This window comes from Cervus elaphus, chromosome 23 (assembly GCF_910594005.1).
Source record: "Cervus elaphus chromosome 23, mCerEla1.1, whole genome shotgun sequence".
Classification (NCBI taxonomy): Eukaryota; Metazoa; Chordata; class Mammalia; order Artiodactyla; family Cervidae; genus Cervus; species Cervus elaphus.
The window spans coordinates 48,064,050-48,208,228 of NC_057837.1; the positions used below are offsets into that span (position 1 = coordinate 48,064,050).

General features: G+C 40.4%; 4 protein-coding genes across 9 annotated transcripts; 2 read left to right on the forward strand and 2 right to left on the reverse strand.

Moving 5' to 3' along the window:
* Positions 1–257: 257 nt before the first annotated feature.
* On the reverse strand, positions 258–11,979 carry TRMT6 (tRNA methyltransferase 6 non-catalytic subunit). 3 transcript variants are annotated; one of them, XM_043884751.1, is made up of 11 exons: positions 11,613–11,979; positions 8,767–8,894; positions 6,777–6,886; positions 6,133–6,224; positions 5,922–6,005; positions 5,531–5,655; positions 4,416–4,774; positions 3,948–4,033; positions 3,227–3,329; positions 3,049–3,135; positions 258–1,734 (listed from the first exon to the last, which is right to left on the reverse strand). In XM_043884751.1, exons 1-11 carry the CDS (start codon positions 11,738–11,740, stop codon positions 1,543–1,545), a joined length of 1,494 nt encoding a protein of 497 aa, XP_043740686.1. In that variant the 5' UTR covers positions 11,741–11,979; the 3' UTR covers positions 258–1,542. The 3 variants fall into 3 exon arrangements, with proteins under 3 accessions (XP_043740686.1, XP_043740687.1, XP_043740688.1); XM_043884752.1 differs by lacking the exon at positions 8,767–8,894 and having other exon boundaries at positions 11,613–11,918; XM_043884753.1 differs by lacking the exons at positions 6,777–6,886; positions 8,767–8,894 and having other exon boundaries at positions 11,613–11,740.
* A 19-nt stretch (positions 11,980–11,998) lies between these two features.
* On the forward strand, positions 11,999–63,347 carry MCM8 (minichromosome maintenance 8 homologous recombination repair factor). Of its 3 annotated transcripts, none has more exons than XM_043884745.1 (19): positions 11,999–12,348; positions 14,923–15,069; positions 15,348–15,431; positions 17,669–17,751; positions 18,162–18,311; positions 19,570–19,673; positions 20,443–20,641; positions 25,309–25,394; positions 30,297–30,448; positions 30,697–30,892; positions 33,386–33,416; positions 34,082–34,222; positions 37,073–37,214; positions 42,652–42,847; positions 44,594–44,813; positions 45,144–45,353; positions 51,289–51,365; positions 61,298–61,487; positions 62,183–63,347. In XM_043884745.1, exons 2-19 carry the CDS (start codon positions 14,925–14,927, stop codon positions 62,273–62,275), a joined length of 2,499 nt encoding a protein of 832 aa, XP_043740680.1. In that variant the 5' UTR covers positions 11,999–12,348; positions 14,923–14,924; the 3' UTR covers positions 62,276–63,347. The 3 variants fall into 3 exon arrangements, with proteins under 3 accessions (XP_043740680.1, XP_043740678.1, XP_043740681.1); XM_043884743.1 differs by having other exon boundaries at positions 11,999–12,181; XM_043884746.1 differs by lacking the exon at positions 61,298–61,487 and having other exon boundaries at positions 11,999–12,181.
* A 21,386-nt stretch (positions 63,348–84,733) lies between these two features.
* CRLS1 (cardiolipin synthase 1) lies at positions 84,734–107,430 on the forward strand. 2 transcript variants are annotated; one of them, XM_043884755.1, is made up of 7 exons: positions 84,734–85,219; positions 87,801–87,938; positions 92,422–92,551; positions 101,731–101,816; positions 102,781–102,849; positions 104,421–104,512; positions 106,430–107,430. In XM_043884755.1, the coding sequence occupies exons 1-7, from the start codon at positions 84,914–84,916 to the stop codon at positions 106,515–106,517; spliced, it is 909 nt and encodes a 302-aa protein (XP_043740690.1). In that variant the 5' UTR covers positions 84,734–84,913; the 3' UTR covers positions 106,518–107,430. The 2 variants fall into 2 exon arrangements, with proteins under 2 accessions (XP_043740690.1, XP_043740691.1); XM_043884756.1 differs by lacking the exon at positions 84,734–85,219 and adding an exon at positions 85,231–85,355.
* A 3,309-nt stretch (positions 107,431–110,739) lies between these two features.
* On the reverse strand, positions 110,740–126,873 carry LRRN4 (leucine rich repeat neuronal 4). Its single transcript, XM_043882806.1, has 5 exons — positions 126,681–126,873; positions 124,919–125,588; positions 123,540–123,744; positions 113,350–113,487; positions 110,740–111,976 (listed from the first exon to the last, which is right to left on the reverse strand). Exons 2-5 carry the CDS (start codon positions 125,577–125,579, stop codon positions 110,740–110,742), a joined length of 2,241 nt encoding a protein of 746 aa, XP_043738741.1. The 5' UTR covers positions 125,580–125,588; positions 126,681–126,873.
* Between the last annotated feature and the right edge of the window lie 17,306 nt (positions 126,874–144,179).

Genomic DNA, 144,179 nt, shown 5'->3' on the forward strand with positions numbered 1-144,179 from the left:
TTGAGTTTCAAGTAGGATACGGTTCTAACAACAGTGACCAGTGGAGACCAGCCACTACTCAATCTGTCTGTGCATATATTGTGTTCTCTTTAACCAGACTTGACTGGATGCATGTGGGTGACAACTGTTTTCATGGACATGTTCAGTGAGGTGCCAATCCAGGCATGTTTTCTTACATAGACCATGTGTCACAATCAGCTGAAAGCGAGTGAAGGCAGCATCACTAACAGCATCATTAATGTAAGTCAGACAGATCATAGTATGAAATGCTTTTATTCCTTAAAAGCAATTAAGAAAGAGGAATCAGAACTGTACTTGTTGGTAATCACAACTGGCCATTTTTAGAACAGAACATGCTATTAGGAAAGAGCAATTATTTTTTTTTTTTGAGATGCTCCCTGCTGGATGATCTACATCTATTTTATAATGACATTAACAACATACATGATGAACATGTTCGGTGAGCAAGACTCAGATTCTCAATGGACAAGAGCCTTGACTTCCTCTAAACACTTTTTCTTGGCTGCAGCAGATGACCAAAATAATTTGATTACACTTTTTTTTTCAGAGCTTAGAAAGGCTAACCCCCAGTCATGCCAGAGCTCAACAAACCAGCATTAATAATCACCAAAAAAGGCACTTTAAAATACATTTGACAAGGAGTGACACTAATGCAGTGAGGACTGGTCTAAGCCCTGCACTAAACTTTGCTATAGTTCTTATAGACAGTGCATTCTCTCTGCCTCCATGTGCATGTGTGTGTACATAAATATATATATGTGCATATACCAACATTCACATACATGTATGTATCTATCTCCATAAGTCTCTGGGGAGAGAAAAAACCATTTGCTTCCTTTAATAGTACATAAAAATTCTAGTCACTTTATTTTGAACAAAAGAATGAGAGATTTGGCAAATTAATGCAAAAAAGTACCCTACTACACCTATTGACAAAAACAGCAATAAAATAAATACTCAAGAGTTTTTCCAGGTCATCAACTATTAAAATAGTAAAATATTTTTTAAAAGTTTATTCCATTGAAAGGAAAAGGATGGACATTTTTGGTACTGTAAATCTCACACACATTCATATTGCTTAGGTTGAAGAGAACATAATGAAGAGGAATTTCTTCCACAAATTCCTTCTTTCTAGTACCCAAGTTTCACTGATAGTGTGTTATTCCACTTAGCTTAACATATAAACAAAATTTTGTATAAATATATTTCTTTGATCTCTAAATAATCAAGAAATTTGCACAGAGTACTGAAAGTACTTAAAGGATTTTTGTGAAATAAGCAGAATTGGCCATATACCAGACCACTGCTTACCCCAGGTTTAGGTATTTTGGCTCAAGGTTTTGACAGTCCAAACCTAGCTATGTCAGAGGTGGACAAAAGGCTTACTTGTCCTTCCTGGGAACAGGTGTATAAACATGTTCTTATTCTTAGGATACAAAAACACAATTAGTAATGGCATTTAAGGTTTACTTACTAACTGTATAATGTCTGAGAACAAAAATCAAAACAATTTTTAAAAGGTTAAGAGTCAGATTCTGGGCATTTCCGTTTTTTAGCTGCTGGCTCTTCAGTCTTGTGAGATTCTAAAGTGCTGGTGCTAGATCTGAGACTGGGGTCTGCTTTAAGGTTGTCCATGGCAACAGTGAAGCCTGAGAGAAGGTACCCCCCACCTCCGCTCATCAGTAGTTTGGGATGACTTCGATCTGGCAAAACCTAATCAAAACAGAAAGACATTCATGTTTCCCTATGCAGATAAGGTCATGCTAACAATACACATGACAGAAACTAGAATTTAAATGACACAGATTCTCTTGAAGAGAGAACAATTTAATTAGACCAATTCCTAAGGAGGTCCTTCTTTCACATAATAGTGCAGATGAAGTACAGAAACTGGTTTGAGTGATTTTCTTTGAAAAACATAAGTGAAATAATTTCTCTTAACCTGAAGCCAAGTTCCTGGAGGTAAAAGGGCAACTGGTTTCTGTAGTGCTCTGGGCCTGGCTTTCTCCCTCTTGGCTCCAGAAAGCTTCGTGGTCAACAGCGGAGCTCGGTTCATGGAGAAGTAGCTATAGACATACAGACAGAGCCTTCCTCCTCCAGCACCCTGTTACCTCTTGTTAAGAATTCTTTTCTCCTGTTTCCAGAACTAAATAAGATGACTACCATGAAGTGCAGGGTTTTCCAGGTCTGCAGAGTGTCCTGGATTAAGTAAGATGTCCAGGAAGCAAAGCAGGGCCTGTGACCGTCATGGAGGTGACCCCCCCCCCGGCCCAGATCTCTATAAGAGGGAACTGGCTGTGAGGTGAAGCAACAGAAAGCCTCTAGCTGCTGCTCCTTTAAGATGTGTGCATTTGAGAGTCACACCTATGGAGCCTATGGGTTATTCCAAGTTGACAGCTGAGCACATGTACCACAACTGTCCAATACTGCACTCCTTTAGTGGGCAATCTCTGCTCTGGGGTTCCTCATCATCCTTTCTCGGAGCCGCATGCAAGCCCTTCCTCCCCCTTCATCCTCCAACTCTGTCATAGGCTTCAGACCTGCATGATGGTCTGGCAACGCTCCCTACCTAATCCTGCTCCCTCTCTTTATATTTCAAAGGTGTTTCTCCAATAAATCTCTTACACGTCTACCTTTCAGAGAACCTGAACTTACAGACTCCACCAGGAAATCCTGAACACTAGCTGCAAAGACATCCCAGCAAAGAGGAAAGGGTCACCTTTCTTGTTAGCTGAGGAATTTTGCCATTATCAGTTATTCACTCTACAGTGCTCTCAAAGCCTTGGGGAAACATAAGCACAGTTGCTGCATTTTAAGTGTCTCTGGACTTGAGTTACTGACCATGACATGATAAAAGAAAAAGAAAAAAAGGGTCAGGAAAGGTCAGGGCACTTTGAGTTACAGACATGAGACTCTTTCATCCCTGTAGATGGAAATACGGAGATCCCCAGCTTTCGGCACTATTGTGCAGAGCTGGCAACCCAGGAGAGTAGCTCCCAGGGACTGGCTGTAAGGACACGTACATACCTGGTAATTTCTGAGCCAGGTTTCAGACAGCCTGAGGTTGATGACCCCTCCTCTTTCCCGAAGTTTTGTGTAGCACTCCAACAGAGGCTAAAGGCATAAACAGAGTTCTATTAATAATTATTTTGAGGGCTGCAATGTTTAGATGTAAGAATTGCAGTCCATTCCATTTCAGTATTACCTCTTTATACTGACAGTAGACCACGAATGGCCTTGAAGGAGCCACAAAGTCCAGCAAGGACAGCAGCAGTGGAGTGGGATGGAAACGACTAGCTACAATTAAACTGCAAGAAAATGTTAGACAAATTATTTCTCTAAGTTCCAAGGTGGAGCACAGGTTTTAAAATGCATCTAAAATATTCAGATATTTATTTGCATGACTCACACAAGGAAGAGTTTTAAATATAGTATTCTAGAGATCCCAAACAGTAAAATCATGAACTATTACTTTCTAAGGAACACAAACTGGATTATAAACTCTCATGGTGCTTGGCAACTCGAGGTGGAATTTAATGACATTCTTGATTTAAAAAAAGATCTGCAAACAAATCCAACATTGTAATACTGGCTTTGTAGATACCCAAATCTACCTTTCCCATCAGGTGATCCTTAGCCCTTGCCTTTAGCCAGTATCACATCAACTGGAATGCCCCACCCACCTGCAGCTAGTGGGACTACAAAGCCCCATCTGATCGTGTGCTATCATTGGAGAAATTTCAGTTTCTTTTAAAACTCTGAAATGAGCATAATCAATTTCCCACTCCTGACAGATGCAGTCTCCTTTCTTTACAAACCCAAGACAGAATCATCATGCTTGTTCCTGCTACAACCAAAGCAGACAAGCAGACAGTGCTAGAGCCCTTGAACACCAAGACATCGCCTGTGATCTTTCATCAACGCACCCATCTGCGTTTCTTTCACTCAGCAGAGCAGCAGCCTCTAAATGTCTTTTCTTCTGCTCTTCTTGTCTCCTCTGCTTTTCCTGAATCTTCAAGAAGAAAAATAAGAAACCAACATCCTGAGTCAGCTTTTTGGAAATACTGGTCTATCCAAACATTTTAACAATAGCTACCAACTTGAACTAAAGCAACAGAGGGAGATCATTTATAGGGAAGTTGAAAACACATAAGAGCCCTGCTGTTATAAAACCACCATGGAGCTACCTATATAATGCTTCTGTATCCTAAAGTTCCATCCCAAAGATGAAATCACACATGTATACACTCACACACACTCTTTCTCTGTTTTGATACTTATTATCTTGGGAGCTGATGCTCTTAAAGTCAAATCAAATCTCAAGGCTTACATGAAGTTAACTGAAGCCTTGGGGAAGACATTATGAGGGTAGTGGGAACTCTTAACATTCTTACATAATCCTTTTTACTTCCACTCTCTTTAGGCTCCTTATAGTCTGGATCTTGAGAGACAATTTCCATTGTTTCTTGTTCTTCTGGGTGATTGCTCTCTGGGGCTTCTGCTATGCTATCTTCATTCTCTTGTTCAGAAGTCTGTTTTTCCTCCAGTGTGCCATTACTTTCTTCAACTGAAGCATTGTCTTTCGGCTCTGAAGACAACATCTCGGCAGAAAATGTTCCATTTAAGAGACTGTCCACTTTGTTGAGGGGGAATTCATAAAGACCACTGAGGAAAGATTTTGGAAATCCAAAACATGCCGTTGCTGCCCGAACAGGTCCACCTCCAGGGTACAGCTGAATAATGGAGCCAAAACCTGAAAAGATAAAAGAAACAGACATCTGCTCAATGGAGGCGACTTGACTATGCAACCCTCAGAGTATGCCATGTCATGGAGACTGAAGGTTTCTCTGCTTTATGCTGTTCAGAGGTTGAAGATGATGTAGCTCCTCAGGGAGGTCCATCTGGACTCTATGTATCTTCCCAATGGAGGTTACACAATTCCAAACAGGTACACAGGAAGTCTTAAAGAAGCGTACTCCCACTCACACTTTGTGAACCTACAAATTTGGATGTCACACGATTGGTGACTGGCTCTCAGCTTCCCTCTGGGCCAACCTTCAGACAGACAGTTAAAAGTTCTTATCTTCAACAGGGTCAGAGAAAGGGCAGGCAAATCAGGCTGTGTTGTTTTCTTCTAGGACAGAATACATACCTAGTATTCTTCCCACTCTATCCTCTCCCCTCAATTCAGGCCAATAAAATGAGCACCAGCTACCCTAGAGTTCATTAAAATCACTGTCCTGAAGTCCTAGCCAGTCACAGGCTTCAAAACCACTCCCACTGACATGGAAGCTGGGAAGGACACTGCCATCGGGGATGCCAACACAGCTCGGGCTGGGAGACGTGGACTGTGGAGGAAGCTCCCGGAGACTGCAGCTGTGCAGGCACACCCAAGTCATTTCATTAACTTCCAGTAACTCAACCTCACGTTCCATGAGTTTGAATTTTTTAGACTTCTCTACTCAAATCACGGTGGGGTTTTAATGAACATGAAAACATTAAATCTTACCTCCCATTCGTTCCATCATTGCACCCAGCACCAAGCCTGCACATGTCTCCATCACAATCATTTTATTGCCAGCACGGATATTTCCCAATGTCAACATCTGGGCGAGTGTATCATATCTCATGTGGCTAAGGAAAAAAGAATAATGTATTCATTTTTAGCTAAGCAAAGTCTTCTATTTTAACCATCATTTTTCAAGTTTTGTTTGTTTCATAAAAATGATGTTGATAAGATTATTGATTGCTTTGGAGGCAATAGTAAAAAAGGACTTACAATTTATGAAGTAGGAGGATACTTTACGCAGATGAGCAAGATTTTCATTTTATTTAAAATCATGACTTTCTTAAAGATATATTTTCCCCCAATTATACTTTTGAAAGGAAACAAAGCGTACTTAATTTTTCCAGGTTCTCTTGCATAATACATAACTGAAAGAATGCGGGTGGACGGCTTCACAACAGTAATCATGGCTTCATATCTGGGGGAAGAAAAACAGAACATCAGTTTTAAAAAGCTAGTTTAAAAATACTTTATTTAAATAATACATTTTATAAATCTATAAAAATATTTTGTATTTCCATCCATTTAAAAGCATAATTACTTACTTCTTTTTCTTCTTTTTTATATATTTATCTTGAGCAAATTCTGTCTTGTCTCGGAATGTTGTACTATTTTCAATTAATTGCTGAACTATTTCCTATAAGAAAAGGAGCAAGCAGATTTCCTGAAACTTTATTTTCACAGCACAGGTAACTTCAAAGGTTTCTTACCACAGAATGTATCCAAAAGTCTGATTCTCCAGGCCCTTTTCCACAGAAGTCCAAATGGATGAACTTTGTATTTTTATACTCTATCCAGAATTTGTATTAAAATATTAGCACCTTATAATTCCATTTAAATCAAAGTAAAAGAACAGACATATACAATTTAGGGAGAAAAGAGGTAAAGTACACTGTCAGTCCTGAAGACACTGGCTGAAAACATTATTGAAAATGAACAAAGTCAAGCTCTAAGATGCAATAAGCTATCAAATTCCTTTTTGCTAACAATATTAGTAATGTCATTCACTTACATTCCTGCCTATAAGAAACAAAATCTTTGACATACTGAATTCCATAAACACTTCAAGCTATTTTTAATAGAAATGTACTGTATTTTTACATCTTACCTTAGGAAAAGTCTGCTTTAAAAAGCAAGCAATTTCCTAAATAACAAATGAAAACAAAACAAAAAATCCTTTGAATTTTACCTCGCCTTTAATGCCTTTGTCCTTTAAAGCTTTTATGTCATCTTGAGTAAGTTTCTGAGATTTTCCATCATCAATTATATTTCGATTATCAGTGCCCGCTTCTTTGGTTTCTAAGGAAGAAAATTGCTCTATGACATATATGATCTGAAATTACTTAAAAATCTTTCTTCTTCTAAGTTTAGATCTATATCCAGCCCATCAGCCACTTAAATTTGGCCTTTCAGTGCTACTTCTTGTTGTTGTTCAGTTGCTAAGTCGTGTCAGACTCTTTGTGACCCCATGGACTGTACCCACCAGGTTCCTCTGTCCTCTACTATCTCCCAGAGTGCTCAAATTCATGTCCATTGAGTCGGTGAGGCTATCTAACTATCTCATCCTGTGCTGCCCTCTTCTTTTGCTTTCAATCTTCCTCAGCATCAGGGTCTTTTCCAAAGAATTCCACTGCCCCTACCCCAATCCATTATCCTTTCTTGTCACAATATTCCTCTCACTCATATTCTTGCTTCCACTTTTGCCCCCAACAATCCACCTGGATAGCAGAGTTCTCTTTTTAAAATGCAAACTGGCTCATCTATTCCAATGCATAAAACCACACAGTGACTTCCTGTAGCAATTTAAAGGGTCCCCGCAAGGTTATACATGATTTGGTACCCGGCTACCTTTTCAGGTCTCATTTCTTAAGCCCTGTACTCAGCCACTCCACTTCCTCATGTTCCTCAGACACAGCAGTGTGGTCACAATGCGGGAATTTGGCATTTGCTGCTCCCTCCACCTGGAATGCTCTTGCAACGTTTCCAAGTGGGTGGATCCTCTTTACATCACTCAGGGCTGAGCTCACAATCTTAGCCAAGTCTTATACCTCATTCAATCAGCCTTCAGTACATCTCCCTGCTCCATCATCTGCGTAGCACACATCACCACCTGAAATTATGCTGTTTGCTTGTCTACTTGATTATTTTTGGCATTTCCCACGGCTAAGTGGGCATCCCTGGTAGCTCAGATGGTAAGGAATCTGCCCTCAATGTGGGAGACCCAGGTTCAATCCCTGGGTCAGGAAGATCCTCTGGAGGAAGAAATGGCAACCCACTATAGTATTCTTACCTGGAGAATTCCACAGTCTATAGGGTTGCAAAGAGTCAGACACGACTGAGTGACTAACAATTTCACTGCTAAATAAATTTTATGGGATGGTCTATCTAACAAACTGCTGTAACTGCAGTGTTTAATCATGCCTGGAATGTATTTGATGCTTAATAAAAATATGAATATTTAGAAGTAATATTTAATAAATATTTAATAAAGTGGTTTGAACCAGAATCTCAATAGTATTTTAATTACTTAATTTTAATAATAATTTTATTAATAAAATATTTTAAGTATACTTATTTTAACAAAAATTTAAGCATTCAATTTAAATTAATGATTATATTAAACCCATGGGGCTGTTACTTTAACAGGCAAGGCATTGTTAAGAACTTTCTATGTGTCAGATGATTGAATACTCACTATAGCTTGGTCACTAAACATGTGTTGTGGTCCTATTTTACAGATAAAACTTAGAGAAACCAAATAACTAGCTCGAGGTTACAAGCTAAGTGATGAAGTTGAAACTTAAACCTAGTCAGTTGAATTAAAAACCTGACATCATATCCTCTTCCCTATATGCTAACTACCTCAAAAGCTGGTAACTTCTAGACACCAACAGGGCTTTATACCTCCTCTTACACTGAAGTTGCAAGGATTCCTGGGATTAAATATCTGGCCCAAGGTCAGAGGGCTGGTTAATGATGGGCTGGAGTCAGAACCCAGGTTATCTCAAAGCCAAAAGCAGACCCTAATTCATTCTACTGAGCTACAGTTCTGAGGTTGTGAGTTCAGATTCCTTTGGGAACAGCCTGGGCTAGCATTTCAGAATTAATTCAGGTTGACAGGTTTCTGACTGGACAGTTCAAGGGCATCTATTTCATTCATCCTAAGTAGTATAGTGCACCTGAAGTAGGCTCTTCCTTCTTCTTCTTAGGCTGAAGACTTCCTCCATTGGTCACTTCAAATGTGGTTCCATAACTATGGCCAATGACGTTATCCAGATAGAACCACTGTTTTTCAAAAGTTACTTTCCTGGGGGGGAAAATGCAATCAATAAGCTGAATCTCATCTGCACTCAATTTTGGAAAGATATATTTGACCTAGTTTACTTCATAATCACTCTCCCTAAAGGATAATCGGCAGCATTATCTCTGACCGTGAACTGACAAATGAACGAAAGAGAACTGGGCTATGGGCAGATAAAATTAACAAACAAGGCACAAAAACAAAGAATTTGGAATGAAAAACAGGGACAGAAGACATTACTTTTCCGAGGCATTGTTCTGGCTCCAATTTTTACTGTCTGATGGGATGTCCAAATTTGCAGATTTCAGATTTCCTAAGTAGCATAAAGTGTTCCCAAGATCGCCGTGCCACTAACACACATACTGTGACACCTCTTGAACATAAGAAAACCTCAAAACTGAACAATCATTGAGATAACAGGGATTTAACAAATACCCTGGCCTAAATGGCCATTTTCTTTGAAAATTATCCAGTAAAACCAAATGACATTTGCCTGTAAACATTACTGACCATTTACACATTTGTAAGTGATGCCTAACACCGACAAGGCTCTACTGAGGCCCAGGCAATTTTAGCTTTTCCCACTACCCAGATTTTGCTTCCCAGGTGGCGCTAGTGGTAAACTGACCCTGCTGGTGCAGGAGACTTAAGAGACACCAGTTTGATCCCTAGGTGGGGAAGATCCCCTGGAGAAGGAAATGGCACCCTACTCCAGTATTCTTGCTGGAGAATCCCATGGACAGAGGAGCCTGGCAGGCTACCGTCCATAGGGTTGCAAAGAGTCAGACATGACTGAAGCACAGCACAATTTAAAAAGGACATCCCACAAAAGCCAAAAAAACTTTCCTTTCAAAAGATGAGAAATAACACCTGCTGAGTGTTGATCAGAGGTTAGGTAGTATGTGCCAGATGGTTCACACTTTTTGATTTAATTCTCAATTCAGTCATCCTGGACATAACTCTTAACAGATGAGCAATCTTGAAGCTCAGGAAAAGTGTCTTGCCCAAGATGCAGTTACATAGTAGGAGCTGGGATTCAAATCCAAATCTGCCTGAACCCAAAGCCTGGTTCTTTCCACTACATGACATAGTCTACCCAACAAAGAACAAATGGATCTCAGGAAGTCTGTTTAGCTTCAGGACATGGCCCACACCAATAGAACTCTGAATTCTGAAAGACATATACTGACTAGTTTTTTGTGCCTCATCCCACACCTTCTCTTCCTGTGTGCCCGGAGAGGCTGACCATGACAGAATCAGATGGCATCACATCGCCCTGGCCAAAGGCTTCCCATCATTCTAGACCCCTGGATGCATCACAAGTCTCTACTGGTGCTCTAAACCTTTTCATAACTCTGTATGTGTATGTGCACATCTTCAAGTCTCCTCACTAGAATCATCTGAGTGAATTTCTCCAAGATCCTAAGTATTCAGACAGGGCCAATTCGTGTTCTTTGCTGGGTCCTTAGTGACTGACACATAATAGACACTCAAAATATTTGTGGACATGAATCCCCTCAGAGAAGCTGAAACGCAGCTCAGGCTAGATTGTGCGCCATCCCCTGCCTCATCCTTTGAGTAGTCCAGTGCTAGTGAAACACTGGGTCTGAGATGGGTTGGGTTTACCCTCTGGCAGCTGATCTGACATGCAAAGAAGAGTACATCACTCAAACTGGCCGGCCTGACAGGAGGTCGCTGTCAGGTAAGTGGGACCTAGTCAGAAGGATGTGGGCAAGAGTGAGACGTGCTCACAGAGCCAGGATTGCTTGTGCCCAACCAGACGAGTGCAGACCTGTGGAAAGAGTGAAGGGAGAGTCTGCCCTGGTATGCAGTTGAGCTCCGAATCATTTTCTAAATAAAATGGCAACTAAAGCTATGCTTCTGCCAAGAAAACTGATAAAATGTGTTGCAAAATATGTGTCTTAAGAATACTTTTTAGAAATAAAGATGTTGCTGTCTGTCTCCTTGGGAATGAAAAGCCTAGTCTAAAAGAGCATGTTTTTAAGACCCACATTCAAACAACCACATCTCGCGATAAAGCAACTTAAAAGAACAATACAAGAAAGAAAAACCAAAGTTTCACCTGTACAGTCATTATACAGCTGTGTAACTGTGGAATCATTCATGGAACTTATAACCTAAGGACTTGGCTGTACTGCTATACTTAAATTTAAAAGCTTAACTAGTATAAGCACTTTATAAAAATTATGTACTTGGAAGCAAACACATATTTCTAATCAGAAATTCTGGGGGGAAAAAAGGTATTGGTTGCAAGAACACAAAATAGTGATGAGGGGGTTCTGGGAGGCAAGGATGAGATTAGACGGTGGAAGGTGGGTTCTGTGAGAAGGCAAGAGAGAAGAACCCAACACTTGAGGAAAGAACCCCAGGACGTGGGAAGTGGGGTGGGGGCGGCTTGCTGAAGAGGGGCGGGGCACCCGAGCGAGGGCCAAGAATTGGGAAAGGACTCTGGAAAGATTAAGTAAGATACTTAAGATAGAGGACCAGGAATAAGGTCACGGCTCTGTTGGAAGACAGGAGGCGTGAGGGTGATCCCGAGGGCCAAGGATGGGATCCTGGGGGCAAAGTCCTCAGTGGAAAGATCCGAGAGGAGATAACAAGGGAGAAGATAGAGAATCCAGAGAACCAAGAACGGGACCTCGGTGAGAGAGTATGTCTAGAAGGTGCGGGCGGAGAACTCCTAAGGCCAGAGACCTGACTTACTTTCTCCGCTGGACTTGCACTGCTTTAAACACATCTTCCCGTTTCAGCACCACGAAGTCGCCGTCGCGGATGCAGTGGTTCCCGGGATATTGTGGCTGTGGGCCTGGTTGCTCCTCAGAGCTCTCCATGATGCTCAGCGGGTCTCAGAGCCCCGCAGCGTCCCTCCAGTTCCTCGCACTCCGCCCCTGGCTTTAGGCCGTTGCCGCCGGCAGGATCACCTCCAAAAACCTAAAGGGACGCAAAGCCCTCCGACCGGCACCGCCCCCACGTGCTGCGTGCCGCTTCCGCTTTCCGGTCAGAACCTCGGGAGGGCTTCCGGAAGCCTCGCGGCTTCCGTCTGGCTGATCTCCTTGATTGGCTGTCCTTCATCCCGCCCCTCACATCTCTGCGCGGCTTCGGATGGAATTTGCGTCACAGAAGCGCCAAAAAAGAACTAGGAAAACTAGAGTTTGGTTTGCATCCCTGTAGTGGCTGCCTGCGCTAGACGTTTTCCGGCTAACCTATGCGGCCTAGGTGGAGAAGTTGAGGTCCTCGAGCCGCTTCGACAGACAAGCCTCAGTCCTGCGCCGGAACGTCAGGAGAGCTAAGGGTGAAAAGTCTCCGAGGCTTGGGTAGAATCACCTGAGGAGCCCGGACTGCGGGGTCTCCTCTCGCCTCGTCTTGCCTTCCCCATAGGGAAAGGGAGAGTCAGCCGAGCAGTGAACTGAGAGTGTTTTGGGGCCTCTGTCTTTTGCAAGTAAGAGCTTAGTCTTGAGGAGACGTAAATGAAGTGGCTTATATAACCAAGCATAGCAGCCCGACGGTGGCTTTAACTCATTTTCCAGTCCTACCTCTTAAATTTGTGTTGGAATTTTTACTAGTTATTCTTACCATATTACCTCATTTGTAAAAGACGCGGCAGGTAGCGTTTGGAAGCAGCGCTTCAGCTTAAGAATGGCAGAGACGAAGTTTCAGCTCAGTACTGTCACCAGACAACTTTGATCTTAATTAGTTCGCTTATTTCTTCTGGTCTTCAGTTTCTTAACATATGACGTGGTCTATATATTATCAAAACCTTATTAGTTCCTTTACATCATGAACTTTAACTTATTTATTAATTAAACGCTTTAAATAAAGATGCGGATAGGCTGTTTTGGAATGAATTGCCCCTACAGTCTATGTTATGATAAATTCTTATTTTTATCCTTAGGATAGGAACTTTTAAAAATTGAAGTGTAGTTGATTTATGATGTTAGATTCACGTGTACAATATAATGTTTAAATTTTTATGGATTATACTTCACTTAAAGTTATACTTCAGGGAATACTTTGGGCTAAGTGCTTCCACCTCAGGGGGGCGCAGGTTCCATCCTTGGTCAGGAAACTAAGATCCTGCATGCGGTGCAGCCAAAAAAAAAAAAAAAAAACCGTAAAGAAAAGAAAATCCCAATCATAAAGTTAGTATGAAATATTGGCTCTATTCCCTGTTGTGTGCATTGCATTTTTTTCACTTACTTTATACCTAGTAGTTTGTACCTCTTAATCCCCTTTACGGATTCCACCCACACCCCTCTCTACTAGTTTTTAAACATTTAAAAAAATTTCTTATTTACGGCTGTGTTGGGTCTTCTTGTGGTGCCCTGGCTTCTCAATGAAGTGGCTTCTCTTGTTACAAAGCACAGGCTCTAGGGCTCCACGCCTCAGTATTTGCCCGGCTTGAGCTCAGTCATTTGTGACACCTGGGCTTAGTTGCCCCAGAGGCATGTGGAGGCAAATTCCTAACCACTGAATCACCAGGGAAGTCTTTGTTTTATTTTTTAGATTCCACTTATAAGTGAAAATATACAGTACCTGTCTCTGACTTACTTCATTAAGCATAAAACTGTCCAGGTCTATCTATTTTGTTGCGCGTGGCAGAGTTTAATTGTTTTTCATAGTTGAGTAATGTTTCATTGTGTGTATGTATGCGTGTACCTACCACATCTTTATCCATTCAGTTTAGGTTGCTTCCATATCTTAGCTGTTGTAAATAATGTCTGAATGTTGGGGTGTATATACCTTTTTAAATTAGTGTTTTTGTCTTCTTCCTGTATTCTGGAGTGGGATTGCTGAATCTTATGGTAGTTCTATTTTTAATTTCTTGAGGACGCTCCACACTATTTTCCATAGTTGGCTACATCAATTTATATTCCTACCAACAGTGTAGTAAGCCCCTTTTTTCCACATCCTCCCCAACATAAATTTGTTGTGTTTTTGACAATAGCCATCCTGACAAGTGTTAAGTGACAGCTCATTGTAGTTTTTGATTTGGGGCATGGCAAAGCTGTGACAAACCTAGACAGCATATTATAAAGCAGAGACATTACTCTGCTGAAAAAGGTCCTTATAGTCAAAGCTATGGTTTTTTCCAGTGGATGGATGTGAGAGTTGGACCATAAAGAAGGCTTAGCAGTCGAAGAATTGATGCTTTTGAACTGTGCTGATGGAGAAGACTCTTGAGAGTCCCTTGAACAGCAGGGAGATCAAGCCAGTTAATCCTAAAGGAAATCAGTCCTGAATATTCATTGGAAGGACTGATGCTAAAGCTGAAGCTCTAATACTTTGGCTACCTGATTCGAAAAACTGAATCACGGAAAAAGACCCTGATGCTGGGAAAGATTGAGATGGCTGGATGGCATCACCAGCACAATGAACATGAATTTGAGCAAGCTCCAGGAGATGGTGAAGGATGGGGAAGCCTGGTGTGCTACAGTTCATGGGGTCGCAAAGAGTCGGACATGACCGAGTGACTGAACAACAAATGACCAAAGTAAAAATTAATTAATTAAAAAAAAGAATATCCATGTGTCTCTTATAAAAGTGGATAGAACACTGCTGGACTGACTGTAAGGAGCTATGATGATGTATTCCTCAAGTCACAGGTCAAGATAATGTTCAGTCAGTGCTGCCCTGTAATAAGTCTCACAACACTACAAAGTTATCTTACAGTTAATTACCTCTTATTTTCACTTCTACTGTGGAAATTCCTTGAAAACAAGTATGGTACCTTTTCTTACTTTTATCCCATGATGAGCATTCAGTATACTTGTTTGATAAGCATTTAAGCATTCAGTATACTTGTTTAAACATCTGTGGTATACCTTAAAAAGAGGAGGATTAGAAGAGTAACTGTGGAGTGTTTGGAGTTCGTACCATTCTGTGCAAGCCTGTTTGCTGGTCTCAAACTAGAATATATATTAGTTTTTGCTTATTTACTGTGTTAATACATTTTTAGGAGCACAGTTTCCCCTACAGTTTTGATGAGACTTTCCTATTCTCTATCTTTTAAAAGATATGAATGGAAAGTACAGAGGCAGAGGATTTGGACAAGGAAGATTTCAAAGCTGGAAACGTGGAAGAGGTGGTGGGGGCTTCTCAGGAAAATGGAGAGAAAGAGAGCACAGACCTGACCTAAATAAAGCCACAGGAAAACATCCTGGTAGGAGAGGCCAACAGTAGTTCAATTTTTTTTTCTCCTCCATGAAGGAATCTGTTCATGCCTGTTGTGAAAAGCAGTTTAACTTAAAATTTGTCTGTCTTTTATTTGATGTTACCCTTAAAGGTAACATTTCGATGTTAATATCCAAAATTACTGAAACTGTAATGTAGATATTTGTTAATAACATATCAGTGTCTCATTAAAAAGGGAAGCAAATTAGAAAAAAATGTTTCTATTAACCCAGTATTCTGTTTTTGTGGGGTTTTTTGCTTTTTCAGAACAAACCCCACGGTCTTTGCTACTGCAGTCAACATTGGATCGGTTCATACCATATAAAGGCTGGAAGCTTTATTTCTCTGAAGGTAGAGTTTAAAGTGCTAAAGTACCATAAGTTTTATTTTCTTAACTTTCTTTAGGTGCTACATCTCAAATTACTATAATTTATTCTGCTTACATATATATTTGTGTGTGTATGTATATTTTTATATATATCGCCATCTCCTTTAATATTGATTCGCCTTTATATTAATATTCACCTTTAATATTAATTCAAACAAATTATGTTTCAGGATCATTATTTTTCATTTTTGCATCAGAAAAACAAACCATACTAGTTATTTCAAAAAGAGGATTTAATACAGGGAATTGGGTATACAGACAGAGGATTAAAAGAACAAAAAGGGAACATTAAGGTAAACTCCTGGATAGTATTAACTCTGGAAAAGAGCACCAACCTTTTGACCGAGGGAACAAAAGATAAATAGTGCTGAGGTTGGACTTCCTCGTTGGCTCAGCGGTAAAGAATCCACCTGCTGATGGATGAGACTTGGGTTTGATCCCTGGGTGGGGAAGATCCCCTGGAGAAGGAAATGGCAACCCACTCCAGTATTCTTGACAGAATAATCCCATGGACAGAGGAGCCTTACGGGCTACAGTCCACGGGGTTGCAAAAAGTTGGATGTGACTGAGCATGCATGCACACTGAGGTTCCAGAACCTCAGAATTCAAAGGAGGAGCCACAGCATAACTGCGGTTTCAGCCTTAGAGGGACACCCTACAAAGCTGTATTTGGACCTTTGCAAAATATCTTTCAGAGCTGTGCTCAGACTATGAGGTGAATTAAGCTGGATGCTGCTGGTAATTCTGGCAGGAGAATGGTTGGTGCTTGGAGTTGGGGGCTAGAACTGTAGCTATCTTCTGCATCTGGAGAAATGCTGAAAAGAATTGGAAACAATAAATTCCTTTCTTCCTATCCTTCCATCTGCCAGTATCTAAAGTTGCCTTTAATTGGCAGAACCTTACAGAAATCTGGGAAATGTATTGTGCAGATCTTCATAATAGAATCATAAAGTGGAAAATAGAAGGATAGGCTTGGAACCAAGAGACAACAACCAACAAAGTTTGTGTAGAAACATAGTTAAGGAATCTCCTTTTTAAAATCCAGAACATCAGTTAACTTCATATATCTGTGCGTATGGATTTGGAGAATTGGCTTTTCTATGGTCTGATAGTATTGTGGGCTTGTTATATCTCCCACTAGACTGCACTCGGAGAAGGCAATGGCACCCCACTCCAGTACTCTTGCCTGGAAAATCCCATGGACGGAGGAGCCTGGTGGGCTGCAGTCCATGGGGTCGCTAAGAGTCGGACATGACTGAGCGACTTCACTTTCACTTTTCACTTTCACACACTGGAGAAGGAAATGGCAACCCACTCCAGTGTTCTTGCCTGGAGAATCCCAGGGACAGGGGAGCCTAGTGGGCTGCCGTCTATGGGGTCGCACAGAGTCAGAAACAACTGAAGCGACTTAGCAGCAGCAGCAGCAGACTGTACTGCTTAACGGCAAAGATCTTGCTTCATACCACATCCTCAGTATTCATTTTGTGAATGAAGAAAGTGATGTACAAATGTTTTCTGCATTGAGTCGGGTGTTCTTTTTTTCTGTCATATGAGAAATGTTATGTTTCATAGTTGATGTGTCTTTTGTTGCTTTAGGAAGCATTAGCCACCAATACCTGCAATATTTCCCTAGCAGTTAGCTCAGAACAAGGCGCCTTTGGCCAGTTGTACTTTCAAACTCCAGCCTCCTTCATTGTACTGATCGTCTGTGGGAGACCAACTCAAAAATGTTACAGAACTTTACCGTGTGGAAGATAACTTTACAGTTTTGGGACTGGAGTCAAGTTGTAACCTACCTACCCTGATCTCAGGAAGGGATTTGACAAGTGGCTATTTGGACTAGTAGGATTTTCTTTGCAAAGAAATAAGAGTTTAGTCTGTGTGCTAAACTTTGGCTCTATCATGTAAGCTATTTGAACTAGTAGATCTTACTAGGTGTCACATTTCATTGTAAAGATTTTCAGATATTGGTGGTTTTAGAGAGAGCTACTTCCTTTCTGCATTTCAGATTATGCAGACCTGAACTTGTTTTAGAATCTTAAGTTTACATTTTATACCAGTTCTAATCTAAATGTAATCAGAATGCACAGTGATTATAAGCCATCTACCATGTATATAAATAGTATTTCTTCTGTCTCATGAAAAATATGCTTGTACATTTGTGTTTATTATTAGTCTGATGTAGTATTTGTTGGATTAGTTTACAGTGACAGCATTCCTTTTATTGAGAAGATTGAAGCATTTGAAAATTTTTTCACGGAGCGTATTGAGTTATATGATAAGGTAAGGTTCTTGCACAACAAAGCTACTAGTCCACCTTTATGTGTCATCTTATTGAACAGTGTATTTGAGGTGCTAGTAATTGTTACTATAGACAGTGGGCTGCCTTGGCCCAGCTATCAGCTTCCCACTTACCAGCAGTGTGGGCATTGGTGAATTACTTACTTTCTTTGTGCCTTAGTTTTCTCATCTATTATTAGAGTATAATAGTATTAATACCTACCTCAAAGGGTTGTTAAGTGGCATAAATAAGTTAATATATTTTAAATACTAGAACTGTTCTTGACACAAAACATAGGATACTTATTATCACCATATTAACATTATATGCTTTCTCATAGTGTGTGATTGAATGCTCATGATAATTCACTCTGAAAAAGCAATCCTTATTTTCATATCTTTATATTTTATAGGATGAAATAGAAAGAAAGGGAAGTATTTTGGTGGATTTTAAAGAACTGACAAATGATGCTGAAATAACTAAACTGATACCAAATATAGCAGATGAATTAAGGGATACACCTGAGAAAACCCTGGCTTGCATGGGTCTGGCAATACATCAGGTAAATGTTTATTTTGTGACTTTTGTAAAACTTTCAAAGGCAGATTTCACAGTAACAGTACCTTCTCATAGAATGTTAATTTTTAACAACAGACCTTTGCTAGAACTGAAAGGTTGCAGTCTGGTTAGAGGAAGACTTCATAGGTGTGGGGGGCTTTATAATGGGTCTTAAAGTGTTACTGAGGAGACTGGACATAGAGCAGAGGAGGTCAGGGTATCCGAGTGAGGGTTCATTACGAAGGTTCATCACAAAGATGTATACACTGCTAGTGACCTAAGACTGGGAACCTTGACTGTTTTTAGACTCCTCTTGTTCATTAGTTCGTATCTAAATTACCACATCCTTTCACTTTTATTTCTAAAGTATCTCTTAAATCCACCTCTTTCCCATCTTTACAGTCTCTTTCATCTTTCCTTAATGGTTGCCATACATGATAAAACTTGGTTTATCCTTGGAAACCATGGTGACTGTTTCCTGCCAAATGACACTCAAATGCTTTATGTGGCATTTGAAAGCCTTCCATAATGTAGTTCAACTTCTCTTCCCACTCTCCGTTTACTACCATCCAGCTAAACTGAGCTCCCTCTAGGATTCTCTGAGTTCTGCACCTCTTAAATGTGCTGTCCATTTGGCATAGAATGCCCCTTGCCTCACATATCCAAATGTCTTGGGTCTAACTCAGTTATGACTCTGTGAAATCTTTTCATGACTCCTTTTCAAAACTCATATGGTTTTTTGGTCTGTATATCTTTATGGTAGCAATTACAGCTGCATATTCACATCTCTTTTTTCAGAGATGAGCCATTTTTTCATGGCAGCATGCTGCTTTGTACACAAGTAGATGTTAAATATTTATTTTACTTAATGTCAAATGCCAAGAAAGTAAGTATTGGTTGTTTCAGAAGTCATCTTTATTTCTTTATCTTAACATTGAATTTGAAGAAGTAGAAAATACTTTTTCACCAGAATGCATCTAGAATGTATAGCTTTGGGGGCTACTGTAAGGACTTTTAATACTAGGTTTAGTTGAGACAGAAAGTAGCAGACTTTCTGTCAGTCCAGGGACAGCAAAACCCCAGGTAAAACATAATCCACTATAAAATAATTGATCATAAATATCATAATTTAAAGGGCAGTTAGAGTTCTGTTAATCTCTCTGAACTGTTTATATTCTAAACTTCATATTCTCTGTAAAAGAGTTCTGCTTCAAAAGGATATCTTGTTAAGTAACTCTTAAGTAAATGTCTGTCTTGTCTAGGTATTAACTAAGGACCTCGAAAGGCATGCAGCTGAGTTACAAGCCCAAGAAGGATTGTCTCGAAATGGGGAAACAGTGGTTAATGTACCACACATTCATGCAAGGTGAAGAATTTGCTGGTATTAAAGTATTATCAGAATCAGGCACTGAAGCCTGTTTAAGAATGAGAACCTCATTTTATAAAGTCAAAGAAATCAGTAAAAAGGGTATGACTTTATTGCTAACTCAGTGGTTATCACACCCAATGAACATGCTGAATTTAAAGAGATCATGATAGAAATAAACCTTTTCTGCCCAAATAAGTTGATATGTGAGCCTGCAAATTTCTGTGTTAACTTTGGATGTGTGCCTATCAAGACTCTGCTGTTTACATTTAATAATCCCTGCAATACACTAAGTGGTGTAATTAAATTTTATTCAAGTTATTAGATTTCTATTAAACACAGAACAAATGGACTTTTTTCTTGAATTTACCTGTATTGTATTACAAGATTTTAAATTCACATTAGAAGAGATGAATAAGGTGATCAGGTATTTTTGTTCTGTTTTCCCCCAGAATTTAAAAAAGACATTTCCTAATACTTCTTGAAAAAGAAGTTAGAAACTCAAAAATTGCTGAATCTGAGACTTTCCCTTTGGCACTATTTTTTCCTTTTCCCATAGAGAACAGCCAATGGGACAAGAGTAAAAGGGAAGATTTAGCTTCTTTTACTTTTAAGAATGACTTAATACTTGTAAGATACCTGATATATGGGGTGATATGATTTGGGAATTCCATAATTGCTTCTAAAAGAAACTTGTGAAAATACAGACAACCTCAACTTTCTGCTCACTGTAAGTTCATAGTTAATATGTTCCTATTTTTGTTTTTAGGGTATATAATTATGAGCCGCTGACACAGCTGAAGAATGTCCGAGCAAATTACTATGGAAAATACATTGCTCTGAGAGGAACAGTGGTTCGAGTCAGTAATATAAAGCCTCTTTGTACCAAGATGGCTTTTCTTTGTGCTGCATGTGGAGAAATTCAGAGTTTTTCTCTTCCAGATGGAAAATATAATCTTCCCACAAAGGTGATATCATGCTCTTTAACTACTTCATTATTTTTGAAAATATTATTTATTCATTTATTTGGCTGCATCAGTTAGCTGCAGCATTTGCGACATGCGAGATCTTTATTGCGTCATGAATTGCATGGTGTGTAGGCTCTAGATCACTCAGGCTCAGTAGTTGCGGAGCATGGGCTTATTAGTTGCCCTGAGGCAACTTAGTGGGATCTTAGTTCCCTGACTAGGAATCGAACCCACATTCTATGCATTGCAAGGCGGATTCTTAACCATTGGACCACCAGGGGAGTTCCCACTACTTCCTTCTTTATCTTGATAAAGAAGACAAATCAGTTTATGGAAACCATTTCCCAGTGTTTCTAAATACAGAGCTTATTTTTATTATTTTTTGTTTTTAAATTATAAAATACTTCAGGGTACAGAAAATAAAGAAATAAAACATCTCTACCCACCACTTAGAATTTACATTTTGCCAGCTCCAGATATATCTTGAAAGATACATAAAGCATTATTGGTGTAACTTTTGTCTCTTTTTTTACCCCTTGCTTGACCCATTCCCAGAGACAGCCACTATCTTGAAGTTAACATGTATTCTTTCTGTTCATTTTTTTATATTTTGACTTGATAGGTACACATATTGTTTTCTTCCCTTTATTTTGCTTTGTAAGTGATGTGTTCCTTTTTTTTTTGTTAAACTATAGATTTTGAAACTACAGAAAAATATAGAGAATAATGTAATATCTGTATAGCACCATTATGAGTTGGCAAATATTTAGCTAATTTTTTTTAACAAAAAATGTTAAGTATTATAAAGTCTGTTTGGTTCCCTCTGTAGTTCCATTAACCTTGTTCTACCCCTGGAGCCACTATTCTGAAATCAGCATGTATTCTTCAAGTCTACATTTTCATATTTGACTATATATATGTGCAGAATTTGTTTTGTTTACATAAGTGATACTCTGAAGGTAGCAAATTGCTACCTTTTTTCCACTTGGTTATTTTGGAGTTCTACCTGTTTTTTTTTTTTTTTATTATTATTATTGGCGTACAATTGCTCTATAGGGTTGTTTCTCCTGTACAACATCATGCACCAGCTATTTGTGTACATATATCCCTCCCACTCCTCATACCTGTCTTGATACATATCTAATTCTTTTCATTTACTGAGTGGAGTAAATGAATAGTCACTGTTTATCCATTCTCTTGGCAGACATGATGCTGTTTCCAGTTTTTCACAATTACAAATGATGCTGCCGAGAACGTTCTTATACATGTCTCCTTAGCAGAGGAATTTCTCAGTTATATGATATGCTTAATTTTAACTTTTTAGGCTGTAGCCAAAGTACTTTCCAGAATGTTGGTCCCAACTTACACCCCTTCTGGTAGTACTTTCAGGCTATTATAATTTCCCCATATTTTCATTAACACTTAATATTGTTGGGTTTTTTAATTTTTACCAGACTGATGGGTATAAAATGGTATTTCATTTTTAATATGAATGTCTATGATTTCTGTTATGTTTGAGCATCTTTTCACATGTTTATTGGCCATTCAGTTACTTTATTGAATTTTGTTTTAATTTCTGTTCATTTTTCTGTTTATACTATTGATAGAAGTTTTTATGAATTCTAGATATTAAACAGGGTTCCCTCATAGCTCAGTTGGTAAAGAATCTGCCTGCAATGCAGGAGACCTCGGTTTGATTCCTGGGTCAGGAAGATCCACTGGAGAAAGGATAGGCTACCCATTCCAGTATTCTTGGGCTTCCTTGTGGCTCAGCTGGTAAAGAATCACCTGCAATTTGGCGATTGGGAGACCTGGGTTCAATCCCTGGGGTTGGGAAGATGCCCTTTGATTTCTTACATTATAGATATTTTCTCCCAGTCTTCAGTTTATTTTTAACTTTGTGGTACATTTTTTGTTTTAGAGTTTTACATTTTGACATGGCTAGATTGATCAGTCTTTTTCCTTATGACTTTTTTACATTTTATGCATGGTTTAAGAAGGGCCCCTCACTCAAGCATTATAAGCATCTGCCTTACAGTTTCTTCCAATATTTTTAAAATTTAATTTTATTCTTTTTTTTGGGGTATAGCCAATTCACAATGTTGTGATAGTTTCAGGTGAATACACACACACACACACACACACCACGCACACACACACACACGCGCACACACACACACACACACACACACACACACACACACACACATCTCCATTCTCCCCCAAACACACACACACACACGTCTCCATTCTCCCCCAAACCGCTCTCCCATCCAGGCTGCCACATAACATTGAGTAGAGTTCCATGTGCTATACAATAGGTCTTTCTTGGTTATTCATTTTAAATACAGCAGTGTGTACATGACCTTCCCAAAGTCCCTAACTGTCCCTTCCACCTGGCAACCATAAGTTTGTTTTCTAAGTCTATGAGTCTCTTTTCTGTTTTGTAAGTAAATTCATTTGTGTCTTTTTAGATTCTACATATAAGGAATATCATGATATTTCTCCTTTTCTGACTTACTTCACTCAGTATGACACTCTTTAGGTCCATTTATGTTGCTACAAATGGCCTTATTTCATTCTTTTTAATAGCTGAGTACTATTCCATTGTATGTATGTACCACATTTTTATCCATTCCTCTGTCAATGGACATTTAGGTTGCTTCCATGTTTTAGCTATTGTAAACAGTGCTGCAATGAACCTTGAAGTGCGTGTATCTTTTCAGACCATGTTTTTCTTCTTCCAGTACTTTTAAGTCTTGTATTTTCTATTTAGATCTTTCGTCAATCTGAAATTTAACTTTGTGAATGGCATTAAGCTAAGGATCTAATTTTATTCTTTTAGGTGAAAACCCAATTGTCACCATTTATGCATTAATATTTCTGTTTCTACTGATGTGTAATATGTCATGTGTAGTACACTGTACTCCTGTAGACACGTGAATCTGTTTTATATTACTGTTCCTATACCAGATCTACATGATCCTATTTACATTGACCTTATAAAAACTTTTAATAAGGTAGGGAGATTTGCCATACCTATTCTTTTTCAGAGTTGCCTTTATCATCCTTAGACTTTAATAAGTTTAGCATTAATTACATTTTTACTCAAATTGAAATTCCTAAGGCTTCCTTCTCTTGTAGGAAGAACAGAATGTGTTAGATTCAGCTGTTGGTTCTGAATAGTCAATAGTGTTGATAAATGTGTGGCATCTACTATTTGGGCTTAAGATTCAGGACTGCCTTTAGGTCAGAGAGGTCAGGTGTTTTTTTTTTTTGTTGTTGTTGTTTTTATTTTATATTGGGGGCCATGCCATGCATGTAGAATTTTAATTTCCTGAACAGGGATTGAACCCAAGACCTTGGAGTGAAAGTACAGAGTCTTAACCACTGGATCACCAGAGAATTCCCTGGAGAGGCCAGAATTTAAATCCTGATTTAAATCAGATATTTTCTGTAAATATTATCTGACCAAGGAATTTCTATACCCTATAATATAGTAGGTAGAAACGCTAACTTGTTATTCATGTGTCTGAACTTAAGTAAATCAAAGTGATCAGAAAGATGATTGTTCCAGGTGGTCTCTGTTTTAGTGACTATTGCTGCATAACTAATCACCATAGTGACTCAGGATAACAATCATTTTATTATTTCACATGGTTTCTGTAGGTTGAGTTTGGAAGAACTGGTTGTCTTGGTATTTCTAGGTCTTGATCTCTTATGGAGCTGGATGGAACAGCAAGGGACTGGAGTGGCTGGGTGCTGGCCAGCATCTCGTCTCTGTAGTATTTTTCTGTGTGGGCTGGTTTTGGTTTCTCACACACAGTATAGTTGCTCAGGACACTCATTCTGCTCACATGACTGCCGATAGCTTCAAGAGGCAGAGTTCCAGCTGACAGCAGAAATGGCTTTGCCTCTTTTCAGGCAGCCTCAGAAGTCAAGCAGCATCACTTCTGTCACATTCAGTTGGTTTCAAAGTGAGTCACAAGCCTGTCCACATTCCAGGAGAGGGAAATTCGACTCCAACTCTTAATAGGGGAGTGGCAAGGTTCTGGAAAGGTTTGAGGGGAGATATTACAACCTTATATTTGGAAACCACAGTTTGCCACAGTCTCTGTACTTATAAATGCATCTTGAGGTACTTAAGTGATTTATGAAAATAAATGACTCATGAAAACTTGAACACTGACTTACATGTTGAGGACTGCCTGTGTGGTACAATAAAAATATTATGTTTAATAGTATACAGACAGTGCAGAAAGAGATTAGATAGGAGAATTGGGGATTAAAGAAGACCCAAGAAAGGCTTTTGAAAAAGAGAAGATTGGGGCTGGGTATGTGGGACTGGATATAAGGGAATGTTCAAGGATTGGGAGACTACTTGAATACAAAGGAAGAAATAAGTGCTTGGTGTGAGAGGCAGGTAAGGAGCCTTGCATACCCGCAGCAGAAAGAATAAGAGCAGTAAGCAAGAGATACCAGGCAAAAAAGTACCTCAGAAAGAGAGTAATAGAAGGAAATAGATCATTGCAGCTTTTAGCTCATCTTACTTTAATACTGTTCTGGGACCAACTTTTAAACATACTAAATGAAGCATTTTAACTTGAATTTTCCTGAGATATGATTATAATTTAGCAAAATTTAAGTGTGAATTAATCTTGTTGCAGTGTCCTGTACCAGCATGTCGAGGGAAGTCATTTACGGCTCTTCGTAGCTCTCCTCTCACAGTTACAATGGACTGGCAGTCAATCAAGTAAGCAATCAGACTATTAAATAAAAGGCAGGTTTTAGAGCTCTTATAATGCCAAGTTAATCTACAGTATTCTTGTATTATACGTTGATTCTTAGGTGTAGATAGTAATAAAGTATAAAAGGTTTATTTGGTGAAGCGTTATGTGTTGAAGTGATAATTATCTTTATTTGAGATTTGTTTTCTATCAGATTCCAGAAGGGATTTGATGTGCAACTATTTTGTCGTTTTGCTACTGAGAAATTACTTTATATCTCATTTTATGTGACTCATTGAACTGGATTTACATAGAAGCAAAGCTGAATGACAGACTACAGTCCATGGGGTCACAAAAGTCAGACATGACTTAGCAATTAAACAACAACAGTGTTTCATTTCATAATGAAAAATAATATTGTTTTCAAGTTTTAAAATAGAGACTCCCTTAGAAATAGATACTTCATTTTATGTTCACACTATTCATGAGACATTTTACTGTATAGGTATTTTTAAAAACTTGGTTTTTTTTTTTTTGAAAGTCAGATAGTTTTCTCTCTGTGTGTATATTTTTAGTCTAACAGTTTATCCCATTTTTTTTCTGGCTATAGTCCCATAACTCATCCCTAAATATAATGTAATGGATAGCTTTGAAGTCAGAGTGCTATCCAGGAAACTTCTAAGAACATAGGGGAAATGAAGTAAATTGCTACCAAGCCCTGTCCTAACTTGACCTCCTTCTGCCCTATAAAAACCAAGACCAATATATACAGTAATTAGCTGTGCACTATGCTGAGATGTTTACAAACAGCATTTTATAGAAGACAAAATGTTTAAAACTCTTGAGTGTGATCACGTGCCTTGCGAATGGGGAAGCCTGGTTTCTAGCCTGTGTCTATAGTACTTTCACCACTGAAGAGGGTAGTGAGGGCCTCAAAGGTGCCATGAGGTCCACATAGATGCATGGAAGATCTAGTGATTTAATTATATTATTATGGCTTTTAAGTGATTTTAAAGTCTCTTTGTTTTCAGGTAAAAATAGCAGACTAAAAATAGGCTTAAGTATTTTAACTGAATTTGAATGATCATCTCCTAATATTAGGAAATCAAACTTAGGGGTAGACGATTGAGAAAAGGAGGACATTTAAATCCTTTTTGTGGGTTTTTAAAAGGTATTACTCAAGTTCATTTTAAATAAGTCAGTTATAGTAAAACTTTGTTAATGCAATATTAGCTTACATGATAGTTGTTTTAGTCTATTGATAAAATGATTTTTTTGCCCTAGAAGAAAGGCCGCCTTCCTGCCATATATAGTAAATTCAGTTTCATTTTTTCCTGAGCCTTAGCTTGGATGTCCATAAGGAATTAGTTATAGTTTTTCAGCTAGCATTGAAACGTTTGGATGCATCAGGGTGACAGTTTTATAGTGTATATCAGAATCAGAAACAGGCCCAGTTCTAGGAGTTCATCTGATGAAGACAGTCACAACACGTGCAGAAATTACTTGCTGAAGGTACATTTTCACAGTGTTGATGACCAAAAATGGAGAATAGCCTAAACATCTGAAGAAAATTTATAAGGATGGGACAGTGAATTATTGTATAGCCACTAATTACGATGATGTAGGAGAGTGTTTTGAAATGACATCCAGAAATGTTTACACTGAGTTTAGTGATAAAGCAGGTCACAGAATGTTTTCTACTATTAATATATAATACTGACTTTATTTATCTTTTTTAAAAAACAACACTGGTAAATAAAAAGACATGTTGAGAGTATACTGTTTGAGAAGTGAGATGAGGGTGATTGTTACTTTCTTCTTTTTGTTTATCTGTGTTTTTAAATTTTTCCAAAGGTGACATAGAAATAGGTGTTCTTTTAATAAGAAAAGTCTAAAATATACCTTTTTTAAACCAAGATGATCTTAGCATGTTTGTGTCATTCTGATACTTCTCACTACAATTCACCAGGATTTTTTTTAATTAATTAATTTAGTTTTGGCTGTTCTTGGGCTTTCTCTAGTTGTGACGAGTGGAGGCTACTCTCTAGTTGTAGTGCATGGGCTTTTCATTTTGGTGGCTTCTCTTATTGCAGAGCACGGACTCTAGGCATGCAGGCTTAGTTGTGGAACGTGGGCTCAGTAGTTGTGGCTCATGGGCTCTAGAGCATGGGCCCAGTAGTTGTGGTCCAGGGGCTTAGTTGCACTGTGGCATGAGGGATCTTCCTGGACCAGGGATCAAACCTGTGTCTCCTACATTGGCAGGCAAATTCTTAACCACTGGACCACCAGGGAAGTCCCAGTTTGCCTTTTTAAAATGTGCTTTGAAAGTTGAAGGTAGTGGGTAACTGTGCAGTAGGGTTTGTGCTTACATTCATCATGTAAGTGATTAAAAGGTTTTAAAATAATGCATATTAAGTGTTTTAAAAAGCTTAACGTAGAAGATCACAGTTCCTGCAACTTCTTGTTGCCTTATACATAATTCTAGATAGCATTATCATGTCTCTTTCTTCACTTACATGTCACTTACTCATCCACTCTGTGAGCTGAGGACATTAGAGACATGGTACCTGCTTTTCCTTCTTCCCCTTCCAGCTTTGGACTTTTTTCAGCTAAAATGTTATTTTTAAATTGTCAAGGTTTGCTTCTGTTTCCTAATCAGAATTATCTGTCATGTTTTTTTTTTTTTTTTCCCTTCTCTTTTGTACCTGTTAAACTCGGTTTTTTTTTTTTTTTAATTTTTATTTATTTATTTATTTTTTGGGTCATACATTGATATGAATCAGCCATAGATTTACACGTATTCCCCATCCCGATCCCCCCTCCCACCTCCCTCTCCACCCGATTCCTCTGGGTCTTCCCAGTGCACCAGGCCCGAGCATTTGTCTCATGCATCCCACCTGGGCTGGTGATCTGTTTCACCATAGATAGTGTCATGTTTTATTCATAGGTCATATCTGATAAAACCAACAAACAGCATTTATATTTTTAATGATAGTGTAAATATTGTTAAACAAAGAATCAACTCAGATGATCAGATGCCAAGAGAAGCAAATGTAATTTGTGTAATTGGGTTGGGTTGTTTTGTTGAGTTTTTTTCCCCCTTAAAGGAAAATGACCCAAGCATCAAAATCAAAATGGATTATCTTTGGGAATTCCCTGCTGGTCCAGTGGTTAAGAATCTGCCTTCCAATGCAGGAGCGTGGGTTCGATCCCTGGTCAGAGAACTAAGATCCCACGTGCTATGGGACAGCTAAGCCCGTGGGCTGCCACTACTGAGCCCATGTGCCACAACTAAGATACAGCCAAATAATTTTTTTTTTAAAAGAGAGAATGTAAAAAAAAAAATTAAAAAAAAAAAATAAAATAAAAAAAAATAAAAGAGAGAATATTTTTAAAAAATGGATTATCTTTTCTCATGCTTCACTGAATTATCCCATATTTTAACACGCTTCATATTTGGACTTTAACCTTGTTGTTTAGCACTTTTCCAGCTCTTTGTAATCTTTTTATCCATGGTGTTCTGGAAAAAATATTTATTTATTTAACTGCATTGGGTCTTATTTGTGGCACATAGGATCTTTGTTGTGGTGCCCAGGGTTCTCTAGGCATCACAGGCTCCTCTCTAGTTGTGTTACTTGGGCTGTAGAACACAGAGGCTCAGTGGTTGCAGCATGTAAGTTCTCTAGTTTGAGCATGTGGGCTTAGTTGCTCTGTGGCCTGGGATCGAACCCATGTCCCCTGAATTGCAAGGCGGATTCTTAACCACTGTACTGCCTGGGAATCTCCCTACCCTTTGTTTTCTTTATGCTCTTCTCTAGATTTCTTTTTTTTTTGCTTCTATCCTTTCTGTAAATGTTTGCTTTTTATATACGTCTTTAACTTTCCTGATTTCACACTTGTGTTTTTCAATAGTTTCTTTTTATAGCAGCTTATTCTTGTTTTATGAAGGTAATGTTTTCTTAGAAACTCTTAGCTTGTTTTGTTTTTAATGCTCTTCTCCTTTTTGAATTGTTGCCATTTCATCCTCAAATATCTGTTGAGGAATGAGAAATTTGAAGTAGGTAGGGTAGTGCTATTTCTTATTTCTTTGTTATTTCTTAGGTAGGAGTTTTTCTTCAAAAAGCCTCATCACTGGATAGAAGGTAGAGTTTTGACTGTCAGATTTTGCTTTATGAATGTGTTTTTTATTTTGACTTGGGCTCAAGTGCCAGAATGAGAAGCCTTACGCTGGAGCTCTGTCTCCCCTCTGGACACTTTAGCTACCTTCACAGAGCAGATGGTCTGTTTCCTTGGAACAGTGCTCTGGTTTTGCTGGGCGGGGAGACCTGATGGCTTTGGTTGGGTGCCCTCATTCTTCTACCTTCCTGTCTACCCACCTTCCAAATAATTTCTGAATAGCTATTCAGTGACTTGCTTTCAGTTAATTATCCTGTTTTGTTTCAGCCATCTACTCCCAGTTTTCATTCCTGCCAGCTCCAACTTAGAAGGCTCTCTGGGGCTGAGAACATTGGCTCCCACTTCTCTTGTACCTGTGTAAATTTTTCCTGTGTGTGTTCTGGAATTCATCTTATTTTATCCATCAGTACGTTCCCATTTTCTGTTTTCTAAAATTTCATATCTCTTACTTGTTGATGGCACCTCTGCACACCCCCGAATTTCCCTTCACTCTTTTAGTGACTGTCATCTTGGTGCACATTTTGATGGGAAGGTAGGCAAATGCGTGTGCCTTTTCTGCTATCTTTAATTGGAAATTGCCAAAGTAGTTTTAGATATACTGTTGAACCTTTTTAAACTAAAAAAAAAAAAAAATAAACTAAAGAACTGCCCTTTATCTAGCTTAGCACCATGTGGACCCTGAATAGTTAATATGTTGAAGAAATAACCTAGAGTCAGTGTAAGTACTGACTGAAAATTGTTTAACTTTTTAGAATACAGGAGTTGATGTCTGATGATCAGCGAGAAGCAGGTCGGATTCCACGAACAATAGAATGTGAGCTTGTTCATGATCTCGTGGATAGTTGTGTCCCGGGAGACACAGTGACTATCACCGGAGTTGTCAAAGTCTCCAATGCTGAGGAAGGTGTGGTATAACTTTCCTCAATTTGACTGTCTCTCTGTAGTTTGTGAGCATTCTTCTTTTCCCTTTTAAAGATATTTCTGAATTTGCAGTAATTTAAAGAACTCCTTGATTCTTATATAGGTGAAACTTTTTCTCTAAAATAAAGGTTTATTTAGTAATATAACTCACCATGCCTTTCTTTTACATTCTACTTGAGTCTCTGTAGGGAAAATACCAATTACTGTATTTTTGTACTTTGAAATTTACAGGTTCTCGAAATAAGAATGACAAATGCATGTTCCTTTTGTACATTGAAGCAAATTCTGTTAGTAATAACAAAGGACAGAAAACAAAGGCTTCCGAGGATGGATGTAAGCATGGAGCGTTGATGGAGTTCTCACTTAAAGACCTTTATGCCATCCAGGAGATTCAGTCTGAAGAAAACCTGTTTAAACTCATTGTCAAGTATGTATGAGATTATCTCAAGTTTTATTTTATCATGTGCATGTTGTGGGTGCTTTTGACTACCAGTAACTGAAAACCAGTCAAAATGGTTGCAAATTACAATTCATTAGACATCCTTAGACCTGTGCAGCCCAGTCACTGAAAGAAGGAGACTAAAGGGTGAACTGTATACATAATGTTTAAAGAAGGGATAACATTTCATATTTTATTTCATATTCATATTTGAACTGAAATTTCATATTCAGTTCAAAGAATTAGAATACATAAGGCCATATATGAAGTATTATGTTGAATATAAAGAAGTATTTTCCATTCATCGATTGTATAATCCTATTTGTACAAAAAGGGCAGAGTGGAAGAGATAATTTAGCCAATTACTCATTTTTGTATAGCCTGTGAGCTAAGATTGGTTTTTATGTTTTTTCATGACTGAAGAAAATCAAAAGAAGAATATTTCATGACACACATAATTACAAGAAAGTCAGATTTTGCTGTCCACAAATAAACTTTTATTGGAACACAGCCACACTCGTTCATTTACATAGTATCTGACTGCTTTTGAGCTACAGTGATAGAGTAGATGTGAGAGATGGGTCACAGATATTTACTGTTTGTACCTTTACAAATAAGATTGCTGATCTCTAGTTGAAACAATAAGGAAAATTTACTATCTCACATTAACTGATTACTTAACAAAAGAATCATGGGGCAGTGAATTCCAAAGTAATTTCAATTAGTTGTATGTAGAGCGTTGTTTGTTTACTTTTAGAAAGCAAGAAAGAGAGTCACATAGAAGTCACTTACTATTGAGAAGTATTTCAGAAGTTTTTATTTCTGTGTTATTGTCCTGCAATAGAGAAGAAACAATATAGAGGTACTTTTGCTTTAGTGGTTACAAACTTTTTCAGGGAGATATAAATCTAAGTTAGAATCTTGCTTCAGCCACTTCCAGTTGTAGTCTGAGGCATTTAATTTCTCCTCCTAAAGTAGAAATAATAATAGCTGCCTCAGAATGTTATTCTAAAGATTAAATGAGATTTCATTATATACTTAACATGGTTAACACAATGTACTGTTATTTTGGCAGTTTTTTGGGTAATTTTGAAGAAATAGAAAATGAGAGACTAAATAGTAGATGTACCAAACAGAGGTACAGAACTGAGATTTTGAAGTGCATTGTATTAGAAAAATTGATCTTGTCATTTAGCCTTTGGGCTCTAGGAGAATTTGACACTTTTTTATTTCTGTCTTTAATATATTAATTAGCAAGCTGGGAAAAGTATAGATTCCTTGAGGGTTTTTTGTTCTTAAACCCTCAAAGATATCCTTTGACTAGATAGCCATCCAAACACATCCTGGTAGATAGGGTGCCTTGTGCTAGGGAGACTCAGTGATCTGGTGATAAGTGGTGGAGTGGTGAGTGGTCTGTAGCAGGTGGCAAGGAACTCCCTGGTTGAGGACCAAAACGCCTCTTTGGTACCTCTTACCAATTATAATAACAGTGGACATGTGCAGTGGTCCTTTTTCTGCCATACTTAATGAAGTATGTATGTTAATATGAAAAACTTGGATTTCCTTCCTACAGTTTGCTTTTACCTTTTAGTTCTAAATTTAGAATTTTTCATGGCTCTCCATTTGTTAATCTTGCAGGGATTGGTAAACTAGGAAAGCTGCCTATTTTGGTAAATAAAGTTTTATTAGAACACAGCCCCACCCATTAATTGGCAAATTATTGATCACTCCTTTGATAAAAGTTGGGTAGTTATGACCCAGACAGTAAAAGTGAAACTATTTATTTTCTGGCCCTTTATGAAAAATGTTGTCAACCCTTGCTAGATTAACAAATGGAAGCCTTTGAGAAGAGAATGGAGAAGACAAATAGAAGGCTGTTTTAGTTTAGGTTCCTTCAGAAACAATGATTTGCATAAGTGTGGTTTATCTGGGAGATTATCCCCAGAAACACTGGGAGGGGAATGAGAAAGTGAGACAGAGAAGGGAGGTAGTCAGTGTCTGGTGCCTTAATGAAGGCTTAATCTTTTCTGAGGCCTCTGGGACACTTGACTGAAGACCTAGCCTCAGTATTTTTCCATTTAAGGGTCTAGATTTGGAGCTGCTCCTGAGAATATTAGACATGCCAGCACTTCTGTTCTGCCCAGCCTGCCTTCTGCTAATGCTTCTGCAGCCATAGAAAGCCTTTTGGCACACAGATGCAGTTGCTTGGTAGGAGGTGAGCAGTGATCTGCAGGAATGATTGCCAAGGGGGAATGGCAGGATACCAACTTTGTGTTTACATTTATAAGTATCCTGTCTCCCTTACACAGACACAATTTCTAAAGTATTCTTCCCTTTATAGATTCATCAAGAATTTTGATAAATTTGTTGGAATAAAGTTTCTTGAGCTGTTTGGTACTAAGTAAATTAAGCAGATTGTAAAGTAGATCCTCTTTATCACCTGAAAATGTTAGAATTTATAAATCGTATTCTGTTTTTCAGCTCGCTTTGCCCTGTCATTTTTGGTCATGAAGTAAGTATTTTACTTCATTTTACTCAAAAATACATAAATTTAACAAAAATAGAATATAAAGATTTTGCAAAAAAATAGTAATTTCTGTTAGCCAGTTATTCATAGTTTAATATGAATCATTATTCTCCATAAATGAATGATGTGAGAGAGAAACCACAGTCCTTTGTAAGATAGAGCTTCCTGCCAATTAGAGTTAATAGGAATGGACTTCTTTTAAAGTGACTCTGAACACAGTAGATGGTAAAGCAGAAAGTAACAAATACTTCTCAGTTTTGTGGAATTGATTCAGTGCCTGGCAAGGTAGGTCTTCACTTGGTGACTTTTTAAAAAAAATTTATTTATTTATTTTACTTACAACACTGTATTGGTTTTTCCATACATTGACTTGACTCCGCCATGGGTATACATGGGGAGGGAGGTGGGAGGGGGGTTCAGGATGGGGAACACATGTATACTCAGTGACTTTTATGATACCTTATTTTATATGCTTTCTAATCATTTACATTAAAGAAGTGTATTTTTACACTTAGGAAAAGAGAAAAGCAACATGCAGTCATGTTTAAAAAAAAAAAAATCCACACACAAATGTAAATATAGGAGGAGCACCCCTTTTGCTAGTCATCTTTGTCTTTCTTGTTTTTTCTCTCTCTCCTTTCACATTTGAGCTTGTTAAAGCAGGTTTGATATTAGCACTCTTTGGAGGAAGCCAGAAATATGCAGATGACAAAAATAGAATTCCGATTCGAGGAGACCCCCATGTCCTTGTTGTTGGAGACCCAGGCTTGGGAAAAAGTCAGATGCTACAGGTAGGAAATCAGACATTTAGGATTTGACCTTTTGCTTATAAAATGCATGAATAATTCACAAATGAATTTTCCTAAAACGTGTGGTATTTGTGTTCCAGAGGATATCATTTGTCAGGTAGTGTGAGTGAGATGGAGTTTGTGTGAGTGAGTAACTTGTATCTGACCATCCTTTCAAATTAAGCCAGTCTCCTGTCACACAGGCTGTACAAACATACTGCTGAGTTAAAGATGTCAACTATTGTAAAATATTAACCATTTTCCTAACCCCTATTTTTTAAAAAAATAGATTTTTTTCTTTTCTTTTTTAAAGTATTTATTTAATTTATTTGGCTGCACTGGGTCTTAGTTGTGACATTCAGGGTATTCAGTTTTCATTGGGGTATGTGGGATCTTTAGATGCGGCATGCAAATTCTTAGCTGCAGCATGCAGGATCCAGTTCCTTGACCAAGGATTTAACTCAGGGCCCCCGCCTCCTGCATTGGGAGGATGAAGTCTTAGCCACTGGACCACCAGGGAAGTCCTCCTAACCGTTTTTTGTATCCAGCATTGCTTTACTAGTCTTTATTGTTGTGACCTCACCTATGAATAGAATAGTTCAAGAAAGTAAAGCAGGTTCACCCAGTATCTCTTTATACAACTATATAAACACTGAATTAGGCTTTAAGAGTAGTCTGATAAAGGTCAATCCTATCCATCTCCACTGCTTCTCTCGGAGTCTAAAACAAGGAAATTCCCATGACCAATATGTTGTTGGTCCCCAAGATTTTAGCTCTGCCCATCAGAGTCTAGTAGTTCTCCCCATGCTGCCCTAGAAGGTGCAGCCTTTGGAATGCTTATGCTTGGAGTGACACCTGCCAAGCCAATGTAAGAATGGTTAGGAACCCTATCACTATCAGCATTGGAGTTTTTTGAAAATATTGTGGCCTTCCCCAGTATTAAGAATTAAGAATCTCTTGAATAAGGGTCCTAGCATCTACATGTTATAACCACAGGTGATTCTGAAGTGCAGCCAGAATTGAAAACTGGTCTCCCCATTGTATTATAAACCTACTGCCCATCAGAGCCATTATTCCCTATGGCTGAGTGTTAAATTAGTTTTTTTTTTTTTTTCTATTCATTTAAAGTTTCATATAAATCACAACTAGTTTATTGTGTTACAAGTTAACTGGGTGGTGCCTGGAAAGGGACTTTGGGAATGCTAGTTATGTTGTTTCTTGATCTGGATGCCAGTTGCATGGAAATTTGTTGAACTGTACAGTTATATGTACTATAATTATGTACATTATATTTAAATAAAAAGTATACTTCAACAAATCACTCAGTTATTTTAATTTCTAATCTGACATTTTAAAAATCCTTTGTTTTCATATTTTGTTTGTTTTGGCCATTTGGGCCAACTTGTTTTTATTTTGTTCTGAACCCTTGTTACAAGCCTGATAACTGAGACACAGAGTATCCAGTTATAGGTGAAACAGAGTAGATGGTAAAAATGAAAACAGTGTACTTAGGTAAGGGTATGTGGGTAAACGTGTGTGTGGGAATCTGAATTTCATGTAAGTCTGCTAGCCCCACTAAGCCAGGGTTTTTAAAAATTAGGCTAATACTAATAGTTATGATGGAAAAGACTCTTGAGTCCCTTGGACTGCAAGGAGATCCAGCCAGTCCATCCTAAAGGAGATCAGTCCTGGGTGTTCATTGGAAGGACTGATGCTAAAGCTGAAACTCCAATACTTTGGCCACCTGATGCGAAGAGCTGACTCATTTGAAAAGACCCTGATGCTGGGAAAGATTGAGGGCAGGAGAAGAAGGGGACGACAGAGGATGAGATGGTTGGATGGCATCACCAACTCAATGGACATGAGTTTGGGTGAACTCCAGGAGTTGGTGATGGACAGGGAGGCCTGGCGTGCTGCAGTTCATGGGGTCGCAAAGAGTCGGACGCTGACTGAGCAACTAAACTGAACTGAACAGTTATGAGTTGTTTATATTTTTAAACTATTTTCCTTTGACCATTTAGTAAGCCAACATATTCTCAAACTAACAACTAAGGAATTAGAAGTAACAAAAATAATGATAGCGACCGTTTATTTAGCTAGGCACCAAAGCTTCACATTAGGTTGTGTGCTACATCAGTCCAGAGCACACTATTGACATAGCAGGGTAAGCACTGCCTACTAGGGCTGTGAGGTGCACAGAGGTGTACAGTGGCCTTGCACGAGGCACATATTATATGCCATGTACCAGGTTAAGTGCCTTGCACATATGATCTCATTTAGTCCTCAATGCAGTATGTAATAAAACATAAGGAAGCTGAGGTTTCAAGAGAGGTTCAAGAGCAGCACCACCAGTAGGTACATGATAGAGCCAAGATTTAAACAGGTCTGCCTGACTCCAGAGGTCCATGCTTTTAGCTGTTGCACTACTTAACTACTTTTCTGTGTGCTGTTACCTTGTTTGAAGGTGAACACTATTAAGCCATTTTATTACCTGGTGTTTAAAGAAGCACTGGGGTTTCTGAAACTATAATTAATACATACATATTTGCTATTTTAACTTGAAGCATAAGTTGCAATGGTCACATGACCACAGACTTTAGAATCAGGCTGCTCGGGTTTGATTTAATCCTAACTTCACACCTTCATAGCTGTGTGAGTTACTCTCTTCAGACCTTTGTTCTACATCAGTAACAGGTGTATAGTACTGTGTATAATACTGTATAATATTCTTACTGTGGTGGTGAAGATTGTACGGGAAAGCTTTTAGAAGAATGACTGGCATATAGCTAATGTTTGTGAGCCTCTACTGTATTATTCCCCTTTTACTTTCTTTTAAACTCTCCATTTCATTAGGCAGTATGCAGTGTTGCTCCACGTGGCGTGTATGTTTGTGGTAATACCACAACCACCTCTGGTTTGACTGTAACTCTTTCAAAAGATAGTTCTTCTGGAGATTTTGCTTTGGAAGCTGGTGCCCTAGTACTTGGTGATCAAGGTAAGAGGCCAAAGCACATAATAATTCTGGGGCTTTTTTTCTTTTAAGTCTTTCTTTTTCAATTACTTTCTTTACATTCTGTTCCAAGAGTCATTTGGATAGCACTTTCCAACCAGTGAGTTGAGAATGAGTGCCAAAAAAACTAGAAATACCCATCTCATTGTTTTGTGTTTTCATGATATGACAGATAGTTTTTATAAGAAACCTAGTTGGAAGTCTCAGCAGGAAGAGATTGACAGTTGGGCTTTGCTGCCTGTTTCTCTTTGTGATGTTTTAACCCTATTGGGAAAACATATACCTATGTATGTGTCAGGCAGTGTGTACCCAGATTCTAGTCCAGCTGAGATCATTCCTTCCTTCCAGTTTGCCAGCAATGTCACATTTCTAAATCCAGTAACTGTCAGCCATGTTTGGCACAGCTGATGACTGCATCAATGGAATACTTTATCTCCGTGGTTTCCAGGACACTGCACTCTTCTGATTTTCTTCTTTGTTTATTCACTGTTCAGTCTGTCTTTACTTTGTTCTTCATCTCCCCAACCTCTTAACTGGTTGGCTCCTCAGAGTACTTAGTTTTTGTAGTATTTTCTTCTCAGCCTGTACTTATCTGCTTGGTTATTTTATCTAGTTTCATGGTTCTTCACCTACCTATATGCTGAAGTTTTCCAGATTTATGTTTCTTCTCCCTTGAACTCCAGGCATATATGTCCCTTTGCCTATGCAGTGTCTCTGCAACTTTCTCAAACCTAGCACATCCAAAGCCAAAATCTTGATCTTCCCCTCTCAGTAAATGACAGTTCCATCCTTCTATTTGCTCGTATCAGGAAACATGAAGACATTCTTAATTTTGTCACATACCTCACATCCAGGCTGTCAGCAGACTTTGTTTGCTCTACCTTCTGGACACCACTTATCCACTGCTGCTGCACCATCATCTCTCGCATGGATTATTACTGTGATCTCCTAGTTGGCATGCCTGTGACCACCCTTGCTCTTTCTATTGTTTGTAACAAGGCAGAGAAATCCCATTAAAACTTAGATCACATTGTTCTGTTCAAAACCCTCCAGTGCCTTCCCATCTCACTTGGTGAAAGCCAGGTTTGATAGTGACACAGATGCCCTTTAATCACTATTTCATATTCTGGCCTTTAATCACCTCTTTTGCCTCATTATCTACCCGTTTCTTCACTCTTATTTCCTCTTCCCCAGCTACCCTGGCCTCCTTGCTATACCTTGACGTATAGTACCAGCACTCCAGGCATGTCATGTTCCCACATCACAGCCTTTGTACTTTGGAACCTTCTTACTCCAGATAGTTTGCAGGGCTCTTTCAATGTTTTGTTCAAAAGACCCCAGTGTGACCTTCCCTTAACAACACATTTTACACTGTATCCCCCACCCCCACTGACCCTGTTCTCCTTATCCTACTCTGCCTGTCTTGCCCAGAGCATTTTACCTGCTCATATACCATATGGTTTACTTTTTTTTATTGTCTGCCTCCAACACTGAACAGAATGTAACCTTCACAACAAGTATGGAGAATTTTGTCTTTGCACTGTTATATCCACATGCCTAGAATATAGTCTTGTTTTTCAGTTGATAAATCATGTCCAATTATTTGCTACCCCATGGACTGCAGCACGCCAGGCTCCTCTGTCTTCCCCTGTCTCCAGGGGTTTGCTTAAATTCATGTCCACTGAATTGGTGTTGCTATCTAACCACCTTATCCTCTGCCGCCCATTTCTCCTCCTGCCTTCAATCCCAGCATCAGCTCTTCGCATTAGGTGGCCAGAGTATTGGAGCTTCAGCAACAATCCTTCCAATGAATATTCAGGACTGATTTCCTTTAGGATTGGCTGATTTGATCTTGCAGTCCAAGGGACTTCTTGGTCTTCTCTAGCACCACAGTTTGAAAGTATCAATTCTTTGGCATTCAGCTTCCTTTATGTTCCAGCTCTCACATCTGTACATGATTACTGGAAAAACAATAGCTTTGACTATACAAACCTTTGTTGGCAAAGTGATGTCTTTGCTTTTTAATACACTGTCTAGGTTTGTCATAGCTTTCCTTCCAAGGAGCAAGGGTCTTTTAATTTCATGGCTGCAGTTACAGTCTGCAGTGACCAAGAAAATAAAATCTGTCACTCTGTGTGTGTGTTAGTTGCTCAGTTGTGTCTGACTATTTGTGACCCCATGGACTGTAGCCTGCCAGACTCCTCTGTCCATGGGATTCTCCAGGCAAGAGTACTAGAGTGGGTTGCCATTTCCTCCTCCAGGGATCGTCCAGACCCAGGGATTGAACCCATGTCTCTTAGGTCTCCTGCATTGGCAGACAGGTTATTATCTGAGCCACCAGGGAAGCGCTAAAATCTGTCACTGCTTCTACTTTTTCCCCTTCTATTTGCCATGAAGTGATGGGACCAGATGCCATGATCTTAGTTTTTTGAATCTTGACTTTTAAGCCGGCTTTTTCACGCTCCTCTTTCACCCTCATCAGGAGGCTCTTCAGTTCCTTTTCACTCCCTGTCATTGGAGTCATATCATCCACATATCTTGAGGTTGTTGATATTTCTCCCAGTAATCTTGATTCCAGCTTGTGAATCATCCAGCCTGGCATTTCACATGATGTACTCTGCATATAAGTTAAATAAGCAGGGTGATAGTGTACAGTCTTGTACTCCTTTCCCAATTTTGAACCAGTTCGTTGTTTAGTTCTAACCAGTTGACACGCATACTGGTTTCTTAGGAGACAGGTGAGGTGGTCTGGTATTCCCATCTCTTTAAGAATTTTCCACATTTTGTTGTGATCCACACAGTCAAAGGCTTCAGCTAAGTCAGTGAGGCAGAAATAAATGTTTTTCTGGAACTCTCTTGCTTTTTCCATGGTCCAAGAATATTGACAGTTTGATCTCTGGTTCCTCTGCCTTTTTTAAATCCAGCTTGTACATCTGGAAGTTCTCAGTTTACGTACTACTGAAGCCTACCTTGAAGGATTTTGAGCGTGACCTTGCTAGTATGTGAAATGCAGGCAATTGTACGATAGTTTGAACATTCTTTGGCATTGCCCTTCTTTGGGGTTGGAATGAAAACGGACCTTTTCCAGTCCTGTGGCCACTGCTGAGATTTCCAAATTTGCTGACATATTGAGTGCAGCACTTTCACAGCATCATCTTTTAGGCTTTGAAACAGCTCAGCTGGAATTCCATCAGCTCCACTAGCTTTGTTTTTAGTAATTCTTTCTAAGGCCTGCTTGACTTTACACTCCAGGATGTCTGGCTCTAGGTGAGTGATAATACCATCATGGTTATCCAGGTTATTAAGACCTTTTTTGTATAATTCTTCTGTGTATTCTTGCCACCTCTTCTTATAAAAAGCATTCAGTAAATATTTGATGAATTCATAAATTCTAAAACATTTCTCTGGTTATTGTATAGCTCATTAGAAGTGACAATATTTTTACTAAGTTAGCAGATGAAGAAAATAATAAGCAGGAAGAGGTTATTCAGATGGTAAAGAATGTGTTTGCAATGCAGGATACCTAGGTTCAATCCCTGGATCAGGAAGACCTCCTGGAGAAGGAAATAGCAACCGACTCCAGTATTTTTGCCTGGAAATTCCATGGACAGAAGAGCATGGTGGGCTACAGTCCACAGGGTTGCAAAGAGTCAGATACAACTGAGCAACTAACACTTTCACACTTTGTTAAACTGTCAGATCTTCCATTAAATAGAAGTTGAAGGTGATACAGTGTTTAGCTGTGCAGATCGCTAATGGGATTTAAGATGCAGAGTGTTAAAAGTCCATGGCCATCTCTTTCAAATCTATGCAGATAAGCCAAGCATTATGATGGTAAAAATATCACTGTTAACAAAAAATATATATATATATATTACTGTTAAAATACAAAAGAATATTAGTCAACAGAGACCAGATTCTAGAAACAAATATAATCCTATCAAATAATAAATAGGATCCTACTAAAATCTTTACTGAAGACTTTCAAGGGAGAAAATGAGAAATAGAGCTGTTTTATATTTCTCTTCTTCAATATCTGATGACATAACCAAAAAATTGTTTGAAAACAAGCAACAAGATATATCAATTGTAGACAAACTAGAAAGAGCTTAAAATGTTCATAATTTAAACTTTATGCTTTAAAACCAGGTATTGGCAAACTTCAGTCCACAGATCAATCCACCCTTCAGCCTGTTTTAGTGTAGTCCACAAGCTATTTCATTTTTTAAAAATCTTTTTTTACTTTTCCTTTTTTTGGGGGCTGCATTGGGTCTTCATTGCTTCCTGAGGGCTTTCTCTAGTTGCAGCAAGCAGGGGCTACATTTTAGTTGTGGTGTGAGGGCTTCTCGTTGCAGAGCACAGGACATGTGGGTTTCAGTAGTTGTGGCGTGTGGGCACAAGCTATTTTAAAGGACTGTAAAGAACAAACAAAAAACCCAAGAATATGTGACAAGACTGTATGTGGCCCACAAAACATCAAAATCTGCCCGTTTATAGGAAAAGATTGCCAGCTCTTGCTTTAAACTTTGCAAAGTGGCAGAGAGGTAGCTTGACTTTATTCCTACCCTGTCCCCACCTCTGAAGAACTATTACTAGTAATCTCGAGAATTTCCAGTAATACCATCAATTCCAGAGAGGTCTGCACTGACTGGTCATAGAGTAGGTATACAGAGGATTAACCATAGCAAAGCCCTTGGGGCATGACCACCAAATTATCATGGTATGAAGAGGAGGAGAGGAAAAATATTACAAGATAATGTTAGAGGGCCTCCAATAACCTCTGGATTAGATGTAAAATACATCTGGCACATAAAATGCCTTCATTCAGTGATGGTTCTTCATATTTAAAGAGTTTGAGTGTACAATTAACTGTAAGTTCTGTAGTCAACACCTGGTATTGCTGAGACCTGCACTCTAGTCTTCTGACTTTAGAGCCCATGTGTTCCTTCCCAAATCATGCTGCCCACTGTTCCCAAAGACCCAGCTCATATAGCACCTTTTTCTTGAAACCTTTCCAGATTCCCCTTCCTCTTTTAATCCCACCTCACCCCCAGAAAGTTCATATGATGATGCATATCTATTATAGTTGTTAAAATACACTATCTTTAATGTGTATATCCTTACCTCATCTGTTCAGATTTAACTCTTTAAGCTTTTGAGAGTTACTCTCATATCTTCATTTTTGTAACCCTCACATGTAGTGCTTTGCCTGTGGAAAATGCTAATTAAATAACAGTTAAATAAGACCAATATTTTATTTGCTGTAAATCAAGCACAAATTTTGTACTGTATGACACTTCATAATTTTAACTGTTGGAAACTTATGGAAATATGCTTTATTGTGGAATAATTTCTTTCCTGTTAGGTTTGAAACTTGACCAAAGGAAAAATTGTTGTCTGAATTATTTTACTGTGGTTGCAGGTATCTGTGGAATAGATGAATTTGATAAAATGGGGAATCAACATCAAGCCTTGTTAGAAGCCATGGAACAGCAGAGTATTAGTCTTGCTAAGGCTGGCATGGTTTGTAGCCTCCCTGCAAGAACTTCCATCATTGCTGCTGCAAATCCAGTTGGAGGACACTACAATAAAGCCAAAACAGTTTCTGAGAATTTAAAGTAAGTCTCTTCAAATATTTATACTTTAATATATTGAATCCCTATAGATATGAAAAAGATAAAGATAATTGTGGACATATGGATATTTTACAGAAGTTGCAAGTTTCCAATAAATGTACAAAAATGTGTTAGAACACTCCATTAAAGCAATGAAGTGCTATTGACATCTACCAGATTGGCAGACATTTTAAATATTAATCATTCTTGTCAGTGGGGTGGGGAAATGGAGTCTTACATACATTGTTGAGATTTTGAAGGACAGCTTGGCATGTTTATCACTATTTTAAATGTACTTTCTTTGTTCCAGCCATTTCTTTTAGGAGTTATATTCACAGAAATAGGCACAAGAATACACAAAGATATGTTGACAGGGTGGGTTTTACAGCATTGTTTATCACCATCACAAACTGGAAACAACTTGAAATGCTCATTGACAGGGAAGTGGTTGAACTATATAGTAAGACTATACTGTGGAAAGCAGCAGTTAGAAGAATCAAAGTAGCTCTGCATATACTCTGATAAGAAACATGTCTATGCTTTACTGTTAAGTGATAGGAGCACGTTACCTGCTTATTTGTATGTGTGATGTGATCCTTTTTTCCAAAACCAGTATTTATGTCTATATGTGAGTATGCTTTCTCTTTTAATTTGTTCTGTACAGGTTGGACAAAATGTTTGGGAAGGGGAAAATAGACTCAAGTGATGCATAAGTGAAAAAAAGACAAAAAGATGCCTCAGATGAAAATTTAGAACTTTAAAAATTCTAGTGGGAAACAAAATGCTAATTTTCTAATATTTAGTAATAGCTACTTTTTCTTTTTTTTTTTTTTAAATCTTCTGGCTATGTGTTGGATCTTACTAGGTCCCCAACCAGAGGTCGAACCCTCACCCCTGCATTGGCAGGGTGGAGTCTTAACCACTGGACTGCCTGGGGAGTCCCAGTAATAAATACTTTTATTGTAGAAATGGTACATAGTAACATACACAATTTTACTTTGAGATTCTGGGTATTTCTGTACTACCAGCACCAAAAAAGCCATCCATCTTACTAGTGTTTCTTAGTAAAATGACAAAATCCTAGATTGGAAAGATCAGAAAGATCCTATTAAACAAGGATCCAGGAGACTTAGATTCTGATTTTAGTGGTACCACTGGAACGTTAGTCAGATTCTTTAAATCATTCTGGATTTCAGTTTGTTGGTCTCAAATAAAGGAGTTGTGTGATTGGTAGATTCAAAAATGATTAAGTAGGACACAGCACTTTTACTATAATGACTAACAGGCATATAGAGGTATATTTGAGAAAAAGTGGTATTTTGCTTCTAAATGGGCATAGGTGCTTTGAGAGACTCAAAGACTCTCTTTTGGTGAGACAAAAGATGTAAAAGATTAAGAATTTCTCAACCAGATAATCTTCAATGTATTATGAAGCATTCTAGCTTGTAATTTCAATGATCCTAAATCATCAGAAGTCATATAGAACATAAGAGAAGAATTTAGTTTTGATGGTGTGAGAAAAGGCATCTTAACATGTGGGTACATATAAGCCTGTGCACATGTGACCTGGTATGTCTCTGGAATTGGTGGGTACATTGAATCCAGAAGCTATTGCTTGTTTCCTTAACCTAAAGCTTCATTTTTTAAGTTCTACATGGAACTTGATTAGTAGTAAAGAAGTGAATAAACAGCTTTCTAGGTTTTCTGTTTAATTCCAATCACTGTTTCTTCTTTCTTTCATACCTTTAGAATGGGGAGTGCCCTACTATCCAGATTTGATCTGGTCTTTATCCTGTTAGACACTCCAAATGAAGATCATGATCATTTACTCTCTGAACATGTGATTGCAATAAGGGCTGGAAAGCAGAGAGCTGTTAGCAGTGCCACAGTAGCTCGTATGAATAGTCAGGATTCAAATACTTCTATACTTGAAGTGGTTTCTGATAAGCCACTATCAGAAAGACTAAAGGTAAGTTTCTTCTCTTTAATAATTTGGTTCAGTTTTGTTTGAAAGTCAGAGTTCAGTGTGTTGCTTGTTGTAGAGCAGTAGTACGTAAACTTTCTTAGCAAATACCTTTTATATTATAATACTAGAGTTTATATAAAGTTCAATTGAAATAATCTAAGTCAGCTAGACCAAGAGCTAGAACTGCAGAGTTTGGTTTATTTGGAGAATATAATATTTATCTAAGTATTAGAATATTTTAGAATATTATATTTATCTAAACAAGTTATTTTAGCAGAAAGATTTTATTTGCTACATATCCTTGTAATCTTGGGCCTTTTTATCATGTTTTAGGTGGTTCCTGGAGAAACAATAGATCCAATTCCCCACCAGTTATTGAGAAAGTACATTGGCTACTCTCGGCAGTATGTCTATCCAAGGCTATCCACAGAAGCTGCTCAAATTCTTCAGAATTTTTACCTTGAGCTCCGGAAACAGAGCCAGCGGTTAAATAGCTCACCAATCACTACTAGGCAGCTGGAATCTTTGATTCGTCTAACAGAGGTTCATTTATTTTAAGTTCTTGCTCTTTTGGCTTAAAAAGGGGGTACAGGGTTATAAGATTTCTCTTAAATTTTCTGTGTAATTATTTGCTTTTCTTCCTATTGGGTAACATTAGAAATGGGTAGATAAAAAAATTTTTTAAAGGTTATGGAACTCAAAACCTATGGGATACAGCAAAAGCAGTTCTAAGAGGGAAGTTTATAGCAATACAATTCTACCTCAAGAAACATGAAAAACATCAAATAGAGAACCTAACTTCACACCTAAAACAATTGAAAAAGAAGAACAAAAAAGCCCCCAAAATTAGTAGAAGAAAAGAAATCATAAATAAATGAAAAAGAAATGAAAGAAACAATAGTAAAGATAAATAAAACTAAAAACTGGTTCTTTGTGAAGGTATACAAAATTGACAAGCCTTTAGTGAGGCTCATCAAGAAAAAGAGAAGAATCAAATCAACAAAATTAGAAATGAAAAAGAGGTTAGAACAGACAATGCAGAAATACAAAGGATTATAAGAGACTGTTATGAACAACTATATGGCAATAAAATGGATAACCTGGAAGAAATGGACAGATTCTTAGAAAAGTTCAATCTTCTAAGACTGAACCAGGAAGAAATAGAAATTATGAACAACCCAGTTACAAGCACTGAAAATTGAAGCTGTGATCAAACATCTCCCCAAAAACAAAAGCCAAGAACGAGATGGCTTCACAGGAGAATTCTATCAAACATTTAGAGAAAAGCTAATGCCTATCCTTCTAAAATTCTTTCAAAAAATTGCAGAGGAAGGAACACTTCCAAACTCATTCTACAAGGCCACCATCACCCTGATATCAAAACCAGACAAAGACAACACAAAAAAAGAAAACTACAGGCCAATATCACTGATGAACATAGATGCAAAAATCCTCAACAAGATTTTAGCAAACAGAATTCAGCAACACATCAAAACTTATATACCATGATCAAGTTCAGTTTATTCCGGGGATGCAAGGATTCTTCAATATATACAAATCAATCAATGTGATATACCATATTAACAAATTGAAAGATAAAAACCATATGGTCATCTCAATAGATGCAGAAAAAGCCTTTGACAAAATTCATCACCCATTTATGATTAAAACTCTTCAAAAAATGGGCATAGAAGGAACCTACCTCAACATAGTAAAGGCCATATATGATAAGCCCATAGCAAACATTATTCTCAATGGTGAAAAACTGAAAGCATTACCCCTAAGATCAGAAACAAGAAAAGGGTGTCCACTTTCTTCACTATTATTCAACATCGTTCTGGAAGTCCTAGAAATAGCAATCAGAGAAGAAAAAGAAAGAAAAGGAATCCAGATCAGAAAAGAAGTAAAGCTCTCACTGTTTGCAGATGACATGACACTGTACATAGAAAACCCTAAACATAGTATCAGAAAATTGCTAGAGCTAATCAGTGAATTTAGCAAAGTTGCAGGATACAAAATCAATACACAGAAATCACTTGCATTTCTATATACTAACAATGAAAAATCAGAAGGAGCAATTAAGGAATCAATCCCATTCACCATTGCAACAAAAAGAAATATCTAGGAATAAACTTACCTAAGGAAACAAAGAACTGTACACAGAAAATTATAAGACACTAGTGAAAGAAATCAAAGATGACATAAACAGATGGAGAGGTATTCCATGTTCCTGGGTAGGAAGAATCAATATTGTGAAAATGCCTATATTACCAAACGCAATCTACAGATTCAGTGCCATCCCTATCAAATTACCAAAATGGCATTTTTCACAGAACTAGAACAAAAAATTTCGCAATTCATATGGAAACACAAAAGACCCAGAATAGCCAGGGCAGTCTTGAGAAAGAAGAATGAAGCTGGAGGAATCAACCTTCCTGACTTCAGATTATACTACAAAGCTACAGTCGTCAAGCCAGTATTGTACTGGCACAAAAACAGAAATATAAACCAATGAAACAAGATAGAAATACCAGAAATAAACCCATACACCTATAGGTACCTTATTTTTGACAATGGAGGCAAGAATATACAATGGGGCAAAGACAGCCTCTTCAGTAAATGATGCTAGGAAAACTGGACAGCTACATGTAAAAGAATGAAATTAGAACACTTCCTAACACCATACACAAAGATAAACTCAAAATGGATTAAAGACCTAAATGTAAGACCAGAAACTATAAAACTCTTAGAGAAAAACATAAAACACTTGATGACATAAAGCAAGATCCTCCATGACCCACCTCCGAGTAATGGAAATAAAAACAAAAGTAACCAAGTAGGACCCAATTAAACTTAAAAGCTTTTGCACAGCAAAGAAAACTATAAGCAGGGTGAAAAGACAAGCCTCAGAATGGGAGAAAATAATAGCAAATAAAACAACTGACAAAGGATTAATTTCCAAAATATACAAGCAGCTCATACAACTTAATACCAGAAAAACAACCCAATCAAAAAGTTGGAAAAAGACCTAAACAGACTTGTCTCCAAAGAAGACATACAGATGGCTAACAAACACATGAAAAGATGCTCAACATTGCTCATGATTAGAGAAATGCAAATCAAAACTACAATGAGATATCACCTCTCACTGGTCAGAATGGCCATCATCAAAATGTCTACAAACAATAAATGCTGGAAAGGGTGTGGGGAAAAAGGAATGCTCTTGCACTGTTCAAAGGAATGTAAATTGATACAGCCACTATGGAAGATGGTATGGAGATTCCTTAAAGAACTAGGGATAAAACCACCATATGACCTAGCAATCCCACTCCTAGGCATATACCCTGAGGAAACCAAAATTGAAAAAGACACATGTATCCCATTGTTCATTGCAGCACTATTTACAATAGCTAGAACATGGAAGCAACCTAGATGTCCATCAACAGATGAATGGATAAAGAATTTGTGCTACATATACACAATGGAATATTACTCAGCCATAAAAAGGAACGCATTTGAGTCAGTTCTAATGATGTGGATGAACCTAGAACCTATTATACAGGGTGAAATAAGTCAGAAAGAAAAGGATAAATATTGTATTCTAAACTGTGGAAAATTCTGAAAGAGATGGAAATACCAGACCACCTGACCGACCTCTTGAGGAATCTGTATGCAGGTCAGGAAGCAACAGTTAGAACTGGACATGAAACAGACTGGTTCCACATAGGAAAAGGAGTACGTCAAGGCTGTATATTGTCATCCTGCTTATTTAACTTATATGCAGAGTACATCATGAGAAATGCTGGGCTGGATGAAGCAAAAGTTGGATTTAAGATTGCTGGGAGAAATGTCAATAACTTCAGATACGCAGATGACACCGCCCTTGTGGCAGAAAGTGAAGAAGAACTAAAGAGCCTCGTGATGAAAGTGAATGAGGAAAGTGAAAAAGTTGTCTTAAAACTCAACATTCAGGGACTTCCCTGGTGGTCCAGTGGCTAAGATTCTGTGCTCCCAGTGCAGGGGGCCCAGGGTTTGATCCCCGGTCAGGGAACTAGATCCCACATGCTTCAATTAAGGCCTGGCATAGCCAAATAAATAAATAAAACATTTAAAAAAAAAAAAAACTCAACATTCAGAAAACTAAGATCATCGCATCTGGTCCCATCACTTCATGGCAAATAGATGGGGAAACATTGGCTGACTTTATTTTGGGGGGCTCCAAAGTCTGTAGATGGTGACTGCAACCATGAAATTAAAAGACACTTACTCCTTGGAAAGTTATGATCAACCTAGACCATATATTAAAAAGCAGAGGCATTAGTTTGCCAACAAAGGTCCATCTAGTCAAGGCTATAGTCTTTCCAGTAGTCATGTATGGATGTGAGAGTTGGACTATAAAGAGCCCCAAAGAATTGATGCTTTTGAACTGTGGTGTTGGAGAAGACTCTTGAGAGTCCCTTGGACTGCAAGGAGATCAACCAGTCCATCCTAAAGGAGATCAATCCTGAGTGCTCGTTGGAAGAACTGATGTTGAAGCTGATACTCCAATACTTTGGCCACCTGATGCAAAGAGCTGACTCATTTGAAAAGACCCTGATGCTGGGAAAGATTGAAGGCAGGAAGAGAAGGGGGTGACAGAGGATGAGATGGTTGATGGCATCTCCGACTCAGTGTGCCTGAGTTTGGGTAAACTCCAGGAGTTAGTGATGGACAGGGTGGCCTGGCATGCTGTGGTCCATGGGGTTGCAAAGAGTTGCACACAACTGAGCAACTGAACTGAACTGAACTGAACACTTATATACAGAATCTAGAAAAATGGTATTAAAGAGTTTATTTACAGGGCAGCAGTGGAAAAACAGACATAGAAAATAGACTTATGGACATGAGAGGGGAGGAGGGGATGAGATGAATGGAAAGAGTAACATCGAAACTTACCATATGTAAAATAGATAGCCAATGGGAGTTTGCTGTATGGCTCAGGAAACTCAAACATGGGCTCTGTATCAACCTAAAGGGGTGGGATGGGGAGGGAGATGGGAGGGAGTTTCAAAAGGGAGGAGATATATGTATACCTATGGCTGATTCATGTTGAGGTTTGACAGAAAACAACAAAATTCCAGGAAGCAATTATCCTTCAGTTCAGTTTAGTTCTGTCGTTCAGTCGTGTCTGACCTTTTGCGACCCGGTGGACTGCAGCACACCAGGCCTCACTGTCTATCACCAACTCCCAGAGTTTACTCAGACTCATGCCCATTGAGTTAGTGATGCCATTCAACCATCTCATCCTCTGTCATCCCCTTCTTCTCCCGCCTTCAGTCTTTCCCAGCATCAGGGTCTTTTCAAATGAGTCAGCTCTTTACATCACGTGGCCAAAGTATTGGAGTTGCAGCTTCAACATCAGTCCTTCCAATGAATATTCAGGACTGATTTCCTTTAGGATGGACTGGTTGGATCTCCTTGCAGTCCAAGGGACTCTCAAGAGTCTTCTCCAACACCAAAGTTTAAAAGCATCAATTCTTTGGCACTCAGCTTTCTTTATAGTCCAACTCTCACATCCATACATGACTACTGGAAAAACCAAAGCCTTGACTAGACAGACCTTTGTTGGCAAAGTAATGTCTCTGCTGTTTTGAATTACCCTTTAGTAAAATATAAATAAATTAAAAAAAAAATAAAAGGTAGTCATAGGACTTCCCTGGCGCTCCAGTGGTTAAAACTCCCTGCTCCCAATGCAGGGGCACTGGTTTGATCCCTAGCTGGGGAACTAAGATCCTGCATGTCCCAAGGCAAGGTCTAAAAAGAAGGCTGTGGTACATTTAGCATATCAAGCAATGTTTAGCCACTTTCTAAAAGCAGGACTAGTTACATACCATGTAATGGGTTTTTTTTGTTTTGTTTTGTTTTTCCTTTAATGACACTCAGGGAACTCTTGAGGTTTGAAGATTTCTTAGGTTAAATAAGAATTTAGGTATTCAAAAATGAGCATATGGTAAGATGGAATGTGTCAAATATCTTAGTAGTATTTGATTTGATACATGACAGGTCTGTAAGTGCCTATTTTTCTAACAGCATTATATCTCTTCACAAGTATGGAATGCTAAGAGAACTCTGGCAGTTAAAATTAGCTGGGTTAGAGTTTGAGCTTTTTGCTTCTAGAATCTGATTAACTCATATTTGTTGTTTTAACAAATTAATAGCTAGGCATGATTTCCTGAAAGTAAAAGGCATAATCAAATCTTCTGGAATGAACATTCAGAAAGATGTGTTAGTAGATAAAAATAGATTTTAAAATGAGTGATAATTGTCATATTCAAGCTTTTGATAATATTTTAAAATTCTGACTTTTTATATTGCAATCTCTCCTTCTAAAAGTTTTTGTGTAAAATTAATAAATGAAATAAGCTTATATATACTCTACCTGCTCAATGTTAAATATATTTATCTTTTGTTATCTGAAGATGGTTGTTTTCTTTTAAAGGCACGAGCAAGGTTGGAATTGAGAGAGGAAGCAACTAAACAAGATGCTGAGGACATAGTTGAAATCATGAAGTACAGGTAAGAATACATTTTAAATGCTGTTTTAAATGAAATAAAACATTCATCAAATGAAATAAAACAGTCATCATTCTGTCTCAATTTATGTATTTAATTAGGCCAAGCAAAATTATTTTTAGTTAACGCATTTGATCACTTATTTTCCTCAGAGCAAATTATACTTTTCTGGCTTAAAATATTCCTGTGTAAATAATCTTTACATGTTAAAAAATGTTTTTTGAATGGGTAATTTTAAAATTGGGTCATTTTTTAATATTTATTTGGCTGCCTTGGGTCTTAGTTGCAGCATGCAGGATCTTTGTTGCAGCCCACAGACTCCCTACAGGCTTGGTTACCCTGAGGCATGTGGGATCTCAGTTCCCAGACCAGGTATTGAACCCGCATCCCCTGCGTTGCATAGCGGATTCTTGAGCACTGCACCACCAGGGAAGTCCCTAATGATTATTGATACATTCACATAGTTCTAAAATGAATTTAAAAAACACATACTTTGAGAAGGCTTGCCCCATCCTATTTACCGTTTACCCTTCCTCTTTACCAGGACACCCATTACTTTCTTATAAATAGCACATGACTTACAGTGTTGTTCTGTACTTTATATATCAAAATGATTACCACACTGCACATGTCCATCACCACACAGTTACAGTTTATTTTCTTGTGATGAGAACTTTAAAGATCTCCTCTCTAGCAACTTTCAAATATATAATACAGTATTACTAACTAGTCACCATTCTTACATTACTTATATTTATAACTGGAAGCTTGTACCTTTTGACCTCCCTTCACCCATTTTACCCACCCCACCCCTTATCATCCCCTTCCCTGCCCCCCCAGCCTCTAGCAACTGCCAATCCATTCTCTTATATCTTTTGTTTTTTTAATTTGACAGTATATCTAGGGATCTTTCCTTATTAGGACATATAAAGTTTTTTTTTACACCTATATAGTATTCTATTGTTTAGATATACCATGATATACCATAGTTTATTTAATCAGTCTCCCATTGCTAGACACGTGAATATTTTCCATGATTTTGCTATTGCAAACAGTGCTACAATGAGTAATCTCTGTGAGATACTTCATGTGTTGTAAGTATATTCTAAGAAATGATATTTCTGGGTTCAAGGATCAATAAATGCATTAGGATTTGACAAATATTGCTAATATGTGACCTTTGCATTTTATATCATTTGGTAGATTATAGTTCTTAGGAGACATAAAAGAAAAAATCTGTATTTTAACTGATGATATATGACTACCTTAGACATGCAGTTTTTGAAAAAATCAATTAACTTAGAAGAACACATCAAATGGTAAACTGCTTGTGGTCATGGATGCCTTTTTTTTTTTTTTGCTTCTTGTGCTTTTTGGTTTCCTGTTTGCACATGTTAACTTTTAAGAAGTGACATATGAGAACACATCTTATTCTGATTATTTTAGATAGGCATTTCAGTTAAAAAAATTTTTTTAATAGGTTTACACATTCATATACCTCAAAATTCCAAAGTTCAAACAGTATTTGATGGTAAAAGTTTCTTCATATACTGTTAACTAGCTCCCTTGTTCTTCCTCTTCCCTAGTGACAAATCAATTTTTGTGTGATTTCAGATATAAAATATACATTACAACTCCATATCTGTATATTCTTTTCCCCCTTTTATAGACAAAAGGTAGCATACACATTCTATACCTCAGTTTTTTCACTGAGAAAATGATCTTGAAATCTTTCCATGTCAATGCCTAAAGAGTATCTTTTTATTTTTCACAACTGCAGTGTTTCATTGTGTGGATTTATCGTAATTTAGAAATTAGTTCTTTTTAATATGCACAGTACTTAAAATATAAATCTGTTAGGAATCTGAGGATCTAAAAATACTAATTTAAAGACAAAATTATTTTGTTAAGTAATTTTTTTTTTCCCCTAAGAGCTACTGTTCTGGGCTTGCTTGGAGTCAGAACCAATTGTTTCTCTTTAGCTCTAAGTAAAAGTGGTGCAGCATTGCTGCCAGAGTGTGGGCTTTAAAATCTGACCTGGAGCTGCCATGGACAGGGAAGAATGCCATGGATGGACAGGGAAGCCTGGCGTGCCGCAGTCCATGGGGTCACAAAGAGTCAGACATGACTGAGCAACTGAACTGAACTGGAGCTGCCATGGCAAGTTACACTCTGCTTTTCAGTCTCCTTTTGTGTAGAACTCAGGACAAAGGATTGTGCCCTGAGATATCATGCACTAAGCCAAAGTGACAAATGTGATTCTGACAGATCAGTGGACACTCAGTAAACACTATCAATATTGCCAGCTTTGATGAAATGATGATGAGACTATGCAGATAACTTTTACTGTGACTCATCACACACATTGAAGGTTTCAAAAACTGGCAGAGATCATGTCACAGATCAGAAGTTTCCAAAATTGCCCCTTTCAAAGAATTTCTTCATTCTGACCTTTAGAGCTCTCCATATACATTGTTCAGTAGCTCTGAGCTTCAGATCCTTTTCTCCCTGTCTTTATAGGGAGAGATTTACCTAGTTGTTTCTTCATCCCCGGGCTGTCACTAACTTGTCCCCAGAGGACACCCTGTTCCCTCGACTGCCTCTGGAAGCATGCTGTATGGGTAGAAGGGCACCCATGCTATCTCCCAAAGGTCTAAGCATTAAGTTGCAATTTGTTTCTTGCCCTTTTAGATAATCTATGCAAGAAGCAGAACTTTTCTTCTTAAATCAACATGTCAGAATTTGTCAGCAAGGTTACACTTACAGTTTTTGAAGCTTTAAGGACTGTTGAATTGATAGCTCTTAATTTTTTACTGCTAGCACAAGAACAGCTGTCTCATAATGAGTAAAATTACTAACAATTAATGACTACCAATCCTTTCAACCAGGACCCAGGGAAAGGAGCAGTGATCCCCACAAGAGACTGAGCCAGACCTGCCTCTGAGTGTTTGAGGGTCTCTGTGGAGGCATGGGTGAACAGTGGCCTGCCATGGGGACAGGGGCACTGGCAGCAGGAGTCCTGGGAGGTGTGACATGTGTCATAAGTCCTCTTGGAGGAGGTAGTTGCCATTAGCCCCACCATATAACCTCTGGGTGGGTGATAAGAAAACTGGAGAACAATTATACTGAAGAACTCGCACTATTGTTAAAGTGCTAGGCTCCACAATAGACTTCCCAACCTGAGGATACAGCAAAGGGACTGAGAATCCCCAGGGAATCTGACTTTGAAGGTCAGTGGGATTTGATTACTAAACTTCCACAGAAACAGAGACTCTTGGAGGGCACAAACAAAATCTTGTGTTCCAGGAGAAAGGAGCAGGGACACCACAAGAGACTGAGCCAGCCTTGCCTGTGAGTGTTTGGGAGTCTCTGGCAGAGGTGTGGGTTGACAGTGGCCTGCTGCAGTTTCAGGGACACTGGCAGCAGCAGTTCCGGGAGGTGCAGCATGCTGGCATAAATCCTTTTGGAGGAGTTCTGCCATTACCCCTACCATAGTTGGGCTTCAGGCCAAACTACAGGGAGGGAGCAGAGCCCCACCCATCAGCAGAAAACTGGATTAAAGACTGACTGAGCATGGCCATGCCCACCAGAAGAAGACCCAGTTTTCCCCACAGTCAGTCCCTCTTATCATGAAGCTTGCACAAGTCTCCTGTTCTCATTCATTAGAGGGCAGACAGAATGAACACCACAGTCACAGAAAAACTACCAAAATGATCACATGGATCACAGCTTTATGTAAGTCAAAGAAACTATGAGCCATGCCATGTTGGGACACCCAAGATGGATATGTCATGGTGGAGACTTCTGACAAAACTTGGTCCACCAGAGAAAGGAATGACAAACCACTTCAGCATTCTTGTCTTGAGAACCCCGTGAACATTATGAAAAGGCAAAAAGATATGATACAGAAAGATGAATCCCCCAGGTCATTCTGTGCAAGCAAGTTGCTTCAGTCCTGTTAGACTCTTTGCAACCCTATGTACGTAGCCCAACAGGCATCTCTGTCCATGGGATTCTCCATGCAAGAATACTGGAGTGGGTTGCCATTTCCTGCTGTAGGGGAGTTTCCTGACCCAGGGATCGAACCCACATCTCATGTCTCCTGCACTGGCAGGTAGGTTCTTTGCCAGTAGCGTGACCTGGGAAGCCCAGGTGGTTAGGTGTCCAATATGCTACTGGAGAATAGTGGAGAAATAGCTCCAGAAGGAATGAAGAGGCTGAGCCAAAGTGGAAACGACGTCCAGTTGTGGATGTGTCTGGTGGTGAAAGTAAAGTCCAGGGCTGTAAAGAATAGTATTGCATAGGAACCTGGAATGTTAGGTCATGATCAAGGTAAACTGAAAGTAGTCAAACAGGAGATGGCAAGAATGAATATCAACATCTTAGGAATTGGTGAACTAAAAAGGATGGGAATGGGCGAATTTAATTGAGACAATCATTATATCTACTACTGTGGGCAAGAATCCCTTAGAAGAAATGGAGTAGCCCTCACAGTCAAAAAAAGAATCTGAAATGCAGTACTTGGGGGTGCAGTCTCATAAACAACAGAATGATCTCAGTGTTTTTCCAAGGCAAACCATTCAACATCACAGTAATCCAAGTCTATGCCCCAACAATTAATGCCAAAGAAGTTGAATGGTTCCATGAAGACCTTCTAGAATGAACACCAAAAAAAGGATGTTCTTTTCATCATAGGGAGTTAGAATGCGAAAGTGGGAAGTCAGTAGATAACGTGGAAAACGGGCAAGTTTGGCCTTGGAGTACAGAATGAAGCAGGGCAAAGACTAACGAGTTTTGCCAAGAGAATGTGCTGCACTGGGCATAGCAAACACCCTCTCGGAACAACACAAGAGATCACTCTGTATGTGGATGTCACCAGATGGTCAATACTGAAATCCGATTGATTATATTCTTTGTAGCCAAAGATGGAGAAGCTCTATACAGTCAGCAAAAACAAAACCTGGAGCTGACTGTGGCTCAGATCATGAACTCCTTATTGCCAAATTCAGACTTAAATTGAAGAAAATAGGGAAAAACACTAGACCATTCAGGTATAGCCTAAATCAAATCCCTTATGATTGTAAGTGGAAGTGACAAATGGATTCAAGGGATTAGATTTGACAGAGTTCCTAAAGAACTATGGATGGAGGTTTGTAACATTGTACAGGAGGCAGTGATCAAAACCATCCCCAAGAAGAAAAATTGCAAAAAGGCAAAATGGTTGTCTGAGAAAGCCTTACAAATAGCTGAGAAAAGAAGAAAAGCAAAAGGCAAAGGAGAAAAGGAAAGATATATCCATCTGAATGCAGAGTTCCAAAGAATACCAAGGAGAGATAAGAAAGCCTTCCTCAGTAATCAATGCAAAGAAATAGAGGAAAACAAAAGAATGGGAAAGACTAGAGATCTCTTCAAGAAAATCAGAGATTCCAAGGGAACATTTAATGCAAAGATGGGCACAATAAAGGACGGAAATGGTATGGACCTAACAGAAGCAGAAGATACTAAGAAGAGGTGGCAAGAATACACAGACGAACTATACAAAAAAAGATCTTAATGGCCCAGATAACCCTGATGGTATGATCACTCACCTAGAGCCAGACTTTCTGGAGTGCGAAGTCAAGTGGGCCTTAGGAAGCATCACTACGAACAAAGCTAGTGGAGATGATGGAATTCCAGCTGAACTATTTCAAATCCTGAAAGATGATGTTGTGAAAGTGCTGCACTCAATATGCCAGCAAATTTGGAAAACTCAGCAGTGGCCACAAGACTGAGCGACTAAACAACAACCAGTTGCTAACTTTTACCCTCTATATCTTAATATCTTACTGGTTGAGCATCACACATTGCTTGAACTATCAATTTTCTCTTTTACATGCCTCAGAAATAGGGCTTAAAGGGTCTTGTGGTAAAAATTACCAAACTTGCTGCTTTGTGCTGGAGAACCTCCATTTGCTATTTATAAGCAACCTTATAAATACTAGAATTACTAGACTTCCTCATACAGCATGTTGCCAGGACTCACTATAGTGAGCAGCATATGAAGTAAAGGAATGGCTACAAAAACCAATTACCCACCTGACTTCTAGTGGGATGAGACCAATAGGAAACTGAGAATCTGACCTAACAGAGATCCAAAGTAAGTCACTGAAACCAACCAAAATTCTAGAAATCTTGTATTTTAAACTTTTTTCCTAATTAAAAACAGGGACCAACAATAGAGACTTCTTGTTCAATGACAGGAAGGTAGCTTCTTTGCTCACAATCTCGAGTGCATGTATCATCCTCTTTCATTCTCTTAAGGCCAGTGTATCCTGGCCTTAAGCTCTCCACCTTTGGCAGTGGACCCAGATTGCCACTCCTGGTTTTCTTTTCTTTTTATTGAACTCTTGCCCTTTCTTTGGGTCTTCTAGTGCCTGGTTCTGCTAAAGAATGTCATGTGCTCTACATCATAGACTGCTGGCAAATCAAGGGTCAGACTACCTCGGCAACTTTCCTTCACCTGTAACGTTTGTTTTTTGAGGCTTTACCCTTCGTCAGTTTCCCAAGACCTCAGACCCCAGACTGCCTCAAGTAGCCACTCTGGTGTTTCTCTACAGTAAAGCCATGGTTCTGTGGATGCCATGGATTAGTTCTCATATCTGAGCATTATACTTAAATTTTAATTGCCTTTTCAATAAAAAAGCTATAGTTCTCATTTATGAATAGTTCTACATATCTGAATACTCATGTCAAACAATCTTTGCATGTGCTTTCCCTTATGGAAATTGTATTTGTTTCTACTTCTCAAAGTTGCCTTGCTGATAAAACTGAATTAACTTCAGACTGTCAGTTTTCTTCTGGGATCCTGAAAAAAAGGCCTCATGATTAAGTGTAAATAGCACCCACATCCGATTACCAGTTTGTGTCCCTGAATTGCTTGAGTGTTTACCAACTTTTATAAAAATGTTCAGAGAAAAAAGGAGGCTAGCTTGATTCCAAGGGAGAAGGAAATGGCAACCCACTCCAGGACTCTAGCCTAGAAAATTCCACGGATGGAGGAGCCTGGTGGGCTACCAGTCCATGGGGCTGCAGAGTCGAACACAACTGAGCGACTTCACTTTCTTCTTTCTTTCTTTGATTTCAAATGATTGATATTACCTAGCATTATTTCCATGGTAGAGATCAAGACCCAATTAAACACAACTGAGACCAGACTGGGAATTATCTGCTTTGTTATACTTAACATGCTTTCTGTCCTTCGTCTAAACTCTGTGAGAGAAGAGAAAGTTATCTGTCAGATTTACCACTGTACTCCCAGGGCCCAGACTCACGCCTCGCACACAATAGGCTCTCAGTAAATACACTACATTGATTGTTAGGTTGATTTTAGTAATCATTCTTCATTCATTAAATCTTCCATTTCAGAGTTTCTGTCTCTTTAGCTTTTTTTTTTCCTTTTTTTAAAATTTTTATTAGTTGGAGGCTAATTACTTTACAGTATTGTAGTGGTTCTTGCCATATATTGGCATGAATCAGCCATGGATTTACATGTGTTCCCCATCCTGAACCCGCTCTCCCACCTCCCTCCCCATCCCATCCCTCTGGGTCATCCCAGTGCACCAGCCCCAAGCACTTGTCTCATGCATCCAACCTGGACTGGCGATCTGTTTCACACTTGATAATATACATGTTTCGATGCTGTTCTCTCAGATCATCCCACCCTAGCCTTCTTCCATAGAGTCCAAAAGTCTGTTCTATACATCTGTGTCTCTTTTTCTGTCTTGCATATAGGGTTATCGTTACCATCTTTCTAAATTCCATATATATATGCGTTAGTGTACTGTATTGGTGTTTATCTTTGTGTCTTTAGCTTTGAATTTTTGTCCTTAACATGGTTTTGAACCTGTTAAATTATATTTTAACTAGGAAGCAGAAGCCTAAATAAGAAAAATCTAAACTGGTGACAGTACATTATAGAGCACATAGCTATAAAAACCACTTGTTTATGGGCAACATAAGCTGTCATATAAGCTGTCTCTGGAAATATACTAGGAAGTAGAAGAAAATAGAGCCACCTTCAGAGGTTGAGAGATCATTGTGAGCTACTTCTGTGTAAGGAAAGTAACTCAAATATTTTACATACTTTCCTTCAAATCTGAAGCAGTGTAGCCAGACTCAGATCCCAGATATGACACTAATTAGCTTTGTAATCTTTGGCGAGTCACTTAACCTTACAAGACTTTGTATCTTCATCTGTAAAACGGAAATAAGAATAATCCCCAAGTAATAGGATTGCTGGAAGGGCTAAATTGGGTAGCACATGGTTCAGTTCAGTTCAGTTCATTCGCTCAGTCATGTCCGACTCTATGTGACTCCATGGACTGCAGCACTCCAGGGTTCCCTGTCCTTCACCATCTCCCGGAGCTTGCTCAGACTCATGTCCATTGAGTCCCAGTAATGCCATCCGACCATCTTGTCTTCTGTTGTCCCTTTCTCTTCCTGCCTTCAGTCTTTTCCAGCATCAGGGTCTTTTCCAGTGAGTTGGCTTTTCTCATCAGGTGGCCAAAGTATTGGAGCTTCAGTTTCAGCATTAGTCCTTCCAATGAATATTTAGGGTTCATTTCCTTTAGGATTGACTGGTTTGATGCAAGGAGATCAAACCAGTGCATGGTAAATAAATATAATTAAGGTAAATACTAGCTATTCTAATTGACATAGTAGCTTAAAGCATTTGTGACGACTGTTCTATGAGAAATAAGAATATGGTAAATTATATGGTGTGGGCTTCCCTGGTGGCTCAGTGGTAGAGAGTCCACCTGCCAATGAAGGGAAGATCTCCTGGAGAAGGAAATGGCAACTACAGTATTCTCTCCTGGGAAATCACACGTACAGAGGAGCCTGGCGGGCTGCAGTCCATGGGGTCGCAAGAGTCGGACATGACTTAGTGATTAAACAACAACAAATAATAATATGTAAAGTAGTTAATTATAAAAAAAATTATGCTACATTTCTAGGGAATACACATACTCATCTAATTGTTTTATTAGTTACTACAGTCTTATTTGGATGACTCATTCCTGTATGTACAGCTTATTCTCTTTCATGTGGGCTCTTATCTATTCAGGGAACAAAATGAAGATGTGTTTTTAATAACCCTTTAAACGCATTCTTAAGAGCTCCTTAAGGGCAGGAATTGCACCTGTTTTGTTCCACCACGAGAAGCCTACTGTCTAGTGACCAGTTCTTATTTGATTAATTAACTCATTAAATAACATCTTTGCCTCTGAGCCTGGTTGTGAGATTATATATAAACTGAGAATTAAGGCAGGTAGTCAGCAACAGGGCTGGACTAGAGAGGATGGCTAATTTCTAACTGGTACTTTCAGACTTTTGGCTAAAATTCACTATGAATTATGTATTTCTTTCCTGATGATATTGTGAAAATAAGAAGAAAACAAGCAAGGGCTGGAGAAATAGGTGTATCCTTTAATATCTAACCATCATTACTGTAACTCAGCAGAACCTTTCTACTTCATTCCCAGAGTATTTTCCAACACATTTTGTTTGCCAGATGCTGCCCTAGGAGATGGGAAGACATCTTTACCAAGGAAAGCCTAAATTTAGTATGTTTAGAATTTCTTTTTTTCATGAATCAAAGAGAATGTTCCAAGTATTTATATTATAGTCTATCAACTTTGTATTTTTATGCAAAAATACATTTGTATTTCTGTTTCTAAATATAGGGAGTTTCTTAAAAAGTGGTAACTATGTCCAAAATATTTTTATCCCCGAATAGTCCATAAATAGTTAATTCACAATCACCACTCAGTAAATACACGTTTAAATCTTTGTTACCTGATCCTCCAGGCTGCTTCCACATTTTTCTTTTTATAACTTGGACAAAAATTTCTATAGCTGAAACACATTGGGTAACTGTTTTTCTTTCCTTCCATAAGCATGTTAGGAACTTACTCCGATGAATTTGGGAACCTAGATTTTGAACGATCCCAGCATGGTTCTGGAATGAGCAACAGATCAGCAGCAAAAAGATTTATTTCTGCTCTCAACAATACTGCTGAAAGAACTTACAATAATTTATTTCAGTTTCATCAACTTCAGCAGATTGCCAAAGAGTTAAATATTCAGGTATGATAAATAATTAGTAAATCTTTTTATAATAATTTCAGGATGGCTTTATTAATATAGAACTTTTGGATGTCAAAAGATTTAGACTAAAATCATGGAATATGCTGTTTTGGAGTATTTAAAATACATGCTTGTTTTTTAAGATATAAAATTAGTTGCTCAGAACTTTAAAAAAACAGTTTTTTATCTAAAATTCAAACTTCTTTTCAAAAGAGTTTTCAACATCTTGATAGGAGAAACATCATAGCAAGTTTCCATGTTATACTGACAGTCTCTGAGGGCAAGTCATCTTACACATCATTGAACCTCAATTTTCTCATTTGTTAAATGGACATGATTCCACTTGCTCTAACTACTTAAAAGTCTTAGTGAAAATGGGGACAATAGCACTTTAAATATGTAAAACAGTTTCTATGGAAAATTGCTCATTCAATTTCAAAAGTTAGTCTAATTTTTGTTTTGAAGCTAAGCTAAAACAAATATAAAAGATTCTGTGCATACTGGAGTTATTTTTGATTAGCTAGGTGTTATAGAATCCAAGGTTCGTATGTGTGCAGCTTTCTCTGTAAGAAGTACAAATGATTTTATTTGCCCAAAAAACTTTGACAATTGTATATTACTGTTTGAGAGATTAATTTTAAAAAATCACATTTTTTGCATATTATTTAACAGGCTCTTTTATTATTTTCTACTAGGTTGCTGATTTTGAAAATTTTATTGGATCACTAAATGACCAAGGTTATCTCTTGAAAAAAGGCCCAAAGGTTTACCAACTTCAAACTATATAAAAGGACTACCAAGCCAGGATCTCCTGGGTTTGTTATGAAGAATATGCAAAAAAAAAAAAAACAAACTGTTACCTGAAAATGGCACCCCAAATGTAATAGGAAAAGAGAGTTGAACTAATTTAAGAAGTGATAAAATCATGTGTTAATTTTTTACTTCTCCAGAAGACTAAAAATATTTTACATTTTACCTAAATGATGTAATTAGAAGTTATAGTTTTGTTTTTGACCTTTCTTTTATTCTTATAAATATTTCATGGTTGTGCATATCAAATGTCCATCTGGGTAAACAGTCACAAGGTTACATTTAAATGTTTAAATAGTTCTGACACACAAAATTGAGCATCTTTTAGAAATAAATTGAAACCAACTTTCAATTCCCCAAAATTTTGGAAATATTATATATTTTTTTTAAATTTAATTTTTTTTCTTTATTCTTTTTTATTAGCTGTGCTGTGCAGCTCACAGGACCTTAGTTTGCTGACCAGGGATTGAACCTGGACCCTTGGCAGTGAAAGCATGGAGTCCTGACAATTTGGGCTGCCAGGGAATTCCCTTAGCTTTATTTACTGACTTTGATTTATAACATGATATAAGCTTCATGTGTAACTAGACTTCTGTATATACTATTTCCTGCTCACCTAAAGCCTAGTGTCCATCCATATATTGACATATTAAGCTTAACATCGTAGCTAATGAAAAAAATTTAAATAGCTGTGCAAGACTGTAGCAGCCTCTGTTTCACTCTTCCACATGCCCTAATTTTCTGTTCAGTCTCAATTGTTCTCCCATTTACCTCCGGTTTTCTAAAGGACATGCTACTAATGCTAATTATTTTTTTTCTTAAAGTATACTTGATTTATAATACTGTGTTAGTTTCAGGTGTACACCAAAGTGATTTGGTTATGCATATATATGTGTATATTATATTCTTTTTTCTATTCTTTTCCATTATAGTGTATTATAACATACTGAATATAGTTCCCTATGCTATACAGTAAATTCTTGTTATCTATCAATAGTAATGCTCATTCTTGAGTTTTCAGTTTCAAAAATTATACTGACTTTTTACCTACCTCAGAATATGAGTGTAGTTCTTTTAAACCCTTCTATGTATATACATACATATACACTTTCCCATTTCTTTCCAGTTTAGTTATATATCATAATTTTTAGTTAAATCTAGTGAAAAGGCTGGCTTAAAACTCAGCATTCAGAAAACTAAGATCATGGCATCTCGTCCTATCACTTCATGGCAAATAGATGGGGAAACAATGGAAACAGTGAGACACTGTTTTTTCTTGGGCTCCAAAATCACTACAGATGGTGACTGCAGCCATGAAATTAAAAGACGCTTGCTCCCTGAAGGAAAAGCTGTGACCAACCTAGACAGCATATTAAAAAGCATTGACATTACTTTGTCAACAAAGGTCCATCTAGTCAAAGCTATGGTTTTTCCAGTAGTCATGTATGGATGTGAGAGTTGGACTATAAAGAAAACTGAGTGCCGAAGAATTGATGCTTTTGAACTCTGGTGTTGGAGAAGACTCTTGAGAATCCTTGGACTACAGGGAGATCAAAACCAGTGATTTCCTAAAGAAAATCAGTCCTGAATATTCACTGGAAAGACTAATACTGAAGCTGAAATTCCAATACTTTGGCCACCTGATGCGAAGAACTGACTAATTGGAAAAGACCTTGATACTGGGAAAGATTGAAAGCAGGAGGAGACGGGGACAACAGGGCATGAGATGGTTAGATGGCATCACCAACTCAATGGACATGAGTTTGAGCAAGCTCCAGGAGTTGGTAATGGACAGGGAGGCCTGGTGTGCTGCAGTCCACGGGGTCGCAAAGAGTTGGACATGACTGAGCAACTGAACTGAACTGAATTGATGTAGTGTAAATATACCATGTTAATATACATTGTTCAAAGGGGAAAATAACAGATGCTGTTTTAAAAATCAAATGATAAAATTATTTTAGATGATAATTCATCTGATTTTTCATAATTAGATGAAGTTATAGAAAAAAGATGATATAAATCTAAATTATCAGAAAAAACTCTTCTGTGTTTCTTAGATCCTCTTAGTCTATTTGGCATCCCTTAGTCACAAGGCCAAACTAATGTCCAAAGTTGTTTACATCTCTCCTGTGATCTGGCTTTCTCTGATTATGAATCCTCCAACCGCAAATTCCACTAACTGTGTTTCACTTCCTGCTCAATATGGGATGTCCTCACCTAACCAATTCCCACTACCACAGCAATAAACGCCTAGGATTTCCCTTTGTTCCTGCCCCCTGACCAGCCCTGGTGATTCACTCTGTGGCCCTTTGTGGTATGGTATTGCCCTTTTCTCTTGGGAAGTATAAGTAATAAGTTCTTTCAAAGGCAGTTGTCGCATGTCTGTCAACTTACTCCTGATTAAAATAAATACCAGGCACAAATTTTAGAACAGAAACATAACAAAGCAAAACAAGAAAACATTGTGGATTTCAGGACTAAGAAAAAAGCCTACCATATTCATGACAGAAGTAAACCTAAACCCAAATATGTCAAATCAATAAATGCAAATGGGCTAAACTCACATACTGAAACAAAAGTCTTTCAGATGGGAATAACAAGCTCTTGGATGCAAGTTATACCTAAAACAAAGTCAATTACAAAGTTGAAAATAAAAGTATGGACAAAGATAGACCAGAAAAATACAAAAAGAAAGCAAGGGTGTCATTTTAATATAAAAGGAGATTAAAATCAAAGCAAAGCTTTATTAAAGGAAAATATAATTCTAGGCAGAGCAATTCATAATAATAATAATTATGGATATGTGCCAAATAGCAATAGGAACCAGAAACTACAAGAGATACTAGGAAATGAAGAAACCCATTAATAAGAGATTCTGATTTGCTTCTCTCAGTTCATGGTAGTCAAGTGGACAAAAATTAAGAAGAAGCAGACAAACTCTAATAACACTACATACAAAAATAAACTCAAAAAGGATTAAAAATGTAAAGGTAAGACCAGAAACCTAGAAGGAGACATAGGCAGTTCATTTTGACATAAATCATAGCAGTATTATTTTTCTGACATGTTTCCTAAAGCAAAGGAGATAAAAACCCAAATGATTGGGTTGGCCAAAAAATTCCTTTGGTTTTTTAAAAGAATAAAAGACACATTTTTCATTTTCACCAAGAACTTTATTGAACAACATGTTCACTTTTTTTAACTTAAATTTCTTTTTTTCTTGTTTCTATTTTAAACTTCTTATTTTTATTGGGGTATAGGCAATTAACAAGCAATGTTGTTATAGTTTCAGGTGGACAGTGAAGGGACTTAGCCATACTTCATTTTTTCAACTTAAATTTTTACTTTTCTGTGTATTCACCATTTTGTTCCACTACCTTCTGCCGTTTTTCATAGAAGACTCCTTTCCAACAGCACTGTATACACATCACTTTCTTGGATGAAGACCAGCCTTTGGTGTGGTTGGTGGTGGTTCATTTCACTTGCCCCATGATCTCTTCCATTTCACATTATTGTACAGAACCACTTTTTCATCACCTGTCACAATTTGTTTTAAAAGGGAACATTTTCATTATGTTCAAGTAGACAATCACATGTGGAAATACGGTCAAGAAAGGTTTTTGGTTTTTTTTTTTGCTTAACTTCAGTGGAATCCAAATATCAAAGTAATTTAATAACCAAGCTGGTGCAAATGATTTTCCTTGCTTGATCTGGTTATTTTGAGTGTCCCCCATCTCTCACATGGTACAACATTGATTGTTCTCAATAATGTTAATGTCTCAATTTGATTGCTATCAACTTCAACTGGTCTACCCAACTGTGGCACACAATCCAGCAAATCTCCAGCATGAAATTTTGCAAACCACTTTGACATGTTCAGTCAATCACAACACATTCTCCATATACTGCAAAGATCTTTTTTGTATTTCAGTTGCATTTTTATCTTTCTTGAAATAATAAAACATAATATGCTGAAAATGTTGCTTTTTTCTTTCCTCGTCAACATTAAAATGTCTACACAAAAATCCACCATTAAAAAAAAAAACCTGCCTGCTGTTATGATAGCTGTCACAATACAGTCTAACAAAATTGTTTTGAATGAAGTTAAAGAGAACTAAGCACTACTAGAGCCATCTTACAGGAAAAAAATGAACAAACCTTTTGGCCAACCCAATACTAAAGGGGACCTAATTAAACTTAAAAGCTTTTGTGCAGCAAAGGAAACCATCGACAAAACAGAAAGACAATGTACTGAATGGAAGAAAATATTTGTAAATGATATGACTGATAAGAGATTAGTGTCCAACTTATAGAAACAACACATACAAGCCAACATCACAAACACAATCCAATTAAAAAATGGGAATAAGACATGACAAGACAGTTTTCCAAAGAGGACACACAGATGGCTAACAGGGACATGAAAGAATGTTTAACATCGCTAATGATTAGAGAAATGCAAGTTGTAGAATCACAATGGTATATCACCTCACACCTGTCAGAAATGCTACCATCAAAAAACACAACAAATGTTGGCAAGGATGTGGAGAAAAGAACCCTCGTACTCTGTTGGGGGGGAATGTAAATTGGTGCAGCCACTATGGAAAACAGTATGGAGGTGTCTCAGAAAACTACCACATAACTAAGCATTTTCAATCCTGGGTGTGGTATTTATATATACATATAAATGCCCCACTAATTCAAATACCCCAATACACACACACACACACACACACACACACACACACACAGAGGAATACCACTTAGCCATAAAAAGAATGAAATTTTGCCATTTGTAACAACATGGATGGATTTCAAGAATATTAAGTAAATCAGAGAAAGTCAAATACTGTATGTCACATATATGTGGAATATAAAAAACAAAATGTGGCCACAACAAAAAAGGAAGAGATATTAAAAAAAACTAATGGTTACCAGTGAGGAGGGGGAAGACAGAGTTAGGGAATTAAGAGGTACAAACTATTATGCATAAAATAAATGAGCCCCAAGGATGTATTATACAACATAGGGAATATAACCAATATTTTGTAGTACCTATAAATGGAATATAACCTTTAAAAATTGTGAATCACTATGCTGTACACCTGTAATTCATGTAATATTGTATGTCAAGTATACTTCATTTTTTTTTAATGAAAAAGAATAAGGAAGAAATGAGTAACATAATTATTAAGGTGAATCCAACTGATAAATATCAAAATCTGCACCCTGGAGAGAGAGTATACCTTCTTTTCAAATAAGCATAGAAGTTGCAGATAAACCTTAAATTCTAAAAAGTAAAAATATTAGCCAAAAATCTCTCATCACAAAGCAATAAAGCCATAAATTTAAAATTAATTAATATGTAAATGGCTCTTATGTCTAGAATCAAAACAAAAAATTTGATATATTACCGATGAGCTAACACTAGTCCTGGGAAATTCAGAACATCATTGCAGATTACAGTTGGATGGAGGGTGGGGTGGAACTATGGGAATCAGGTAACAAATCAAGTTAGGCCTAAATCCATCTTATAGTGGTGTTGCCAAAATCTTGCCTCTCTGTGCACCAGTTACAAACAGAAATATGGAGACACAGAGGAGAAAGAGCAGCTTTACTACTTTGCCAGGCAAAGGGGGAACACAGTAGGCTAGCACCTCAGGAATTGTGCCCCCTTCCCTGGTGAATAGAGAGAGGTGATATAGTCAGGCAGGGGTATGGGCTTCCCAGGTGGCTCAATGGTAAAGAATCCACCTGCCAATGCAGGAGACACAGGAGACACGGGTTTGACCCCTGGGTGGGGAAGATCCCCTGGAGGAGGAAGTGGCATCTCACTCCAGTATTCTTGCTGGAAAATCCCATGGACAGAGGAGCCTGGCGAGCTACAGTCCGGGGGGTTGCAGAGTCAGACCCGACTTAGCAACTAAAGAACAACAACAATGAAGTGTCCACTAAAGACCAAAAGGAGAGGGTTGGGGGAGCTTTTGGGTTGGTGAACATGTGGAGATTTGGGGCAAGGGTGTGGAAGCTCCACATCCTTTCACCATAACTTACTCTATGCATCTCATCCACCTGGCTTTCCCTGAGTTACATCCTTTTACAATAAATAACTATTCTAGTGAGTAAATGGGTTTCTGAAGTTCTGTGAGGTCCTCTAGCAAATTACTGAAATCCACTGAGGGGATCTGTGGGAATCTCTGATGTACAGCCAATTAGAAGCACAGATAACAACCTGGGTTTGGGATCTGCATTTGAAGTGGAGGGCAGTTACACAGGACTGAGCCCTTCACATGTAGAATCTGATACTATCTTCAAGTTGATAGTGTTAGAACGGAGTCAAATTGTAGGACATCCAGCTGGTGTCCAGAGATTTGCTTGGTGGTTTGGGAAAATTCCACCCCACACACTGGAATTGGGTCCAGGACCCAAATAGGCTCAGAGCAAGAGAATGCTCTCTAATTGGTCCAGGCTGCAGTGCAAACATCTTTGTGATGTTGGTGCCCTAAGGTTCTGTGTCAATTACTCTACAGAGGCTGGTCCAGGCAGGTCCTCATAGGCCAATCATGACACCGGCTTCCTGGATTGGCATAAGGCCAGGTACTCTTCAGCAAACAACTGTGCCTCCTTTTCAGAAATAGCTCCAGGCTTTCTACTGAGCTCTCATCTACTGGCCACAGGACACCAAGAGGTATTCTCTGATCCATAAGTCATAACACTGAGTGGGTGTGGCAGCATCCATCATAAAGTGAAAGGTATATATGGAAGAACAGGCCCGAGTTGGTCCCAAAGGCCCAGTATGTTTTCAGAAATGTGACTTGCATTCCCAGTGTGTCTGATCCTGTCATACTGCCCTCTCCCTTCCGTATCTGGGGCCTCATGTTGGAGTTAGCTGACTGAGAGGGACACAATTTGAGCCTGGCTTACAGATGGTGCTGCATTAAATCTGGCACTAGCCAAAAGTGATCTGCTGGCATATTAGGGAATCTAAGGAGAATGCAGTGCTCTGAAGAACACTGAGAAAAGGATTTTTTCCCGGTGGGCACAACTGCAAGCATACACCATATGGATTAGCCAGTCAGGACAGATAAGAAACAAGCTGGTCACAGCTGCACTCAACTCACACTCTAATTTCAACCACTGTCTTCCCCTCCCTCACACTCTCTGCTTCAGTCACACTGGTCTCCTTGCTGGTCCTTGTACAAACCAGGCACATTCTTACCCAAGAGCCTTTGCATATGCTGTTTCTTCAATCTGATATGCTTTTCAACTAGAGGGCCACATGGGTTGTCCCCTCATTTCCTTTGGGTCATTATTCAAATATTACCTTCTTAGTGACATCTTCCCTGGACATTCTGTTTAGAATTGCACTCCCCTCAACCCTTTCTTCCTTCTGTGTTGACAATCTAATATACTATATAGTTTTTCATCTTGTTTATGTCTGTTTCTTTATCCCACTAGAATGTAAGTCCCATGGGGATAGGGACTTTAAACTATTATCTTCACTTTTAAGCTCTCTGTTCCTATAACAGTATCTTGCATTGACAGGCACTCAATAAATACTTGCTCAATGCATGAAAGTCAGTCTGGGGAAGAGGCTTGTGAAAAAGCTTCTCAGAATGTACTCCTGAGTTTGAGAACACCTGTATCCACGTGAATGTGCACCAAAGGAGCTTCACAGCTCAACGGATGTCAGCTAGTCTCTTCCTCTAGCCACCCCAGCCCTTGCCAATGAGTTAATAAACTAAGGACTATGTGACAGGGGTGGCAGTTAGGCATCTGCTCAACAACATGAATATCCCTTTAACAAAACTGACCTAGACTTCACCATTGCTGAGGGTCTAACTTGACAGCAGAGCTGCTCATCTGAGACAACACAACACCCAACTTCAGGGGGATGAGCTTACCACTTGGTGACAGATCAGTTACACTGGACCCCAAGAGGGTAACAATTTGTTCTCTCTGGAAGTAAGATGAGAGCTTATTTTGGATAGTTCTCTTCTTGCTGCCCTCCTTCTTTCAACAATGCCATATGTGACATTACTGAACTTATTTACCACCAGGATATCCCACATATTTCTCACTAAGGAAGTCATTTTACAACTGAAAAAGTAAGGCAATGGGTTGAAGTTCATAGGTACTGTTTTTACCATGTACCCCATCATCTAAGAGCACCTGGTCTTAACAAACACTGGAATGAAAAATGGAAAATCTGCTATGTGGCCAGCTAGTTGATCATATCTAGCAAGTCTGGGTACTGTCCTACAGGATGAATTATCTTCTCCAGGCCAGTGGCTTCTTTATGGTGCAGTTTCTCCCACATCCAGAATACATGAATTTAGGAACCAAGGTTAATCTAGGAAGATGAACCCCCCAGGTAGGTAGATGTCCAATATGCTACTGGGGAAGAGTGGAGAAATAGCTCCAGAAAGTCAGCTGGGCGGAAGCAGAAACAATATTCAGTTGTGGATGTGTCTGGTGGTGAAAATAAAGTCCAGTGCTATAAAGATTATTGCATAGGAACCTGGAATGTTAGGTCCATATCAAGGTAAATTGGAGGTGGTCAAGCAGGAGATGGCAAGAGTGAACACTGACATCTTAGGAATCAGTGACCTAAAATGGACAGGAATGGGCGAACTTAATTCAGATGACCATTATATCTACTACTGTGGGCAAGAATCCCTTAGAAGAAATGAAGTAGCCCTCATAGTCAACAAAAGTCTGAAATGCAGTAATGGGGTACAATCTCAAAAACTAAGAATGATCTCAGTTCGTTTCCAAGGTAAATCATTCAGTATCAAAGTAATTCAAGTCTCTGCCCCAACCACTAATGCCAAAGAACCTGAACAGTTCTATGAAGACCTACAAGACCTTCTGGAACTAACACCAAAAAAGATGTCCTGGTCATCATAGGGGACTGGAATGCAAAAGTGGGAAGTCAAGAGATGCCTGGAGTAACAGGCAAGTTGGGCCTTGGAGTACAAAATGAAACAGGGCAAAGGCTAACAGAGTTTTGCCAAGGGCACATACTGGTCACAGCAAACACCCTCTTGCAACAACACAAGAGATGACTCTACACATGGACATCACCAGATGGTCAACACTGAAATCAGATTGATTATATTCTTTGCAGCCAAAGATGGAGAAGCTCTATACAGTCAGCAAAAACAAGACTGAGAACTGACTGTGGCTCAGATCATGAACTCCTTGCAAAATTCAGACTTAAATTGAAGAAGGTAAGGAAACCCTCTAGGCCATTTAGGTATGACCTAAATCAAATCCCTTATGATTCTACAGTGGAAGTGACAAATTCAAGGGATTAGATCTGGCAGACATAGTGCTTGAAGAACTATACACACAGGTTCATAACATTGTACAGGAGGTGGTGACCAGAACTATCCAAAGAAAAAAAAATGCAAAAAGGCAAAGTGGTAGTCTGAGGAGGCCTTACAAATAGCTGAGAAAAGAAGAGAGACCAAAGGCATAGGAGAAAGGCAAAAATATATCTAACTGAATGCAGAGTTCCAGGGACTAGCAAGCAGAGATAGGAAGGCCTTCTTAAATGAACAATGAAAAGAAATAGAGAAAAACAACAGAATGGGAAAGATTGGAGATCTTTTCAAGAAAATTGGCGATACCAAGGGAATATTTCATGTAAAGATGTGTACAGTAAAGGACAGGCATGGTAAGGATCTAACAGAAGCAGAAGAGATTAAGAACACATGGGAAGAATACAGAGAAGAACTATATAAAAAACCTCTTAATGACATGGATAACCATGATGGTTTGGTCACTCAACTAGAGTCAGAGATCTTGGAGCATGAAGGCAAGTGGGCCTTGTGGTCAGTCACTTCAGTCATGTCCAACTCTCTGCGACCCCATGGACTATGGCCCACCAGGCTCCTCTGACCATGGGATTCTCCAGGCAACAATACTGGAGTGGGTTGCCATTTCCTTCTCCAGTGATAAAGTATGAAGTAAGTGAAGTGAAGCCCTCAGTTGTGTCCAACTCTTTGCGACCCCATGGACTGTAACCTACCAGGCTCCTCCGTCCATGGGATTTTCCAGGCAAGAGTACTGGAGTGGGTTGCAATTTCCTTCTCCAAAGTGGGCCTTAGGAAGCATTACTATGAACAAAGCTAGTGGAGGTGATGAAATTCTGAGTTATTTCAAATCCTAAAAGATGATGCTGGTAAAGTGCTGCATTCAATATGTTAGCAAATTTGGAAAACTCAGCAGTGGCCACAGGACTGGAAAAGGTCAGTTTTCATTCCAATCCCAAAGAAGGGCATTATCACACTAGTGTACAGCTGCAGTCATTTCACATGTTAGCAAGGTAATGCTCAAGATCCTTCAAGCTAGGCTTCAGCAGTATGTGGACCAAGAACTTACAGGTGTACAAGCTGGGTTTCGAAGAGGCAGAGGAACCAGAGATCAAATTGCCAACATTCATAGGATCATGGAGAAAGCAAGGGATTTCCAGAAAAACATCTACTTTTCATTCATTGACTGTGCTAAAGCCTTTGACTGTGAGAATCACAACAAACTGTCGAACATTCTTAAGGAGATGGGAATACCAGACCACTTTACCTGTCAGGTCAAGAAGCAACAGTTACAACCAGTCATGGAAGAACAAACCGGTTCAAAATTGGGAAAGGAGTATGTTAAGACTATACTTTGTCACCTTGCTTATTTAACTTATATGCAGAATACATCATGTGAAATGCTGGGCTGGATGCAGATCGAGTTGGAATTAAAATTGCTGGGAGAAATATCAACAACCTCAGATATGCGCAGATGATACCACTCTAATGGCAGAAAGCAAAGAGGAACTAAAAAGCCTCTCAATGAGGGTGAAATAGCAGAGTAAAAAAGCTGGCTTAAAATTCAACATTCGGACAACTAAGATCATGGCATCTGGTTCCATCACTTCATGACAAATAGAAGTGGAAAAAGTAGAAGCAGAGACAGATTTTATTTCCTTGGGCTCCAAAATCACTGCAGATGGGTGACTGCAGCCATGAAATTCAAAGATGCTTGCTTCTTGGAAGGAAAGCTATGACCAACCTAGACAGAATATTAAAAAGCAGAGACACCACTTTGCCTACAAAGGTCCATATAGTCTAAGCTATGGTTTTTCCACTAGTCATGTATGGATGTGAGATTTGGACCATAATGAAGGCTGAGCACCCAAGAACTGATGCTTTTGAATTGTGGTGCTGGAGAAGATTCTTGAGAGTCCCTTGGACTGCAAAGAGATCAAACCAGTCAGTCCTAAAGGAAATCAAACCTGAATATTCATTGGAAGGACTGATGCTGAAGCTGCAATACTTGGCCACTGATGGGAAGAGCCAACTCACTGGAAAAGACCCTGATTCTGGGAAAGATTGAGGGCAACAGAGGATGAAATGGATGGATAGCATCACACAATGGACATGATTTTGAGCAAACTCCAAGAGATAGTGAAGGACAAGGGAAGCCTGGCGTAATGCGGTCCATGGGGTTGCAGAGAGTCAGACACGGCTTAGTGACTGCACAGCAACAGTTTTACAAATGGGCCTCCCCGGTGGCTCAGTGGTAAAGAATCCACCTGTCAATGCAGGAGACTCGGATTCCATCCCTGGGCCAGGAAGATCCCCTGGAAAAGGAAACCCACTCCAGTATTGTTGCCTGGAAAATCCCATGGATAGAGGAGCCCAACAGACTACAGTCCATCGGGTCACAAAAGAGTTGGACATGACTTAGCAACAAATTGTTGTAAACAACAACAACAAATCTTACAAATATCTCCTGGAATGGCTAGCCTCGGGGAGGGTATGTATTAATTTCTTCTCTCCTGTAGCCACTCACATGTAAACAAGGTCCTGAATAAGGCATTTTGGTTTAACATTCAAGCAGAGGGCAGGGTTCCCCTTGGCCATTATGTGTAGACAGTATCCTTTTAGTAAACAAAAGCAATGAGGAGGAAAGGTTAAAGTAAAAAAACAGATCCAACATAGAGTCAGTTCTTCTCTGTAACCATTTCCCACTGTCAACGTCCATTTCACAATCTTGTGGAAAAAGGAGCAATGACCGTTCTAATTGTTTCCTGTTGTGTCTTTTCATATGGATCTCTCTGGGCATGTCTGCCATCAGTGCCAATGTTCCAAATATTGCTTCTTGGAGTACCCTGATGGTGCAGTGAAGAATAATCTGTCTGCCAGTAGAGGGGACATGAGTTCAATCCCTGGTCCAGGAAGATTCCATATGCTGTGAAGCAAGTAAGCCTGTGCGTCACAACTACTAAGCCTTTGTGCCACAAGAGAAACCACCATGATGAGAAGCCCTTGCACTGCAATGAAGACCCAGTGCAGCCAAAAAAAATAAAGCAAATGGTTGCTTGTTTTATTCCTATATGGGAAGTGTCTCATTTACACCTGCAGAATTAAAAAAATATTTATAACTTAAGAGTTATATTTTATTTGGCAGGAATTTTGAGGATTTCAAACCTAGGAGGCAGCACATCAATTTTAAGCAATTTAGCACTTTTCTATGTATGGGAAGATGCAAGAATCTGGGCTCACTGAAATCATTTCCTCAATATGCACCCCAGCTATCTGGGAGCCTGTATCCCATATCTCAAGTTTCCTCAGGGCTCACCAAAGGATGTAGCTGTAGTCTGATGACTGCTAGATGTCAGGTATTTTTCTCCTTCTGGAGTTTCCTCAGGACTCACCAGCTTACACTGGAGGGCTATAAACACTGATTACATTTTTAAGGTCCTCCTCTCTTGGTAAGGAATTTGACCAATATTTGGGAGACATTTCATGATCAAAGCTTTTCCCAAAGAGCTGGAAGGTTCATCCCAGATTCTTGATATGTCGCTCTAGGTGCTAAATTTTGGACTGGACCCCATTAATAAAGATTCTCTGGATTTTGTCTGATTGTGATCCAGGAGACACCTAGAATCACACTATTACGACTACTTCATATTATAAATGTGATCTATTTTCTAAAGGTGTTTAGCCATGTAAGTTTTGTGGGAGGCCTGGTTACACTGAGTACTGTAAAAGATAACAGTCTTATAAATTAGACAGGATATAAGTAATGCAGCTAGTTACATTGACAATGACTCAGTGCAGCAAGGAGACACAAAACACAAACAATTTGAAAACAAAAAACAAATTAAAAGAATGATTAGTATAATGAGTTGTAATAACTATTATTATAATCTAGTTTCAATAACTGAGCGAGAAAGGCACCATCACTGATCTGATGAGCTATCTGCAGTTTCACTCTATCAGCCACACATCTCAAAGCTCAATCTTTGAGACAAGCATATGCTACTGGTAGGATCAACCAGGTAGAGATAAAAAGTTAAATGTTTCAATTCTGCTTCCCCAAATTACTGTAAGTCATAATTGGTTTAAGGAGAAGCTTTTCTTTATACCTGGAAAACACAGATTTAAATCAGTAGTTTTTTTTAAGATAGAAACCATAAAAATTATAACCATATTTACCAGTTCACTTAGTGCCATGTAACTAATTCTTTCTGTTAACAGTTTTATGAAGCCTTCAGGTTTCCCATTAGAATTCTTCAATTTCTTACCCAGTTCAGCATCACAGTTGGAAAGCCAGAAACCTGTATTTATCCAACAGTCCTTTTTACAAATCTTCTTGAAGAGGAGGCATTTTTGTAAAAGCATAGGAATGAAACCGTAACTGTCTGATAAAAGACGTAAGGCCGTTTAAATCTGATTAAAATGCAACTAACAAAGTAACTTGGTTACTGCTATGACATAAAACAAATTCAAGCTATTTCTGGAGCCACATTTCTGGTCCCCTAAAGACTATGACAGTAAAACAAGTACTTTTTTCTTTTTTCAAAAATTGTGTGGCTATTTCAATGATATTGAGGGACTGAGATATCCATTTACCTATGTTGGAAAGTTTTACTCATTTAGCTTAGAGGAAAAGGCCTCTTCCAAAAATTTTATCAGGCTCTGAATGTTGCAGTGAAGAAGCAATTCTGACTCCGTTCTGACACCAATTCTGACTCCAGCCAAGTCTTTTTAACTTGTTTTTTTCACTGCCTTTGTTATTATAATCATACATAATGGCCTGCCTCAGAGGACCCTGCCCCTCTGCCTGACCCTTAAACTAAAGTACCTTTGTTCTGTTCTTTGAGAGACAATCTGACCCTGCCCACCTGTGAATGACTGCCAGCAAGAAGAGATTAACACATCCTTTTCCTGATTCTGGCCATTCCCAGATGCACTTTGTAAGGCTGAAGGCCGTTTTTACTTTACTTTCTCATTGCCTCTCTCTAATATTCCCTGATTGGCTGGCTAGCCAAGAGCAGCAAGGCTCCTGGCTGGCTAAGCCAAATTTATTACTGAGTCCAAGCTTTCTTTGCTCACCATATGACAGGCCAATTAACCAAGAGATGAGACACTGAGGCAAGGAATACGACTTTATTTGGAAAGCCAGCAGATACAGAAAATATTAGGCTAACATCTCAAAGTGAGTGAATGATAGTTGCTCAGTCTGTTCAACTCTTTTCGACCCCATGGACCATAGCTTGCCAGGCTCCTCTGTCCATGGGATTCTCCCAGGCAAGATACCGGACTGAGTTGCCATTTCTTTCTCAAAATAACTATCTTATCAGAGTCTGGATGCCAGGTTCTTTTATAGAACGGGGTGGAAGTGGGGAGGGAAAGAAAAAGAGACCATTAATCTCACAAATATCTCTGGGAATGGGTAGCTTTGGGGAGGGAATGTCTTAATTTCTTCCCTCCTGTAGCTATACACAGGTAGACAGAGTCCTGAACAAAGGCATTTTGGTTTACCATTCAAGCAGAAGGGCAGCATTCCCAGGGGAAGACCATTATGTATGGATAGTATTCTTTTAGTAAACAAAAGCAACGGGGAGGCAAAGGTTAAAGTAAAAGAAACAGATCCAGTTAAAGATTAAAGAAACAACATAGAGCCAGTTCTTCCCTGTAACAGAGACGTGGTTTCTAAAAACATGACTAACAAACCATTAAGTTTTTAAGGAAATGAAGTATGTATGTTGTTTAGTTTCTAAGTCATATCTGACTCTTCTGTGACCCCAGAGGATGTAGTCTGCCAGGCTCCTCTGTCCATGGGATTTCTCAGGCAAGAATACTGGAATGACTTGCCATTTCCTTCTCCAGGGGATCTTCATGACCCAGGGATCAAACTCATCTCCTGCACTGCAGGCAGATTCTTTACTACTGAGCCACCTGGGAAGTCCCATGAGGTATGAAATTAGAAGGTGAAGAATATTTACCATTTTCAAAACACTTTAAAAAACAAAATTCTCACACTGTATTCAATTTGAAGGTATTATATAACCCTTTTAATATTAACTGAAGTGCTGAGTATTCTGTGAAGGAAAAATTATCTTGTGCTCACATCTGAAGGTTTCTCTCAGAAGTAGACCACTGAAGGAGCCTATAGCATTGGTTTAAATTTTTTCCACTGGAGAAGAGAGTATGAAGGAGGTGTTTATCATCTTAGGTGTTTATCATCTTTCAAAATTCAGTCACGGGCTTCCCTGGTGTGTGTGCTCAGTTGCTTCGTCATGTCCCACTCACTGCGACCCCGAGGACTGTGGCCCGCCAGCCTCCTCTGTCCATGGAATTTTCCATGCAAGGATACTGGAGAGGGTAGCCATTCCCTTCTCCAGGAGATCTTCCTGACTCAGGGACAGAACTGAGGTCCCCTGAATTGCAGGCAGATTCTCTACTGTCCAGAGGAGCCCTGGTGACTCAGTCGTAAAGAATCCGCCTGCTAATGCAGGAGGCCTGGGTTTGATCCCTGGTCTAGCAAGATCTCACATGCTGTGGAGCCTGTGTTCACAACTATTGACACTATGCTTTAGAGCCTGGAACCTGCAACTACTAAACACATGTGCCACAACTACTGAAGCTAGCACACCGTGGAGCCCGTGCTCCACAAGACAAGCCCCGGCAATGAGAAGCCCGTGCACCACAAGTAGAGAGTAGCCCCGGGTTACCACAGCTAAAGAAAAGAGCATATAGCAACAAAGACCCAGCACAGCCAAACATACATAAATAAAATTATTTTTTAAAAAAATTCAGTCACTTGTCCTGAAATGGATTGAATAGATGATAACATTAAAATAGGTCTCTCTATTCTACAGGAAAGAAAAACAAGATTCTTAAATATTTGACAAGGAGAAATGGAACAACAACAAAAAAATAAAGCAAGTCATACATTGCTACTGCTGCTACTGCTAAGTCACTTCAGTCGTGTCCGACTCTGTGCGACCCCATAGACGGCAGCCCACCAGGCTCCACCATCCCTGGGATTCTCCAGGCAAGAACACTGGAGTGGGTTGCCATTTCCTTCTCCAATACGTGCATTAAGTAATGTTAAAAATCTCGCTATTACTTTAAAGATGTTTTACTACTGGGAGTTCCCAGGCAGTCCAGTGGTTAGGATTAGTGCATGTATGTAGTGAGAATATTTAAGAGCTACTCACCAAGCAACTTTGAAGTATATAATACAGTATTGCTTACTACAGTCACATGTTGCACTTTAGAGCCCCAGAATTTACTCATCTTATAACTGGAAACTCACCAGGCTGGTAGGTACTCAATAGCCCCTGGAGAAGAGTGGAGAAATAACTCCAGGAAGAATGAAGAGGCTGAGCCAAAGCGAAAACAATGTACAGCTGTGGTGTGACTGGTGATGGAAGTAAAATCAGATGCTGTAAAGAACAATATTGCATAGGAACCTGAAATGAATCGGGGTAAATTGGAAGTGATCAAATAGGAGATGGCAAGAGTGAACACAGACATTTTAGGAATCAGTGAAATAAAACAGACAAGAATGGGTGAATTTAATTCAGACATTGTGGGCAAGAATTCCTTAGAAGAAATGGAGTAATCCTCATAGTCAACAAAAGAATCCGAAATGCAGTACTTGGGTGCAATTTCAAAAAGGACAGAATGATCTCTGTTCGTTTCCAAGGCAAATTATTCAACATCACAGTAATCCAAGTCTAATGGCCAACCACTAAGGCTGAAGAAGCTGAAGTTGAGTGGTTCTATGAGGACCTACAAGACCTTCTAGAACTAACACCAAAAAACAGATGTCCTTTTCATTAAAGGGGACTGGAATGCAAAAGTGGGAAGTCAAGAGATGCCTGGAGTAACAGGCAAGTTTGGCCTTGGAGTACAAAATGAAGCAGGGCAAAGGCTAACAGAATTTTCTAAAGAGAACACATCTGTCATAGCAAACACCCTGCTGCAACAACACAAGAGACGACTCTACACATGGACATCACCAGATGGTCAATACCGAAATCAGATTGATTATATTCTTTGCAGCCGAAGATGGAGAAGCTCTATACAGTCAGCAAAAACAAGACCGGGAGCTCATTATGGCTCAGATCATGAATTCCTTCTTGCAAAATTCAGACTTAAATTGAAGAAAGTAGGGAAAACCACTAGACCATTCAGATATGACCTAAATCAAATCCCTTATGATTCTATAGTGGAAGTGACAAACGGATTCAAGGGATTAGATCTGATAGAGTACCTGAAGAACTATGGACAGAGGTTTGTAACACTGTATAGGAGGCAGTGATCAAAACCATCCCCAAGAATACATGTAAATCCATGGCTGATTCATGTCAATGTATGACAAAAACCACTACAATATTGTAAAGTAATTAGCTTCCAACTAATAAAAAAATGGGAGAAAAAAGAAAAAAAAAATGAGAGGCTTAAAAATCTTAAAAAAAAAAAAACAAAAAAAAAACACCATCCCCAAGAAGGAAAAATGCAAAAAGGCAATATGGTTGTCTGAGGAGGCCTTACAGATAGCTGAGAAAAGAACAGAAGCGAAAGGCAAAGGAGAAAAGGAAAAATATATCCATCTGAATGTAGAGTTCCAAAGAATAGCAAGGAGAGATAAGAAAGCCTTCCTCAGTGATCAATGCAAAGAAGTAGAGGAAACCAATTGAATGGGAAAGACTAGAGATCTCTTCAAGAAAATTAGAGATACCAAGGGAACATTTCATGCAAAGATGGGTACAATAAAGGACAGAAATGGTATGCACCTAATAGAAGCAGACGATACTAAGAAGAGGTGGCAGGAATACACAGAACTATACAAAAAAGATCTTAATGACCCAGATAACCATGATGGTGTCATCATTCACCTATAGCCAGACATCCTGGAGTGCAAAGTCAAGTGGGCCTTAGGAAGCATCACTATAAACAAAACTAGTGGAGCTGATGGAATTCCAGGTGAGCTATTTCAAATCCTAAAAGATGATGCTGGTAAAGTGTAGCACTCAATATGTCAGCAAATTTGGAAAATTCAGCAGTAGCCACAGGGCTGGAAAAGGTCAGTTTTCATTCCAATCCCAAAGAACGGCAATGCCAAAGAATGCTCAAATTACCACACAATTGCAGTCATCTCACATGCTAGCAAAGTAATGCTCAAAATTCTCCAAGCTGGGCTTCAACAGTACGTGAACTGAGAACTTCCAGATGTTCAAGCTGGACGTAGAAAAGGCAGATCAAACTGTCAACATTCATCGGATCGTAGGAAAAGCATGAGAATTCCAGAAAAAACATCTTCTTCTGCTTCATTGACTATTGCTGAAGCCTTTGACTGTATAGATCACAACAAACCGTGGAAAATTCTTACAGATGGGAATATCATACCACCTCACCTGCATCTTGAGAAATCTGTATGCAGGTGAAGAAGCAACAGTTAGAACTGGACATGGAAAATGGTCTGGTTCCAAACTGGGAAAGGAGTACGTCAAGGCTATATACTATCATCTTGCTTATTTAACCTATATGCAGAGTACATCATGTGAAATGCCGGACTAGATAAGCTGGAATCACGATTGCCGGGAAAAATATTAGTAACATCAGATATGCAGATGACACCGCCCTTATGGCAGGAAGCAAAGAGGAACTGAAGAGCCTCTTGATGAAAGTGAAAGAGGAGAGTGAGAAAGCTGGCTTAAAACTCAACATTCAAAAACTAAGATCATGGCATCCGGTTCCATCACTTCATGGCAAGTAGATGGGGAAACAATGGAAACAGTGAGACACTTTTATTTTCTTGGGCTCCAAAGTCACTGCAGATGGTGACTACAGCCATGAAATTAAAAGACGCTTGCTCCTTGGAAGAAAAGCTATGACCAACCTAGATAGCATATTAAAAAGCATAGATATTACTTTACCGACAAAGATCCATATAGTCAAAGCCATGGATTTTCCAGTAGTCATGTATGGATGTGATATTTGGACCATAAAGAAAGCTGAGCACTGAAGAATTGATGCTTTTGAATTGTGGTGATGGGGAGGACTCTCGAGAGTCCCTTGGATAGCAAGGAGATCAAATCAGTTAATCCTAAAGAAAATCAGTCCTGAATATTCATTGGAAGAACTGATGCTGAAGCTGAAACTCCAATACTTTGGCCAACTGATGGGAAGAACTAACTCACTGAAAAAGACCCCGATACTGGCAAAGATAGAAGGCAGGAGAAGGGGATGACAGGATGAGATGGTTAGATAGCATCACTGACTCAATGGACATGAATTTGAGCAAACTCCAGGAGATGGTGATGGACAGAGAAGCCTGGCGTGCTTTCAACCAGTCCATGTGGTTGAAAAGAGTTGGATATGACTGAGCAACTGAACTGAACTGTACCCTTTGACTGACACTTCCCCATTTCCTAGTTCGCTACGTTTAATGTGTTAGTTTTATTTTATTTGGGTGCTAACTTTTTCTCTAATTTTATACTGAAGTGAAAAACAGAAGAACAATGAAATTACAGGGTTTCTGGTTGCTCACATCTTAGTGACTAAACAACAATGAAATCACTACACAGACAAAAGACAAAAGTTCTATTTTAAAAACTTACAATTCAGTATAAAGTAATTTCATACATGGAACTATATAAGAATACATATAAAGAAATTGTATTTTAACAATACAATAAAAAAGAAAATACAAAACACAAGAAATTGGATTGTAAAGAAAACCATGAATAATTTCACAGTTTAATTTTTGTGACTATTTTTCCCTATTAAGCAAAAGGTTATATTTCCAAGTAATAAGGCATTAAATGAAAAGCTCAGGTGTTATTCTTGATGGTATCATTCTTGATGGCCTGGAATAAAACCAGATAGCCATAAATTGATAGTACTGTACTGAAGTGGAATAAATAATTAAACATTAAACTAGAATTTAGAAAAATAAGAAAAGATTAGAGAAATACTGAAGATCAGAAAGATGCCTAAGGTTAGACGGGTGGCTCAGACAGTAAAGAATCTGCCTGCAATGCAGGAGATGCAAGAGACCTAGGTTCAATCCTTGGTTTGGGAAGATCCTCTGGAAGAGGAAATGCAACCCACTCCAGTATTCTTGCCTGGAGAACTCCATGGACAGAGGAGCCAGGTGGGCTACAGTTCATGGGGTAGCAAAGAGTGGGACATGACTGAGCAACTAACATTCTCACTTTAAGATTAGATATGGAAAAGGAAATGGCAACCCACTCCAGTATCCTTGCCTGGGAAATCCCATGGATAGAAGAGCCTAGTGGGATCGAAAAGAGTTGGACATGACTTAGGGACTAAACAACAACAAACAAGATTAGATAAGAAAAGGATTAGATAAGATCAGATAGACTGACAGTACTGTATAGAGGTTGAATAATTAAACATTAAACTAGAATTCAGAAAAGTAAGATGAGATAAATACAAAAAGGAGTAGAAATAAAACCTATCACAGCAAGAAAGAGGAAAAAAATATGAAGAGAAAAGCAAGTAAAATCATGTTTGGGACTTCCTTGATGGTCCAGTGGTTAAGAATCCTCCTTGTAACCAAGTGGATATGGATGGGTTAGAACCCTGGTAGGGGAACTAAGATCCCACATGCCACAGAGCAACTAAGTCCGCGCCTTCTGGAGCTTGTCACAGGACACAACTGGAGTTGCTGGGTGGCAATGAAAGATCCCACAAAACCAAAGAAGATCCCATATGCCATAATTAAGACCCAACACACACACACACACACACACACACACACACACACACACACACACACACACACACACACGAAAAGATCATGTTCTCATGGCAACTACTAGAGGCAGAAACAGTGGGACTGAACTTCATGGAGCATAGAGAAGAAAAAAATCTCCAGACAACTAGAAAGTCTCCTAAACAAGGACAAGGTGTAAAAGGTAAAGGCAATTCACCCAGTGGAAAGGATAGGAGCCTGAAACACTGCCCACTCCCCCTTGACATGATTGTCCAGAAAGTCTATATATGGTATTTGATTCTAATTCTATTGTTTTTTAATAATCCTTTTTACATTTCTAGTAGGTACATTTTCATTTTTTCTCTCAATATCAGCATTTCAATACCCATGTAAGAAGCTGAAGATTTCTTTTTATAAATACACAGATCTACAATGATGTTCAAATTCCTAGAAGTGTTAGTCGCTCAGTCGTGCCCAACTCTTTGCGACCGGTGGACTGCAGCCCACCAGGCTCCTCTGTCCATGGGATTTTCCAGGCAAGGATACTGGAGTGGGTTGCCATTTCCTTCTCCAGGGGATCTTCCCGACCCAGGAATCGAACCCAGGTATCCTGCACTGCAGGCAGATTCTTTACCCACTGAACTATGAGGGAAGCCCCTCAAATTCCTAAGCCACTCTGAACTAAGTTTAATATGAACTTCAATGTGGGTCTGTCATCACAGAGCGGAAGGGAATGGTTCAGAGGCCACAACAACCGTTCAAATTCACTTTGACATAGAACTCAACAAGAAGACAGTCCTGTAACACTGCAATATTAATAAATACCAATAATGTAATAATATATCAATAATCAGTATAATTTTTATATTAACTAGTAATTAATGCCATCCTAAAGTTGTTGAATTAAACAGGATGATGCACTCTAGCTTGGCTACAATAAATACTTTTTTTTCAGGAAACGATCAATAATTGCTATTATTGACAGTTTCTAATACCCGTATCTTTGACATATGGAAAGCTCAAAAGAGGGAAAAGAACAGAGAACTAGTATTAAATACTTCCTCCGTACTAAGTATTTCAGTAGTACTTAAAACCTCTCACGAAGTGCACCCCCCGCCCCGCCCCGCCTCCTCCCAGAGCCGCGCACACCTTTGGTTTCGGGCCAGGACCGGAGACGACTTCTGCGCTACACCGGCCACAGCTGCTGCGCCGTCGTCCGGTTTGCGCGCTCCTCCCCTCGCCTTCCCACCGACCCAGAAGCCGGTAGGCGGGCAGACAGCGGCTGCACGAAAGAGCTACTTTGCAGCCCGCGGAGCCTAACGGTGCGCGAGTGCCGCCGCCGCCGACGGGGGCGCTGGTAAACCCAGCAGCGACGGTGTCGCAAAAGCGTCGCGAAGGCTTCCGTCCTTGGCGATCCGAGGCCACCTGTATAAGACAGCGTGTTGGGGTTTGAGAAGCAGTAATGGAGGCCGTCGAGCTTCCCCAATGTTGCGGAGAGTTGATGAGGAAGCGGTTCGCCAGTGCCCTGGATTGCTGAGCTCTCGCCATCTGCGTCTCCCTCTAGCGCCAGCGGGGTCATGCTGGCTTCGCGGATGGCGCGCGCCTCTTGGGGGGCCCTGCGCGTCGCCGCGTGGGCACCGGGAGCGCGGCCGGGAAAGGGGCGCGCCCGCGGGGCTCTGCTCCCGCCCGCGCCCGGCTGCCTCGGTTTCTTGGCTGAGCGCTGGTGGCTACGCCCGGCCGCGCTCGGCTTGCGGCTGCTTGGGGCTAGCCCGCGAGCCCACTGCTCGGGCGCGGAGAAAGCAGCCCCCGGGCCCGCGACCGGAGAGGACGCTGCTGTTGAGGCCCGACGCGGCCAGTGGGGCCCGACGAGCGCCTCCAACCTGGTACGTACCAAGGAGGAGGCGGAAGGGCGACGGCTGCGGCGGGCTCGGTCCCGGACACGAATAACGTGCCCTGGCTGGTCAGGTCCGATGCTTCCATTTCAGAACTTTTAAACCGTTCCCTGAAGAGAAGTTACGGGTAGGTCATTCGGTCGGGACCAATGTCAGCGGTACCAGCCTGATCCTCTTTGCGTCTCGGTGGTCAAGTTAGAACCCTCTCCTCCCCCTCTATCCTCACCTGTAGCAGGACGCGCCTCTGGATATTGCATTGGTAAAAATAGCCTTCACTTATCTTTTTAAAAGCCCATTTTAAATTTTATGAAGCGAATCTCCAGTGTTTAGGGCAAGTCTGTGAGCGTCTTCAGAAATATATACAGGCCTTTCTGTTTGCTTCTGCAGGTTTGGTTAACTACCATTTGACCTTTGGTAACTTTACACGTTGTATAGGATGAAGGGTAACTAATTTAGATCATAATTAAAAGATCTTTTAACCTCTAATTATAGAAAAGATGAAGACTTTCTGAGGTAACGGAGGAAAATGTTTGTCCGCTTACCTGTTGAAATACTGACCAAACAGAAGAAATCAGAGCATGAGTGTGGGAGAGCTTTTGATGTCATGTAGCAAGACTCATGCAATTATTACATCTTCAATTGTTATGTCTTCAGTGGGCCCCTGTGCCGCTTTCATCAATTGTACAGCATGGGTTGGGTTGGCCGCATCCTGGCAGGGGTCTCAGCTCCATTAATAGCTAAAGCATGTTGGGGTTTGAATGCTGGATATTTTGAAGTTGCCATATCCTGGCTGAAGTCCTTCCCAGAACGGCAGTAGTTGGTCGAGTATGCCACAGGTTATCTGGTTGGGTAATCTGAGATTAGCTCTCTTAATTTTAGTTTAGAAACGTTTACAAATTTAATAATTAGAGATTAATGAGGTATTTTAACTGAAATATTTTGTGTAGAGCTCAAAAGAATCCTTTTCATTGTTCCGGGAACATTCAGTCTGGTTTATTAATTCACCAAATGAAATGATGTGGTTGTTTACAGCTGTGTCTTGAATTTTGTCCCACGGGCATCTGTTATGAATTTTGGCCCTCTGTATTCTGACCTTTTGCTTTGCGTTTCCCTTTTCTCAATCATGAACTGTACCCTCCCCTTCCCGCCTCAGTGAGTTGCTGTTATACTGGATAAGTGTTTGATTTATCTGTACTGCAGTATGGTCAACAGACTTATTTTTTTTTCTGGACTCTGACCACTTGTACCTTTGAACTTGAGTTTGGAGTGTTCCAAGAATGAGTCCATTTAATTACTCTTGTGGTTTACCTTCAATAAAAGGTAGAGGTTTGTAGTGCTGATTGTTTCCCAGAAAATTTGAATTTTTCTGTAGCTTTAGTGACAGTATTCTGCTCCCTGACCCCCAGAACCCCATTATCCTTCCAGGCTGAGGTGGCCTGGTTCTGTTTATAAACACAAACTTAGTATCTTTAGAGAACTGCCTTTTCTTACAGAATGGTTCAAGGTATTTTAAAAGAGGTCTTTACAAATGGATGCTGTTACTTTTCTAAAAGATTAAGATTCAGTTGGTTACTGATTGAGAAAGAGGTTAGTTAAGTAGGGTTATCTTGTGAGGAGATAGTCCCATGAGGTAGAACTGGCAGTCTTGACTCAGTGGAGAAACCAGCCTTTAGGAAATGACATTTTCTCTGTATTATTTCTGTACCCAGTTTTGTGCAATGTGTCTTAGTTCTTTAAAGTTAAAATACCCTCTCGTGAAACAGATTTTGTTTTGGCAAGGAAGGAATGTTCTTCAGAGCAGCTGCCACGGTGCCCTTTTGTTGGTGCCAACTTCAGACACCTTGCCTCCCAATGAAGTTTAAAGGAATCATAAAGTTCCCATAGGGAAGCTGTGAAAGGCTTCAGCTTCTGGTTGGGGATCTTAACATTGCTGTGGCTATTTTGAACAGATTTCCCAAGGATTTAAATCACTATTCCTTGTTCCATTTTCTTCCAGCAGTTCTCCAGTTTAGTGATGACGTTATGGAGTTAGGTGTTTTTAATTCCTCTTCATTCGTATCTGCAAACGCTGTGTATGGCATTTAGCATTCTTTTGATGGGTATGTATAGAAGAGTGAGGAGAGGTTATTTGCAATAAATGTTTTTTTAGCCAGAATGCCCATTTGGCTTTTTTTCTGACACTTTCTAGACTGTTTGTCTACTTGAAGTATAAGATTTTCCTGAAGTTTCACTTCTAAACATTTTTTATTTTGTATAAATGGAAAGTAATTCTTTTTTAAAAATTTTTATTGAATATAGTTGGTTTGCAATGTTGAAGTTTCATTTTTAAAAGCAGTATGTTTTTAGTTTTGAATTCTAATTGTGAAGTTGTGTATTACAGTCTTGACTTATGTGGTAATACATCTTTATTTCTTCTCTCTAATAAGAAAATCTATATATAGTCAGTACTTTAGTCTGTGTTTGGGTACACGACCTACCTATAAGTTGATAGAGTGTGTTTTCCAGTGTATATAGTTATTTAAAGTATGAATTTATAGTATTTAATTTAAATTTTGTTGTCTTTATGTTTCAGTATGAAAACCCATGGACAATCCCAAATATGTTGTCAATGACGAGAATTGGCTTGGCCCCAGTTTTGGGCTATTTGATTATTGAAGAAGATTTTAATATTGCATTAGGAGTTTTTGCTTTAGCTGGGCTAACTGACTTGGTAAGTTGTAAAGGCACTCCCCTTGCTCTGTTCCCTTTCTAAATCCCAGTCTCCACTACACTGAAATAATGCAGCTTCAGTTTGCTTTTCCTTGGAAGAAAATCCTCAAAGATGCATTTCACCTAGTACTTTTATAAAGGCTTGTCATTAGCATCTATGTGGGACTCTGTTATTCTTTGTATTATCTAAGGAAGCAGAGGTTGTAGGGAGGCATTGGAGAACTTCTTCATGAAAGAAAAAAGCCTTAGATATTCTCAAAGGGCCAACTACTTGCTTTAGGGATAGAAATAAAGGAGAGACTTTTTTTCTGCTTATGTAGTAGAGAGAAATATCTGATCTGCAACAACAGTTGGTTTTACTGATGGAGAGGGAAGTAGTGGGCCAGTTGTTGTGACCAGGAGCTTGTAGAGGCCAGATCTCTGCTCAGGTTTATGCTGGCAGGAGGCCATAGGCACCCTACAGGTTTGCTCCTTGATTCCTGCTCCATACCCCTCTGACCATCTTCCAAAAGACCCTGCCCTAGGTGGGCATTAGGCATCCTTCCTTCCACTCTCCCAGCAGATGGACAGAGGAGAAGAGAATACCTTGACACCACTGTCTCAGTTTAGAGGGAGGGAAAGATTAATTCAGGTTATTTCAAATTAGAACTTGGGAAATAATTTTAATAACAGAAAGCTGCATTATGTGTTATATAGGCTTTTGTGGACTGGCCAGTCATTGGCATGTATGACGTTATTTGTATCTATCACCCACCCTGTTGCATAAAGAATTGAAATAGCTTATTAAAACTATATGTCCTTTAAACAAAATTGAAGGAAATGGGGAAATGGTAGAGGAAAAATTTTAAATCAGTACAAAAGCATGTAGAAACAGATATTGTGTATATGTATTATGTATTCTTGTACAAGGCTGGTCTGAGATCCAAGTAAGCACCCAGACAAGCAATAGTAATTTGGTGCCTCTTTAAACTGATGTATGTTTGAAAAGTTATGCTCAGTATTTAGTGAGAATAAAGAGAAACTTATTTTCTGTTAATGCAGTTTGTATAACATCTTCCTTTGTAACATCAGCTATTCCCTTTGAGATTCATAGAAACAAAATTCCACCTGCCCAGCACCATTGTTGAGCAGTGTAGAATTAGCTGAAGGTTTTTCAGGGTAAACAAAGGAGGGCGTTTGCATTGTCATATGACATTTCCAAATGTGCATCAAATACAGTCTCTCAAAGTGGCTACCTCCTCTCTTTTTCCAGAATTTAGCTCCTGTTTGTCACAATTTCTCCCCATTCACACAGCCTCTTCGTTTGTCCCTACTTTTATCTCTGAAGTGTGAAGGCCTCTACTTATTAAAATGGTCTTCAGGTCTGTCAAAGATCATTATACTGATAATGGATTTTTTTTTTTTTTTTTTTTTGTAGTAGACAAGATCTTTTTCGGTTACCATATTTGCTTTTTTTTTTTTTTTTTTAGTTTGTAAGTTTTCTTTAGTTGCCACATGTGATTGAGATGTTCATTAAGTGGAAGAGGCCTCATTTACACTTTTCTAAATATAGAAAACAATGTGTGTGGAAATCTAAGTTAACTGGCGTTGTTTTACACTTATACTCCATGGAGGTTTTGATGCCTCTAGAATGGCCACTGAGCAGATGGCTAGACTCATGGAGGGTTAAATCAGGGTTTAAGCCTGATTTCTGTTGTGTATGGGAAGGGAATTACAGGAATGCAAGAGTAGAAACAGAGAGGCTGGTTAGAGGGCATATAATAATCTAGGGTAGTGGGTTGAGAGTATGTTTTGAAGATAGAATTGATAAATTAATGGATTGGATATGTGGGATGAAAGAAAGGAAATAAGTATGAGTGCTAGGCAGTTTCTTTTTTCTTTTCAACAAGCAGATGCATGGAGGTTTACATTTTCTATGATGGTTAACGCTCAAGAGTAGGACAGGGTTTGTGGGAAGAGTTGTTAGGCCTGTTCAGATGGAGGTAACTGTTGGGTAACTCCAACAGTTTGAAGTTGGAGGAAGTCATGGTTAGAGACAGATTTAAGAGTTATTATGTAGATGGTCAAGTCTGGATGAAATCGTCTAAGCTGTGGTAAAAGAAGAGAATGGGTCAGAGAAAAAAGCAGTAAGTGGAGCAGCGGAGAAGGAGCTGGTAAAGGACACTGAAAAGGAAAAACTAGTTAGAAAGGAAGAAAATTGAGCAGTAAGTTGTCCCAGATATTAAGAAGGTGGTTCAATGTGTTGAGGATAGGTTGGTGACCTTTATGAGTACAATCTCTAGAGGATGGGGCAGGCAGAGTGAGTTGGTGAGCATATGTGAGATAGTGATGGCAATAGATGTCACTTTGAGGAAGTTTTGCTTCACAGGGGAATAAAGTCAAGGAAGGGTAGTTTATAAAGAAATATATACTGGGGAAATTTTTGTTGTTAGTTAACTAATTAATTAAATGACTGAGTAGGAAGAGAGAGATTGATGATGCTTGGGAGGTGGGGGAAACTCACAGAAGGTAAGAGGACCGGGGGTCAGGGATTAGGATAATAGAGATAAGTGTGCCTGGATACTGGTGGGTGGTGGGATTCAGAGGTGAGAATATGAGGGGGTGCTGACAACCTGCTTTTACTTTTCGAGGAAATATAGACATGGTCATGAGCTAGAGAGGCTTTGGGAGGGATGGAGTCAGTCTGTGGCAAGAGCAGGCTGAAAAGAGAAGGTAAACATAGTAAGCGGGTATAGGTTTACCAGGCAGTATTGAGTGCCCACAGGAGATTTGTGGTCATATAAAAGTGAGACTGATCAGCTCATTTAGGTGTTTTCCAGTGTTGAGCTGTTTGGGTGTCGGCTTAGAGTACATGACAGATGTATTTAAGTAGTATTGAGAGAGGGTGGAATAGGGAGTTACAGAGATTTACAAAGAAAAAGTGGTGTTGATGACCTTGGAATCCAGTGTGGGTAGAGGAGCAATGAGGGTGAGAAGATGACGGTGAAAAAATGGGAGGTTGAGATCAGAAACTGAACTGACACCTGAATCTTCCGAGGCCCTAACTCCCAGTTCTAGGCACTTTCTGTTAGTGTTACCTCTAGTATACTTGAGAAAATAGATTTTTTTTTCAGTTGAGGTAGTAATAGTTGATAACTGATGTTTTTGAGGATTTGCTGAGTGCTAAACAGATTTTAATCATATTGTGTACTGAGACAACCTACCCTTTGAGGTAGTAGCATTATCTATTTTACAGGAAGGAAGGAAAGGAGATGCCTAAGCCTCAGTTTCGGCTTAGGCCAAATGTTGTGCCCAGAGTTACAGTTAAGTGAGTAGGAGAGCAAATGCTTGAACTACCACTTACATTGTGCTGTGAAGACTTAAGTTCTTAACCATTATCCAGTATGACAACTGTCTCTAAGTTATTGGAATACTTGAGATATGGAGGACTTACTTATCCTTTAAAATGTACCATGTTAAATTGTGTCTAAAGTAATTTGATCTTTTTCCTTGGAAATAGAACTAGAAAATTCAAACATTTGTTGAAACTTGAAGTTAAATAAAATGAATAAAAGCCAGGTAGGGACTTGGAAAATCAGAAAATATCTACGTTGTTTAATGAAAATAGGCACTACTTCGTTTCAGTCAATTTTCTTCCCATTCCTCAAGTAAGCTTGGAGATGTGGATTTTTTGAGGTAAGACTTTGAATATTTAAATATTGGCAACTAATTTATATTTTAAAAACCTCTGGGCAGTTCAAACAAAACCAGCCTGCAGGCCCCTTGGCTCCCAGGAAACCAAGTATGACCTCTGCTTTATTTATTTATTTATTTTTTTGACCTCTGCTTTAAAATATAATTTGTTTCCAAGAGTAGTGAAAATCAAATTTTAAGTAGGCCAAATACAAAGGATTGAATATTTTATTCAGGTACAAGTCATGCAAATGTAGTCAGCCATGGAATTAACAGTGGCACTAGACAAAAAATATTGATGATAACAGTTAAAAATAATAACAGCTAAAGCTTAGAGAATTGGATACTGTTATAGAAGAGTAGGTAGGAATGTGAGTTAGGAAATCTTGCAGTTAAAGAGTAGCCCTTGCAAGTAAAAGCAGCTATTTTGGATGTGGTGAAATAGCCCAGGATTTGAGAGGAGGGGGCGCCTAATCTATGCTCTGTCAGTCATGCTTCCTTTGAGTTTTATTTGGGTTCTTTACATCTCTAAATTTGTGTCTGGGTTCATCCCTCAAAGGGGCATTGTGGAAACATTGGCAAATAGCTGAAGGCCTTGAAAAAGAAAAGTACTGTAGGAAAGTGAAATTATTTTCTGACCAATTGGTAATTTAAAAGTTAAATGTATACCAATAAAACAGGAGGTTTGGGAGTAAGAAACAGAAGTTTTATCTACATTTTATGAAAGTATAGTTATTCTGGTACCTTTTAATCTTCAGGATATCTACTCTGTACCCATTGTGACATTTATTAAAAAAAACTTCTATTTTCAGTTGGATGGATTTATTGCTCGAAACTGGGCCAGTCAGAAATCAGCTTTGGGAAGTGCTCTTGATCCACTTGCTGATAAAATACTTATCAGTATCTTATATATTAGCTTGACCTATGCAGATCTTATTCCAGGTAAGAGTGCCATCATGTGTGCTTTTAAATAGTACAGGGAAGAGTGACATTAGTCAGCTTAGGATTTCTCTTGATTGAGAGACAAATAATTTTTGTTCCACAAATATGTTTTTCAACTTTAAAGTGTTTCCCTAATTTTATTTTATTTTTTTGTTTCCCTAATTTTAAACTATTGAACTGTTTTGCTTGCTAAGCTGTTTGTTTTACTTTCAAATTTATGACTTTGTATATACTAATAGAATCTGTTTTCTTAGTAAAATTGTTTAAAATTGAGCACATATTTCATAGTGCTAACTTACATTATCCTAGAATCTTTTGAAACTATTTTATTTTCTTAGTGCGTAGCTTTTTAAAAGCAATTTAAAGTTTCCTGAGTTGTCTTATTTACTAAGTACAATTTAATAAATAAGAGCTCTGAAGGCCTAGAGATGTCTATAAAATTTCACTTTGTTATTAGACACTATTATGCAGTTTTAATTATCATGTAGTTTGTACATTGTCTGAATACTCTTTGTAACAAAATTTTATGATCTTTTGTATTTTGTACTGCTTTTTGAGTTGTTCATTTTCTACTTTAGCTGTGTTTCTCAGTTTTTATCCTTTGGTGCAGATTATTTCTGAGTTAGAAATAGAATTGAAAACAAAGAAACTGCCGCTTGCTCCTTCAGTACCATGCTGTTACTGACATTTGATAGGAAGTGTAGTGGTGTTTCAGTCTAGTACATTCTTCTCAATCTAGAGATTCTTTTTCTCCTCTATCTTTAGGCTTTTAAATCTGCATGGTCAAATTTAAAAATGAATTAAACTACTGTTTGTGTGCTTCTTTGAAAGTCATGATTATGGTGTGTATATGGTTGGGGGTATTGAATGGGCAGAAGTATGCTATACGTAATATAGATATTTTGTAGGAAAAAAGATCCTAAGGAGCATTCTGTTAACATTCACAATTAAGATTATTGTGTGGTGTGTACATTTTCATGCTTCCCTTGAAGCTTTTTCAGAGTTACTTTGTATTTTGTTGTATTGTTTTACACAAAGGTTAGCCAGGTATTTTCCTGTTGAACATAGAAACTGTTTCTATGTTTTGGCATTATGGATAATGTTGATATTGGTGTAGGTTGCTTTTTAAGCCTTCATTATCACTCACTATCATTCTGGGCACTTCCGTTTTCTGTCTTCTGGCTTGGATCTGTTTTTCCCATGGCTTCCGTGTGGAGTGCAATCTCCAGTTGTTTCCTGTGCTCAGATGCAGCATGGCAGCAAGTTTTTAGAGGTATACAGTGTCTATTCTACAGATGTCTACAATGTCTTTATTCTACCCTCCATACTTGATTGAGATTCAAAAGGGGCATAATTTTCAGTTGCAGATTGTTTTCACTCGACCTTGTTCTATAGGTTTCCAGATTCCATCTTGCTGTGGAGAAGTCTCATGCCATTCTGATACCTTTTCCTTTATATGTGATTAGGTTTTGTATTAGAAAGCTTTTAAGATTTTTTTTTACATTATTCTTAGTTGTTGGTTTAAAAAAATTCTCTCTCTTAGGGGTTAATTTTCTAACTGCTTCTTTAGACACTCAATTATCCATCCCGGCACTTTTTATTAAAAAACCATGTGCATATATACATGAGTCCTTTTCTGGGTTGTCTAGTTTATTCCTCATTGATTTGTCTGTCTATGTATCAGGACTGTCCCTAATTACTACTACTTTGCTAAAAGTCTTGATATATGATAGAACAAGTTCTTCTATCTTGATATTCTTACCTCTTGGCATTTGTAGGTAGATTTAGAATCAACTTTCAAGTTTCCCAGAAAAAACTTGTTGGGATTTTATTGGGATACATTGAATTTACAGATTTATTTGGAAGAATTGACATTTTTATAATATTGTCTTCCAGTCCACAAACCTGTTGTATATACTCTATTTAGGTTTGTTAAAATGTCAAAATGTTAGTTATTTCTAGAGAGGTAATAAATAATTATTAGATTTATTCCTAGGTAACTGATAATTCTTGATTCTTTTGTAAATGAGGCTCTGTTAATATTTCATTTTGTCATAGCTGCTTATTGTTTATGAGATCTATTTCTAATGTTAATTTTTATGTCTAGCAAAACTTGCTGAACTCTTATTCTGATAATATAAATGTATATTCTCTTGGAGTTTCTTCATCCTCAATTATGTATTGTCTATAATTCATGACAGTGTGTTTCTTCATCAATACTTTTACCTTTTTATAATTTTGCCTCACTATAGTACACAGTGCAGTGTTGACTAAGAGTGGTGTTTGTGTCTTATTTTCAGTCTCAGAAGGAAAGATTTCAATATTTCAGTACTAAATATGACATTTCCTGTAGAGTTTTGTAGCACCCCTTTGTAAGGGTAAAGTTCACTTCTACAGGGAGTTTGCTCAGAAGTTTTTTTACATTGGATATTGAATTTTATGAAATTTCTTTTTCTTCATGTATTATGGTAGTTATATTTGTTCCCTTTAAGCTTAATGTGTGGTGAATTACATTATTGATTTTCTAAATTAAATTAACCTGATGACATTCCTGTTATAAATACAACTTGATCATGATATATTTTGAAGATATTGCTGTATTTGGTTTACTACTAATATTTTGTCAGTTCACATCTAGATTCACAAAATTGGCTTAAAATTCTTTTCTAAAAATGCCCTTGTTAGGTTTTAATATCAAGTTTTATACTAATCTCATAAAATGAATTTTAGGGAGTGTACTTCCTCCCTGACCCCCCATTCTTGGGAGATGTTTGTGTGAGATTTCAGTTATTTCTTTGAATGTTGGTAGAACTTGTTGAAGCTATTGATTCCTGGAGTTTTCTTTTGGAAAATGTTTTAAAATAATTGATTCACTTTAAAAAATATATATATGTTCAGTTTTTTCTGGTTCATCTTTTGTCTGTTTTGTGAGTTACGATGTTTTTTCTAGGAACTTGATTCATTTCAGCTACATTAAAAAAAATTACCATAAGCTATTTATAAGCTAAAGTTATCCACGTTTACTTTTTGATGTCTGTAGGGTATGTAGTGTCCCCCCTTTCATCCTAATTGTTAGTTATTTGTCCTTTTTTTCTTTGACTTGTCTTGCCAGAGGTTTGTCAGTTTTGTGGATCTTTACAAAGAACCAACTTTGAGCTTTGTCAAACTTCTCTGATATGTTTACTGTTTCATTAAATCTTGTCCTTTTATTTCTGTGTCATCCTTTGGCTTTTCTCCGATGTTCTTTTCTAAATCCTTTAGATCAGTCCTGTCTCATAGAGATATAATGGGAACCATAGATTTAATTTAAATTTTTTTAGAAGTCATATTCATAGTGAAGGGAAACAGGTGAAGAGTGTGTGTGTGTGTGTGTGTGTGTGTGTGTGAGACATTGTTCTCCTGCTGCAGTGGAGACAGCATGTTCTGAGCATGCATTGTTGCCTGTGCTACCCCCTCCCCTTAATAACATTTTATTCAGTCCACTAGATCAAAAAGAGCCACTTTATATAATCAATAAAAATCATTAATGAGATTTTTTTTTTGATACTCTGTCTTCAAAAGCCAGCATGCAGTTTGCATTTACAACATTTCAGTTCAGACTAGCCACATTTCAAGTGCTTTATCTTTACATGTAGCTGGTGGGCTATTGTATTGAATAGTGCAGCTGTAGATGAATGTTTAACTCATTCCTTTTTTTGACCATGCTGTGTGGCCGATGGGATCTTTGTTCCCTAATTAGGGATTGAACTTGTGCCCCCTAAGTGGAAGCGTGGAGTGCTAACCACTGGACTACCAGGGAATTCTCTCAGCTTTACTTTTTTAATGTTTGCATTTAAGGCATTTTGCATTTTCCTTTTCACTGTTTCTCATATGTTGGTATTTGTGTTCTTATCATTATCTGAATTCAGAGTAATCTATTTCTATTATGATTTTTCTTTGGCCTATGGAGTTAATAAGAATTTATTTCTCAATTTGTGGGATTTTCTAACAATTTTTTTTGTTACTGATTTTGGGCATAATTAACTATATTCAAAGAACATGCTCTGTGATTTTCAGCCCTTCAGTATATAGTCAAATTTTATGAACAACATTTTTAGGCATTTTTCAAGTGAATTAGTTAGTATTCTGTGATCATTGGGTGTGATGGTCTATGTGTGTCCATTTCGTCAAATTTTTAGTCCTAATAAATTACTTTTATGTACTTTTATTTCTTTTTTTTTTTTTTTTTTACTTTTATTTCTTTACTGACTTATTTTTTACATTTAGTCTGCTTTTCTGTCAGTTACTGAGAGAGTGAAGTTTCTTGCTGTGTCCAGTTTTCCATTACTTTTTCTTTTTCGCTCTGATTTTTGCTTTGTGTCTCTTGAAGTTATGCTGTTAGGTACATATAAAGTAAAATTGTTATGTCTTCTTGGTGAATTGAATATTTTATTTTGAAGTGACCTTCTGTATCTTTAGAAATGCTTTTTGCTTTTGTCTTTTTTTTAATATTACTTTATCTACTCTAGCTTATCTCTGTCCAGTGTTTGCATGATAAATAAATCTTTCACTTTCAACTTGTCTACATCTATTTTGGGTATTGCTTGTAAATAACACATAATAGGTTTTTAATGTAGCCAGTCTAAAAATATTTTCACTCTTAACTGGAACATTTAATCCATTTACTATGATTACTGATATTTGTGTAGCAGTCTTCCATTTTACTTTGTGTTTTATTTGACCCGTATGTTCTGTTCTACTTTTGCCCTTATAAAGTTTGAATATTTATTTATTTGGCTGTGTCACGTTAGTTGCGTCATGCGGGATCTAATGTTGCAGCACATGGACTCTCTAGTTCTGGCGTATGGGCTCAGTAGTTGTGGCATCTGGGCTTAGTTGCTCCATGGCATGTGGGATCTTACTTTCCCCACAAAGAATACCATGCAATTGTCTACTCATTTCTGTTGTTGGCAATAAGAAATCAACTGTTAACTCACTTCATTTTCTAAGGTATTTTTTTTACTCTGGCTGCTTTTAAGATTTCTTCTTTCTCTTTGGTTTTCCATAGTTTCATACTATTTGGTGTGATTTTTCTTTTTTATTTATCCTGCTTGTGATTTGTTGGGCTTTTTAATATATAGATTGATATTTTTAATCAGTTATAAAAACTTCTAAGCCACAATCTTCGGGTGTTGTTGCCTGTTTTTCTCCTTTTGGGACTGCAATATATCTGTGTTAAATCTCACTGTTTCCTTTAAGTGTCTTAGCCTCTTTTCTGCATGGTACCTACTAATTTTATCTTTCTGAACTCCGTTCTAGATGATGACTAATGAAGCTGAAGCGCACTCTTTCATTTCACTGCTTCTTTCTTCAGCTGAGCCAAATTCATTTAAATCTTCTATTGTATTTTTTTATTACAGAATTTCTATTTTATTCTTCAAACTTAGCAAATCATCTTTTATAGTTTTCAGTTTCCTGCTGAAATTTTCATGTATATCCCTTTAATTGTTATATATATAGTCCTCTGAACATAGTAAGCTTCAGTTTTATAAGAACTGATATTTCTGAAATATCTTTTGAGTGTCTCTTTCAGGTGTTTGTTTCTATTGATTTTTACTCATGGTATCTTATGTCTTTGGTGTGTTTTAACTGTTTAGACACTATTAATATTTTAAAATAATTTGGAGAAATATTTTGATGTATAGGATGATGGCATCACTCTCTGGAAGAGATTTTTTGTTCAGTTCTGCCAGGTATCTAGGAATGCTGATAGTCTGGGACTACCTAGATGGCCAGATAAAACATTCTTTTAAGGTTTAGTTTACTTAGGGCCAACTCCTCTCTCAACCCTGTGGGAGTATTTGTTCAGATCCTAGCTTAAAGCTAGGAAGTGGTTTGTCACAGCCGAACCTGAGGACTCTGGGCTTTGACTATGGTTCTGCTGTCCCATAAGGCTGCCAAAACGCCTTTGTTTTATTCAGCTTTGTTGCTTACTTCTCTCGGGTCACGGACAGTGTCTCTGAGTGCCTAGGCTTATTTTCCCAAGTTCTCATTCTGATACCTTCTGAGCATCTTATAAGCTTTTCACTTTCAAGTTTTTTTTTTTTTTTTAATGGTCTTTAATTGTGTTAGCAGGAGAATTATTACCTACTCAGATATTAACGGAAGCTGAACCTGATGATCTTTTTTTTAACCTTGTGGCCTGAGAGTTTACAACAGTTTATGTTCTAGAGTCTGTTTCCATTGTGCTGGGTAATGAGAACGCCCCTTCAGTCTGAAAACTTATCTTTAAGTTCTAAACATTTCTTTCTAGATTCTCTTCTTACTGGAAACTCTCTTTTGTTCTCTTTCTGGGAGATTTCCTCAACTTTGTCATTTGTCCCTTTATTGACATTTTTATTGCGTCATTTTTAATTTCCGAGAGCTCTTGTTCTATGTGTTCTTTTTTTTAAAAAAAAAAAGTCTTTTTCTTGCATCATAGCTGAATATCATCATTTCAGGATATCTTCTGTTTATGTGTGTGTGTATGTGTGTGTACTCTTTCTTTTTTCCTGTTTGTTTTGGTCTCTCTTTCATGATGGAGACTTTGTTAAAATGCCTAGTGATCCTTGGCGACTCACTTTGTAAAATGTTAACTGGGTGCTCTGAGCATTGGTGGAATTCACGGAGTAGGTAGTATCATTCCCTCTAGGGTGAACAGACAGGGAGGGAACAGACATGGCCCTGAATTTGCAGTACTTGTAAGTCTGTTCTGTAGATAGGAGCTCTCTATCTGCTCCTTAGAGGTTGTGGAGGTCCTAATTTAGAGGTTAGGATGTAGAACAAATGTTGGCAGACTTTTTCAGTCAAGGCCAGATAGTGAATAAATATTTCCAATTTTGTGGGTCATGTGGTCTTTGTTGCAGCTGCTCAAGCCTGCTATTGTAGTGTGAAAATAGCCATAGAAAATACATAAACAAATGAGTGTGGCTGTGTGTTAAATTTTCAGTGCAACAGTGTATGCTATTGATAGTGATCACTTTGTGTGTAAAAGTGACTTGATTTTATTATTTCCCCTTTAACACTAATAAAATTTGCCCATGATATACTTCCTTGTTGCAGAAACTATATTTCAGACAGAATTAGCAAATAGAGAAGAAAACCTTGGAGCATTCCCTGACACATTTTACACCTCCACTAACACACTGTCGTACTCTAATAGACAGAAAGAAAGCTGCTTTAGCCCTGGAAGAAAAGGCAAGGGAAGACTGAGAGAGAAGGCAGGAACAGTTAGAAGATTCAAAAACCAGGGAACTGGACAAAGTTGCCCCTCAAATGAAAGTTAAGAGCCTGTATGTACAGTATACAGGCTGTCAGTTGGCAGAGGCCTTGCAGCCCTGGTCCCAGTCTGGCTGTATTGTGAACCCCCAGGGAGCTTTCATCTGTGCTTTTACAAAACTTTTATGAGGTGATTCTGTGATGAGTAGTTAGTTTGGGGAACACTTGATTTTTTAAACAGTCCTTTCCTCTATCAAACAGATTGACAGTTGGTGAACTGAGTCCAGAGATGCATTTTGCAGTACCACTGACTAACTGGTGACCTTGGCCAGAATATATAATCTGCCTGAGGCTTGTTTTCCTATTGGTAAAATGGAGATAATGATGGTTCACATTTCATGGTGATGATATGTAGATTAAATGACATAATATGTATATAATGCTTAAATTGTGCCAGATGCTCAGTAAGTGGTAATTTTGGTAGTTAAGAGAACTAGAACCCACTGCTTTGCAATATATGGAATCACCTCATCTGTTCTGTAGAAACCTCTTATTTATATTCTTTTCCACCTGTGGTGATGAACTGCAATAGCAGGTATTTATTTTCCTGTAATGTTGTATTCACTATATATCATTTGCATGAGTTGCTGCATTTTAAACTGATTGTTATTTGATTTTGCAGCTGATTATTGCTATATAGAAAAGTTGGGTTGACAGGCACAAAAATCCTGCTAAAAATCATTACTGGATTGTTTTGTTATTTGGCTCATACAGTGGAGTCTTTTATGTTCCAAATGCCATGATTTGAGTGGATAAGCATTTTCTCTTTGGAATCATCTTGTCACGAAGTACTATGCCATAGATCAACACTTATATATATATATAACAGCCACAACCAGCAGAGATTTAAGTTTTAAATCTGTAATTAATTAGTGAGATTGTTAAGTTGCTGAACCAATAGAATGTCAAAATTGGAGCAGATCATAAGGATAGCCTTAAAAGTAATTCAAGAAGAGCTGTTTGAAGGTATTATGGGAGAGCTATGCATGATCCATTTATTTTAGTAACTGAAACAATTTGAATTGAGTGTTAGCCTTAAGGTTTTTTCCTTTAAAAAATATTTCTTTCTAATAAAATGTGATTTATAGTCATGGTTAAAACTTCCTTAGATGTGGAAGGATGTTAAGTGAAGCAAGACCTCTGCCCTCCCATTCTCACTGAACAAGGGAGCAGGAGTTCCTTGGGTGTCCATTTAAAATGTCCTTCTGGCTCTGGGGCCATCCTGTAGGATCTTAGGAATAATGAGAAAACTGTCAACAAGTTGAGTTCGTGTTTAGTTAGGGTTCATTGACTGAATGAGCAGAAGGAAAAATGGAAATTGCTTGGATAGGAACTGGCCAGGCAAAACTGAAGATATTGTTTCTCCACAAGTGGTACATATAACAAAATTTGCTGTTCATAAAATAATCTAGACTACAGAAGCAAGCAGTCAGTTCTTGAAAGTCAGAATGGCTTGAGTCCTGACATCTTTTCCAACCTCTTTACAAACTCATTCCATGCAATTATAGTGAGGTTATCTTTTTCCCAAACTTATAAAGTTGAGAAGTAACAAGGAAATAGTGGTGGCTGAGTAAAGCTGACACTGATAATAACTACAACTTAAAAACATATGCAAGGAAAAAAATGAAAAGAAGTGAGGGTCAACATTCTGAAATGTGCTTTTAAAAGCCATAGTCTGTATTTCGCCTTGTTTTGAAGGCAGGTGAAAGAAGAATATAAAAATTACTGGTTCATGGTAAGGACCCTAGACAGGCATCGATAAATGTTTATTATAAAATTTTTACTTAGGTGAAACACCAGTTTATGGTAAGGCTTTATGTTATGTGTAATGTCTAAATAATTTTCAAAATTCCAATCAAAATTATCTTATATTTGATTTTCAGTTCCACTTACTTATATGATAATTTCAAGAGATGTAATGTTGATTGCTGCTGTTTTTTATGTCAGATATCGAACTCTTCCAACACCGGTGAGTTTGTTTAAAAAAAAAAAAATGTTTTTTAGTAGTATTTGTAACTTAAGGCAAAAGAAAAAAACACTATTGTGTACTGATTTTCACTTTATGGGAATAATTTATGACAATCATGTATTTAATCCATTTACTAGGAATTTAAAGAAAACAGACTATCATCTTGCTTTTGAATCACCATTATAGTAGCTGTTCAATGAACATGTGAATAATTTTTTAAAAGCATGTTTTTATTTTAAGTCAAAATTGTTTTAGTTGATAGCCCATAAAACTCAGGCCAACTAGCCCTGTCCCTAGCAGCAGACTCTATTAGGAATGTTTTTGTTTTTTTAATATTTATTTGGTTGTGCTGCCTCTTAGTTGTGGTATGCAGGATCTTCAGTCTTCATTGCAGCTTGTGGGCTCTGCTAGTTGTGGCATGTGGGGTCTAGTTCCCTGACCAGGGATTGAACCCCGACCCCTTGCATTGGGAGCTCAGAGTCTCAGCCACTGGACCACCAGGGAAGTCCCCTCTTAAGAGTGTTTTGTATGACTAAGCACCCTTTCCTGTGTAACTTACCTTCTACTATGGATTCTCTAGAACTGGTTTTTAAAAAGACAGTTTTACGAGCATAGGGTAATTTGTTTGCACTTTTGTTCATTGGTTCTACAAATATTTGAGCAGTTAAGCAAACTTAGCTAATAATCACTACATGAGCATAACAGCCTCATCTTTTGATTCCGAGTCCAGTGAAAATGTCAACATTTTATTCATTTTGATTTTTTAGCCTATTAAGGAAAAATAGTGATGAGGGAGATTAGTTAAAAAGATGTCGTCAGCCAGACTTTATGATAGATCTAGCATATAGCCAGGCATGTGGTATACACTCAGTAACTGTTACATATGTTAATAATAGCAAAATATTTATTTTAAACTTAATAAATTGAATAAAGTTTATCTTTTTTTTTTTTTGTCCTCTGCCAGCGAACACTTTCTAAGTATTTCAATCCTTGTTATGCCACTGCTAGGTTAAAACCAACCTTCATCAGTAAGGTAAGAGACACACAACATCCTTTTAAGTTATTATTCCCTTGTGGATTATTATAATGACTATAAACCTCAGTCTGGAGCAGCTGAAAATAAGATAGATCTTAATGCATTGACCATAGTGGATAGAGTGGAGTCATCAACCCAGTTCTTTTGTCCTCCAGGCTCTCTGGAGCTCTAGTATGCATGTGTGTTTTATGTTGGTGGTCTGGTGGTCTAAGAATTTAAGTCTCTGAATGAAGTAATAGGGCCATCACTTAGGGGAGGTGGACAAAGTAGAAGTATAATTGCATATTGATTGTGACACAAAGACAGTATGAAGATTTCTTTCTGCTTTCACTACCCACCCCTCCCTGTTGTGAAAACACCATACAATAAGGTCTCTTTCAGGTGCAATAGCCATGCAATTACATGGAAAGAGTAGGAGAAAGTTTTATTCACTAATAAACAACTCCTGCTCTTAGTTATCCATCTGTTTTCTTGAGCCCTTTCCAGGGCAATACCTGCATGCCAGTCTTTGCGCACAGAGAGGACACTGTTAATGCCTATTGAGGCACATAAATTTGCTCCAGTTATTTTGCTCCATCCCTTGTGACAGAGGTTTAACAGGTTAGGAATGCCAATCATCTTTAGGACAAAAGGATTATTACTCTTAAACCAGAGACTCCCTGGGGTTAATTTTTACCTACAAATATGGATTGGTTGGTTGGTTATTTGTTTTTTTTTACCTATTTATTTCTGTGACTTTTATATGTATCAAGTATAGTAATTGGAGTATAGCACCATATGGAAAGTGGCTTAAAGAGGTGCTAGGAACAAATGCCTCAACTCCTTGGTCTTGCAAGTTCTTCAGACAACTTTTATTACTTCTTTTTAAAAATGGAGTGGAATCCTTGTAATCTGGCTACAGAATGGATGAGAGAACATTGGTGCTTCCTTCAACATATCACCTATTTTCCCAGAATGCTTATCTAGATGAGTAGAGAAAATCTCCAGTGGTTTTGTCATCTTCCTTTTCTCCACCATACTGTCTTTTAGGGTAGGGAAACCTGCTCATTTCCTCCTGAGAGCCTTTCTCATGGAGATGAATGCATTTCAACTTTCTAACTTGTGTATCTAACCTAATGCTAGTGAAAGGAGCATTAAATGAAGTGCCAGGAAATCTGGGTTCTCAGTTTGGATCTGTAACCTGCTAGGCTGTAGACAAGTCACTTAACTCATTACCTTTTCACCTGTGAAGAGTCTCACTGTCCATATTCGGAGGTCTGTTTTAATGGGTAGCTGAGAAAAAGGCAAAGAACTTTGCAATATTACTGAATTGCTATGAAAATTCAAGATAATGGTGTTTTCTGATAGTTGCCCTTCTCCACCTTTTGTAAAGGGCAGCTCTGCAGACAGATGAGCCAGTTAGTGAAGTTCAGCCTTTTGTGTGAATGCCAGCTTTTTTAGCAGAGATGTTACAACATCAGGCGTGCTGAGAGTCTGTTGTGTTATACTGTGATGGGTTATGCCTTTTTCTCGTGAGCTTGAAACATGACTGGGTTCACACTGTTCATTTGTGACTTCTCTTTTTAAAGGTAAACACAGCAGTTCAGTTAATCTTGGTGGCAGCTTCTTTGGCAGCTCCAGTTTTCAATTATGCTGACAGTATTTACCTTCAGATCCTGTGGTAAGCTTAACTTAGAATTACTCTGTGAGGACGGCAACAAAATGGCTTATTGTGACAATCCTAGAATTACTTTGTCCTTAATCATGTTTATTAAACACTGGGTAAAGCTGTAGGGGCTATATTTTTTTATTGATACCATTTTTAAGAAGCTTACTATCAATTATAGGATGTAGAAGTTATAGGGGCTTTCATGCAAGTTATAAGGATGAGAGATATTGTGTTGGGGTTTTGGAGGATAGAAAAATATTCCAAGTAGGAAGAAGAGGAAAAGCTTTAGGGAGGAGTGGCATTTGAGCCATGAAGTCTAGATGGGGAGAGACTGAGGGGAAGCCTTTCTTGTGAAGGACAGACCCTGAGCAAACTCAGATGTATAGGAGAGTGGGTAAAAAGAGGTGCACCCAGCCTAATGAAGGAGGCAGAGTGGGGAAGAAACTTGGAGAAAGGAGTTTAAATTTTATTTTGTCAAGATTATGTGTAGCCTTGAAAATGTGTCAGATTCATACTTTGAGTCCACATACATCACACCGATACTAAAGCTCTATATTTTACTATATTTTTAACTTGATAATTAAAGCATTGCTTGATGCAGTCTGAGCCAGATAATGGTTAACTAAAGTCAGCTAAGCTTAGAATCTTTAAAAATGATACACATGCTGAACATTTTATTTCCTAAAATATAAATTCTACACTCATTTGTCCTATATCTTCTGGTATAAGCCCAACTCATTTTCTTTGATTATAGGCTCATCAGTAGGATATTTTTTCTTTCTTGAAAAAAACTGCATCCATAATACAAACTCTGATTTTCATTTTCTTTTAAAATGATATAAGAATGTAAGACATTTATGAAGCAGAGTATAGACACTTTGTAGATTTTTATTATTTTCTCCAGTATTTTAGCAATTATATTGTCTACTTGTTGTTCAGTCACTAAGTTGCATTGAACTCCTTTGCCATCCCGTGGACTGTAGTAGTCTGCTAGGTTCCTTCTGTCCATGGGATTTCCCAAGCAAGAGCACTAGAGTGGGTTGCCATTTCCTTCGCTGGGGGATCTTCCCGACCCAGGGATCAAACCTGTGTCTCCTGCATTGGTAGGCAGATTCTTTACACTGAGCCACCAGGGAAGCCCATATTGTCTACTTACTTCAACAGTAGTGTTTAGCAGATTGTCTTGCCTTTCCAAGGTTCTAGCTTAATTCTCAGAAATAGCAATTCTTCCCACATGTATATTTCATTAAATTTATGTGTGAATTTAGGATATTAAGCTGGCATAAACAGGTTTGGGGTCAAATAAAAATGGTCTTCACGAGCCTACACCTCACCTGATAGAAGCAGAAGCTCATGTGTGCACAAAAATGAACCTGTTAGCTGCATACAATCAGTGAGCCCTGAGCGTCACACATGTCATTTCAAAGAGAATATGATTAATTTTAAGTAAAGAAAGCTGAATTGTATTTAAAATGACTCAGATTATTAGAATTCCCCAAATCTGCAAGAAATAGCTTCTAATACTAATACTCTAAGCAGCATGGAACAGTGGGAGGAGCACAAGGGCTCTAGAGTTGGAACCAGGCCAGGCTCATAGTTCTGTGGCCCTGAGCAAGCTCTCTAGGGCAGTGTTTCCTCAGTAAGGTGAGGCTGTGAAAATAAAATTACCTATCATAGAATAATGTCTGGGTAAAAATGACAATTGCTATTTTTTTCAGATTTGTTAACTAGATAAATTATGTTTGACATTATTGATTCAAATGAAGTCTTAAGGAAAAGCGATATATTTAGATTCTTGTTATATTACACTAACAGGCTTTTTTACTTTTAAACAACTCTTTTAAATGTATTCTTTAGTATATATTATGTGTATTCTTTATGTATATTTATAGTTACCATTTAAACTAAATTTCTTTTCTTCCATAAAAGGTGTTTTACAGCTTTTACCACAGCTGCATCAGCTTACAGTTATTATCATTATGGCCGGAAAACTGTCCAGGTGATAAAAGGCAGATGAAAAGTCATCCATTATCATTAACAAGGAAGCAGTACACATCAACAATGGCAGGGCCAATGGAAGTCTACAGGAGTTCCCTTATTTTGGTGTTCAGCTTGAAGGAGGACTTGTCAGAACAAACCATGTCATCAAAATTTTAAGTAATGTGCATTGACAATAAGCTTGATCATGGGCATATGCAGAATTTCCAACATATTTTTAAATACAAATAAAACTATAATTTAGGTTTTTTTTATCTTAGGTTTCTTGATTAATTTGTAAGTAGCAATTATTCTAATTATTGTCAGTCTTTTTTTTTTTTAAGCCATTTTTAAAAATACATTCAAAAAGCCAGTTGAGAGCATGGAAACTGAAGAGCTGGCACTTTAATAAATTTGGATTCCTCACAGAGCACTAGGGAGTGTCCTGGGGTTAAATATAAAATCCTGTATAACTTAGCTGCACAGTTGTATGTTTGACTTTTAGATCTGTGTACATATTAACAGTACATGTGATTAATATTTGATTATTTAGGATGACTATAAAGGTAGCTTAGTTTTGGATAAAGTAAACTTGTAAAGAGATTTAAAATGTAGTCAGTTTTGAAATCAATAAGATCAAAATAGAAGCTATTGAAGTTCACATTCAGAAGTCTTCCAATATCTCAGGTGCCTTGCATCAGGATAATAAGTGATAAAGGTAGTTGGAAAATGCAAACATGTCTGTTACCCTAGCCATTCAGGAGGCAGTGAGTTATAGCATACCTTCCCACTATATCTAACACGTTTGTATGATACTGGGACCTGTACTTGTATGTTATGTAAATAATATGAAACTGTATATTTTTCAAAGTTTTTTTTTTTTTTTTAAACTTGAGGAATGTTCTTTTGTTAAGATGTTAAAGGAATAAAAGCTGGGAAGAAATGACCTTCAACTTGGGTTGTTTGTATAGCATCCTGTGGTCATCTGCTGTTGTGGAAGTTTTATGATTCATAAAGTCCATTTAGCTGTGTCACTTGCACTTACATTGTAAAAATAATTGATTTAGGATCATCTGACTTAAAAGTCCTTTTCTTACTACACTGTCATGTTTAAGAGAATGGAAGGTACAAGGAGAAGACGACATGTGGCTGGTGCTGGCTGCTTCCTCTTCAGAGTGGAGGCCTGTTGTTGCTCATTGTCCCAGGTTCTAACCCGAGTGTAATATAGCCTCATACCATGAGGTCATCTAAATGTAGCCTGTTAAGCTGTGTTAAAAATTATAAGGAGTTATAAGCAAGATCCATGCCTCTCAGTTGTGGCATGCTTGGACCAGTGTGTCCTTTGTTGCCTGCTGGCCCGGGCTTCCTTGTTCCCAAATTAGCTACTGAGTCACCCCTGGCTTGAAAAGTACTGAATCCTGCAGCCAGGGACACTGCTATGGACTCCAGTGGAAGTGGGTGAGAGAAGGGCTGTGTGAGGCTAGTCATTTTCCCCTCCTGGAACCTCCTTTAATGTCTCATAATGGCCTGGGTCGCAGTGAGAGGTGAAAGTCACATTGCTGGACTACCCAAGAGGCACATTGAACATGTCTCAGTACTAGCAAAGTATGAGCACAAGAAAATGTTTTTAAAAGGGAGAACTTGAAATAAAGTAGGGGGAAAATTAGAATTTTGTGTTTCGTTATGCTCACTTGTGGTCTAGCGTTGGTACTATATGGAGTGACTTATAGTTGGATCCATAGTCTCTTTAGTAGTCAAGTGTTAATCTGATTCTTGTTAATATACTTCCCCCCTCCCCAACCTGTAGGTTTTTGGATACTGAATTGCTATAAAACAAATTCTGGTTTAAAAAACATTGGAATTGTATTAGGTATATTTGAGTCATGCATACAGACTCCAAGCATGACATTCATTTTGGTGCCTCTATATAACAGATTCAATCTTGATATTAAACTTAAAAGGGCACTGGGATAATTTAATTACATGCCTGAGGGCTTTTATATTAGTCACATTTTGGGCTTTTGCCTGGCAGCTTTAAATTTGGAGCTGGTAGATCTTTTAAATCAGTCCATTTTTCTTGGTTATATTTGATAAGACTAGGGATCCACCTTAGATTTTGGGGAAGCTTTTTCAAAACTTCAAACATCTAGAAATATGTAGCACAGTCCCATCATCCAGATCAAACTTGGATAGGCTTAGTTTCTACAGCATGGTTTCTGTCCTGCAGCATGTTGTAGAAACAAAAGATACCATGAGAATTAAATCTAATTTTTTTTTCTTAGAAGTAAATGCTGTTTTGGGTTGAACTGTGCCTCAGAAAGACATTTTTCAGGTTCTAACCCCCAGTACCTGTGAAAGTGACTTTATTTGAGTATAGGGTCTTTGCAGATGTAATCAAAATTAGGATGGTCATACTGGATTTGGGTGGGCCTTAAGCAAGTGCCTGGTGTTCTTACAAGAAGAAGGAAATTTGACTTCTGGGTACATATCCAAAGGAAGTAAGATCATTATCTCAAGATATCTTCACTCCCCATGTTCACTGTAGTGTTATCTACAGTAATCAAGACATGGAAATAACCTAAATGTCAATGGATGAGTGGCTAAAGGAAAAAAAAATACATATATATATATATATATATATATATATATATATAATGGAACATTATTCAACCATAAAAAGAGGGAAGTCCTGCAATTTGGAACAAAATGAATGGATCCTGAGGCCATTATATCAACTGAAATAAGACAAAGGCAAATTCAGCATGATCTTATATGTGAAATCTAACAAAACCAATTCAAGAGTTAGATCATTGGTTCCTAGAGGTGGGATGGGGAATGGGTTGAAGGTGGTCAAATGGTACAAGAAAGTCCATGATGACTACAGTTAATGATACTGTATATTGGAAAGTAGCTAAGATCTTAAAAGTTCTTATCGCGCATGTACACAAAGATAACTGTATGAAGTGGCAGATGTATTCACTAACCTCATTGTAATTATCTCTCAATATATAGGAGTCTCAAATCATTGCATGGTACACCTTAATGTTATATGTCTGTTATATCTCAAGACTGGAGAAAAGATAATGGAAAAAAGGGGGGGGGGGCAGGATTTAGAGACTGTCAGAAGACAAGGAGGCGCGGATAAGGAACCTGCAAGCCCAGGAACCCAAGGATTGCTGGCTCCCTGCCACCCCTCCCCCACCCGCTCCCAGGGCGGAGGTGGGGAATGGAACAGTTTTCCCTTAGTCTCTAGAAGGAACCAACCTTGTTGATACCTTGACTGTGGACTTCTAGCCTAACCTGTAAGAGAATAAACTTAAGTTGTTTGAAGCAACCAAGTTTGTGGTAGTCTGTTACGGCTGCCACAGAACTTACATAAGTGATAATGTAGAAAACTAAAATCTAGAAATATGACCCCATTTTAATTTAATAAAATCACTTTCCTTCCTAAGTTTGTATAGAAGTAAAATAAGAGAAAGTTTGATGCAATTTGAGCAGAGAAGTGCTTTGGCGTTTAACTAGAGCCTTGAGGGTTTCCTTTTGTTCATTTCTTTCTCTCAGAAAAGTTCTTGAATGTGAGCTCATCAATTATTATGCTTCCTTCAAAAAACAGTGCACGGTTCCTTTACCCATCTGGTCTTAAGTGAAATGCATTAAGCGAGTTTGAAAGGACAGCCTTCCCCCTGCCTGTGTTTCACAGATGTTCTGGGAAGACTGCAGTTTAAAGCTAGAAGTACACATGCTGCCATACCCTGAAATGAACAGAAGGCTTCAGGGAGCATAACTGGTTCTCAGGTTAAGAATCCACTGGCAGGGGCCCAGGGGGAGGGGGAGTATTGTTGGGGCGGGGGTGGGGGGGTGGGGGGGCTCAGGGTGTGTGAAACAGGGAGCCGGGGAGAGAATCCGCTGGAGAGAATCCGCTGGAGTCTCTTAGCCAGAGCTTGACCTTGAGGGAACTTTACTGAAATGACTTGAAGATGTCGCTTCCAGCAGGACAATAGCGGCTGACACAATTCTATTCTACCGGATGCTGAGGGACACCGGCTTCGGAAAAACCAAACACAGGGTGCCCGGCAAGGTGACCCATAACTTTTCTGGGAACAGAGAGAAGCAGCAAGAAGGGAAGGCAGAGGCTCCGGGGGCTGAGGATCCCAGCTCGGTCAGGGCCACATGTGCCCAAGGAGCGCAAGCCTCGAGGAAGCAGTAGGCAGACGGGTCTTTCCAGACCCCGGGACCGCCTTCTCCGCACTGGCGGTGGGTTCTCAGTCAACACCCGCCTGTGAGAGCGGGGTCGCGGGCACAGGGATGAATGCGGGGTTGCGGTAGGCCAGCAGCTGCGCGTGGCAGGGCGGGGTGCTTGGCGTCCGGCCCCGGCGGCAGAGGCCGGTGGCCAGCAGCGCTGTACTGACTAGCAGCAGGCCGCCAGCGGAGCCCAGCCCTGCGGCGACGAGCCCGGGGCTGCGCCCGGTGGTGAAGGCGGCGCACGCCCCGCGCTGGCTCAGCCCCGCGCCATTGGCCGCCAGGACGCACACCCGGTAGGCGGTGGCCGGGGACAGCCCATGCAGGGCGTGCTGGCGCGCGGTGGCACACACGTCCGCCACCACTGACTGGTTCCCTGGCCAGCCCTCCGGCGCGTAGCGGATTTGGTAGGCGCGCACCACTGAGTTGGGGGCGCACCAGCGCACGAGTGCCGACGTGTCGGTGGTCTCCGCCACCGCCTGCAGCTTGGGAGGGTCTGGCAGGGTGTCTTCTCCGCTGAGGCCGGGGCACCGGCACCGCCAGAGCCGCTGAAGCTCTGCGCACGGTGTCTGGAGGTGCCTGCAGGGGTGGTAATCGCAGGGTACATCCCAGGCGGGCGCCCCTACCTCCTCCTTTCCGCTCTCCTCTTCCTCCTCCTCCCTGGAGTCGTCCAGCAGCAGGACAGGAATCCCGCGCTCGGAAGGAGGCGGGTGGCGAGCCTGCGGGGTGGCTCGAGTCTCCCAGGCGGGCTGGGGCAGGCTCACTGAGTCCCGGGAGGCAGGGGAGAGACCAGGGTGTCTGCTGGCCCATGGGATGGAGGCCGCTGAGATGTTAGGCTCCAGGATAAGCCCGGGAGCATATTCTTGGTGCTCTGTCCAGGCCGTGCTCACAGCCTTAGGTGGGTTGCCAGAGTTGCTTGAACCTGTTGGAGAGACAGTAGTGGAGGGAGCGGCCCCATCCTTCGCAAGGCGGTGCCGCAGCCCGGCAGCGGCTCGTGTGCGGGAATCCACAGGGAGGAAGGGAAACTTGGTGATGCTCTGTTGGCCTCCCGCAGGTGTGGTGGAGAGTGTTGTGCTCCGCAAGGTGGAGGAACCCTGAGCAGATGGTGTGTGGGTGGAGATGACCGAGGAAGGTGGGTTGGAATCAAGGAGGGTGGTGTTTTGGTCCGAATGGCACACACTTGGCAGCTGGGACAGCAAAAGAGGGGCTGAGAAGGTGCCACTGGATCTTGCAGCTGGTTTGCACACAATGTCTGCCTCCCTAGAGGAAAGAGGTTGGTCAGTTAGAGGGTCTGCTTCTGTGCTGGGCTTTGAGTCCTTAGGGCAGATAACCCCTCTCCCAAGCCTTGTAACACATCTGCCGGGTACCACATGGTACACACTCAACATGGGTCACCTCGGTGACCTTCAGGACAACCCATCAAGGAGGCTCCCCTTGTAAGTCCCATTGGACAGAGAAGGAAATGGGAATTCAGAAAGAGGAGCTAACTGCCCAAGATAGCATGGCTAGCAAATGCAGAGCCTAAACCCAGGGTGAGAATGGTGAAGGGCAGTCCAGATGCTCTAAGAGTGGTCTGTCATTTTATTCTCACCTCTCTGCTTCCTGGTGGTGAGTACTAGTAACAGCACTCATACTAGCTAACATTTTTTGAGTACTTTGCCACATGCTAGGGACTATTGCTAACACTTTTCTATATAAACCAATTTAATCTCCACTACCTCATGAGATAGGCACTATTATACCCATTTTACAGATGAGGAGGTAGAGGCACAAAGAGTTTAAGTAACAGCCAAAATCAATAGTAGTAAGTGGTGTGAAGAGCTTGAACTCTCAACCTTTTCATTCACTGCAAAGAGCCTGGTGCTATAGGCAAGATGAAGGGGTGAGGGGTGGCAGACTGAGCCCCACTGATATTCAGGCTCCTGTCCCATGGGAGCTCTATAAGGCCACGGTCACTGGACTGAATGCCACAGAAGGTCAGGCTCTGTTCTGGGGACTCAGTGGAACACGTTTTCATGTCCTTTTTTCTTTGGCCACACATGGGATCTTAGTTCCCCAACAAGGGATGGAACCGGGGTCCCCTGCATTGGAAGCAGCAGAGCCTTAATGACCAGAGAGCCAGGGAAGTTCCAAGAGCAGAATTTTGGAAGACAGTAGATCCTGCCTCCTCCACCCAGCAGCTGCATGAATCTAAGCAAGTACCTTCCTCTTTTTGCCCCAGTTCGCTCATTTCTAAAATGAGCAATGATAACACCACTTTAGCAGAAGAGCTGTTTACTTAGCCCATTTTCTTTTCCTAGAGGGCACACAGCTACACTACATTTCCCAGCCTCCAATGCAGTAGGCATGACCTGCTAAGTTAATCTGACCAGTGGGATATGGGTGAAAGTGATGGCCTGGCCCTTAAAACCTCCTGAGTGGGCTCCTCCAGCTCTTTGCTCCTCAGGCTTGGGGGATGGAGGCAGAGTCTTCATCTCCTGGGTCCTTGACTGTGACTACATGGGGAACAGTTGCCACACCCAGCACTGCCAATCTGCCCAGCATTGTTACATGAGTAAGATACAAACTGTGAGAACTTCAGCTCCAGAGGTTTGATCCTCACCCCTCAGTCATCTGCTTTTTTAACGTGTTACCTGCTTAGGACAATCCTCTTTGCATCCATGAGGAGCCAGGACAACTCACAACTGCAAGTGAGAGGGTTGCCAAAGAGGTTGATGGACAGGACCTGGGAGGAATGCAAGTTCCAAGGATGGAAGGAACTCAAGTTGCAGCTGAAACACACAAAAATTAACTAACTCAGGCTTGTACAATTAGGTCAACACTAAACCCAGAGAGCCACAGTGGTGTCATGGGAAAACCATTCTGTTAGGTGCTAGTTTGCTTTGAGAAAACTATTAATGACCTTGGATTTTTTTTTTTTTTTAAACTGTGGAGATACTCACCTAACCTAGTCAGTATCACCTCTCATAACAAATGGAGACAATTCTCCCTGCTGGCTATATAAAAAAGAGCCTGCGATTATAAAAGTTCTTCTAATCTTCTAGATCTCTTCATAAAAGTATGATATTGTTATTATAGACCAGTGAAGAAAGGGCAGATTTTTTTAAATTGATTTTTTAATTGAAGGATAATTGCTTTACAGTATTTTGTTGCTTTCTGTCAAACATCAACATGAATCAGCCATAGGTATACATATGTTCTTAGTGAGAACACTCTATACTACAGCAGATGGACTGTAGCTGATGGCATTCCACACTAGTCCTTTGGAAGATGCCTCACTGAAGTGTATCAGTTAGCTCTTACTAGCTTAACTTAAAACAATAAATATTTATCTTTTTTCATGATTCTGTGGGATGACTCAGTGGTTCTTATGGTCTGGGCTGGCTCACCTGGGCCAGAAAGATCTAGGATTGCCTCACTTATATGGAGTCTCAGCTGGTTTGCCAGGGCCTCTCTCTGTGTGTCTTTCATCACCCAGGGGGCTTGCGCACATGGTGGTGCGCCAGTCTCTACCAGCAAGAGAGGGTGAGCCCCAATTTGCTTAACTACTTCCAAGTCTCTGCTTACATCACATTTGCTAATGTCCCTCTTGCCTAAACATGTCACATGGCTATGCCCAGCTTTAAGAGGTGGAGAATAGACTCTACTTCTGGGAAGAGCTGCAAAGTCACATTTGCAAAGGGCTGTGTATACAGGGATGATGGAAGGAATCACTGGGGCCATTTTTGCCAACAATGTACCACGCCTAGCAATGGCAGGCTCCCTCCTGGTTTTCTGCTCTTTTTGCCCAAAGTCTTCGGCCTCAACTGTCTCAACTCCTAGAGTCTCCCAGCCTCTTGTACACATTCTAGTTACAATCTGAGAATCGTGAGCAACAGGAACTGCATTGTATCCACAGGCCTTTTCCAACTGAAGACTGGCTTTTCTCCATCTACCTGGGAACCTTCTTCTGTTGCTCTGGGGGAGATGTAGATGTTCTGGGCAAGGAAGGACCCACCACCCAGATCTGCTCTAACACTCCTGGCTGGTGGGCACCTGACAGTTGTCCCCTGGGGAGCAGTGAACATATGTGTGTGCCATTATATTGAAACTTAAGCATAACCCACATATATGTGTATGCATGAGTGCATGCTAAGTCACTTCAGTCATGTCTGACTCTTTGCAAACCTATAGACTCCCCACCAGCCTCCTCTGTCCATGGGGTTCTCCAGGCAAGAACACTAGAGTGGTTTGCCAGGCCCTTCTCCAGGGTATCTTCTGAACTCAGGGATTAAACTTGCATCTTTTACATCTCTTGCATTGACAGGTGGGTTCTTTACCTCTAGCGCCACCTGGGAAGCCCCATATATGTGTGTGTATGAATGTATGTATGTGTATACACACACACACACACACACACACATATGCAAATGCTTGCTTTTAGCAGATTTCACAGAGCTAGAGTGAAAATCTTAGAAAGGAGTGTACTTAGCACTTCATTTTGCAAAGGAATTTCTTTTTTTTTTTTTTTTGCCTGAAGTGGGAGAAGAAAAGGATAACCATACTTTGGGGTAAGTAATATTGCTTAGGAGAAGGAAATATTAACCTATTCCAATATTGTTTCCTGGAAAATCCCATGGACAGAGGAGCCTTGTGGGTTACAGTCCAGAGGGTTGCAAAGAGTTGGACACAACTGAGTGACTGAACACACACAACATTGCTTAGTATTTCAGATAATAACATTATCTCATTGATATCATTATGTCAAATCATGAGGTAGGTAGTATTTCACTCACTTATTTTTTATTTATTTATTGTTTTTGGCCAAACCGGCAGCTTATGGGATTTTAGTTTCCTGACCAGGGACTCAACCTGGGCCCCTGGGAGTGAAACTGCTGAGTAACTACTGGAATTTCCAGTATTTCATTCATTTTTATAGATAAGGAAAAGGAGCCTATTCCTTCTCTGGTGGCCCTTTCTGCCACACATTGCAACTTGCACATGATAAAGACAAGTTGCATTCTCATCACATGCCAAGGATGGAAGAGCCTGCTTCATGTCCTGAGGTGTGTCTGCATCTGGGTATTCTCTGCATCTGAACTGACAGGGCCTTAACGTGGAAGAAGTTTCTACTTATCTTCTAAATAATCCTTGTTTTCTTTATTTGCTTAAATATTGCCAAAGGCCTCTCCCTCCCATATGTATCATTGTCAGAGAGGATGGTGGAGGACATTGGGCATGGCAGGTTGGCAGAGAAGCCAGGAGGATGCTACCCCTTCTCCAGAGAGTGCTGGCTGTACCAAGGAACCCACATGTTGCCAGCATCTATCACAGATAATGTCCCAGGGGAGGCTTTGGGTGAGGGGAGGAGAGTCAAGAGCAAGGCGGGCTTGAGAAAAAGGGAAGAGGGTGCCACAGGGGAGATGACATCTAATGAGCTTCAGAGGCTTGAGAGCTCCCAGAGAGGAAGTGGCTCCTTCCCCAGCTGGAGCACAGGGTTGGGGTGGGGTTGATGGTGCAGTAGAGTCCAGGGATGAGCCAGCCAAAGAGGTAAACCTTCTCCAGCCATGGAAGAGTTTTCATTTGTCTTAAAACTCAATCAGATTATAATTTAGACAGATATCCTGGCTGAATATGGTGACTGGATTACAAGGGTTCTCAACCAGAGGCCCTTGGAGACAGGGTATATGAACTTGGATGGAGGTCTCTTTCACAAATTTCTAACTGAAATTCACCATTTGTTTCAGTGACGAATGAAGGCAACAAACCACAAATCACCAAGAAAACACAGATATTTCCAAACCACTTTTCACAGTTTTCTGTCATTTATGATCATCAAAGGGCTTCCCTGATAGCTCAGTTAGTAAAGAATCTGCCTGCCATGCAGGAGATCCTGGTTCGATCCCTGGGTTGGGAAGATTCCCTGGAGAAGGGAAAGGCTACCTACTCCAGTATCCTGCCTTGGAGAATTCCATGGACTGTATAGTTCATGGGGTCACAAACAGTAGGACACAACTAAGTGACTTTCACTTTAATCACTTTAATGATCTGTGGCTCAGATCATGAACTCCTTATCGCAAAATTGAGACTTAACTTGAAGAAAGTAGGGAAAACCACTAAACAATACAGTTATGACCTAAATCAGATATCTTACAGTTATACAGTGGAAGTGACAAACAGATTCAAGGGATTAGATCTGATAGAGTGCCTGAGGAACTATGGACAGAGGTTCATGACATTGTATAGGAGGCAGTGATCAAGACCACTCCCAAGAAAAAGAGATGCAAAAAGGCAAAAAGGTTGTTTGAGGAGGCCTTACAAATAACTGAGAAGAGAAGAGAAGCTAAAGACAAAGAAGAAAAGGAAAGATATACTCATTTGAATGCAGAGTTCCAAAGAATAGCAATGAGATATAAGAAAGCCTTCCTCAGTGATCAATGCAAAGAAATAGAAGAAACCAATAGAATGGGAAAGACTAGAGAGCTCTTCAAGAAAATTAGAGATACCAAGGGAACATTTCATGCAAAGAAGGCCACAATAAAGCATAGAAATAGTATGGACCTAACAGAAGCAAAAGCTATTAAGAAGAGGTGGCAACAACACACAGAAGAACTATAGAAAAAAGATCTTCATGACCCAGATAACCACAATGGTGTGATTACTCACCTAAAGCCAGACCTCCTGGAATGTGAAGTCAAGTGCTAGTGGAGGCAATGGAATTCCAATTGAGCTATTTCAAATCCTAAAAGATGATGCTGGTAAAGTGTAGGACTCAATATGTCAGCAAATTTTGAAAACTCAGCAGTGGCCACAGGACTGGAAAAGGTCAGTTTTCATTCCACTCCCAAAGAAAGCAATCCCAAAGAATGTTCAAACTACCTCACAATTGCCCTCATCTCACACACTAGCAAAGAAATGCTGAAAATTCTCCAAGCCAGGCTTCAACAGTACATGAACCATGAACTTCCAGATATTCAAGCTAGATTCAGAAAAGGAAGAGGAACCAGAGATCAAATTGCCAACATCCATTGGATCATAGAAAAAGCAAGAGAGTTCCAGAAAAACACCTACTTCTGCTATATTGACTACGCCAAAGTTATTGCATGGATCACAACAAACTGTGGAACATTCTTAAAGAGATGAGAATACCAGACCACCTGATCTACTTCTTGAGAAATCTGTATGCTGGTCAAGAAGCAACAGTTAGAACTGGACATGGAACAACAGACTGGTTCCAAATTGGGAGAGGAATACATCAAGGCTGTATATTGTCACCTTGTTTATTTAACTTACATACAGATTACATCATGCAAAATGCTGGGCTGGATGAAGCACAAGCTGGAATCAAGATTGCCAGGAGAAATATCAATAACCTCAGATATGCAGATGACACCACCCTCATGGCAGAAAGTGAAGAAGAACTGAAGAGCCTCTTGATGAAAGTGAAAGAGGAGAGTGAAAGGTGGCTTAAAGCTCAACATTCAGAAAACTAAGATCATGGCATCTGGTCCCATCATTTAATGGCAAATAGATGGGGAAACAATGAAAACAGTGGCAGACTTTATTTTGGGGGGCTCCAAAATCAGTGCAGATGGTGACTGCAGCCATGAAATTAAAAGAAGCTTGCTCCTTGGAAGAAAAGCTATGACCAACCTAGACAGCATATTAAAAAGCAGAGACATTACTTTGCCAACAAAGGTCTGTCTAGTCAAGGCTATAGTTTTCCCAGTAGTCATGTATGGATGTGAGAGTTGGACTATAAAGAAATCTGAGTGCCGAAGATTTGATGATTTTGAACTGTGGTGTTGGAAGAGACTCTAGAGAGCCCTTTGGACTGCAAGGAGATCCAACCAGTCCATCCTAAAGGAAATCAGTCCTGAATATTCATTGGAAGGACTGATGCTGAAGCTGAAACTCCAATACTTTGGCCACCTGATGCAAAGAACTGACTCACTGGAAAAAACCTTGATGCTGGGAAAGATTGAAGGCAGGAGGAGAAGGGGATGACTGAGGATGAGATGGTTGGATAGCATCACTGACTCGATGGACAGGAGTTTGAGTAAGCCCCAGAAGCTGGTGATGGACAGGGAAGCCTGGCATGCTGCAGTCCACGGGGTCACAAAGAGTTGGTCACGACTGAGTGACTGAACTGAACTTAGTGATCATCAAAATTATTGAAGTTGTTGGACCTCCTGCTGGATTTTTTAAATTTAAGGAGTGGCTGCAGGACTGGAAAAGGTCAGTTTTTATTCCAATCCCAAAGAAGGGAAATGCCAAAGAATGTGCAATTGCACTCACAATTGCACTCATTTTGCATGCTAGCAAGGTTAAGCTCAAAATCCTTCAAGCTAGGCTTCAACAGTACAGGAACCCAGAACTTCCAGATATACAAGCAATGTTTAGAAAAGGCAGAGGAATCAAAGAGCAAATTGCCAACATCCATTGGATCATAGAAAAAGCAAGTAAATCCCAGGAAAACATGTACTTCTTCTTCATTGACTACGCTAAATCCTGTGACTGTGTGGATCACAACAAACTGTAGAAAATTCTTAAAGATATGGAAATAGCAGACCACCTTACCTGTTTCCTAAGAAATTTGTATACAGATCAAGAAGCAACAGTTAGAACTGGATGTGGAACAATGAACTGGTTCAAACTGGGAAAGGAGTCCATCAAGGCTGTATATTGTCACTTTGCTTATTTAATTTATATGCAGAGTGCATCATGAGAAATACCAGCCTGAATGAAGCTCAAGCCAGAATCAAGATTGCCAGGAGAAATATCAATAACCTCAGATATGCAGATAACACCACCCTTATGGCAGAAAGCATAGAGGAACTGAAGAGTCTCTTGATGAAGGTAAAAGAAGAGAGTGAAAAACTGACTTAAAACTCAACATTCAAAAAATGAAGATCATAGCATCTGGTCCTATCACTTCAAATAGACGGCAAATAGATGGGGAAAGTGTGGAAACAGGGAGAGACTCTATTTTACTGGGCTCCAAAATCACTGCAGATGGTGACTGCAGCCATGAAATTAAAAGATGGTTGCTCCTAGGAAGAAAAGCTATGACAAACCTAGATAGTGTATTAAAAAGCAAAGACATCACTTTGCCGACAAAGGTCAGCATAGTCACAGCTATGGTTTTTTCAGTAGTCACGTATGGATGTGAGAGTTGGACCATAAAGAAGGTTGAGCACCCAACAATTGATGTTTTTGAACTGTGGTGCTGTAGAAGACTCTTGAGAGCCCCTTGGACAGCAAGAAGATAAAACCAGTCAATCCTAAAGGAAGAAAATCAACCCCGAATTGCTAAAACTTGAGCTCCAATTCTTTGGCCACTTGATGCAAAGAGCCAGCTCATTGGAAAAGACCCTGATGCTTGGAAAGATTGAAGGCAGGAGAAGGGGGCCACAGAGGATGAGATAGTTGGATGGCATCTCTGACTCAATGGACATAAGTTTGAGCAAACTCTGGGAGATAATAAAGGACAGGGAAACCATGGGGTCTCTAAGATTCGGACATGACTGAGCGACTGAACAACAACAACAACAAAATAAAGAAGCACACCACACATACATAGTCCTGAAACACACACTTAAAAATATTTTGATAACTATAATTGGTTTCTTTGGGATCCTACATTTGTTGCTCAGTCATTCACTCACGTCCAACTCTTTTCGACCCCATGGACTGCAGCACACCAGGCTTTCCTGTCCTTCACCATCTCCCAGAGCTTGCTCAAACTCACATCCACTGAGTCAGTGAAAAGTATTAGTCAGTCAGTCATGTCCAACTCTTTGCGACCCCATGGACTATTGCCCATCAGGCTCTTCTGTCTATGGGATTCTCCAGGCAACAATACTGGAGTGGGTTGTCATTCCCTTCTCCAGGGAATCTTCCCAATCCAGGGATCAAATGCAAATCTCCTGCACTGTAGGCAGATTGTTTAACGCCTGAGCCAAGGAACCTCTCTGAGTCAGTGATGCCATACAACCATCTCATCCTCTGTCGTCCCCTTCTCCTCCTGTCCTCAATCTCTCCCACCAGTAGGGTCTTTTCTAATGAGTTGGCTCTTTGCATCAGGTGGCCAAAGCATTGAAGCATCAGCTTCAGCATCAGCCCTTTAAATGAATATTCAAGATTGATTTCCTCTAGGATTGACTGGTTTGATCTCCTTGATGTCCAAGGGACTCTCAAGAGTCTTCTCCAACACCACAGTTGAAAGGCATCAATTCTTTGGCATGCAGCCTTCTTTATGGTCAAACTCTCACATCCATACATGACTACTGGAAAAACTGTAACTTTGACTATATGGACATTTGTCAGCAAAGTAAATGCCTCTGCTTTTTAATACATTGTCTAGGTTTGTCACAGCTTTTCTTCCAAGGAACATCTTTTAATTTCATGACTGCAGTCACCATCTACAGTGATTTTTGAGTCTCAAAAAGTAAAATCTGTCACTGTTTCCATATTTTCCCCATCTATTTGCCATGAAGTGATGGGACTGGATATTATGTATATAAGAACGTTCTTCTGAGGAAGGCCCATAGGCTTCACAGACTGCCACAGAAGTTCATGGCACAGAAGTGTTTAAGACTCTCTGCACTAACCTGTGCACTCCTGAAGGTCATGGGTTAGGAGGCTTTTGGTTAGCTGGGTAGGGAATGATGAGAACTTGACCTCAAACTGCCCTGCAGGGTGGGTGGGAAGGGCTGGCACAGAGTCATTGGGAATGAAGACCAGGCTGGACCTGGTGACCAGGGAGCCAACCTTCAGAGCTATCTGCACCTGCACTGACTCTTCATCCCACTCCATTCTGGCTCCATTGAGAACGAACATCACCAACACCCCACATTTTGCCAAATCCTATGGCATTGGAAAAGTGGGTGGAAACAGTGCTAGAGGAAGCCTGTAGGGTGAGTAATGACATGCAGAAAAGTTTGAAGAAGAGGAAACAGTCAAGGGCCTTAAGAAGGCATATCCAGAAAATCTGGAGAAGCACCAGAGCAGCATCCTAAGGATGAGAAGAGAGAGTGTCACGAGGGAGGAAGGACTCAAGAAGGTGCTCAGGGGATAGAGAAGTGTCCACTGGACATAGCAGCTGAAATGCCTCTGGTTCCATTCAATCATGAAACTGAAGTGGGTGGTCAGATCACAGCAAACTGAGAAGTGTAGGGATAAGAGGAAGCACCCCCACTTCTGATCCAGGGTTGCCTGCTTTTCTTGGAGTCTAGGTTGCCTTTCTCCACCTGGGGAGTTTAGATTCACCTTTGAAGATATGGAACAATTATGTTCTTCTTCCAGACTGCTGAAGCTGATCACTGACCCCACTTGCCTTATGACATGGTACGTGGCATGTGCCTCTGTTACTGATCCCAACATATCATGACAATTGACAGATGTCGTCTCCCTATAGAACTGTGTGCTCCCTGAAAGCAGAGGCCATGCTTTCATCATCACCATCACCATCTCATGGCCATCAACACCACCACTGTTACTGGTGTCTTCACTATTATCCCCATCAGCATCATCACTGTTATCACCTCATGCTTTCTCAACTACCTCTGTGCTGAGGATGCTCATTTAGGAATCTCCAGCCCACAGTTTCCATGAGCTCCAGGCTCATGTATTCAGGTATGTCCTGATGCCGAAAGACCTGTGAGACATCCAGCGGAGATGCCCAGTAGTGATTACACAAACCTCCTGTTCTGTGCCAGGCACTGTTCTAGACACATATCAAAGCATTTCCTCTCACAACAATGCAGTAGGGGAGGATCTTATCATTATTCCCATTTTACAGATGAGGAAACTGAGCCGCAAAAGCATAGGTAACTTGCCCTAACTCACATAGCCAGAAAGTGGTGAGTGGAGTCAGGACTGAGTCCAAGCAGTTTGGTTCCACATCTGATAAACAATGCTTCATCAGTCTGAAACTCAAAAGAGGAGTCTAAGCCAGAGATGACATCCCTCTCATCCACATCATCACCACCATCATCATCATCACCATGACCATCCTGTCACCATTCATTACAACCACCACCACCATCATCATGAGACACCATTATCACCATCCCTGTCAACATAATATCACCATCATCATAACCACCATGATCTTCATTAATGTTACAGAGTACACACGCAATGTGCCAGGCACTGAGCTAAGTGCTCTGTGTTCTATCTCCTTTCCCCTCATGATAAGCCCCAAAGTGAGTAGTCTGGAGCTAGTCCAGAAAAAAGAGAAGTGGCTACATTGAGTGATGGCAGGGCAATGGTGCTTGCTTCCCAGGGCCTAGCTGTGGGCTCCCAGGAAAGCAGGTGGCCCGGGATCATCTTCAAAGGTATGGTGCCCTTCCTGCTAGAAGTCAGGATAGTAGTTGCTCTTGGGAAGGAGGGTGGATATGGCAAGACTCAGAATAACCCATGGCCCAGAGGGAACTACCCCTGGGTCCCAGTGCAAGTAGGAGCTGCTCAAGCCCTGGAAGGGGCTGCTGACTTGCATAACTACATAGGGAAGCAGGTGGATGGAGAAATAGAGAAGACCTGATGCCCTCTTCCCACTGCAGATTTCTCATCCTGGACTTGAAGGAAACTTGACATGTGTGAGAGTTTGAAGTTTTAACATTACTCTGGACAGCACTGAGTTGGTTGGTTTTTAGGCCGGATGGACTCTCTGGGATGTGCTCACCATATCACCACAAGGATAAGGAAGAACAAGACTCCAGCAAGGACTTGAAAGAGCAATGGGAGAAAAAGGAAGGTCTAGTTTATTCTATAAAATAGTTATGACTATTCAATTTAGTGTAATGGACAAAAATCAGTCATGTGTTTTAGTAACACTTACTTCTGGAAATGAAGGACCCGTAGGTGAGGAGTGTCTTGAAAGATGTATGTATGGACAGAGGTAAGTGCTGGCGAATCTTGACAATCCAGATGCTGTAGGTCAGGGGTCATCTTGAAAATATCCCCCTCTAGGCTCTTCAGCCTTGGCATCTTCCTCAGGTAGAGGGATGTGAGCCGCGGCAGGTTTCTGATCCATCCCGACTGAACTGAAATACAGATGGGACACTGCCCACTATCCTGGAAGGCATGAACCCATGAGGCTGGCACAGCATTAAGGAAACAATGAGAGTGACAAGGTGAGTGGTGAAGGTCATTGCTGAGCATGTGGACAGCGGGCAGATTCAGGAATCTCAGAAGCACGGGCCATTTCAGCTGGAAGGGCCCTCAGAGAAGACCAGTCCTTCCCTTTCCAGCCCCAGACAGCTGAGGTCCCAGAGGATGATGACTGGCTAAAGGCCACACAACAAGGAAGGAATAAGGCCGAGCTTGACTCTAGGACACTGTCTCCAAGTACGCTGTTGTCCCACCCTCTTGTTAAACCCCACACAGAAGTACCCCAGCCTTCAACGTGATGGCTACCAGGAGCAGGGGAAATCTTTGAGGAATGTAAGGAAGGAGGCTCAGAGGAGGAGTGAGGCAGGAGGAGGCCGGGAAATCTCATTTCATCGCTCTCCTAGTAAATGGACAATGTGCCCCTTCTCCTCTGTTTCCCATTCTTGCTCTTTGTTCTCTTGGTGGTGGTGGAACAGGTGATTATCAATATGTGAAGTGTTTTTAAACAATAAAACCAGCCTTGTAAATCAGAGTCAGAATACCCAAGTACAGCAGAACAGGTATTCTCACCTCCCTCCTGTGTCTTGTTTGAAGGATTTAACATTCACAGAAAGAATTTTAGCCAACTAAGTATTAATAGAAATCAATGACAGCATCCTCTGAACATCAGCTGCTTCATGTTAAAATGTGTGACACCAGGTTTGTCCATTCATCAGCCCCAGAGCAATGCATCCACTCCCCATTCTCTATTCTGCTGGGGAGCAGAACAGAGGCTAAACCTGTGGGCTCTGGACCCAGAACACCACAGGTCAGACGTGGAGGCAACCGCTAAGGAGTTTTGGAGGTTGCAGGCCGGCCATTCTCCTTTCTGTGCCCCGAGTTTCCTCATAAGCAGAGTGGTGGTAATAGTCCTCAGCTCTTGGGACTCAAGGAGTGCAGACCAGTGAGGCGCTTCGAAGAGCGTGCCCTAGACTCAGGGAATCTCTGGGGTCTCTTTGAGCCTTCCTGCAAGAAGGCGCCCAGGGCAGCGCCCCTCGAGGAAGTTCACAGCCCTCCCTCCCAGAATCGTCCAGCCCGCCGGCTTAGACACCCCATGCCGGCACTCACCGCGGGGGAGGAATGTGCCACTGAGATCCAGCATCTGGAGGGCGGCCAGGGGCGCGCCGCCCACCCCCGCGAAGGTGGCGTCGGCGAGGTCCTCGTGGTCACCGCGGCCCAGCTCGGTGTAGGACAGGTTGAGCAGGCGCAGCTCGGGGAAACAGGCGAAGGCCCCGGGCTGCAGGGCCCGCAGCGGGTTCCCGGCCAGGGCCAGCGCGCGGAGACCCGGCAGCGCGGGCCCGGTGCACGGCGGCAGGGTGGCCAGCAGGTTGTAGCTGAGGTCGAGGGAGTGCAGCCCCGCGGGCGCCCCGGGGCCCCAGCGCAGCGCCGCGATGCGGTTGTGGCGCAGTGTCAGCACCTGTAACTGCGGCAGGTGGCCCAACTCCGGAGCGCTCAAGGCGCGCAGCAGGTTGTGGCTGCCGTCGAGGCTGCGCAGCGCGCGGGGCAGGCAGCCGGGCAGGCGCTCTAGGCCACGGTTCACGAAAGTCAGGGTCGTGACTCCCGCCACTGGGAGCCACTCGCAGGGCGAGACCGTGGAGTTACCGGCCCCGCTCCCCCAGGGGCCCTGCTGAGTGAGCCGGAAAACAAGGGTCTTCTGGAGCGGCCCCGCCTGGCTGGGTCGCGGCGCTATCGGGAAAGGCAGCAGCAGCAGCAGCAGGGCCCACCACATGGCGAGTGGCTGGAGAGAACAGCGGGACAGCCCATTAAATGCAGCGGAAACCCCGAAAGAAGGGGCAATGTCCCCACCTCGCTGCCCATTTCCCAGGAGAACCTAGCCCTGGATGTTCCCTGAAGGGCGGGGGTTGATCCCTGCGTCGGGAATGTGTAGTGACTTGGCCCCTGCCTGCTTCCCCCATCATTTCCCGCATGTACACCCGGGCACCGCCTGCCCTTCCTTCCCCAATCTTTGCCCTTCCCTCTGATTCACTCAAGGGTTACTACCCGTAGGTGATCTTTTGCTGAAGGCCTCCCCCATCTGTCCCTGAACCCAGTAAGCCTCTCCTTTTGCTTGTCTTCATCCCATGAGCTTCTGGAGAGAATGGAAAGTGGCCTTTTCGTAAATTCTCCCCAGGTGCCCAGATGTTGCTGCATAAACATATTTTAATAACACTCTAGTGGGAGGCTTCCTAGGGAGGAAGCTCCACTGGGGTAAAAACATGGGACTTGAGGGAGATTTTGTTAGTTTCAAAGACATTGGTTGTCCCAGTTTTTATCCTTAGACCTGCCCAGCCACAGGTGAGTCTGGCTTGCCTCTGATCTGGTTTGTAGGTCACACTTCAGGTTCTGGGATTGCTTTCTTGGGAAGGCTCAGGGTCGCCTTCAGGGAAGAAAGGAGCCTCCAGACAGTTGTAGGGCTGGGGAGCCTGGAGTCAAGCATTTCCTCATGCCATGTTGGTCCCAACAAAAACTCCTGAAGTCAGCCCTGCCAGCAAGGGATGGCCGAGAGCTGCTCAGTGTGGAGTTTCTGGAGTAGCCAGGATTACACAGGCAGCTGGGAGATCAACTTGGGGTAGATAAGGCAGCAATGGGCTGGTGTGGGAGTGGCAAAGCTGTTTCCAACTAGGTCCTGGCCTTGAGGTCACTGCTTGACATCCCCTCATTTCTGCAGGTGTGTGTTTCTGCTCTGCTGTCTGTTGACTGCTAAGTCCCTGAGCAACCACCCTGGATTCAGGGAAAGGCCCTCCTCTTGCTAGTTGGGGGTCTAGGCAATGAGAAAAATCCTGGAAACTGAGGCTAGGAGCCCATGTGTCCAGCAGTATGTCATACTCACCCAGAAGCTGTCCTTTCGGAGTGTGGCAGCCCTGGGTGCCCCTGTCTGCAGTCTTCAATTTTGTCTTGTAGATTCCAGGAGCCAGTGGCTAGCAGCTCAACTTTGAATTTCAGGAGGTCTGTTTCCCAGATGCCCCTGGCCCTGGCCCCACCCACCAGGGAGCCTCAGATACCCCAGCTCCTACAGCCCCCCTTCCCTACTGAGACATTGTGGTCTTCAGCTAACACCCTCACTGCCTATCTCCTTCTCCTACTCTGGACCTGGGCCGGCCCCTGCCCCTTTCTAGGCATGGCACCTCCTTTCAGCCCTCCCCCATCTTCACCTGGCCTCATGCCAGCCAGTTAGCTACCAAGCCAACCACCTTTCTGGGGCCTGAGCTGGAGGGAGTCGGCTCTTCCGGGCCAACGTGAGCGCTGAGGGCTGACAGCTGCAGAGGGGCAGAGGCAGCCCCGTCACCTCCCAGGAATCTGATCCTCCTGCCAGGCGGTTCCCATTTCCTGGAGGCTGCATGGTGAGTTGGTATGAGGAGGAAACCCCCTTCCCAGAAGAGGAAGGTACCCCAGTCCACCAAAAAGAAAAAGCGGCAGGAGGGGCGTCCTCAGAGGAATGTGAGAGCAGGGGCAGGCATGGGGCAAATCGAGAAGGACTGGTTTTGTTTCCTTTTTAAAAAAAATAATTTTATTTATTTATTTTTGGATGTGCTGGGGCTTTGTTGTTGGGCTTTTCTCTAGTTGTGGTAAGTGGGGGCTACTCTTCGTTGAGGTACGTGGGCTTCTCATTGCGGTGACTTCTCTTGTTACTGAGCACAGGCTCTAGGGCACGCAGGCTTCCGTAATTGTGACTCCCGAGCTCTAGACCACAGGCTCAATAGTTATGGCTCAGGGGCTTAGTTGCTCCTCAGCATGTGGGATCTTCCTGGCTCAGGGATCAAACCCGCGTCTCCTGCATTGGCAGGCAGATTCTTTACCACTGAGCCACCAGGGAAGCCCCAAGGCTCGGTTCCTCTGGGACCCAGTTTGGTGCAAGTACGAATATTTGTCTCTCATAAGGGGTGGGAATCAATAAAGAGGGCAGAAGTGCAGAAAGATCATTCCCACCCCATGGTTGGGGTGATCAGTCCTGGTTACCACAAGCCCAGGTCTCCCTGAAGCTGTGGGGATGTTACGTGTGCGTTCCTTCGAACATATTTGTTTAGAGCCGTCAGTGCCTTTCTTCTCCAGAATTCCAAGACTGTTCGTTCATCTAGGGTCTTTGATCTGCACACCCCCGCTACCCCTGGCCAGGGGTTAATCATTCCCAGTGTTGTGTACACAGACTTCTGAGACCAGAACTTCATCCTTCCTCCTGTCAGTCCTTATCTGAACAGCCCTGAGGAACTCCAGGAACTCTGGGGATTGGCATGTTTAATTGGATAATTGCAAATTCCTGGGCATCTCTTTTGAGGCCTTCTCTACCTAAAGCCTCAAAAATATCCTTTCGGCTAAGTGCTAGCCCGGAGCACTTGCTGCTCAGAAGTATACCTCCATCAGCCACACGAGAGGGCAGGGAGATGCCTGTTCTGTGCGGCACTGTTTGGGGTATTTCATTCACTACCCAAGGAGCCTGAGGCTCAGGCCCCAGAGGTAGAAATGCTGTGTCATAAGTGACATGAGGTTGAGAGGGAGGAGGGGTCAGGGAGAGATGGGAAGAGTGAAAGGACCAGTGTGGGGGCTGTGGGCAGCCTGAGGTGAGGCCCTTACCTCTGCCTTTGCTTGGTTCTCATGCCAGAGAGCAACCAGCAGGTCAACCACAACCTCAGCTTCTTTCAGAGAATAACCAGCTGGGTCTGCTCTCAAGTGACCAACAACCTGAGGGCAGCAGAGGTTTGGGGCATTCAGGCTGGGGTGTCCAGATGAGAGGGAGCTGAATCCACTGAACAGATTTGAACAGAGACCCTGAGAAGGAAGTGGCTGTCCATGGAGGCCTATAAAGAGGACCCCAGAGAGTGACATTGGCCTGCTCCTCTGGACACCAGTGGGGCAAGAGGTCGGGACAAGCCCTGTTCGAGGAGTCCCCTGAGGTCATCGTCTGGCACTTGCTGGAGCCCCAGGCCCTCTGAGCCACCTTTTCTTTCCTGCTCTTGCTGGGTAGCCCACCAGGGGCAGCAAGGGCCTGGCCAGGTGAGGTGGACCCGATGCCTGAGCTCGGCCCTCTGACTGCTCTGTTGCTTTGGTCACACCCAACCCAAGCAGACACGCTCTTGCTGGGCTGCCTAGTTGGGCCTTTAAGCCAGGGAGTCTGGAGGCAGATCCTTCATGGCAGCATTTGTTCAGGGGTCTCACCCAGGTGGGTAGGTTGGCCTTGCCTCAGTGGGTGCACTCTGCTTGTTACCAGCATCCCCGGCCCCTCCCTCCGCCTTTTAAAATTGAGCACTTAACTATACTCAGAGCCCAATGCTGTATGTGTTATCTTTTTGAATCCTCACTGGGTGAGATTTTCCCCATGCTACAGGTAAGGAAACTGAGGCTCTCAGAGGCTTTCTAGGCTTTGGAGCACACTCCTAGTTTCTGCCTGGCTTACCCACTGCTTTATATTGCCTTCCACAAGCTTCAGGATTTCACACTGTAATATCCTTTGTAAGCACAAGAGAAACTCTTCCAAATACTTGGACCCAAATCACTCTAGAAGCCAGGACAGATGGGATATTTCCTTTCATAGTTGAGCAGCTCATTCTCCAAAGAAACAGAACTGACTTTCTGGGCCCTTGTGGTCCCAGGACTGAGGCAGATGGCTGGGCAGGGTCACTGGGCACCTCTCAGGAAGACCCTGGTCATCTTCTCCTGCCCCTTCTCCCCCAGCACCACATCTGGAAAAGATGACTCAAGTGTTTGCCCTCTTTGGACAAGGGTGCTAAGGTCCAATGACAAAGTCCTGGAGCCAGGCTGCATGCCACCCCCAGGGGATCTTCCCAAGTGGGCTTTCTGTCTGGGTGCCCTCCTCTGGACCACCTTACTCTCCAATCCAGCTCACTCTTCCAGACCTCCCGTGGCTTCCCTCAGAAGTTGGCCTTTAGGTAAGGACTTGCATGCAGGTAGTTTAGTCGAGAGACCATCCTGAGAGGCGTGAGAGGGAGTAAGGAAGTGAGACCCTGAAGGGCAGATACTGTTGCTGTGTTATCTACAAGCAGGTCGCTCAGCCCTCCTGGGATCCCCTAGGAGCCTGTGTCCAGCTGCTTTGGGATTATTTCAACCCGTGGCGGGGAGGTGGGGTGTTTACCCCCCAGCCTCTGCTACTTGTTGGCTCAAGGGTTCTTCCTACGGCTCTAACTGCCCAGAATGTCTGCTTTGCCCTGAGAACTGCAAGGAGGGCTATGGGGATGGGTGGGCACTGACAGCATCTGCCTAGCACCTTCAGGGTTTTGCCCAGGCAGGCTTTCACTTGATGTTCTCTCCCAGGTGGGCCTGGGGTTAACTGCTGTCATGTGGACTGATGTGGCTCCTCCCTAATGTAAGAGTCAACTCCCTGAGTATGGGTCACATCATTCTTCTTTTGAGCCAGGGGTGCTCAGGATATAGGCTGGCACACAGGATAAGAAATGAGTTAGAATTCACTCCAAGGGGCCCAGGAGTGGATGGGGCAGGACTCAAAACAGTGAATGTTAAATGCAGGTGCCTGAGACTTCCCTAGTGGTCTAGTGGCTGAGACTCTGCACTCACAATGCAGGAACCCAGGGTTTAATCCCTGGTCATGGGACTGTATCTCAAACGCTGCAACTAAGAGATCACATGCTACAAATAAAAAATCCCATATGCTGCAACTAAGACCCAGCACAGCCAAATAAATAATATTTTAAAAAATGCAAGTGTCTGAGATTTACATCCCTGGTCTGCCAGCATTCCAGCCTTGAGAAGAGCTCAGGTGAAAGTTGAAGCGGGCATTATGGGTACAGGTAGAGGTGAGAATGGAAGGAGAGAACTGAGTCCCAAAGAAGTTTCCAATCCTTTTCCCCAGTACAGCTAGGGATATTTGGGGGAAAGTTCTCTTGGAAGAAGATTACAAGGTTAGATGTTAGTAAACCCAGAGCCTTCAGAAGAAAAACAGTAAATCAGTAATTACACACCTGGCTACACGTTTTTCTGGATTTAGATTGAAATCAGAGTCATAAGTCCTTGGCCTTAGATGTGACTTGTCTGGTTCCACCCCTCCCTGTCTTTTTAGAGGGAGAGAACTGAGCCCTTTTGAGGAACACTGGCTTGTCTGGGGTCACACAGTTGAGTCCCAATAGTCCAGTGAGAAGGAAGGGTTGACCTAATTCTCACTGTTCTGTTTTGGGCTCTGGGCTCGTTTGCATAGCCAGCCAGGTCTCACCTGCCCTGGCATTAGCACAGTGGGCCTTTCTCCATAGGCGTGACTGCTGGAACACACCTGACGAGAGTCAGGTGACTGGCAGAGTTTCTAGGGGTGCTGACCCCTGTGGTCCTGATACCACTCCCAGGACCCCAGAGAAAAATACCCCGAGACTATATGGGGCTGCCCCAGAGACTCAGATTTGGTGCTTTCCAAAGGGACCCCATCTAGCTCTGTGCACGGTTCTGCCAGCCTGGGTGCAGTGAAGGGGCCAGTCACGGGTGACTGGGCAGCCGATTGCCCCATCCTGCCTCCAGATGCCAAATGGCTGTGCCAAGGGTTCTTCCCCCAAGGGCTGGAGTTGGAATGTACAAGTTTGAGGCTCATTCTTCTCTGACACCAGAGATAAGCTGGAGGAATGGAAGGGTGGTTGTGGGAGGAGATGGTACCAGGTCGTCAAGTCTCCAGGCAGCAGCTCTCATGGAATGGTATGTAGAGCAGAGGTGGGGGCTCTGCTCACGCGGCCGATCTGAACTTGACGGAATGAAATAGTAACGGGTTGAGACTCACGTTTATTTTTCTATTGACACATCACTCAGTGACAGTGAAATTTTAACGTGAGGATTTGTAGAATGTTTAGAATAAAAAAAAAAATTACCATTTGAGATCCCGTTAAAATTTGTAGTGGAAGAGAAAAAATTGAAAAGTGAGACTCTAATCTGCCACTTTATTTTGTGTGTGGCTGTAGGAAGTGGGATAAGGTAGTACATAGGCTCTTTGTTTTTTAAATTCATTTGTCTGCACTAGGGTCTTTGTTGCAGCACATGGATGTTCATTGCAGCGCATAGACTCTAGTTGTGATGTGTGGGCTTGGTTGCTCCAAGGCATGTGTGATGTTAGTTTCCCCTTCAGGGATTGAACCTGTGTCCTCTGCATTGCAAGGTGAATTCTTGACCACTGGACCACCAGGGAAGTCCTTAGGCTGTTTTGATAAAACACATTCTGGAACTTACCACAGCCCAGAGGCATGAGCTTCTCTGGTAACTCAGATGGTAAAGAATCTGCCTGCAATACAGGAGACCTGGGTTCGATCCCTGGGCAGGAAGATCCCCTGGAGAAGGGAATGGTTACCCACTCCAGTATTCTTGCCTGGAGAATTCCATGGATAGAAGAGCCTGACAGGCTACAGTCCTTGAGATTGCAAAGAGTTGGACATGACTGAGTGACTAACATTTTCACTTTTTTCTCTTTCAGAGGCAGTACACAAGTAAAAAGTTCTTTAAAGTGGGACAGGATACTGGGTTTGCATCATAACAGTTCTAATCTTTGATTGGGTACAATCAAAGCATCCTTAAGCTTCTACTTGTCTCATATATTTTCTTTCTACTCCCGATGCTGAATTTTATTTATTTATTTTTGGTTGTGCTGGCTCTTTGTTGCTGCTTAGGCTTTCTCTAGTTGCTGGGGCTACTCTTCATTACAGTGCACAGGCTTCTTATTGCAGTGGTTTCTCTTGTTGCAGAGCATAGGCTGTAGGGCATATGGGCTCAGTTGCGGCTCCCAGGCTCTAGGGCACGTGCTCAATAGTTGCGGTACACAGGATTAGTTGCTCTGTGGCATGTGGGATCTTCTGGGATCAGGGATCAAACCCATGTCCCATGCATTGGCAGGAGGATTCTTTACCAGGGTCACCAGGGAAGACCCTGTCTCATATTTTTAAGTAAATTAATTGGTTCAGGCTTAGCAATTCAACACATGTCTGAGATAGTGAAGGACAGGGAAGCCTGGTGTGCTGCAGTCCATGGGGTCACAAAGAGTCAAGACTCCACTTAGTGACTGAACAACAAAAACCATCCTCAGAACATGGCAGCACTTGCCCGAGGTGCTCAGAATATAAAATGGTGACTCAGAGATGAACAGGACATGGGACTCTGTCCTCACGCAGTTCCCAGACTAGAAAGGGCAGAGGACAGAATACAGTCCTTCATAGTGTGAGTGCACCACCCTGTCACAAAGGGCTGAGTTGCACGCTCTGTTAGCTGTGGAGGTGTCCAGTCTGTTCCTTGCTGTTTTCAGGGTCTGGCAGTACCTGCACACATATATGCTTAAGAAATATTTGCTGAATGAATAAGGGTTTATTAACTGCATCTCCTTCTGTTTCTGAGCAGTTATATTTCCTAATTTAGGATTTTCCATAGAAGGACTGTCAGAGTTTACCTGTTTACTTATTTAGATTTTTAATATGTTGAATAAAATTCTTCCAGAAGCAACAATGTTCAAGTTGCACAAACAAGACAATGATATAGGATTTCATGGAGCCGGAATGTTATTTATTCCCACTGCTATAGCCACATACACATGCAATGTGGATGTTCAGTACCATTTTGTGGAATGAAGTAATGTATGCTATCAAATAAGTATATGAGTGTGTGCTCAACATCATTAGTCACCGTGGAAACACAAATTTAAGCTACAATGAAATACTAGTAGTCACCCACCAGGATGGCCAAAATGAAAAAGATTGATGGTACCAAGTTTTGGGGAAGATGTGGAGCAGCTAGAACTCTGCAGATGAGAGTGTAAAGTGGTACAGCTATTTTCTAAAACTGGTACTGTCGATCTGTGAATGTCAAGTGTATATCTACCTGGTGACTCAGCAGTTGCAATCTTGGGTTAATATTAAAGAGAAATGAGTATATATATCCACCAAAAGAATGTATATAACAGCTTTATTCAAAAGCCCTGAACTGAAAACAGCCCAAATGATACAAATAGGAAAGTACAGTTCAGTTCAGTCACTCAGTCATGTCCAACTCTTTGTGACCCCATGGACTGCAGCATGCCAGGCTTCCCTGTCCGTCACCAACTCCCGGAGCTTGCTCAAACTCATGTCCATCGAATTGGTGATGCCATTCAACCATCTCATCCTCTCTCGTCCCCTTCTCCTCCCGCCTTCAATCTTTCCCAGCATCAGGGTCTTTTCTAATGAGTCAACTCTTCGCATCAAGTCGCCAAAGTTTTGGAGTTCCAGCTTCAGCACCAGTCCTTCCAATGAATATTCAGGACTGATTTCCTTTAAGATGGACTGGTTGTATCTCCTTGCAGTCCAAGGGACTCTCAAGAGTCTTCTCCAACACCACAGTTCAAAAGCATCAATTCTTCAGTGCTCAGCTTTCTTTACAGTCGAACTCTCACATCCATACATGACTACTGAAAAGCCATAGCTTTGACTGGACGGACCTTTGCTGGCAAAGTAATGTCTCTGCTTTTTAATATGCTGTCTATGTTGGTCATAGCTTTTCTTCTAAGGAGCAAGCTTCTTTTAATTTCATGGCTGCAGTCACCATCTGCAGTGATTTTGGAGCCTCCAGAAATAAAGTCTGTCACTGTTTCCCTTGTTCCCCATCTATTTATTTGCCATGAAGTGATGGGACCAGATGCCATGATCTTTTCTGAATGTTGAGTTTTAAGCCAACTTTTTCATTCTCTCTTTCACTTTCATCAAGAGGCTCTTTAGTTCTTCACTTTCTGCCACAAAGGTGGTGTCATCTGCATTTCTGAGGTCATTGATATTTCTCCTGGCAATCTTGATTCAGCTTGTGCTTCATCCAGCCTGGCATTTTACATGATTGTACTCTGCATATAAGTTAAATAAACAGGGTGACAATATGCCACCTTGATGTACTCCTCTTCCTATTTGGAACCAGTCTATTGTTCCATGTCCGGTTCTAACTGTTGCTTCTTGACCTGCATACAGATTTCTCAGGAGGCAGGTAAGGTGGTCTGGTATTTCCATCTCTTGAAGAATTTTCCACGGTTTGTTGTGATACACACACAAAAAATTGGAGAATAGATACATAAATCATGGTATAGTCATATGATGGGCTATAGCGCTTAACTCTGAAGAACATCCCAGGCAGAGGGCCCAGTATGTACAAAGAAATGGAGTTTTGACAAGGCTTGGTGTTTTGAGGGAAGGGGCAACCTAGTATGGCAGCAGGATTGCAAGAGCCAGGAAGGAGGCTTGTAGGGAGAGAGTTAGAAGGTTTTTTGGGTCATTTTTTAAAAGGCTTTGCGGTAGCCGTTAGTGCTATTAGCCACATATATCAGGTTCTTTCCCTCTGGCCACTTGGTAAGATTTTACTCCTGGCCCTTTGTGGTTGAGTGGGACCATGTTTCCATGTTTTCTTCTAGTCAGTGGATTGTAACAGGAAGCAATGTGTCACTTCTAGGCAATGCATTTAACTGCTATAGTGAGAACTTTCAGTGAGTTCTCTCTTCCTCTCTTGCAGTTGGCACTGTTTGGGAGGTGGTTGCTCCATCAGCCTGGCCCCTAGGAAGACCAGAATTCTCTTGAGGTTGAACATATGTATGCGTAGTGTGAGAAATAAACTTTGTAGTTTTAGGTTGCTTGTTACTTCTGCAGCATATTTTTTATCTATCTTGGTTGATACAGACCTTGGTTACAATGTCAGTTTCATTTGTTCATTAATTCGTTCAACACACTGAGCTTCTGCTCTACACTAACCTCTATTCAAAATGCTGGACCAGATATAGTCTCTTCTTTTGGAAACTTTCATCCTGTTGGGGAGTATAGTAGACATGCGAATTCATGGATAAGGTAATTACAGACTGCAGTAAGAGCTGCAAAGGTGACTGTTAAATTCCTTTACAATGTAAAGGAATCAGGGAGGAGAGTGGAGATGGTCATCAAGAGGGGTTGCTTCATTTGAACTGAGACCCAAGGATGAGAGGGAGCTGTCACGCCAAGAGCCACAAGAATAATGTTCCAGGGAAAAGCCTTCAGGAAAGGGCCTGCTGGGTTTGAGTCACAGAAAGCAGATCTTTGTGTCTGTAGGAATATAGGGGAGGGGAGAGGAAGGCAGGGACAGTATCTTGCAAATAAATTGCACATGACTTGCTTGGTGTGTTGAAAGGTCACTGTCTTTGCTTTGTTGTAGATAAGAGCAAAGCTGTTAGGGAACTGTTGACCAAAATGCTCTCTGTGGCCAGGGTTAGGGTTACAATGATAACTGCTTGCTTGAGTTGTCTCAGAACAGGAGGTCCCAATAAGGAACTTGATGCTGCCATTGGAAGACTAACCAGTAGAATTTAGGAGGGGCCAAAAGGAGGGAGAAGATGACCAATCTCCTAGAATCCTTGTTGCCAGAATCCATCTTGGCTGAGAGATGTGCACACTACTAGGAAGGACCCTGAGTCAGACTATGGGCCAAGCAAGATGATTGGCCAGAGACAACCTGGAAACTAACCCCATCACCATAAAACCTGAGACTGAGCCACATGGCAGAGCAGTTCTCCTGGGTTCCATTACTCTGCTGCTTTCCGCCTGGGCTCTCCTTCCCAATTAAGTCTCTAGCTTTGTCAGCATGTGTGTCTCCTTGGATAAAAGTCCGGTCTTGAGCCCTAGAAGGGGTCCCCCTTCCTGCAACAAAGCTAAGGAGTTACATTAGTAGGGTGTTGAGTGTATCCAAGGGGGAAGTGATGATATTGGTTTGAGAGTGTTGATAATAAAAGTGGAGGCAAGTATACATATTTGATATGTATGAAGTAGAATCCACAGAACTTGTTAGTGGATTGAAAATGAGGAATGGTAGGCTGAATAATGGCCCTCAAAGATATCCATGTCTTAATCCCTGGAACCTACAGATGTTACTTTATATAGCAAAAGGAACTTTGCAAGTGTGGTTAAGGTAATAGATCTTAAAGATGAGATTATCCTGGATTATGTGGATGGGCCCTGAATGTAATCACAAGTATCTTTACTTATTTATTTAGAAGATGGAGGCAGATAGAGATTCTGCTGCAAAGAAGAAGGCAAAGTGGAGACTGAAGAAAGATGCTCCACTGCTGGCTTGAGGAATGCAGCTTTAGAGGCTGGAAAAGGCAAGGGAGTGGATCCTCTCCTAATTGCTCTGGAGGAGCACGGTCCAGCTGACACTTTGATTTTGGCTCAGTGAATCTGACTTCAGAATTCTCATCTCAAGAATTCTGAGAGAACACATGTATATGTTATTTTTCTTTATTGTGGTAAAATTTACACAACTTAAAATTTATCATTTTAACTATTCATTAAGTGTACAAACCAGTAGCATTAAATACATTCACAGTGTTGTATAACCATCACCACTATCTTTGGCTTAAAAAACCTTCATCATCTCAATAAAAACTCTGAACCCATTAAATAATAACTCCTCATTCCCCCCTCTCCCCAACTCCTGGTAACTTCTATTCTACTTTTTTGTCTCCATATTTGTCTATTCTAGATACTTCCTGTAAGCGGAGTCATACAATATTTGTCCTTCTATTCTGGCTTATTTCACTAAAGCATAATGTCTTCAAGGTCCATCATGTTGTAACATATATCAAAATTTTACTCCTTTTTAAAAAAATTTCATTCCTTTTTATAGCTGAATATTACATGTGTTGTTTTAAATCACTGAGGTTGTGGCAATTTGTTATAGTAGCTGTCAGAAACTGATACATGAGGGGGAGAAAAGGTGTTAAGGATGACCCGCAGGTGGTGCTAGTGGTAAAGGGCCTGTCTGCAAAGGTAGGAGATGTAAGAGATGTGGGGTCTATCGCTGGGTCGGGAAGATCCCCTGGAGGAGGGTATGGCAACCCACTCTAGGATTTTTGCCTAGAGAGTCCCCTAGACAGAGTAGCCTGGAGGGCTACAGTCCATAGGGTCACACAGAGTCAGACGCGACTAAAGCGACTTAGCCTGCATGCAGGCTTTTGGCCTGAGGACTGAATGGATTGAGATGCCATTTACCGGGAAAGAGAAGACTCAGAGAACAACAGATTCAGGGTAGAAAAATCACAGGCTCTGTTCGGGCCATACTAAGTTTGAGATGTCTGCTGGACTTCCAGAGCTGTTGAGGAGATAAGTGGATATCTGACTATGCAATTCTGAGGGGAGGGCAGAGCGGGAGAGCTACACTCTGGAGGTGTCACCACATAGAGATGGTGCTTAAAGCCAGCAGCATGGTTGAGGCTTCCCAGGGAATGTGTGCAGAGAGAAAAGGAGGGGACTCAGTTACCAGTACGTGAAGGTGGAGGCAACCTAGCCGGCTGAGAAAGATCAGCAAGGGAGGGGAAGAAAACTCAGGAGTTCGGTATTATCAGAGTTTTGGTGAGGAGGGCACGACCAGTCAGGCTTGGAGAGACCGAATGAGGGGAGGACATGACCTGGGCGAGAGCAGAGTTTGGGGTGGGAAGAAAGGGACAGAAACCAGAGAGAAAAAGTTAAGGTGCAAGAAAGAAGGTTTTAGCCTTCTTAACGCTTGGAAGAAATTTTACTGTGAGAAGGAGCAGAAAAATGGGGTAAGGTGGAGTTCAAAACTTTTTAAAGTTGTAAATATTGTTGTAGTTTTCAATGACTGCCTAGCAAGTACCCTATAAAGAGTGGCTTTAAGCAATAATCGTTATATTCTATTCCGTAATTATTGTAGGCCAGGAACTTGGTCAGAGCTTGGCTGGATGATTCTTTTGCTCCAGTTTGTATTGACTGGAGTCATTGGTAGTATTCAGCTGCTGAAGAGGTTGGTTTTGAGGGTTCAAGATGGCTTCACTCACAGGTCTGGCATCTGGTGGGTATGGGCTCCACTCGCTTGTCAGCTGGAGTGCCTGCTTGTGGCCTCTCTAGTATGATGGCCTCAGAGCTCCAAGAGGGAGCATCCCATGACAAGATAGAAGCTACCTGGCCTTTTATGACTAATGTTTAGGAGTCAAAGACGATCACTTCAGCTGTACTCTATTGATCAATCTAGCCAGAAGCCCAACCAGATTAAGGGTTGGGACATAGTTCCTGCCCTTTGGTGGAAGGACAGTCAGAGAATTTGCAGCTATGTTTTAAACCCCCACAGATCAGAATATGTTTGCAGGCTGGGTGGGAGTGCACCATGAGATGGGGAGAGGTGAATGATGTGAAAGAGAGAAGAGCAAACTTTAGGAATCAAGTCCTTCGCAGGTCACAAGGGGACAATACTCAAAGGCTCGAGATGGAGCACTGTTCTCACCAGGACAGGAGGGAAGAAGAACGTGGTGAGGAAGGATGTGGAGTGAAAAGATGAGACTGCTCCCCTCTGATGACTTCACTGTGCCTAGTAATGTATAAGTCATTACATTACAAATCATGAGCTAAGGGTAGGTGCTGAGGAGGATTGAGAAAAAAGAAGCTGTACGGCACAGTAATTTCAGAAAGTGGCAACATTAGGTATTTGTTTGAAAAGCAGATTATAACAGTGCTACCTTTCTTTATTGCCAAAAAGAATATAGATAATACTCTTTGTGACCCCATGGACTGTGGCCCACCAGCCTCTTCTGTCCATGGAATTTTCCAGACAAGAATACTGGAGTAGGTTGCCATTTCCTACTCCAGGGGCTCTTCCTGACCCAGGGATTGAACCTGTGTCTCCTGCGTTTGGCAGGCAGATTCTTTACCACTGCACTACCTGGGAAGCCTTAAGTATCTGATGATCAATCCTGAAAAATATATTAATAACAAAACTATTTTACTGGTGATTATTAATTATGCCAAGTATTTATGTAAACTAGGAGAGATATGCTAAATTCTAGGAGGTTGATGACCAATTCTTATTCACCACATTCGATGGGAGGCATTTGCTGTTTCTGTTTTATTGCTTGGGGGAATTATGATTAATTTCATAAATTAAGTCTGAGGAAGAACCTAAGATTAGAACTCTGAGGTCATTTCTTTTTTTTTAGGAGTATGGAGAAAATGAAAAACACCTGCCTGTTTTATTTAAGAGGATGTTTGGATCACCAACTCCTGAGTGTAATTAAAAAAAAAAAAATCTGGCAAGAGTTTGTCTTGAGTGAAGTTACTTGGTAAGTGGTGTACTTTTGTGAATGATGCTTTAATAGTTGAAAATATTTGTGTTTCTTGTTGTGGAATTGCTTTTAGAAGGACATTATATGCAGAGTACATCATGAGAAACGCTGGGCTGGAAGAAGCACAAGCTGGAGTCAAGATTGCCAGGAGAAATATCAATAACCTCAGATATGCAGATGACACCACCCTTATGGCAGAGAGTGAAGAGGAACTAAAAAGCCTCTTGATGAAAGTGAAAGAGGAGAGTGAAAAAGTTGGCTTAAAGCTCAACATTCAGAAAACTAAAGTCATGGCATCTGGTTCCATTAGTTCATGGGAAATAGATGGGGAAACAGTGGAAATAGTGTTAAACTTTGGACTCCAAAATCACTGCAGATGGTGATTGCAGCCATGAAATTAAAAGATGCTTACTCCTTGAAAGGAAAGTTATGACCAACCTAGACAGCATATTAAAAAGCAGAGACATTACTTTGCCAACAAAGGTCCATCTAGTCAAGGCTATGGTTTTTCCAGTGATCATGTATGGATGTGAGAGTTGGACTATCAAGAAAGCTGAGTGTGAAGAATTGATGCTTTTGAACTGTGGTGTTGGAGAAGACTCTTGAGAGTCCCTTGAACTGCAAGGAGATCCAACCAGTCCATCCTAAAGGAGATCAGTCCTGGGCGTTTATTAGAAGGACTGATGCTGAAGCTGAAACTCCAATACTTTAGCCACCTCATGCGAAGAGTTGACTCATTGGAAAAGACCCTGATGCTGGGAGGGATTGGGGGCAGGAGGAGAAGGGGATGACAGAGGATGAGATGGCTGGATGGCATCACCGACTCGATGGACATGAGTTTGAGTAAACTCCAGGAGGTGGTGATGGACCGGAAGGCCTGGCGTGCTGCGGTTCATGGGGTCGCAAAGAGTCAGACTCGACCGAGCGACTGAACTGAATTGAACTGATGATATGCACAGAAAACAATCAACAGGATTACTTTTATTTACTAGTGCATGCACAAAAATATTTTATCAAAATGTCATAACTCACCTTGTTTAGTTTTAGATATTTCCAAAAGCTGAATCCCCATGAAAACAATGAAGATTCATCCACAGTCAGGATATCCCAAATAAGGTGAATGAGGCTTTGCTAAGAATTTCCAAAGGGGAGTTTTGAGGATGCACCATTGCAAAGGTCCACACATACTTCATAGAATCACATCATACCAGCAGTGACTGAGATATTAGGCTCACCCAAACCAAACTCGTTGTCTGTGTCCACTGATTATTATCTATGCCTTCTCTCCCTCCAGTATTCTTTATATTTATTAATCAACTGGGTTTCTATCCCCCCAACTAGCAAAGTTAGCAACTGTAGGTCAAACTTGATTCTCTGCTCCACTACTCTACAAATGCACTTGTTTACTTACTGTTTACCACAATTAGCTGCAACTATATTCAGCTGAAAGTTGTAGAAAACCTACATGAAAGGGACTTAAACACATTTGTTTATTTTTTCTCACGTAACAGAAAGCCCAGAATTAGGCAGCTGTTGGTGTACCTTCAGCTGTCTCATAATGGCATGCACTCCCTCTGTTTTTAGGCTCCACCATTTTTAGGGTATCCTTTCATCCTGAGACTCATTTCCTTCAGGTTTCAAGAGGGCTGCTGTACCTCCAGGCATCATATCCACATTCAATACAGGAAAAACGGGAATGGTAAAGCCAGCTGCGTATCCCTTTTATCAGGATAGAGAAAGCTTTCCTAGAAATCTCCACAGTATACTTTTCTTTAGGCTTCATTGGCCAGAACTGGTCACATGGCCATTCCTAACTGCAAAGGCTACTGGAAAGTGTGGAATAGGATAGTCAGATTGGTACAGACCAATAAAGATTCATTCTTGGGGCTGGACACATTCATTCAGCCAAATTCAAGTTCTGTCCCAAGGGAGAAAGGAAAATGGTGTTGGCAGGTAAATAATAGTGTTGGTCACAATTGCAAAGTCTGCTGATTTTAGTTCTGAGATAGCTCACACATCTATCTCTCTCCACTGGTTTAGCTCTAGTCCTGTGTCTTTTAACTCGGCCATCGGAAATGACTCTCCCAACTTCAGTGTGGCCCTCCTTATCCATCCTCCATCAGCTGCCAGACTTATATTTCTAAAGTGAAAATCTGATTATGGCTTCTCATGTATAAGAACATTCACTGGCTCTCTCTGCTAGTGGCTGCTCTGTCAAGCTTGGCCCAATTTCCAACCTTCTCCTCACCTGGCAAACTCTTCCTCATCCTTCAAAGCCAATGCAATGTCCCATGCTCTGGGAAATCCTTTGCTCCTGATCTATCAAAACTAATTTTTCTCTCATTTTTGTTATCATATGTCTTTTTTATATATCAAAAATAGTACCTGTTATATAGCATTACAAAACTGCTCAGAGTCCTGTCTATTGCTAGATTATAAACTCTGTTCAGGAGATTCCTCTTCATAGCTGACATAGTGTGTAGCTTGTAGCAGGTGTTTATGGTAGAAGGAGCTACTTTGTCTCCCAACAACTATTCTTACTGTTATAAAAAATAAATCCTATTTTAAAAAATATTTATTTCTTTATTTGGTTGCACCGGGTCTTAGTTATGGTATGCATGGCCTTTTTAGTTGCACATGTGAACTCTTAGTTGTGGCAGGTGGGATCTAGTTTTCTGACCAGGGATCATACCCTGGCTCCCTGTATTGGGAATGCAAACTCTTAGCCACTGGACCATTAGGGAAGTCCCAGAATGCTGATTTTGAATTGAGTTCATGGTTACTTTGAATAAAGACCAGACATCTCAATCTCCCTTGTAGCTAATTGAAGCTGTGTGACATAATGCCTGAAGCTAAAGCAGCCACCAAAGAGATGACACCAAAGTCACACCATGAGATGGCAGAGTAAAGGGTTAAAAGGATGTGGGTCTCTGACATGGTACATACATAATGCCTTTTTGGTCTAGGCTTGCCTTGAGAGTTTCAGGTGGAAGAGAAAAAACTTGCTTGTTTATGAGTCATTATTATTTTGGGTTTTCTGTCACTTATAACTTAACAATTCTCACTGAAATATGTAAAAATTGTGTGTGTGTACGTGTGATTTAACTATATTGGTTGAATTATGATTGACTGAACCCTAGCAAGGCTTGAAAACTCTCGGCCCAGTGGCTGCATCACATTCTCAGATACATGGGACACATATTCACATATTTTAAAGATATGTGCATTCTAGACAGGGCAAGCTTCACGAAGCCCTGTGGTTTCACATGACTGGCTGTGACCATGCACATTGTCTGCCCCTGAATGCACTTGCATTTATAGCCCCTTATCCTAGAGCGTGGTTTCCCAATGACTCAGTGGTAAAGAATCCGCCTGCCAATATAGGAGACACAGGTTCGATCCTTGGATCAGGAAGATTCCCTGGAGAAGGAAATGACAACCCGCCCCAGTATTCTTGCCTGGGAAATCCCACAAACAGAGGAGCCTGGTGGGCTACAGTCCATGGGGTCGCAAAGTCAGACATGACCTAGTGACTAAACAATAACAACAACATCCTAGAGTGGACTCTGCTGGGTTATAAACAACTGATCAGCCAACAGCTTCTTGCAGAGTGTTTGACTGCCCATTTGTTCTCCTGATGTTTACTGGTTTCAAATAACCATCTATAAAGGGAGGCAAAGGTTAGAATAAAAACATTTCACTCAGCCTCTGAAAATGGCACTCAGTCCCTGAGGAAGGGTCACCTCTCCCTGGTGGAATTGGCATCAATCATTTACAAGCAATGGCAGGAGCTGGGCCAGCCCTGTGTGGGGGTGGGAGTGGGAGTGGGTAGGGCTGTCTCTGGTCACCGTTGGGTGTTTGCTCTATTGGGAAGAAGGCAGAATTATTTTCCCCTCCTAAACTCCGCCTCTGTCCCATTTGCAGTCAAATGTCATATTGAACAAGTAGGTCAGCAGTTAGATCTAAGTTTTTTTAGAAGAAATTTTCATCATTTTGTTGTTGGATGTAACTGGGAGGAAAAAATGTCTACAGAGTTTTGTAGGTCTGACCTAATAAGTTCTGGGAAAAATCACCTCAGGGGTATATTATTACGTATAAAGACAGTCTAGGGCTCTCTGCCCACAAGGACTGGCTGTTCACATGGGAATATCAAGAGCTGTACTAAAGTCAGAGGTCTGGGTTCCACATTTTAGCTGGGTGACTGATTAGTTGCTTAACCTCTCTGTGCACAGTTATGGTGAGTGCTGGAGTCTGCTCAGCCTTGTCAGAGGGCCAGGTGTTTGAATCTCTTCCCAACTC

What these genes read in the sequence shown, in the direction of transcription:
- TRMT6 (XM_043884751.1), bottom strand. Translation starts at nt 11,740, where the DNA reads ATGGAGAGCTCTGAGGAGCAACCAGGCCCACAGCCACAATATCCCGGG. An exon ending in GAAGGAAGAGCCTACTTCAG is followed by an intron (nt 6,887 to 8,766) that starts GTGCACTATACT and finishes TTTCTTCCTTAG; the next exon opens with AAACCAAAGAAGCGGGCACT. An exon ending in AATGATGGAACGAATGGGAG is followed by an intron (nt 4,775 to 5,530) that starts GTAAGATTTAAT and finishes TTATCTTTTCAG; the next exon opens with GTTTTGGCTCCATTATTCAG.
- MCM8 (XM_043884745.1), top strand. Translation starts at nt 14,925, where the DNA reads ATGAATGGAAAGTACAGAGGCAGAGGATTTGGACAAGGAAGATTTCAA. An exon ending in CTGTCATTTTTGGTCATGAA is followed by an intron (nt 33,417 to 34,081) that starts GTAAGTATTTTA and finishes TTCACATTTGAG; the next exon opens with CTTGTTAAAGCAGGTTTGAT. An exon ending in ACAGTTTCTGAGAATTTAAA is followed by an intron (nt 42,848 to 44,593) that starts GTAAGTCTCTTC and finishes TCATACCTTTAG; the next exon opens with AATGGGGAGTGCCCTACTAT.
- CRLS1 (XM_043884755.1), top strand. Translation starts at nt 84,914, where the DNA reads ATGCTGGCTTCGCGGATGGCGCGCGCCTCTTGGGGGGCCCTGCGCGTC. An exon ending in TAGCTGGGCTAACTGACTTG is followed by an intron (nt 87,939 to 92,421) that starts GTAAGTTGTAAA and finishes TTCTATTTTCAG; the next exon opens with TTGGATGGATTTATTGCTCG. An exon ending in CTATGCAGATCTTATTCCAG is followed by an intron (nt 92,552 to 101,730) that starts GTAAGAGTGCCA and finishes TTTGATTTTCAG; the next exon opens with TTCCACTTACTTATATGATA.
- LRRN4 (XM_043882806.1), bottom strand. Translation starts at nt 125,579, where the DNA reads ATGTGGTGGGCCCTGCTGCTGCTGCTGCTGCCTTTCCCGATAGCGCCG. An exon ending in TGGCACATTCCTCCCCCGCG is followed by an intron (nt 123,745 to 124,918) that starts GTGAGTGCCGGC and finishes TCTGTATTTCAG; the next exon opens with TTCAGTCGGGATGGATCAGA. An exon ending in AAGAGGATTGTCCTAAGCAG is followed by an intron (nt 111,977 to 113,349) that starts GTAACACGTTAA and finishes TCTTTCCTCTAG; the next exon opens with GGAGGCAGACATTGTGTGCA.